Below are 144179 nucleotides of genomic sequence, written 5' to 3' on the forward strand. Positions count from 1 at the left end.
ATGCAATCCTCAAGTGCTAATCTTTCAAACAGTTATTCCCTCTTGGGGTTCTCTTTAGATTATGTGTCCTGCAATCTATGTTTGTCGGCATGGGGTACCTGACGAATCAGTGATTCGGTCCCTTTCCTGACGGTATGATTTGTTGCTCAGAATATCAGTCACTGGGCCGATTGTTCGCAGATCATCACCATCTTGCAAGACATTGTTCCTTGTGGCGTTAATACATAGCAACAGGTCCTGTTTCATAATGATATTAGGTGCAATTGGCAACGGCACGATATATTACCTACACAAATGAATAGTGAGTGAGTGAGTTATTATTTAAATTCACATCGGCAGTATTTCAGCCATGTCGTTACTAATATCGTGTTAATTAAAACGAACGTAGACGATATATGTATCAACAAAAGGTCAGTAAATGTGGGGAACCGCAGTTCCTGGGTTCGAATCTCAGATTCGTCGCGAATCTCTGGCTTTCTGTACAATATCCCAGCATGTGTGTTTCACCAAAGTGGTCATCAATCTGAGGCTTCCCCTCCACATTACACGCTAGTCGAACAGCGTCAAACTGGACCCCTCAGTCATTCAACCAAAACAGTTTAACAGTAACACCATTTGATGTCTGCAGACTCATACTAATGTACTCATTGTTCACAGAATTCGAGCGATTCTCTGAGGACATCGAGATGATGCTAGGGATGAAGCCAAACCTGTACTGGAAGATCTGCTGGAAGTTTGTCTCTCCGATTGTGATCGGTGCCACCATCATCTTCAACATGGCGCTGTACACGAGCCCCAGCTATGAGACCTCCTCGTACCCCGCGGCCATGTTGTCAGTCGGCTGGCTGATCGTGATGTTCCCCATCCTCGTCGTTCCCCTCTACTTCATGTACAAGTACTGCGCTGAGGGAGGCTTCTCGGTGAGTTCTTTCTCTTTCTCTGGCTTGTCTCTGTCCACGAGGGCCTTGACCAGCAGCTGACCTGGTTGTTTTACTTCACAACTCAGTTCCAAGTGTTAACAAGCAAATCCGAACATCATTTCCTGTGAATTTACTGGTATTTTGGAGGCAGTTGAACATCCTATGTATATAGGAAGAATATGTATAGTGTGAAAATGATGTTAACCTCTTGGGGTGAGTGAGAGACAATTCCAGAATTTCTGTTTGTCTGTGGACAGGTGTACTCATGGCCTATAACATGATGAGAAGCACATGTACTGATTATATGTGTAGAAATAGAAACCAGAAATGTCATGAAATTGAAATATGGAATTAGTGAAAGCATAGTTCCTTTGTGACCTTCCACCTTCGTTTTGTTACCTTGCGCCTCTTTTTCCAGCTGCTGGTCTACAACATGGCGCCTCTTCCCCAGTGGGGCCCCTGCAAGCTGGAGGACCGTCAGAAACACAGCCGGTACGCCCCGTCAGAGGTCAAGGTTGACGATATCCAAAAAGCACGCCCCACCTTCCTTTTCGGTAGCAACGCCTCCACTATGACGGCCGACACAAGACTCTCTCCGGCGTCTTCCGTCGTCAACAGCCGGGTGTCACTCAGTCCCAGCATAGCCAATGTTTGAGGATGGAACCGAAAAGAAGCAGACGACAATCAATGCAATGTCAGAAACGGCGGGAAGATTAAAAGGAGCTATACTGGAAGTGGAAAATAGCAGAATATGCCTGAAACTGTTCGCATGGCAACAGGGAAACGATGAATGAAGATAGCGGGATGCACGGTTTAAGCTGCGCAAATAGTGGTGCTAGGGGGTATCCTTGGATCGGCCTAGAAAGTTCCAGAGCATCCAGGTATATTAGATTCAGTCTTCAGACAGTCTGCGTTAGGTTCAGACTCCCGAAGACGTTCTGAGGTAGCCTCTGATCGTGACTGTGATAGATTCTCACGAGCTGTGATAGTATCGGACACACGTTGGACAGTATGTGATAGTATCAGATTTTACAATCTAGGCATTACACTGTCTTGTGACGTCACGCGCATAGACGGTACACCTAATGACATATCTTTGTGTTGTGTGTCACGTGCGACGAGGATATGACTTGTATATCCATGAAGAGACTCCCTATATTCCTGGACACCAACCGACACCATAGTAACCATAGAAACGTGGGCGATGTCAAGGAGGGATGACGAAGAGTACAAGAAGATAATCTCCACTGAACATGTTTTTGTTAGAATGATCTGTTATATTTTGATGAATTTATAGTGTGCCACATTATCCGGGCCAACTACGATCAATGAACGGGTATTAAAATACTTTTATGTACCACTGAGAACACATTTCCTTTGGATTGAAAATAATAGCATTCAAATTCAGCAAGAACATAATTTGGAAATGTCTTTTCACAACTGTACTACCTGAAACAAGATTCTCAAAAGGTTGTGTTTGCACAGATCGCGAGCTGCCCGGTGTACAGGTGTTTGTTTATGTGGCCTATTTAAGAACATACGTAAACATTCATTTAAATGACAAAAACCAGAAGCATTCCATAGCCAAGTGCTTTCGTACGCCGTACTGGTTGTGCCACGTGCAGAATGTACCCAAGCTATTATTTTTATAGTTATTATACGCCAGACTATTTATGATACACACATCTTTGTGTCTGGATCACGGGTATAAGATACGCATTTTGGAGTTAATGCATAATAGTATTATATTCCATAACAGAAGGGCATTCCACAACATGACCATTTTGCTGATTGCTCTATAGATCTGCTGACTCTGGGACTTGTGATAATAACGCTTCCTTCATGACCGTTCTCAAATTCTAAAATTGTTTACTTTCATTGTTTTGACTACGAAAATTCAGACAAACAGATTCATGACCAAAACTTGAGATCGGATATATCATTGTTTTAATCTGCCCCATATTTTTACATGCCGTTGTACTAAGCAGAACGATTAATAAGTGTCTTAAAAGATGTAAATATTTTATATGAAATCTAAGCCTGCAACGACAGAGAAATTGTGACGTCCTAATTTGTTTCTCAACAACGAGTACACTGGTATGGTTTTGTCTCTAATGTATTGATGTGATACCTTTACGCTGCTTTACGTGTGAAGCACTGCCAGATTTGCCAAGATAATATCAAAGTATATACGAAGGGTAGAGCTGTGAAATCTGTCGAAACTGGCTAATCTGAATTTCTGTCAGTAACGGACAATTGTGTTGATTTCCCATTTCTATATGTAATGCCAAATCCTCTTCAATCCGTATGCGCATTTCGGTCCGTAAGAAGCCCGTTTTGACAGATCACTCTCTAAGTTCTTCTATTTGGTTCCACCCTATCGGTTTTGGGCAGGGTGGCCATTATACCGCTATGTGTTCCAGTTGGCAAACTCTTTACTGCCAATATTTGGGGGTTTTTTGTATTGAGAAAACCCATTTTGTAATAAAATCAATACTTATATTTTGATTTTGATTATTCATTGTGCTATTTGTTATATATTTTATCAGTCTTAAGCGGTTCGTGTTATTTTCAATCACTGCCTTTCGAACTATTTATCCTATTTAGGGATTCTACCAAACACAGCTGAGTGAGCATTTACACCATAATTACACCAATGTAACTGAATGCTAAAACATAATATTGATATCTATGAAAGTCAACGTTTCATGTTTCCTCACACATGTTTTCAAAGTCCCGGAATCCCAGGCGAAAAACTCTTAATGTGTACCAATCGAAGAACTGATCATAAATGAAAGAATGAAAACGACTCAAAGAATTAACCACCAACATGTGATAACTACGAAAAACCGGAAGTCGTCATGCTCTGTTTGTGTTTTACAGAAACACAGACTTCAAAACCTGAACACGATTTAGGTATCATGATTGGTATTAATTTTGAGCTCCATTCTTGGTAAAAAATAATTTGTCAGAATTAAAATTCATAAAGTACTCAACATTTGAATTGAAGTGTTCTTTACTCAAGTTCTCTGTACCCATGTATCCAGTTGACATTCCTAATTAAGAGGTGTACAATGTATATCAATTTTTTTTAAGGGGGCGGGGTATTTACAGGTTAATTTAGGGGGGGCGGGGTATTTACAGGTTAATTTCTTGTTGACACAAGTGTTAACCAGCAGCATCAAACGATCTGGTCAAATATCTCAGTTAATTGGCACATATATCTGTGAAAAACAACACACCTGTTAAAATGTACCAGTTGTCAATACGTTTCTTCAGATTTAGTATATCAACCTTTCGAGCATGTGTATAAAACAGTCAGTTCTATTTCTGTAGAGTTTATTTACAGTATTTGTTTAATTTTGAATTCCTGTATCATTGTATAACAAAACCAGTGTCAGGTATATTGTGATACCGCCGGAATTGTACAGTGAATATAGCTTATGATTCAACAGAGAGTTTGTCACTGCTATTTCCAACGCTCACTGTTTACAGTGTAGGTGTGTATATATGTATATATTACTATGTGTACATTGTGTATATAGCTGCGTGTAGAGGCTTTTTTGCTATTGAACGTATGTACGTTTTACTGCTGGATATGTTCATGGAATAAACTGATGAAGAATATTTACCCTTGTGTTTCTATTGTTGACGTTGTGGGTTTGAAAAGGCCAAGGCTGTGTGCGGTCGTTCAACTGATATGGGAGTCTGCGAGGAGCCATCGAAATTTTCGTATCTCATCGTATGATGTAATAGATTGGGTGTACACCTGTCAATCAAGGGTAGCGAGGAACTACTAAACTGTGTTCCATTACATTGAACACTGCTTTCCATATGGAACACCGAGCGTCAGGATTGTGATTTTTTTGGTTAACGACGGCGGTCTGTAAAGAATCCGGGCCTGGACCAGACAAACCCGTGATTGATATTGTTAATAACGTTCCACACCATCGGGTTACGATGCCAGCATAGGCTGTAAGTCAGCATATAGGTTGTAGCTAGGGGATCGGAATCCCCACGAAGGGACCCTGTATTGTGACGATTGATGAATGCACGTAACTGTTGTATTGTGACGATTGATGAATGCACGTAACTGTTGTATTGTGACGATTGATGAATACACGTAGCTTTTATACTGTGACGATTGATGAATGCACGTAGCTTTTATACTGTGACGATTGATGAATGCACGTAGCTTTTATACTGTGACGATTGATGAATGCACGTAGCTTTTATACTGTGACGATTGGCGAATGCACGTAACTGTTGTACTGTGACGATTGATGAATGCACGTAGCTGTTGTACTGTGACGATTGATGAATGCACGTAGCTGTTGTACTGTGACGATTGATGAATGCACGTAGCTGTTATACTGTGACGATTGATGAATGTACGTAACTGTTTTACTGGGACGATTGATGAATGCACGTAGCTGTTGTACTGTGACGATTGATGAATGCACGTAGCTGTTATACTGTGACGATTGATGAATGTACGTAACTGTTTTACTGGGACGATTGATGAATGCACGTAGCTGTTATACTGTGACGATTGATGAATGCACGTAGCTGTTATACTGTGACGATTGATGAATGCTGGGACGTAGCTGTTGTACTGTGACGATTGATGAATGCACGTAGCTGTTATACTGGGACGATTGATGAATGTACGTAACTGTTTTACTGGGACGATTGATGAATGCACGTAGCTGTTATACTGTGACGATTGATGAATGTACGTAACTGTTGTACTGCGACGTTTGATGAATGCACGTAACTGTTGTACTGGGACGATTGATGAATGGATGTAACTGTTGTACTGGGACGTTTGATGAATGCACGTAGCTGTTGTACTGGGACGTTTGATGAATGTACGTAGCTGTTGTACTGTGACGATTGATGAATGCACGTAGATGTTGTACTGTGACGATTGATGAATGCACGTAACTGTTGTATTGTGACGTTTGATGAATGTACGTAACTGTTGTATTGTGACGAATGATGAATGTACGTAACTGTTGTATTGTGACGAATGATGACGATTGATGAATGTACGTAACTGTTGTATTGTGACGATTGATGAATGTACGTAACTGTTGTACTGTGACGATTGATGAATGTACGTTACTGTTGTATTGTGACGATTGATGAATGTACGTTACTGTTGTATTGTGACGAATGATGAATGTACGTAACTGTTGTATTGTGACGAATGATGAATGTACGTAACTGTTGTACTGTGACGATTGATGAATGTACGTAACTGTTGTACTGTGACGATTGATGAATGGATGTAACTGTTGTATTGGGACGACTGATGAATGCAAGTAACTGTTGTACTGTGACAATTGATGAATGTATGTAACTGTTTTACTGTGACAATTGATAAATGTACGTAACTGTTGTACTGTGACAATTGATGAATGTACGTAGCTGTTGTACTGTGACAATTGATGAATGTGTGCAACTGTTGTACTGTGACGACTGATGAATGCAAGTAACTGTTGTACTGTGACGATTGATGAATGCACGTAGCTGTTGTATTCAAGTAACAAGAAAACCAAATAGGCATTCTGTATTCAAGTAACAAGAAAAACAAATATGTATTGTGTATTCAAGTAACCACAAAAACAAAAAGGCATTTTGTATTCAAGTGGCGAGAAAAACTAATAGTTATTTTAGATTTAAGTAACAAGTACTCAATAAACAACAAAAAACAAAAACGCATTTAGTATTCAAGTGATGAGAAAAAAAGGCATTGTGTATTCAAGGAATAATAAATACAAAATGGGATTGTGTATTCAAGTAACGCAAAAAACAAATAGGCATTCTGTATTCAAGTTACAAGAAAAACAAATATGCATTGTGTATTCAAGTAACAAGAAAACCAAATAGGCATTCTGTATTCAAGTAACAAGAAAAACAAATATGTATTGTGTATTCAAGTAACAACAAAAACAAAAAGGCATTTTGTATTCAAGTGACGAGAAAAACTAATAGTTATTTTGGATTTAAGTAACAAGTACTCAATAAACAACAAAAAACAAAAACGCATTTAGTATTCAAGTGATGAGAAAAAAGGGCATTGTGTATTCAAGGAATAATAAATACAAAATGGGATTGTGTATTCAAGTAACGCGAAAAACAAATAGGCATTCTGTATTCAAGTTACAAGAAAAACAAATATGCTTTGTGTATTCAAGTAACAAGAAAACCAAATAGGCATTCTGTATTCAAGTAACAAGAAAAACAAAAGTAACAAAACAAAGGCATTGTATTGTGTATAGTCAATTTTAGATTTAACAAACAAAAACAAAAAGGCATTTTATTGTATGATGAAAAAGTATTCAAGGAATAAAACTAATGGTTATTATTCAGAGTTTAAGTAACAAGAGAAAACAACTCACAAGTAACAACAAAACAAATAGGCATTCATTTAGTATTCAAAAGTGATGACAAAAAATAGGCATTGTGTATTCAAGTAAATACAGTAAAACACAAAATGGGATTGTGTATTCAAGTAACAACGAAAACAAAAGGCATTTTGTATTCAAGTGACAACAAAACCAAAAGGCATTGTGTATTCAAGTATTAAGTAAAAACAAAAGGCATTGTGTATTCAAGTAACAACAAAAAACAAAAAATAGGCATTGTGTATTCAAGTAACAACAAAAACAAAAAAGGCATTGTGTATTCAAGTGACAACAAAACCAAATAGGCATTGTATTGTGTATTCAAGTAACAACAAAAACAAAAGGCTTTGTTTTTGTATTCAAGTAACAAGTAAAAACCAAATAGGCATTGTGTATTCAAGTAACAACAAAAGAAACAAAGGCATTTTGTATTCAAGGTGACAACAAAACCAAATAGGCATTGTGTATTCAAGTAACAACAAAACCAAAATTCAAGTAACAACAAAAACAAATAGGCATTGTGTATTCAAGTAACAACAAAACAAATAGGCATTGTGTATTCAAGTAACAACAAAACCAAATAGGCGTTTTGTATTTAAGTGACATCAAAACCAAATAGGCATTTTGTATTCAAGTAACAACAAAACCAAATAGGCATTTTGTATTCAAGTAACAACAAAACCAAATAGGCATTTTGTATTCAAGTAACAACAAAACCAAATAGGCATTTTGTATTCAAGTAACAACAAAACCAAATAGGCATTGTGTATTCAAGTAACAACAAAACCAAAAAGGCATTTTGTATTCAAGTGACAACAAAACCAAATAGGCATTGTGTATTCAAGTAACAACAAAAGCAAAAAGGCATTTTGTATTCAAGTAACAACAAAACCAAATAGGCATTGTGTATTCAAGTAACAACAAAACCAAATAGGCATTGTGTATTCAAGTAACAACAAAACCAAATAGGCATTTTGTATTCAAGTAACAACAAAAACAAATAGGCGTTTTGTATTTAAGTGACATCAAAACCAAATAGGCATTTTGTATTTAAGTGACATCAAAACCAAATAGGCATTTTGTATTTAAGTAACAACAGAACCAAATACACATTGTGTATTCAAATAACAACAAAACCGAATAGGCATTTTGTATTTAAATGACAACAAAACCAAATTGGCATTTTGTATTTAAGTAACAACAAAACCAAATACGCATTGTGTATTCAAGTAACAACAAAACCAAATAGGCATTTTGTATTCAAGTAACAACAAAACCAAATAGGCATTGTGTATTCAAGTAACAACAAAAACAAAAAGGCATTTTGTATTCAAGTGACAACAAAACCAAATAGGCATTTTGTATTCAAGTGACAACAAAATCAAATAGGCATTTTGTTTTCAAGTAACAACAAAACCAAATATGTATTGTGTATTCAAGTAACAATAAAAACAAAAAGGCATTTTGTATTCAAGTGACAACAAAATCAAATACGCATTTTGTATTCAAGTAACAACAAAAACAAAAAGGCATTGTGTATTCAAGTAACAACAAAAACAAAAAGACATTTTGTATTTAAGTAACACGAAAAACAAATAGGCATTGTGTATTCAAGGAATAATAAATACAAAATGGGATTGTTGATTCAAGTAACACGAAAAGCAAATAGGCATTCTTTATTCAAGTTACAAGAAAAACATATGCATTATGTATTCAAGTAACACGAAAACCAAATAGGCATTCTGTATTCAGGTGACGAGAAAAACAAATAGGCATTGTGTATTCTAGTAAGAACAAAAACAAATAGGCATTGTGTTTTCAACTAACAAGAATAAAACATAAAGGCATTTTGTATTTAAGAAACAGGAAAAACAAATAGGCATTGTGTATTCAAGTAACAACAAAACCAAAAAGGCATTTTGTATTGAAGTAACAAGAAAAACAAATGGGCATTTTGTATTGAAGTAACAACAAAGACAAATAGGCATTGTGTATTTAAGTAACAATAAAAATGAATAGGGATTGCGTATTCAACTAACAAGAGAAACAAGAAGGCATTGTGCATTCAAGTAGTGAAAAATTCAAAAAGGCAGTGTGTATTCAAATGATAAAATATACAACAGGACAAAGCTAATAAGATCAACTAATGTTTCGAGATGATATATTGGGGGTATTTTTTAATCAATTATTGTTGGCAGATGGGATGAGGTGTCCCCGATCTCTGGTGATTCAGTGCTTAGGTGGGCGGATTGGAACAGACCTTCTGCCAGTCATTTGGTGATGTCCTGGAGGTCTTTTGATGTGGTCCAAGATGGCTGATTTCCGGTCTCATATGGTGGTAGATGGTACGTGTTCTTTCATTCTAAAGTTTCGGGAAGGTTCACCTACATAGGCCAGTGACCTGTAGACAAACATTTATTGTTTTTTGTAAATAGTCCTCCTACCATTGGGTAACCATAGAGTTTTAAGACTGACTGACTGAGTTTGGTTTTACGCCGCTTTTAGCAATATTCCAGCAACATCACGGCGGGGGACACCAGAAATTGAGTTTTAAGAAGTGTAGAGCTGCTGAAATGGGTTTCAATGCCGACTTGTTCTTCCAGGAGACGGCCAATGTAGTCGGAGATCTTTCTTAGATGGGCCCCCTCCAGTGTTCATCTTCACATCAGCCAGGTTTAATGTTCACATCCACGCCAGCACCTTCTCCTGAAGCTCTGCCCACCAGTCGTCATCACTGTCTGTGTCCAGTTCCATGGCGGTGCCCTGGTCAAGAAGCTGATCCAACACCGGCGGCAGGGAAGTCCCCTTGTCCAATACGTCCTGGGTGTACAGAAGAAGGACTCGTTTCGGCATCAGCGTTGTGGTGGAGTAAAGGGCAGACGACAGAGTAAAGAAACACCATTCATCTTCAAGGAACTTTTCAGTGACAAATATCACTGTTTTCCAACTGTTGTTGATGCCTGTAACAATCTCATCTGCCGTCGACACACCAACATCAAAATTTCGATCAGGGATGCACATGCGTAGACTTCGCATGTCCTCCATTTCCTGTCTGAAAGTGGTGAATATCCATGACAGTAGGTCTTGATCCTCTGTCGAGGCGTAGTATAGGAATATATCAAACTGGAAATGCGTCCTGTCAGGCTTATCAAACGGCAGACCAAACATCCTCAGGACGAAGAGCTTCCATACCATACCATAGCTGTTCGCAAGCATTGCGATCAGGATAACAATCCACAGGGCTAGGAATGCAGAAACAACAGTCGGGAGCCATATTCTGCTGTAACACTCACGCCAGAGGGTGTTGTAAGTGAGTCCAGTCCAGCATCAATGGGCCCAGTGTGCCCGCTTCATCTATACATCTATACATCTGCACGTCATCGAACACAACGTCCGTCATCATCAACCATTCAATGAAGGCAACACTATTGCAACCACAGGCTAAGGTATTTCCTCGCAAAGACACACGTAAACGGGGAGATAACTGCTGTATGTCGTCTAAACTCTGTCGCGTGCTGGGTTGAAATTGACTGATCAAGTTGTCTGATAGGTCAAGATGTTGTAGACGTGTTAAACATTTGACAGAAGACGGGATATCAGTTAGTCCGTTGTTGGAGAGTCTCAGATGTGTTACACTGCTCAGATTAGTGAAAATATTTTCATTAATATAAGGTTTCATATTTCCGGATAAATCCAAATATGTCAGCTGTGTCAAAGGTTCGAAAAGGGTTTGATAGTCTGATCTGGTCAGATCCAACTTGGTGTCTTTTAATTTTAGGACTTCGAGATTCAGCAGACTGTGAAACATGTCAGAGGGGATGTACCGTAGGTCGGCACCAGAGAGATCCAGAGACTTTAGCGTGGCTGCTCCGTAGAGGCGAATTCCTTCCAAGATGTCTGAATCTTCAGCCACTAGTTCAGTAAAGTTTGGGTTGTGAGATATAATGTGCATTGAACTGAAATGTGCGCTCAGACGACCGTATAGGTACGTACCAGATACATTTAGAGAACGGATTGAAGGAGGCAGAAGGATCATCAGTGAAGGTTTGGCCTTGAGGTCAGTGGGTGCATGGGCATGTGCTGACAGTAGTTTTCTTCTTTGGGCCCCGTGGTACGAAACTGCCGGATATGATACATCCATGACTTCTAATTCTCCAAAGAAAAGTAATTTTCCAGCCACAGATAGCTCGCCTACGATCATGTTTCCAGAGGCATCTAAGTATTTTAAACATTTTTTTAATGAACATGTATCACAGAGATCTAAAGCATCCGCCTCCACCATGACGATTCTATTTTGACTTAGGTCTATCTTTTCTACACATATTTGGTTTAGATATGTCATCATACCTTTCGTGAGGACAAGTGTTTCGTTGTTTTTCAACTTAGACATACTATTCTCACCCATCCCTAGCCCAACCGCAGAGAAGGTGATAAGCGACATTGTCTTCCCAACAAGGCCATAGAGTGATCTTAAGGCTGGCTTTAGGCCAATAGACCTCGCCTTCTTTATGTATAAAACTCTGAGGTGCGGAAGGTTCTCAAAGGTACCAGCTTCGAGGGTTGTAAGAAGACAACCAGTGATGTATAGCTTCCTCAAAGGCGTATCCTTGAAGGACTGAAATGTGCCATTCCTGAGGGTTGTAAGTTGACACGCTCTTGTGTTGAAGTAAAGACATTCAAGATGTCTGAGTTTAGCGAATCCTGGCCCGAAGACAGGTTCAGGCGGAGAGGCTAGCCACAATTCTTTTAAATTTACCAAGTCTGCAAGTGCTTTATCTGGAAATGAGATGACCTCCGTTGTTCTGAGGTCATCCTGCAACTTCAGCCTGGTGAGTTTGAGAAGACGCCTGAAGACTCCAATAGGGTAGGCTGATGGTGGTAGATTGTTGTAACTGAGAGACAACTCCATCAATGAAGACAGACCTTTGAAGCTGTTGACTTCTAAGACACGAATCCCGCTAGATTCAAGCAGTAATTTTTCAACATTTGCTAAACCATTGAAAGAATAATTGTTCAAGGTTGTAATATTATTAAAGCTGAGGTCGAGATATGAAGTGTTCCCAGGAAGATTATTTGGAACTCTGGTCAAACTTCGGTTTCTACAGTCCACGTGCGCACCGTCTTTGTGGTAGGAGACGTGACAAGGGATGGAGGTTAGAGCTTCCCTGATGACCAACACCAGTAGCATGACGGTCAGCAGACCCTTCATCATTAGTCCAGAAGTAAATCCAGTCCTGTTACTATGGTACTGTCAGCATGGCTGCATCTGTGGACATGGAATATAAGAACTGTTATAATAGCAGTATCAATGTGGCAACATTTGTGGACGTGGAATATAGGCACTGTAATAATAGCAGTATCAATTTGGCAACATCTGTGGACGTGGAATAAATAAACTGTTATAATAGCAGTATCAATGTGGCAACATTTGTGGACGTGGAAGATATGCACCGTTATAATTGCAGTATCAAAGTGGCAATATTTGTGGACGTGGAATATAGGCACCGTTATAATCGCAGTATCAATGTTATAACAGGCAATGTGGCATTTCGTGGACCTGGAAGATATTTGTGGCACTGTTATAATAGCAGTATCAATGTGGCAACATTTGTGGACTGATGGAAGATAGGCACTGTTATAATCGCAGTATCAATGTGGCAATATTTGTGGACGTGGAAGATAGGCACTGTTATAACAGCAGTATCAATGTGGCAACATTTCGTGGACGTGGAATATAGGCACCGTTATAATCGCAGTATCGTTATGTGGCATCAATTTGTGTGGACCTGGAAGATACGCACCGTTATAATCGCAGTATCAATGTGGCAATATTCGTGGACCTGGAAGATACGCACCGTTATAATCGCAGTATCAATGTGGCAATATTCGTGGACATGGAAGATATGCACCGTAATAATCGCAGTATTACAGTAGCAAAGTTCGTGGACCTGGAATATGTGCACTGTTATAATAGCAGTATCAATGTGGCAACATTTGCAGACATAGAATACAGGCACTGTTGTCGAGATATAACAGCTGAACATTCTATTCCAGGTTGCCCCACGATCATCTTCATCAGCGTGTGGCTCTCATACAATCAGCTGGAAGTATATTACCAAGATGTACGAAAAAAGATCCTCTACGTATATTCTCACGATCAACATTGTTATGTTATCCTGGCCATGCCAGCCTCTGCAGGTTGTGTCTACTATTGAGAAACTAGTGACAAAAGACGTAATACACTACAAGTTCAACCCTGCACACACATGTCTCAGCCCTGGATCACGTGGAGGCGTGAAGGCCTTTATGCTAGTGTTGATACAGACTCGAAAACTCGGCTACATGCACTGAAACCAGAAGTGCCCCTACCTTGGAAAAACACCCGCCAGGGACCAGCTAAAGTACTTCAATAACAGTTACGAGGAAAAAGCAGCCGTCTGTAAATAGATGCACACTTTCCTCCTCAGCTTCCTTCAAAATGTGACCGCCTCCGTGGTGTAGTGGTTAGAGCGTCCGCCCGGAGAGCGGAAGGTCGCGGGTTCGATCCCCGGCCGCGTCATACCAAATGACGTTAAAATATGGTACTTGTTGGTCTCTGCCTGGCGCTCGGCATTAATGGGTACAACAAGGACTGGTCGGCTCGGAGTCAGTATAATGTGTCTGAGTGGGGTATTCATGCTTCACTGCGGCATGGTATCTCAGTGGGCTAGCACTATAAAACCAGCTTAAGTCTGGGCTAGTACAAGCAGCCGCACATACACATACACACATGCACGTCGTCATATGAGCGAAACATTCTCAAGCCCGACGTTAAACCCAATTTCACCTCACCTCACCTCCTTCAAAATGTCCATCAGCAACAAGAAGGTAGTGAACTATATATTTATGTTCACTGTATAAAGTTATAGGCCTACTGAATACAAAGCATCTTTTGAGGTCGATCAATCTTACATGAGAGAACTGATACTCCAGTGACCATATAATAGCATTATAATTACATGGACTCTGGATACACTAAATGTTCATATATCATCAGGGGCGGTGGGGTAGCCCAGTGGTTAAAGCGTTCGCTCGTCACGACAAAGGCCCGGGTTCGATTCCCCACATGGGTACAACTTGTGAAGCCCATTTATGGTGTCCCCCGCCGTGATATTGCTGGAATATTGCTAAAAACGGCGTAAAACCATACTCAGTCAGCCAGTCACATATCGTCGAGCAAGATCACTCAGATGTGGCAATAGTCAGCTCCTGTTTGTGTCCCAAAATAGAACACTGGGTGTCTGATGCTTTCTAAAATCCATTACCAACGATTTGGTATAACATTCTTGTCATGCTAAATATATCAACGAATTCAAGTGTCATGCTAACCAGCGCACACGCACACACGTACACACACACAAGTTGATATTTTAACTGTAACTTACGTAGGTGAACAGTCATTGTAAGATACGACTGTGTGTATTAAAAAGACTGTCTGTATATATCCGTGTGCACTAAACTTGCGTAACTCCATCCGTCAAAGCTGACTGCACCTTTTATGCTCAAATGTCTCGAGAGAAGAGAAAGGCATTTGAACACAAGTACATAGAGAATAGTACATACTGTCGTTGGTTGATATTTTACCCTTATATATCCGGTAAATAGTGATTCATACTCTATATAAACGCCTGTTGGACACATATTGCACTTGGCAACTAGATGAACCTTAAGATGGAAACAGAAAGTGACTAAGACAAATCATGATGTGCTGATCCTACCTGAACGCCTAGCCACGAGCAAGGTTACGGGTACATATATCCCAGACTGATAATGTACATAAATTGGTAATATAGATTCCTTTCACATGTTTTCATGTTTTACTTCTGTGAAATACCAGCAAAATTAACGTTTCCTGGGGTAAACATCACAAGTTTACCGGCAAGAGTCAGCTTTTTTGTGTTAACACACTTCCGTCTTACATCATGAGGATATAGGCGGTGATTGGTTTCATTCACTTGAAATGTGTTAAAGGACGGTCATTCAATGAATTCCTTGATGCTGTACAGAGTGTGCAGTGTATTTAAATACTGTATTCACTGAAATATTTAATTGCATGACCTACATTTATAGACTGTCACTGTCACTGAAAAATACCTTCTTTCAAGACGGAAGTGATAAGAATTTGTTAATCTACGAGTTAACACTTACCCTAACTTCACTTATAATTAAAGCCTTGAGTATCCTTATAATTAAAGCCTTGAGTATCCAGTGCCTCCCTTCTGCTGCGCGGGCGATAGGGGTGGTTCAAACGTTCGCTCGTCACGCCGAAGATTTCCCACATGGGTAAAATGCGTTAAGTCCAATGTAACTAATAGTATCGTGACGTGGAAGTTCTTGGCGTCACGTAACATAGCGTATCGTGACGGGGTAGTTCTTGGTGTCATCTGACGTAACAATGCGTGGTTGGTCTTCTCATCACCTTGTGTAGCGTGGCGTGCAAAACTTGAACTTGCATGCAATACATGTCAGTAAGCATCATTACGTTTCTCAGCAGGAGGCTGGGTGAGTGAGTGTGCTTTTAGGCAATATCACCAGATAATTCCAGCAATATCACGACAGGGGACCCCATAAACGGTGTATTTAAAGGGTGTGCGGGACTGTAAGACCCTTGTAAATTCCGTACACCCTTTAAAAACACCGTGTGTCGAATTTATTACCTTTAAGATATTTTTATTTAGCTTATCTTTAAACAACAACATTCAATCATCGGTAGATTGAGACGCAAATTATTTCGCCATGATTTTTCCTAAATGGCCATAAAGGGAGATAACTAGGGATGGCTTAGTTTATGATAAAAAATATCGATTTTGATGTTTTGTTAAACGACAAGTGAAATACAGAAACATTGTAATATTTTGGATATATTTATTGACACAAATAAGAAATTATGGCAACCGTTTTAAGACTCTGTTTATACTCATTTTTTTATACGCCAACTCTAAAATTTCGAAGCGATCAGCCGTTTGGCGGCCACATTCCATCTAAGGTCAAGGTCATTCGTACAACCAGTGTAGTGTGTCACATGACAGATTTGAGGGGGTGTACAGTTCGTACACCCTGGCAAATCCACCTACATGGTTTGGTATGCTTTGGCTATCGACCAATCAGAATTCGACAAATTTATCTGAAGGGTAATAAGCTATGTTACATGACGCCTAAGAACTCAGACGTCACGATGTGCTATATTACGTGAAGCCGAAAACTTCCACATCACGATGTGCTATGTTACGTGACGCCAAAAACTACCACATCACAATGTGCTATGTTACGTGACGCCAAGAACTATCCCGTCACGATGTGCTACATTACATGATGCCAAGAACTACCTTATCATGATATGCTATGCTACTTGACGCCAAGAACTAAGACGTCACGATGTGCTATGTTCACGTGACGCCAAGAACAACCAAAATATTGCCATATTTGAACAGTAATGCGCATATCCATAGAACATGTTTGGGACATATAGGTCGCAGAATACGCCACAGAAATCTCCAGTACAACATTTTGATGTATTGGAACAAACACCCATCAAGAATAGATGTTGGGGATGTTATTGCAGTTAAACCAAATATTGACAATGTGCTCAGCTATTGGTACTTGTATGCCAGAATTCTTTCTTTTTTTAAAGTTTTTTTTGTGCTGCAATAACTGTGTTTACATGAGGAACACTGATACCCCCATATTTAGGTGGTAATTGCATAATATTTCTTTGGATTTTATCACTTTTACCCTTCCAAATGAATTGATAACACTTCTTTTAAAGATCTTCCACTGTTTTTTTTCAGAGGGTCTAGGGATACTACTAAACAAATGGTTAAGTTTTGGAAGGAGTAGTGACTTCAACACAACATTTCTACCCAAGGGTGTTAGGGTTCTTTTCGTCCACACTGCCATTTCTTTTTCAATTTTCTCAAACTTTTTGTTGTAATTCAATTATGTTATATTATCTAAATCAACAGCAAATTTTATACCAAGTAGTTTAAACTGAGTCTGTGACCAGTCCATTTTCCACTCCTTACAGTGCTTATACCTTGTTCTCTTTTTTGACCCAATCCAAATCAGTTGGGTTTTTTTCAGCATTTTTCAGCATCTCTGCACACAGTATAAATATATGTGGTGATATTGGATCACCCTGGCGACAACCTCTTGAAACTTTGAAAAAGGAACTTGCATATCCATTCACTAAAACACATGATTCAAGATCTTCAAAAAGTATCTTTACCCAGTTTTTAAAATCAGGTCCAAAGCCGATAAAATCTAGGACATTATGCATGAATTTTCTTTCTATAGAGTCTAAGGCTTTCTCAAAATCAGTGAGTAATAACAGACCTGGTTTTTGGTAAGTTTCTGTATAATCCATTACATCATAGCCCCCATTCTGATTACTTCCACAATATAGCTACCAGTAGACGTCATAGACCCCCATTCTGATTACTTCCACAATATAGCTACCAGTAGACGTCATAGACCCCCATTCTGATTACTTCCACAATATAGCTACCAGTAGACATCATAGACCCCCATTCTGATTACTTCCACAATATAGCTACCAGTAGACATCATAGCCCCCATTCTGATTACTTCCACAATATAGCTACCAGTAGACATCATAGCCCCCATTCTGATTACTTCCACAATATAGCTACCAGTAGACATCATAGCCCCCATTCTGATTACTTCCACAATATAGCTACCAGTAGACATCATAGCCCCCATTCTGATTACTTCCACAATATAGCTACCAGTAGACATCATAGACCCCCATTCTGATTACTTCCACAATATAGATACCAGTAGACATCATAGACCCCCATTCTGATTACTTCCACAATATAGCTACCAGTAGACATCATAGCCCCCATTCTGATTACTTCCACAATATAGCTACCAGTAGACGTCATAGACCCCCATTCTGATTACTTCCACAATATAGCTACCAGTAGACATCATAGCCCCCATTCTGATTACTTCCACAATATAGCTACCAGTAGACATCATAGCCCCCATTCTGATTACTTCCACAATATAGCTACCAGTAGACATCATAGCCCCCCATTCTGATTACTTCCACAATATAGCTACCAGTAGACATCATAGCCCCCATTCTGATTACTTCCACAATATAGCTACCAGTAGACTTACAACGTGTCTCTGAAAGGAACATATTTTACAGAAAAAAACGCTCAAAGAGAAAAAAATAAAATATAATGAAAAGGAGCCCTGAGACTTTCTTCATTTTCAGAAGCTGTGGAAATCTAGACTTGCCACATTTTCTAGACGTGCGTGGGCTTTCTTGGATATATTTACTTCAGGGTCTGTATGACACACTAAGCTACCAGCTACAAAACCCCTTTGGTCCTCATGTATTATTAAAGGTAGTATATGCTTTATTCTATTTGCTATTGTTGCAGATCTATGCTAATTTGTATGAAGCATTAATGCCAGAATTCTTGATACTGAGAGCACTTGTTGACGTCATACGACCATAGTTATCAGCACTACAAAATGAGACAATCTTTTGCCATGTTTTCTTCACTGCATAACCTACAGTTCAATCTATCCAGATAATAAGTTAAATGGAGATTAAATAGTTCCTTTTATGTTGTAAATGGTAACATATTGATAATTTCCATGTGTAGATTTCTCTCACAACAGTCTGTACATTTTTCTTTCGTTCCCCTTACACATACACTGTCTCACACTTGTCAGGCAACCCCACACATAAAGTGTCTTAACACGAGTTCATACATAAAAGGGCTATTCGGTGTTGTTTTGGAGGAGGCTCGTTGCGGGACAATAAGCAAGAGTGTAAATAATATTCGCACGAGAAAATGGCTGTTGTGGTAAATAATTGTTCCTAAGGTTGTCATATTTAGGTCAAATAAACAAAATGTGAAATTCACCTTTTATAACGTAATGATAAAGCCTAATGGTTAAAGCGTGGAGTATTGTTAGAAGCGGCGTAAAACCATACTCACCCACTCATAAATAGGGGAATGCCAGCCCTGGTTAAACATAAAAAACATTCTTACGGCACACATACCAAACTGTGTGATAAGAATGTTTGCGATAACCAAATATAGCCAGTGCCATATCTACACAGCACTGTGCGGATATATAATACCCAAATGTTCTTGCCAAGATTATCAAGATGTACAGGGATGTTGAAGGCAATTTTAGGCAAGCGACAGTGACGGATCCGGGGGGAATGTGTGTGTGTGTGTGTGTGTGTGTGTGTGTGTGTGTGTGTGTGTGTGTGTGTGTGTGTGTGTGTGTGTGTGTGTGTGTGTGTGTGTGTGTGTGTGTGTGTGTGTGTGTGTGTGTGTGTGTGTGTGTGTGTGTGACACCCCCACCCCCCCCCCCCCCTCTTGAAAATTAAGACCACATTGAAAAAATTGCGTTGGCACAGCCAAGGGGGTCAGGGTTTTAACCCCCTGGGAACATCCTCCCCTCCCCTTTTCAAAATTCCTTGATCCGCCCGTGAGCGATATTCAGACATATTAATACACCAGTATTTCAAATAACGAGAGTAAGATACAACGAACGGTGGGAATATCCCGCATTCACCATAAATCATCGCTCTTTATGTTGACATACTAACTGTAATTAATACTCATTTTGCAGGAACACAAATTAACTATTTTTCCATTGTATAATCCAATATATTCACCGCGATAACGCCGAACCTGAGAGAGTTCCTGGACTTGGACCTGGCTAGTCTACAAGATATGCTCAGTTTTAGTTTACTAATTCAAGATTAAAGGCTGAAGGCCAAGGTTCGACTGCCCATGTGGATATGATGGGTGAGCCTCTGTCTGGTCTCCCCACCACCGACGTCGACGTCAAACCAGGGTAGGAACCAATTGAACCAAAGAGAAATGCCATGGAAACACCATTTGGACACACAGTTATTTCGTGCGAGCATCTGCCATTCTTATTATACCAATTGTACACGCGGCATAAGGTCATGCAGTCTAATTAACGAAATTGTTCGCGAAATAATTTGCGTTGGGGGCATGTTAGTTTTGTACAAAACATTCTAGATAATGACTTTGTGTAAAGCTTCAATACGATTATTTGTTTATATTTGTCCGATACATAAACACTTAGTATGGTTCAAAGGCAGGTTATGTACCCGCAACCTACATCCTTGTTGTCTCTGCTTCGCTTAAATCATGTTATGCTTACAAAATACATTGAGGCAATTTATGAGGATTTATATACGATATTGTTTAAAATATTGCACCTTTAGTGCAGCTAACCGCGCACAGCTTCCGCCCGTCTCGCTCTTAACGACCTTCATTGTTCCTAGTCCTTACGTCTACCTTAACCCCGTGTTACAAGTTTATCGTTTCACCCTTTAACCTGTCTCATATCAGATGCTTGTGTAATTATCCATGTTAACCTGTGGAATGTCTGACGAAATTGAGGTAAAACCATGATAATAACAGACAAGTTTGGTTGGCTGTATGTTAACAACGTTAGAAAAAATATTTGTGAAAAAGTGAAATGTATTGGATAACGAAAAATTCCATAGGCCGTCAGTTATGAATGTTTGTCATGCTCCTGTGAAGCGATTAACGCGTTGCGTGAACTCTACCGACAGACAAATTGACCTGTAACCCGGAAGTATTATCATAACGTGCAGATACACTTGCGCGTTGTACACTTCCGCTGTTTTCTGATGGTGGGTCGAAAACCTTGTGATGTGGAGGGTCCCAGCTGACACAGAAAAGAAAGAAAACATTCTTGAAACAAATATCAGTTAGCTTCTGACTGCCGTCGTTTATAGTACATCTGTACTTCCCAATCGACATCATGATGGAGGTTTTAACATCTGCACAGCTGAAGCGACTGTCAGAACACAAGTACAGTTCCGAAGGGACATCCATTTTGGAACCACCTATGCAAGTGTTTTGGAGGTGGCTTATTGAACAAATACCCACCACCTGGGCCCCAAACACATTGACGATCGTGGGTTTGCTTGTCAATATCCTGTCTACTCTCGTCCTCGTTTACTACAGTCCCGATGCTCAACAGGACGTAAGTAGAAAGTCGAACGTGTATGTTAACTAAACCCAGTATGGGACACTCTGTAACGCCTTCTATATATCACACAGTTCACTTAAACATATTGGACATAATAATGTCTTTTCCTGGAATAGCCAAAAATAGTTCTGACGTAACTTTCTATTTGGGATGATGTAACTTCGATTTGTATAGGTAAATATGAGCCTCAGCATGAGTCATCTGCTTTACATGTCAGTGTGGGTCTCCTCAATTGTCAAAATAGCTGCTCTTACAGTTGAAACAGTTATCAAATGACTATCAGACACATTCATATCACTATCTAGCCAATACCTCAAAGGAAATATTCAGAATAACAAATACATGTGTCAGTTGTTTACAAGGAGGTTTCTGATGGGTCATGTGAATACAAGCCAGGGTACAACTTCATTTTTTTACTAGCTACACTAGGTGCAATGAAGTGAATTGATCAAAATATTGGCTAAACCCTGCCGTCAACTCTCTTTGACAGCAGACCATTGCTTATCAGCTGACTGAGATGTATTCATAGGGAACTTCACAATCTCCAGAACTACCCACAAACTGCATGCACGAAGATTTATCACTGATATTTGCTCGTTAGCTGATATTTTCATTCATTAAATCAATTTTATTTCCATGTTGTCTGCAAAATCATATTGTCTACTATTCCTCCTATTATTGCACAGTGACTTCTGGCCTTCCGTGAAATGTTTCCAAATGGTGAATTTATGAATGAGCATGAATGCAGACTTGTTTACATTTTTTACCTGATACATACCACAGGAAAAGACATTGTTGATATGAGCAATTCATACCAGTAAAACTGCTGCCATGTACTGATGGTAAAAAAAGTTACCTACACTCCGTGCAAACTGACAATACAAGGTTATCTGCATTGGCTATATTTTACCTGCATTTGTGCAGTGTATATAAAACAAAATCAATCGCTGCAAGCATATGGTCATGATGATGATGAAATAATGTTTTTTGTAAATGATACAAAATACAAAATGACAAAGATCAAGCTGTTTGCAGACCTGTTCTTTATCTCGCCAGTCATTATGCTATGACTTGTTCTGGGTGACTTTCAGGCTGGGCTCAAGGCCATTCATATTTGATACACAGAACAAAACTTAAAGCTTACAAACAAACATGTGTTCAACCTTTTACAGACTGTGTACAATTCCAGAATGTGTTTGTTCCAATGTATGCAAGTAATGCTATTACCGTGATTACTTGCTAATGACTCAGGGCAATGGTAATCGTCTGTTTATGTGGTATACTAAGCATGCCGAGACGGACTGATGACAGCAGACTCCAAACCAGCATGCACTGGCCAAGAAGTAATCACCATAGAAAAAACATATATATATATTTAGATTAGTGACAGATGATTTGATGAAATGGAAAAATTCAATTAGATTACCTTGAGGGCATCAATTTTTTCTTTTGTGTATCACGTAGCCACCAAATTCTGAACATGGGTCAGTTGGTCGGGAAAATAAACCTGAAAAAAACAAAACTTAATAAAGACAAAATTATCTAAATAATGTTCTTGATGTTCTCACGTTCTTTGGACTTGTGGCAGCGACTGATTAAAACATTTTAGATAGATAATCATTCGGCAATAAAATTAGAAGGGGCGGTCAGGCGATGAGAAACACAAAAAATAAAATTGCTGCCCTGATCTGTTGAATCTCAAAGGATGCAAGCTGGTAATTTCAAATAAAATAATTTCTTCACATCACCTCACAATAAATTAGATTTGTTTCATAGCTCCTTATTATTGAGTAAACAGCTGAAAACTGCCTAAATGCAGGGATTAAGAACATATAGGTCATACCATGATGACTCGGCATAATGAATTTCTTTATGTTTTGAGTATTACTTATCACATCATCAGAGAAGAGCATAATATACTTAGTTCCAAAAGAAACGCGACATTCATGTTTGTTTTTGAAATTTCCAAAATTGTCTTATCTACTTTACAATCATAACGAATGTGCATGTTAAATGTTCTTTGAAACCAATTTTCGAAATTAAACTTCTGAAACAAAACCTTTAACATCAGATTAGCCGTAACAATTGAATCTAATTATTGAACATTTTTATGGGGAAAAACAACAGAAACGCATCACATAAACGCATGCCCTGACGCGTTGTGCACGTGAATTTAATGCTACGACACTTTCTTCAAGAAAAACGAGAGAAAGAACCCTTTAAAAGATGCGACGACACTTTCTGTTGTGTTCTTTTACTGAAGGGTGGTGGGGTAGCCTAGTGGTTAACGCGTTGGCTCGTCACGCCGAAGACCCGGGCTCGAATCCCCACATGGGCACAATGTGTGAAGCCCATTTCTGGTGTCCCCTGCCGTGATGTTGCTGGAATATTGCTAAAAGCGGCGTAAAACCAAACTCAGTCAGTCAGTCTTTTACTGAATGGTTCAGAAAACAATATGCCACGTTTGAGCAATGAAGCACGTCTACGTCCTCTTGGGATAATTGATGCTGGTTCCAGTGTTGTCAACGATGTACAACATATGGGAGTACATTGGACGACAATTTACCGACTGATTGAACGCCAAAATCAAACGAATTCGGTGAGAGATCGACCTAGAGATGGCAGGCAACGAGTGACGCCACACAGGCAAGACCGTTACATCGTAACGTCACATCTTCGTAACCGTTTTCTTCCAGCTACTGTTACAGCCCATCAGACAACTGGGATTCACAACAGACCAATTTCAGGAAACACTGTCCGTCAATGTTTGAGAGCACACCGGCTACACTGTAGGAGACCCTATGTTGGACCTATTTTGACGCCATGGCAGCGCCGTCTGCGCTTAGCATGGGTTCGCCAACATCAGCATTGGAGATATGCACAGTGGCGGAAAGTTGTTTTCTCAGACGAGTGTCGTTTTTGTGTCCACAAAAACTTGCAGATGGGAGAGTGAGAGTATGGCATCGACGAAATGAACGTTTCAGAGACCCATGTGTTCTGGAAAGTGACTGCTGAGGTGGGCCATCCCTTATGATGTGGGATGGAATAAGCTGGGGAAGGCATGTACCACCTGTAATCTTCCGAAACAACGGTCAAGGTCGTGGAAGGGGTGTAACTGCACGACGCTACATTTGACGAAGTCTGTTGTCATCCCGTTCTTTAGACCCAGACCACAGTTGCAGTTCCAACACGATAATGCCCAGGCCCACACCACCATTATCACAGGACAATTACTGACCTATCACCACATCCTGACAATGGTTTGGCCACCTCTTAGTCCTGATTTGAATCCAGTGGAACATCTCTGGGACGAGTTGGACCGACGCCTTCGTCAAAGACCAGTTCCTCCACAAAATTGGCGGCAGTTGGAGAATGCAGTGTTGAATGAGTACAATAACATTCCCCGTACTTCCATTCGAAGTTTGTTCATGTCCACGGGAAGACAGTGTACTCATGTGATAAACAATAATGGTGGTCATACCAGGTACTGATAACATCGAATATCAGCTTAAGCTTCTAAACGTGTCTAATGCAGACTCTTCAGGTTGGGCACAATACAAATTTCATCAGATCTTAAATCCACTGTCGTTGCTGTTTTTTTTATGTCTTTCTGTGGTGCGTTCTGTGTAAAGCATATAGTGGCTGGAAGCACGTATGTGGGATAACAGTTCTCATTTCAAATGGACATGTCGCGTTTCTTTTTTAACTAAGTATATGTTCATTGTACAAAAATCCCCTTCTATTTCATTTTACATCTTGTAAACTACTATTGTCTTTATAATCATGTACTTTATCATTTGTGTTCACAATGAACCAGGGGCAGTAGGTGGCTTAGTTAGGGCTGGGACGATTCATCGATGCATCGTGATACATTTCAGTTTGATACAACTATTGTATTGTCGACTGGTGTATCGATACAAAACGATACACAACTTTTTTTCAAAACAGTATTATCTTAAACATGTTACAGTACTTATTTAGAGAACAATAGGCAAGTATGATGGAGTTACTTGTTTGTTTATAACAATAGTGTTATTGTTAAACACAAATACCTTGAAATAATCATTTTAAATCTTGATACTGTGTCATTCTTTCAACTTCAAGGTGTATGTATCGTGATACGTATCGTATCGCAGGTAAAATATCGCGACATGTATTGTATCGTGACATAAGTTGTATGCTTCTCCCTCGAGTAATATGGTCTGATGTACGCCTCTTTGTAGCAGTGTCACCTGAGCCGGTAGGCGAGGGATGACAATGCTACAAAGAGGCGTACATCAGACCGTATTACCCGAGGGAGAAGCATACAACGTATTTATCTTACCGCCATGTTAAATTACAAAATATCATTGTATTTTATGTAAAAGATCACTACCGACTATATGACATGCAAACAAAATGGCGTCTGCCTCTCGACTGGATTGTTAACATCAGTGAAACATATTCTGGCAAGCATAAAACTGCTATAAATATTGTTAATTATGTTTAAGCTGAGTGTGCAACCACTCAATGTATAAAATAGCTTAAATAAAGCAGTGAAAGTCGGTAAAATAAATCTGTACAAAGTGAACACAAAAACAGCTGATCGAATGGTTTTCGATCTCCGGGCACGGCATGCGTCATATTATGACGTAATACGATTGTTAGCGCTTCAGCTTCTCGACGGAGAGCTTGGCAGTTACCGTGGCAGTGGGTAATATTTTTTCCAGTTGTCACCATCCTGGGAGGGTGACACGGAAACTTGTCAAACCGTCATTGACCAAATTGAAATTGAAATTGAAATTGAAGTATTTTACATTTCTAATGTCCTCTGTCATGATGTTGCTGGAATATTGCCTGTCAGTGTAAATCCATTCTATTTCACTCATGGTATATTCATTGCCGCCTTAGTATGTGCAATAAGCACACTCAGTAGATCTATATCAGTATAGATAGACATATTGCCATTATGTGTACGTATGCATGGTTTAGAATACCCGGTAGTGTGGATATTGCAGTATTGGATACTCGGAATGGGAATGTGTGTTCACCACTCAGATTGGCAGTTGTAATATACTGGTATGGTAATCAGCCTTTTTGTCATGTTTATCAATTAGCTGCCAAATGGCCTTTTACCAGTCACAAACAATAGTCTTCCAAAACATTTAGGAAGGCACAGGTGCCCTACCTATTTCTGGCAGCATAGTTCACTCAGGGGTTGAAATAACCATACCACGAATTTGCTTGCCCGACTAAAAAAATTCACTGAAGTGGGACATCGGGCAAGCAAATTTGTATATCACTCTGTACCGGTGTCCAGTTGACTTTCCAATGTTAATTTTGTTGTCTATTTAAAAAATGAACAAGAAAAACAGCTGGTATAGTGGAACAAGTATCGGGGCAAGTGATTTTACATGTTCCACTGTACCGGAGGACACTAGCAATTTTAAAGTTATTTCCACCCCTGTCACTGTGCAGAGTACTGTCCCTTTGACAGGCCTGGAACCTCTGGTCGTGGATTTACACCCTGGTTTCTCCTGGTCATGTTTCTCTGTTTGTCAGGGGTGGTGAGGGAGCCTAGTGGTTAAAGCGTTGGCTCGTCACACCGAAGACCCGAGTTCGAATCCCAACATGGGAACAATGTGTGAAGCCCATTTCTGGTGTCCCTCGCCATGATGTTGCTGGAATATTGCTAAAAGCGTCTTAAAACCAAACTCAGTCAGTCAGTCTATGTTTGTCAGCGCCACCCCTGTGTAGTGTATTCTAGTATTTTTACCAATACGGTAAATGTCTAAGAACTGTATTCCATCTGGTCTTCCGCCATCAAGCTGACTAGGCTACAGTTCAAAGCTGCATTAAACCTACTGAAATTAAGGTTATCCTGTGGTCGTTGAGGCCTTTTCAAAGGTTGAATCTAGTGAGCCCCTTAATCTGTAAGTTTTAACGTAAGGACCCCTTGAGTTGCATGCTTAACTTCAATCACCATGTAAACAGTACTAAAGGCTTTTCAAGCTCTGTTAGAAAACATGATCATCATTGTTAATGATGAACCAATTGCAGTGACAATATAAATGTCGAGTATGATTTGTTTGTGCTACCAGGTGTTACCTAGCGTACATTCATTTCAGTCAATAACAACAGCTGCCAGCTGGTGCACTAGCTATGTTACAGTGTTAGGCTGCTCATTGAAGCTGGTTGTACACTTCACCAAGATGTAATATGTATTTTCACAAAATTAATTTATGACTAGAAATTGATAATATACATTGCAGATGTAGTAAATGGTTCTGATCATATTAGACAGCTGAGACATGTTTATGTGTGTGATCAGTGTCCTACTTTCCTACAACTTGTTTTGCTTACTGTATATGCTGCTAGCAAGCAAACTAGCTAAGGATGTGATATGTGTAATATTAGTAGCTGGAGATATGGACATATGTTTCATCCATAAGCTCATCCAGTCCCATATTTGTCCCAAGGAAACTGGTACAGGGACACATCCCAGAATGGTGTGAGATTAACGGTTGAATATTTTCACATATTTGTAAGTTGGTAATCCTTTCATCTGAGGATGAGAATCACTAAAAACAGTGGATTTTTTATATATATTTTTAATTACAGCATGTAATAGTCAAGTGATAGTTGAGTGACTTGTACCATGTATTGTTAACACGTTGACTGCCACCATATACTCGTAGTATCAATGTCTGGCCCAGTTTACCACTATGAGTTGTCTCATAGCTATATCGGTGGTATTTTAAAACAAGTTTCACATGTTGGCAAAAGAGCACAAGAAGCAATCGTCTCCTGGTGGTACCAGAGAACGCCAGGAGACGTTTGTTTTTTGTGCCTATTTTACCAACATGTGAAACTTGTTTTAAAATACCACTGATATAGCTATGAGATAACTCGTAGTGGCAAATTCGGCCAGAATTGATACTACGAGTATACTCGTGATAGGCAGTCAACGTGTTAAGATCAACTTGCAACCAGCATGTGCACTCATGGATCTTGATCATAGAGACATTTCTCGTGCAGCACAGATAGGGTGACTTACACAGTAGAAACACAGACTACTAGTTCTAAGACTTCAGGGTTCCGATCCACCAAACATTTGTAGCCCTACTACATTCATAAGCCTATGATAGACTGTAGACTTGCGGCAGGTAGTAGTGTTATGAAAGCTCTGTGGATCGGGACTAGTGTTGGGAATTGGTTGAAATCTCACAATTGATGATTGCTTCTTTACCAACTAACGATCATCGACAAAAATTGGTTAGCATCATTTTCAGATTTTCGTATCCAGGTTGTTATTGCAGATATGTATAACATGATGCAACTTGCTACTTTAAAGTGATGACTAATATATCATGAACATAAACTTCCCGGAGTCTTCAAGAAATATTCAGTCATGGTTTTTCAGTTAGTGAAGTGAGTTTTCTAAGAATTAAACACGTTTTCAGGCCCTGACAACTTCAACGATATGTTCCATTGTCAAGTATTTCAAAGACTAAAACAGTAGCTCCAAAATCGTTTATGTTCGATTATGAGAAAATGTGATCGATTGCTTGGTCGTTTGGTCACTGCGACCAATCTTCGATTATTTAAATTAATCGGAACACCACTAATCGGGACCCAGGTTTATTTATCCGATACTCTCCACAAAGTGGTTATTAAAACCTGGAAATAGTTGAAGTCAGAAAACCCATGTACTGTTGTTCATAAATCTACAGACTTGAAAGTTTTACATACACTACTATTAAGCTTTGGTAAGTTAATTTGAAATATATGTATTTTATTGACCACAAAACATACCAAAAGCATCCCTAAATTACTTGTTTGTTGTTTAATTATGCATTCAGCAATATTTAAGCTTTATGAGACTGACCTATAAATATTTAAATCTGGACCAGACAATCCAGTGATTGGCATCAGCATCATTCATCCATGGAATATTGGAATACTATGTATGACAAGCAATCCACCAAGTCAGCAAGCCTGGGCTTCCTGCAGCCCATACGGTCGGCTGTTGTGAGCTTGGCAAATACTGAGTTACCAAGGAATTGATTGATATTTCTTGTATTGTAAAACACTTGCTGTCAACCACTCTTGATTTGTGTAAACATGGTAGTCGTGTCATTAGTGATTAATTTCAACCATATTTTTGTAACTAATTACTTTGGGTGGGCCAGAATATCATTTTGTTATCTGACTGAATAAAACATTAAATATGTTAAATCTATGTTATGGTGGATTTAAAACATGTTGTGGTTATAATGAGGAAGATATGAATATTACGTTATTTCATTCCCTGCGAAAAAATGTTATGTTTACATTATGTGCCTCAACACATCTTTGTCTTTCAAGATTTGGCAAACATCTTTGCATTTTTTAATCAATATAAGTTGACTTCATGATGAGGAAATCCCATATTGTGCTTCATTGTATGTAAACACTTTGTCAAAAGGACATGTCGCAATACTTGTTAAAGGGATTTAACTGTCTATGATATTCCCGGAAATGTCACTTCAGTGTAAATGTCCAATGTGTCAAGTGTATGTAGTGACCTTTGGTAACTATTCTCATAGAGTGTGTTATACATGTTATATCCCGGTCAGAGATAGGAGCTAATCATTCAGCCATTATATAACTAGAGATATTCATCACGGTGACCATGGTCATGATCAACTTTGTCATGGGTCTTGTCACAGGGTCACATTTCCAAGTGTGCAGTTAATTTATCAGGCTTTTGGTATACATGGTATAGATCTGTACACTTATGAATTTCAGGGACCAATGGTAATATTACATTCGGGGTCAAAGTATTGAACATTTAGGGTATGAGGTATTTTGGGTAATGATAAAGTGGGGTTCCAGGTATCAAAATGGAAATAAGAATCATTAAAATAGGGGTGTCCCTACCTCCATTACTTGTGTCATTAAACATGTCGTTACTTGTGTTATTATTGTAAGAGGCTACTAACGGGATTAGGTGGTCAGGGTTGCTGACTTGGTTGACACATGTCATTGTATCCCAATTGCGTAGATCGATGCTCATGCTGTTGACCACTGGATTGTCTGGTCCAGACTCAGTTATTAACTTAACCTCCGCCATATAGCTGGAATATTGCTGAGTGTGGCGTAAAACTAAACTCACTCACTCACTCACTCGTGTTATTCACTCACTCACTCATAGTATTCACTCACTCACTCACTTACTCACTCACTCACTCGAGTTATTACTTGTCTTTACTTGTGTGTCTACTTGCATGACCTGAATCCCTCCTTGAGTCGTACCTTGAAAGTTGAATGACCTGAATCCCTCCTTAGGTCGTTACTTGAAAGTTGAAGGAGCTGAAGTTGGGAAGCATTTGAGCTGAATGACCCCTCCTCCTTGGGTCGTTACTTGAAAGTTGAATGACCTGAATCCCTCCTTGGGTCATTACTTGAAAGTTGAATGACCTGAATCCCTCCTTGGGTCATTACTTGAAAGTTGAATGACCTGAATCCCTCCTTGGGTCGTTACTTGAAAGTTGAATGAGCTGAATCCCTCCTTGGGTCGTTACTTGAAAGTTGAATGACCTGAATCCCTCCTTGGGTCGTTACTTGAAAGTTGAATGACCTGAATCCCTCCTTGGGTCATTACTTGAAAGTTGAATGACCTGAATCCCTCCTTGGGTCGTTGAAACTTGAAAGTTGAATGACCTGAATCCCTCCTTGGGTCGTTACTTGACTTGAGTGTGAATGACCTGAATCCCTCTTTGGGTCGTTACTTGAAAGTTGAATGACCTGAATCCCTCCTTGGGTCGTTACTTGAAAGTTGAATGACCTTACTTGAAAGTTGAATCCCTCCTTGGGTCGTTACTTGAAAGTTGAATGACCTGAATCCCTCCTTGGGTCGTTACTTGAAAGTTGAATGACCTGAATCCCTCCTTGGGTCATTACTTGAAAGTTGAATGACCTGAATCCCTCCTTGGGTCATTACTTGAAAGTTGAATGACCTGAATCCCTCCTTTGGGTCGTTACTTGAAAGTTGAATGACCTGAATCCCTCCTTGGGTCATTACTTGAAAGTTGAATGACCTGAATCCCTCCTTTGAAAGGAATTGTTACTTGAAAGTTGAATGACCTGAATCCCTCCTTGGGTCGTTACTTGAAAGTTGAAGGAGCTGAATCCCTCCTTGGGTCGTTACTTGAATGAGTGTGAATGACCTGAATCCCTCCTTGGACTTGAAAGTTGAATTACTTGAAAGTTGAATGACCTGAATCCCTCCTTGGAATGACCTGTCCGTTACATTTGAAAGTTGAATGACCTGAATCCCTCCTTGGGTTGTTACTTGAAAGTTGAATGACCTGAATCCCTCCTTGGGTTGTTACTTGAAAGTTGAATGACCTGAATCCCACCTTGGGTTGTTACTTGAAAGTTGAATGACCTGAATCCCTCCTTGGGTTGTTACTTGAAAGTTGAATGACCTGAATCCCTCCTTGGGTTGTTACTTGAAAGTTGAATGACCTGAATCCCTCCTTGAATGACCTGAATCCCTCCTTGGGTTACTTGAAAGTTGAATGACCTGAATCCTTTGTTGGGTTGCATTACTTGAAAGTTGAATGACCTGAATCCCTCCTTGGGTTGTTACTTGAAAGTTGAAGGAGCTGAATCCCTCCTTGGGTCGTTACTTGAAAGTTGAATGACCTGAATCCCTCCTTGGGTTGTTACTTGAAAGTTGAAGGAGCTGAATCCCTCCTTGGGTCGTTACTTGAAAGTTGAATGACCTGAATCCCTCCTTGGGTCGTTACTTGAAAGTTGAAGGAGCTGAATCCCTCCTTGGGTCGTTACTTGAAAGTTGAATGACCTGAATCCTCCTTGGGACCTGGAGTTGAATGACCTGAATCCTCCTTGGTCGTTACTTGAAAGTTGAATGACCTGAATCCCCCTCGTTACTTGAAAGTTGAATGACCTGAATCCCTCCTTGGTCATTACTTGAAAGTTGAATGAGCTGAATCCCTCCTTGGGTCATTACTTGAAAGTTGAATGACCTGAATCCCTCCTTGGGTCATTACTTGAAAGTTGAATGACCTGAATCCCTCCTCCTTGAAAGTTGAAGGAGAGAATCCCTCCTTGGGTCATTACTTGAAAGTTGAATGACCTGAATCCTCCCCTCCTGACCTGGGTCGTTACTTGAAAGTTGAAGGAGCTGAATCCCTCCTTGGGTTGTTACTTGAAAGTTGAATGACCTGAATCCCTCCTTGGGTCGTTACTTGAAAGTTGAATGACCTGAATCCCTCCTTGGGTCATTACTTGAAAGTTGAAGGAGCTGAATCCCACCTTGGGTCGTTACTTGAAAGTTGAATGACCTGAATCCTTCCTTGGGTCGTTACTTGAAAGTTGAATGACCTGAATCCTTCTTTGGGTCGTTACTTTGTTACTATGTCCCATATTTATTACCTATGTCCATATTTTTGCACTTGCAGGGTATGAAACTCCCAAAAATTTCAGCTGAATCACAGGGCTGGTTAGATGTAAAACTTGCTAGCCTTGACCAAAACTTACCTGCCCACAAAATATCTTACATGTTTAAATTTTAACCTGGCCATCGGGCAGGTGAATTTGAGAATCTGGCGTCTTGTCTAACCCTCTTTGACCCCATTTTCTGGACCTGCATGCTTATTTATTTCCCTACCTGAGTAAAGTCCTTACTTGTGACACTTCTTGCTTCCTTACCTATGTCCTGATTAGCGTTCTGCTTGTGTTCCAACTTGCATGACCTTTATACCTCCTCACAATACTTGTATCTGATTTTTGTCCTCTCTACAGGTGCCATCTTGGGCGTACTTTCTGTGTGGTTTTGGACTGTTCGTCTACCAGTCCCTGGACGCCATCGATGGCAAGCAGGCACGGCGTACGAAGTCCAACACACCCCTCGGAGAGCTGTTTGACCATGGGTGTGACTCCGTGTCAACAGGTAAGTCTCAGAATACAATCCACAAATCCAGGTGTTTATCTTTATGCATATTCAGTGTGTATTTATGATATTCTTCAAGTTTCACGCAAGTGATGTGTAGTAATAACTTTACTTATTATTATATTAAAGTTCACATGCAACGTAAAACACAACTTTGCAGATTCTGATACCTTTCAGTATGGACTTACAGATACCAATCATCAAAAATGCAAATTCAACTTATAAAGTTGAAAAAATAATGCAATGAAAAAAACCCAGCGAAATCGGAGTTCAAACGATTCACTAAATTCACCCCAGCGCTTGGGGTGAAAAGTGGTTTCAACAGCTGGGCTGGGCTGCGCTCATAGCACATGCACAGTGAAATAGGTTCGAGCAGCTTGGAAGCGGGATGTCTGGATTATAAGGTCGTGAGCAGGAGTAGTCTAACCAAAACAAATAGTTTTTTAATCTACTCATTACATAAAAGAACCTTGTTAGGATCTAGATCTACTCAGCTATGTGTCAATCAGTGAGGCGTTCGACATTTCAAAACGGAAAACCTTCACTGGTGGTGAATACTCGGTGAAGGCTTTCATGTGAGCTATTTTTCTAATGTTTTGTTGATATTTCACAGGCGCGAGCTTTTTATATGTTATGACAGTAGATTACCGATTTAACTGTTTATATAATTTCATTTGTCTATTTCACCACACGTTCTTCTTACTGAGTCACTTTCTCAGTTCGATACTTAAAAGCAATGTCATTATTTAGCGTTGACAGAATTTCTAACTGTGATATAGATATGTCGTTGTCACAGACAAAACTCAATGTCTGTTTTATTGACACCTATGTGTTTGCTTGCCTGTCTGCTAATGACAATATTCAATACACAACTTCGATCACTGACCACATGCAATTTGAACTTATCAATCTGAACCTATCAGGCTATACACCATACACAAAAGGCATTTATGGCCCGAGTTCTGTCTCTGTCACATTATGTAATTACACAGACAGACAGGTGTGATACTTGTACACATGACGTGTTATGATGTCTGTTGATTGCAAAATGTTATACACAAAAAAATGAGCATGTATTTACAAAACCCAACATCTCTGTATACACACACACAATGAGCCGTGAGGGCATCGGTGGGCGAGCTGGCTAAGGCGCCAGGCTACTGATGCAGCGAGGTTGAGGTGCCGGGATTGAGCCCACCTGTGACCGGGTGTAAAAAACCTTGGAGTCAACTTTGTGTGCAGACTCTTTCAGTGTTGTCACAACCCCTAGTGTACAGTACACAACCCTATGCACTAAAAAGAACCCACGAATCCGTTGGTATATGACCAGATGGTGGCCACATGAATACATGCAAACACCTACATGTAGTTGCGGATACAGCAACATGCATTAAAGTTGGACAAAGTACTGTGACTATGTGTCCCAGTCCATCCAGCTGTGAATGGGTACCTGGTTAGGATGAGAGAGCCACAGTAACTCAGTGTGCCTTGTGGCAGCAAGAGTTGTATACTCCCCAGGGAGTTGAATGAGATTGATGTTACGATGTTCCATTGAGATTGACATTCAATGACATCCAGTGATCGAGGGACAATATACCAGCGCCTTGAACATGGACTAGCTGCGTGGATATGTGCGCTATAGAAATATCCTATAATAATAATTGGCAAATGAACTAGCCGTTACACTTGAGTGCACACCCACCCGCTCTGACTGGTTTCGGTATCCCGGCTGCTTCGTTTCTTGGGAAGTAAACCCAAGTACAAAACTTGGCACTTTTGATTTGCGATTGTACGCTTATAATTTTGTTTATATGTTTTTTCATAATCAGCAATGTATATTATATGTCATGAATAAGTGATAATTGTGTTTTAATTATGTTTGATTTTTTGGTTGCATGTGACCTTTAACTTACAGTACCTGTATATACAATATCGACATTTGGACTATACTCAGGTATTTCTCGACCTGTGGAGAGGCTGACATTTGACCCCATATCGGAAAGACATGTCAGTACAAATTCCTGAATCAAGGAAATATTTCCCACCATATTGAAATCAGTTAGAGCTGATGTTTTTTCGAGTTTACTTGTGTACTTCACTGACAGCAGGGTATGTAAAGTAAAAGAGCCAGTGTTGCTTAAGTTTCATTGTCACACTAAAAGAAATGTTGAATTTGCAAAAATACAATCTTAATAAAAAACTACCAATTTTGAACAAAATAATTCTAAGTTTGACTGCCCTTGGCAGACAGTACAGAATCAAGATAAATCATTGTACTATGGAAGTGACATCATATCATGACCTTCTGTGTGATATACATGAACATCTGTATTTTCATTAGTCACATGACCTTCTTTAAGACACGGTATTGGTCCATTGAACATGATATTGCCTTCTTGAACAGCCAATAATTATAAATATATTAGGATGGTTCTGTATTATATGAAACTTAAGTTCTGTAATGATATGTAATGACTTAGTGATATCATAAAAAGTGTGACTGTGGTGATATCATACAAAGTGAGACTTTGTAACTGTGATGATATAATAATTAAGACTTTATGACTGTGTTGATGTTGTGTTAAACAGTTGTGTGTCAGTTGTGTATTCATGTATCTGTTCTCAATGTGCTGCTATGGTCACAGATACAGCAATATGCAGTGTGTTGCAGCACATGTGCTCAATGCCATTTTACATGTGTATTCATCAAACTGGAGGCTGAACCAGAGGAATAAACTCTGTAAATTGAGGCGATCTGTGGCTCAGTATCGTGTTCCATAAATCAATACTACATTACATGATAAACCATATCAAGAAGGAACTCATACAATGTGTTTCAGCTGTTACTGGAACATAATGGCAACTGCTGCTGCTCTCTCTCTTAATCTCTCTGTCTCTCTCTGTCTCTCTCTCTCTCTTTCTCTCTGTCTCTCTCTGTCTCTCTCTCTCTCTCTCTGTCTCTCTCTCTCTCTCTCTCTCTCTCTCTCTCTCTCTCTCTCTCTCTCTCTCTCTCTCTCTCTCTCTCTCTGTCTCTCTCTCTCTCTCTCTCTCTCTCTCTCTCTCTCTCTCTCTCTGTCTCTCTCTCTCTCTCTCTCTCTCTCTCTCTCTCTCTCTCTGTCTCTCTCTGTCTCTCTCTCTCTGTCTCTCTCTCTCTTTCTCTCTCTCTCTCTGTCTCTCTCTCTGTCTTTCTCTCTCTCTCTCTCTCTCTCTCTCTCTCTTTCTCTCTGTCTCTCTCTGTCTCTTTTCTCTCTCTTTCTCTCTGTCTCTCTCTGTCTCTCTCTCTGTCTTTCTCTCTCTCTCTCTCTCTCTGTCTCTCTCTCTCTCTCTCTCTCTCTCTGTCTTTCTCTCTGTCTTTCTCTCTCTTTCTCTCTCTCTCTCTGTCTCTCTCTGTCTCTCTCTCTCTCTCTCTCTCTCTCTCTCTCTCTCTCCTCTCTCTCTTTCTCTCTCTCTCTCTCTCTCTCTGTCTCTCTCTCTCTCTCTCTCTCTCTCTCTCTCTCTCTCTCTCTGTCTCTCTCTGTCTTTCTCTCTGTCTTTCTCTCTCTCTCTCTCTCTCTCTCTCTCTCTCTCTCTCTCTCTCTCTCTCTCTCTCTCTCTCTCTCTCTCTCTCTCTCTCTCTCTCTCTCTCTCTCTCTCTCTCTCTCTCTCTCACACACACACACTCAGCCTCCATGGTGTAGTGGTTTAGAGCCCCTCGAGAGCTCAAGGTTGTGGGTTCGATCCCGACTGCGTCATACCTAAAGACATTAAAATATGGTACTTGTTGGTCCCTGCCTGGTGCTCGGCATTAATGGAGTACAACAAGGACTGGTCGGATCGAGTCAGTATAATGTGTCTGAGTGGGGTATTCATGCTTCACTGCGGCGTGGTATCTAAGTGGGCTAGAGCTATAAAACCCGCTTCAGTCTGGACTAGTACAAGCAGCCACACATACACATACACACGCATGCACGTCGTCATATGAGAGAAATATTCTCAAGCACTACGTTAAACCCAATTTCACCTCATTTCCCTCGCCTCATCTCACCTCACACACTCTCATTCATTCATTCATTCACTCACTCACTCACTCACTCACTCACTCACTCACTCACTCACTCACTCACTCACTCAAAGACTGTCTTGTGTAAATGAGGCATAATAGCTGGGTGTTTGTTACTGTCGACATTCCTTTTGTTAATAACATAATTGCCATACTTTGACATGTAAAGAGCCATATTTCTTGTAGTCCGCTATATGCCAACATGCCAACGGAATTGAAACAAGAACATAGGAGAAAATCTCAACGGTGACTGATCAAATTGTTCCTTGCATAAAAACTATCCGGCAATAGCAGTCATTTGCTCCCAAGTGCTTTACTTATTGTCATTATTATCTGAAATATATGTAATAACTGCTGCAATAAACGTACCATGGTATTCTATATATTGTTTCTGACATACTATTGGTTTCAGGTTTCAGATTCCATTTATTCCGAACACTGCATGAAATTTCCATGAAATCATATTGATGTATACTTTCTGCTTGAATCGGGGCGGTGGGGTAGCCTAGTGGTTAAAGCGTTGACTCGTCACGCCGAAGACCCGGGTTCGAATCCCCACATGGGCACAATGTGTGAAGCCCATTTCTAGTGTCCCCTGCCGTGATGTTGCTGGAATATTGCTAAAAGCGGCGTAAAAACCAAACTCAGTCAGTCAGTCTGCTTGAATCACCTGTAGATGGGAAGGAAACATGTGCACAGCTGATTGTTATTTCTGGCTTAGTTATGAGAAAATACACACAGTAATCTTAACCTCTGCAGAAAACACAATTTAAATGGTGAATAATTATGTCCAGCAAAATTTATCTTTCCTGCTTCCATGGAAACGATTCGGACTTAGTCCCAAAAGTGAGGGTGGGTTTCGTTTCGAGCATAACTCAAGAACCGTTCCATATTTTTCAGCAAAACTTGGTAGATATATCAAACAGAACCTTAAATGGTGCCTTTTGCTATTTGCAGATTTTTGGCATTTTTATTTTTCCCGGTTTCCATGGAAACAAATCGAACTTAGTCCCAAAGGGAAGGGGTGGGCTTCGTTTCCGGAGCACAACTCGAAAACTTCTTAATATCTTTCAGCAAAACTTGGCAGATATGTGAGGCAGATCCCAAAGTGGTGCCTTTTGCTATTTACAGATTTTTGTCTTTTTTATTTTTCTAGGTTTCCATGGAAACGATTTAGACTTAGTCTCAAAAGGGAGGGGTTGGTTTCGTTTCAAAAACTTCTTAATATCTTTCAGTAAAACTTGGCAGCTATGTGAGGCTGATCTTGAATTGGTGCCTTGTGCTATTTGCAGATTTTTGTCATTTATGTTTTTCATCATTTCCATGGAAAACGATTTGCACTTAGTGTAAAATCAAGCTGGACTTTAAGTAACTGTCAGATGATTTGTTCTTTCAAAGATGTGGGGGCTGGGGGGATATGTCATCTTCTGATGACTCTTGTTTAAATAGCCATGTTTCTTATCGCCTGTTTCTCCACTTGTGTCCACTGAAGGGATACAATGTAGATTTTGACTCAGCAAAATACTTGCATAACCATAAGCATTATATTAAAGAGTTTTTTTGCAAAGAATTTGGGCAAAGGGGGTAAATGTTGAGATTCAGATATCCGGAAATCTTTTAATCTGAACAAAGCATTAGAAAGGGACATTCGAGTGTATTTATGCCAACATACTCCCAGTGCATGTTAATATTTTGTTGTTCAAAGAACACAGACCAGCTGGAAAACAGAATGATGAGGAACTGTCTTGTAGCAGTGACTCTGATGACTAGGTGGCCTGTGGTTCTGAAAAACAGAATGATGAGGAACTGTCTTGTAGCAGTGACTCTGATGACTAGGTGGCCCGTGGTTCTGGAAAACAGAATGATGAGGAACTGTCTTGTAGCAGTGACTCTGATGACTAGGTGGCCCGTGGTTCTGGAAAACAGAATGATGAGGAACTGCCTTGTAGCAGTGACTCTGATGACTAGGTGGACCGTGGTTCTGGAAAACAGAATGATGAGGAACTGCCTTGTAGCAGTGACTCTGATGACTAGGTGGACCGTGGTTCTGGAAAACAGAATGATGAGGAACTGCCTTGTAGCAGTGACTCTGATGACTAGGTGGACCATGGTTCTGGAAAACAGAATGATGAGGAACTGCCTTGTAGCAGTGACTCTGATGACTAGGTGGACCGTGGTTCTGGAAAACAGAATGATGAGGAACTGCCTTGTAGCAGTGACTCTGATGACTAGGTGGACCGTGGTTCTGGAAAACAGAATGATGAGGAACTGTCTTGTAGCAGTGACTCTGATGACTAGGTGGACCTTGGTTCTGGAAAACAGAATGATGAGGAACTGCCTTGTAGCAGTGACTCTGATGACTAGGTGGACCGTGGTTCTGGAAAACAGAATGATGAGGAACTGCCTTGTAGCAGTGACTCTGATGACTAGGTGGACCATGGTTCTGGAAAACAGAATGATGAGGAACTGCCTTGTAGCAGTGACTCTGATGACTAGGTGGACCGTGGTTCTGGAAAACAGAATGATGAGGAACTGCCTTGTAGCAGTGACTCTGATGACTAGGTGGACCATGGTTCTGGAAAACAGAATGATGAGGAACTGCCTTGTAGCAGTGACTCTGATGACTAGGTGGACCGTGGTTCTGGAAAACAGAATGATGAGGAACTGCCTTGTAGCAGTGACTCTGATGACTAGGTGGACCGTGGTTCTTGTAGCAGTGACCCTGATGACTAGGTGGACCGTGGTTCTTGTAGCAGTGACTCTGATGACTAGGTGGGTTGTGGTTGACCGTGGTTGAATGACTGTTACTGTTTATGTTAATGTGAAAACAGAATGATGAGGAACTGTCTTGTAGCAGTGACTCTGATGACTAGGTGGACCGTGGTTCTTGTAGCAGTGACTCTGATGACTAGGTGGACCGTGGTTCTTGTAGCAGTGACTCTGATGACTAGGTGGGTTGTGGTTGACCGTGGTTGAATGACTCTTACTGTTAATGTTAATGTGAAACTTTATGACGGAAGACATAATGATCCGATCAGACCCAGGATAATTTTGATGTTCTAAATCATCAGTACCAAAACTCAAGCACTAAAAAAATATCATGCAACTGGTGCAACCTGTTTTTGTCTAGTGCAACAAATTTAATACCTAAGGCTGCACTGAAGAAGGTTTCATTCGATTCCTGATACATGCATGTGTTTCTGTCCAACTACATGTGACTGCTTATGTTCCAGTGAATATTTGGAAATCCTGACATTATATATTAACAGACTTTGACTGGTGTCCCGAACACAAATTGTCTCTCCATTCCATTCCACTCACCAATATTTTGTTATTTCAGTGTTCGTCATGCTGGGTGTGAGCATCGCAATGAAGCTGGGGAAGAACCCAGGATGGATGCTGTTCGAGAACTTAATGGCTGTGTTTTTATTTTACTGTGCACATTGGCAGGCTTACGTCTGCGGTAAACTCAGGTTTGGCCCGTGAGTATTGAATTCGTCTAGATATAACAGTGCACCTCATTAAGTGGAAGTTCTTGCATAATGAAAGATTTTATTTGATAATTTGTTGTACAGTGTGTGGATGTTACAGTTCATATCAAACTGTTGTAGAGGATTATGGTGTTCCTTGACGTCATATAGTGAAATGGACTTGAGTTTTAAGGTTTCTGCTGGTTAATTTAACTCAAATAACATATGGTATACAGTAAAGATAAGAGAGCTGTAAGAACAATCATCTTGGTAATTGGTTAAGACCACTTATGTGCTTCTTTGCTCTAAACTTGCCCAGTAGACAGAAACAAACCATTAAACAAATCAAAATGCAGCCTTTCCCCTGTAGCGGAAAACGGCCTTGCAGTTGCTAGCTGACATACTCCCTTGACTTTTACTAGACCTTAAGAAACATTTACAATTAGACAAACTGACTCAAAATCAAGATAGTTTATTGTACATAAGTCTTCCGTCCCATATGCATGGTATTGTAATGACACGAAAAGTATGGACAGTGCAAATTGTCACAACATTGTGAAATTAGTTGCCAGAAGAAATAAGACTCTTCCTTAATGTCAACTCCGGGTGGCCTACCAGTACTATGTTGTCAGTATTGCAGGTGATCCTGTGTAAGATCCTATTAACCCCTGTAACCATGGTGACCACAATGTGTTTCATTTCAGCCTGGATGCCACGGAGGGCCAGTTTACAGTTATGTTTGTGCACCTAGTATCTACAATAATGGGGGATTCATTCTGGGATATACAGGTAGGTGCAGCATCAGTGTCCCTTGGGAAGTTTGGCTAGATACTTGTGTTGGTTGAAAGAAATGACTTAAACAATCACATACTCAGGTTGGTTCTTTGCAGGTCTTCATTCCTATTGCATCATTGGACCCGTGAAGATCCGGGTCAGAATTGGTCCTCAGTAACCTATGCTTGTCGTAAGTTGCGACTAACGGGATCGGGTGGTCAGACTCGCTGACTTGGTTGACATGTGTCATCGGTTCCCAATTGCATAGATCAATGTTCATGCTGCTGATCACTGGTTTGTCCTGTCCAGACGATTATTTACTGACCGCCGCCGCCATATAGCTGGAATATTGCTGAGTTCAGTGTTTGTTGCTCATCCATCGGCATGGGTTATTGTTGCTTCAGTAACAAATATGTTGCTGACTAGATCAGTAATTTATATATCAGGATAGGTGACCCTGAAACATTGCTCTGAAACATTGAGGAATGACTGCTGTTTCATCCTTCCCAACATCTGATGTTCCTTGCAGATCCCCATCTTAGGGATGGAGATGAAGATTCTAGTGATACTATTCAGCCTGTTTGGAGCAGCCGTGGCGATGTACCGCACTTACTTGTGTGTCATGAAGGGTGGCGTGGGCAAGAACGGATCCACTGTTGCGGTAAGCATTTCTCAACTTGTCTCCTGCCATCCACTGTATCTTGTCTTGTTTGATAAATGTCTCTGACCCATCAGCCACTAGTGGTAGTCCGATTAATTGAAATAATCGAAGATTGGTCGCAGTGCCTAAACGACCAAGCAATCGATTGTGCTTTCTCATAATCGAACACAACCAATTTTGGAACACTTGTTTGCATCAACAATAATTTACACAAGGTTGGTTTTGTCTGTGCCATTAAATTTATATTTCATAAGCACTACAAGCTCGTTCCAAGTCATGATTGAATTTATTTTTAAGAATCCAGGAAATCTGTGTTCCTAACATACTAATCTTCCTTTGAATATGCGAAATTTGCCAATGGATTTTGTGCAATTTGCAAAAAACAAAATTGCAACATGTTTTTTCTTTATTTTGTGTGTGTGCATTAACAAAGATAACAGAAACTTTGATAAATGATGCTAACCAATTATTTTTGATGATTGATCGGTTGTAATGAACCAATCATCAATTATGAGATTTTGACCAATTCCCAACACTAACACCCAAACAAAATACCTGTTTCGAAGAATACTTTGTATATCTAATTCAAGAACGTCTGTCTATTCCGTAGAAATCGAAAGAGACGATGGTCACGACTGATGTTTATGGTGGAAAATGCTTGTTCCTGTGTATTAGTTTAAGGGGGAAAAGTCCTTAGGCAGTAAGACATTCACAGTTGTATTTGAAATATCTTTTTAAAAAGCGAGTCAAGTACTGGTGTAACTGCACATTTTTGCAGTTATTTTAATACAGGATTATTCCAGCTTCATCATTAGAACCTGATTCAAACAAGCTATGGCGGTCAAGGAATCCTTATCCAGGATCTAATGCCAAGAGTTAAACATTTAAGGGGTGTCAAGCAAATCCTATAGAAATTATTATCACAGTCTCATTCAAGCGATCAGAAAAGGAATATGTAGACTGGAGATCAAAACATTTAGGCCACACACACTAGTGGTCTACTGTTTTCTGATTGGCTGATAAAAGGATGGAATGGACTTGAGTTACTTGCCCCTGATGTTGACCTTCTGTCTACAGATATTTGTGTAAATAAACAATCTGTGAACTGTTTATGATCAGTGGAGACATAATGTTGACGATATACAGCACTACACATCAGACTAGTCCTATGATGATATTGTGTATATTTCCAGGGTAATGTTGATGATATATAGCACTACACATCAGACTAGTCCTATGATGATATTGTGTATATTTCCAGGGTAATGTTGATGATATACAGCACTACACATCAGACTAGTCCTATGATGATATTGTGTATATTTCCAGGGTAATGTTGATGATATACAGCATTACACATCAGACTAGTCCTATGATGATATTGTGTATATTTCCAGGGTAATGTTGATGATATACAGCACTACACATCAGACTAGTCCTATGATGATATTGTGTATATTTCCAGGGTAATGTTGATGATATACAGCACTACACATCAGACTAGTCCTATGATGATATTGTGTATATTTCCAGGGTAATGTTGATGATATACAGCACTACACATCAGACTAGTCCTATGATGATATTGTGTATATTTCCAGGGTAATGTTGATGATATACAGCACTACACATCAGACTAGTCCTATGATGATATTGTGTATATTTCCAGGGTAATGTTGATGATATACAGCATTACACATCAGACTAGTCCTATGATGATATTGTGTATATTTCCAGTGTAATGTTGATGATATACAGCATTACACATCAGACTAGTCCTATGATGATATTGTGTATATTTCCAGGGTAATGTTGATGATATATAGCACTACACATCAGACTAGTCCTATGATGATATTGTGTATATTTCCAGGGTAATGTTGATGATATACAGCACTACACATCAGACTAGTCCTATGATGATATTGTGTATTTTTCCAGGGTAATGTTGATGATATACAGCATTACACATCAGACTAGTCCTATGATGATATTGTGTATATTTCCAGTGTAATGTTGATGATATACAGCACTACACATCAGACTAGTCCTATGATGATATTGTGTATATTTCCAGGGTAATGTTGATGATATACAGCACTACACATCAGACTGGTCCTATGATGATATTGTGTATATTTCCAGGGTAATGTTGATGATATACAGCACTACACATTAGACTAGTCCTATGATGATATTGTGTATATTTCCAGGGTAACGTTGATGATATACAGCACTACACATCAGACTAGTCCTATGATGATATTGTGTATATTTCCAGGGTAATGTTGATGATATACAGCATTACACATCAGACTAGTCCTATGATGATATTGTGTATATTTCCAGGGTAATGTTGATGATATACAGCATTACACATCAGACTAGTCCTATGATGATATTGTGTATATTTCCAGGGTAATGTTGATGATATACAGCATTACACATCAGACTAGTCCTATGATGATATTGTGTATATTTCCAGTGTAATGTTGATGATATACAGCATTACACATCAGACTAGTCCTATGATGATATTGTGTATATTTCCAGGGCACCAGTACAATATTCCCAGTGTTCCCCATCATCCTGGCGCTCGTCCTGGGCACCCTCATCCAGGCGAAGTCACCCACTCACGTGTTCGAGCGTCATCCATGTCTTTATATACTTAGTTTTGGGCTGCTGGCAGCAAAAGTCACCAACAGATTGGTGGTGAGTTGAATGTGTTCACATCATTTACCCTCCCATGTAGGATAGCCCTTGACAAAACTTTGCAGTATGTTTTACAGAGTTATGGCCCTTAGCAGTGTCATGAACTGTTAAACATGACTAACAATTGCTGGATTTGCTTGTGTAACGAGTTTGGTTTTATGTAATGGTAATGGAATGAATACATGACACGTTTTATGGATAACAACTTGTTTTTATTCTTTACACGACGTTTCAGATCTAATTCTTGCTCCTTCATCAGGTGAATGCTACGTCAGTACAAAGGGTGAATACAGCGTGTCATGTATTCATGTTCGTCCAACTTCTAAATGCCTTTTAATAACTCTGTAATGGGATGACTGACTGACTGACTGAGTTTGGTTTTACGCCGCTTGTAGCAATAATCCAGCAATATCACGGCGGGGGACACCAGAAATGGGCTTCACACATTGTACCCATGTGCGGATTCAAACCCGGGTCTTCGGCGTGACGAGCCAACGCTTTAACCACTAGGCTACCCCACCGCCCGTAATGGGATGAGATGACTGACTCATCAAAGTGGTGGTAAACTCAACAGTATTTCAGTTTTAATGGCATGATGACATTGGCTACCATGACTAATTTCTTAGGTTTTCTGTGAAGCTCATAGGGCTGGCTATCTATATAGATGATAGAGATGATAATCCTTAGCTGAATATCAATATATTCATAAACATTGTACTGTAACTTTGACCAAAAAGGGAAAAAAGAGAAATCAACATGCTTCACATTACTGGTGAGGTGCCATATCTATGCTTGGATGGCTAAAACCATAGTCTGAAACATGATGTAGAAGCAGTCCATGGATACAGACCTAACTATGTGCGTTGTCCAAGTTAATTGATTTCATCATAACAGTTTATGTATGATATCATCAATAATTATTTGTAATCTTCCTCATCGACAGTCTTTCCAATTATTGTTCTTTATAGCCAGTCTTACAAATTACGGTTACCACCAGGTGCCAAAATGTTTTACTTTCAGTTCCTAGAATTTTTGAAATACATCCGATAAGTCAGTGATTGTACTTGTAACTATTTGGTAGAGTACTGCCATTCTAGACATGGTATCCATGGTAATGGACTTGTGTATATTTCAGGTGGCGAATATGACAAAGAGCGAGATGAACTTGCTGGACTCAGGGTTGGTGGGACCTGGACTGATGTTCTTAAACCAGTACTTCAATAACTTCTTCAATGAATACTTCCTGTTGTGGATATGCTCTGTAAGTATGCGTGACATAACTTGAGACTAAAATGCCAAATCCACAAGACTTCTGGTTTGCATAAACCTTAATAAGCTTGAATAAGCTTTGATAATCCTTAACAATCCCGAATAAGCCAGTTTATCTCTTCTCCATTCTGCTATCAAAGGTATCTGGATCAATCTGCGAGGCATCTTTACTGTAACTTTGTTTGGGAAGTGATGTAATCCTCACTCTTATCATTGAGGATGAAACAGTACTCCAGAATGTGCATCTGATGGTGACCAATGTATGAGATATGTGTTTCATGGCCTTCAGTATTATGGCAGTCTTGCTTATCTGTAGAAGGTTGCCCCTGAGGTTGAAACCAACAACATTGCTATTCTCAATACAAGTTGCACAAAGATAACGTTCAAATTCTTCAGGTTATACGAGTGAGTCCTCTTGATATGTTTAGTTTAATCCAGTCACAAAACTTGCTTAACTGTAAAAGTGACATTCACTGAATTAAGATCCAATTTTCATTTGGCTGCCATTTCAGCCATCTTGAATTTGTATTTCTTTCCTAGTGACTTTGGCAATTTTCAGCTCGATAATAGCTACACTTGAATGTAACAATGTATACATGTCAACTGCCTGTACAATTAAAATATTTTCTCCCTTTTTTTCCCAGCTCTATGTGACAGTAGACATTGTGAAATATTCTTACATCGTTTGTCAAGAAATCTGCGACTACCTGGGCATATACTGTTTCACAATCACCTCGAAACCCCCACCAAAATCTACTACCAACGGCAAAGAGAAGAAAAGCTGAGACATTGACTGACTGGAATTACCTCCCTTGTTATTTTCATATATTTATTGAATTGTAGAGCAGACCTGATGTTGTCAGTAGTTGTTGATTTTAATCCCAACTGATCAAACGTGCACCTTTCGTATGTGTCGTTATGTTGCTCATCATCAGTGTCTCTGTAGGTTGAGAAGCGTGTCATGTGTTTTGTTTCATACGTTTTTAGTCCTTAATTCATTGTTAAATAAAGATATAAAATGCCGCAATTATCATAGGAATGACGTGAAGCTGGAAAATCAGCACAAAAGAAAACTTCAAATGTGAAAATTGAAAACAAAATTATTGTAGGTTTTTAATATTTTTTAATCTAATTCTTATGGGATATTTACAACATGTATTACCCTTTATTGAGTAAGGAAGTAACTCAGTAAGCAAGAAGGCACTCCCAACATGGGTGCTTGCTAAAAATAGATTCATTTCAAATGTTGCCTATTTAGGAAAGCGCTATAGAAAGAGCATCCTCTCAGGCTTGCTTAGGTATGTTTGAAGGAGATTGCTGTGGTTTCCTTAGCTGTTGTACATAGCAATGTGACATGTGATTTTGTTGAACGTAAGCGGTTCAGTTGAGCATACCTTTTTGTGCTAAAATATGCCAAATTGTTTTATTTTCAAAATGTTTCCGTAACATGTTTAACAAATTATGAAAAACTGATGCAGTAGTACCATTATTCTCAAAACAAATCTTGTTTATCACCTGACTCCAGTCTAACATCTAGAGATTCAGGAGTGGATTAAACAGTAAATTGTTAAAAGCCACAAATTTAGAAATACATGATTCTTATCCATCTCTTAGGCTGTCAGTCACAATAACATAACTCTCGTTGAACAGCTGATGAGTTGAGGGCCTTATCATGTTGGAAGCTTAATGGAGCCTTCTCTCAGAAGCTTGTGAAAATGTTTAACATGACCTTGAACTTAATAGAATAACATCCAGCACTTACTGATTTCTATTCTGCTATTCACACAAAGCCAGGAAACAAACAACATGTCTGTGTGTCATAACTGCATGAACAAAACATGAATGTTGATCATGTGACCACTTCATTCCTCCAACATGGTGTACAGTCATGCTGGGAGTACATTGACAATCAAACTGTGAGAGTTGCTGAAAGTTGTTTTCATGTCATCTACAGTATTTCACAAATGGTCTGATATCATCAAGCAATATATTTATCATGTTGATTCTAGAAACAACCTTTGGGGACAGTGTAGTCAAATACTCACACATACTTGACTTGGGCCTCCTTTCACAGAGCACTAAGGTGATTGTAAGACACTAAGGTAACCTTAGTGCAGTGTTAAAGAATGGGAGTTAAGGGTAACCTTAGTAAAGGTTGCTTCGTGAAAGGAGCCCCAGTTTTGGTTAGTTTATGAAGTCAGCTGAAGGAAAGCCAAGCTTAACAGTGATTGTCTCCAGATCCTGTTAATAGATAACAGACTATAATTTCTGCTAATGGAGTAGTTGATAGCACACATTTGACAGAATTTCACCACAGGGACATATTGTTTTCTTGGTAAACACTGCCATGTGCAATTATACTTATTGAGTTTAGACAACATGTCGACAAGCAGCAGTTAACTGGTTGAGACTGGATGATATGACATGTGGAACATATTATACCTCAAGGTAAGCAGATAAGGGGCAGCAATCAGGCCAGATAAGTGGGTTACTGTTAACGGAAATCTGCCAGTACTTGCCATTATGGTTCTATGTGGAATTATGGTAAATATGACCATTCCTGTATCCATGACTGATTACTTATTTATTAATGAGTTTGTATGATGGAGGTAAATTTTGAAAACGTTTGTAAGTTAAAAATCTCATGTAAGGTTTCCATACAATATATTGTATCTATTTTGAGCCATTTCTCTCATATTTGTATACTAATCGCACTTAAATCTCATGATAATCTCTCCAATACGATACCTGTCTGCAAGATTTGAGGACAAACTTTGATCACCCAATCAAAATTAATGGTTTTGAGCTAACAAGATGCCAGCTCTCTGTCATGATTTGGTCATTCACTGTAATTAAGACATTTATGAATTTTGTAAAAGAAACTTGTCTCAGAAGAAAACATAGCCTCAATAGCGCACCATTTTGGGTATAGATATCATGGCGGTTATTAACAGCTCAATACATGTATGTGATGGGTAAAATGATAACAAAAATGTATTAATGCAGCTTTTTACCCACAAGTACAAATTGTATTGAGAAAAACATGTATGAATGGACGTACTAAGGATGTAGAAGGCCCGGGGCTGAATGGGTGGTCACTGCTTGCATCTGAAGTGACCTCCTATGGAGCTGGCATCCAATCTTCTTGCAGACGTATCATGTCAAACAAGGTCATACTCTTATGCTCACGTTTTGTTATTTCTATTGTCAGTGAGAAGTTTGTCCTGATAAAATTGTAAGAATTATTCAGAAACTGATAGTGAAGTCAAGCTGATTGCCTCATATGGAATATTGACGGGCGTGGCATTAAACAACAAACCATTGTGTGTTACCATGATAACAGCGATCTCTCACATAGCATAATATCTCATTTCAACATAATAAACACATCTGATGATTGGGAAACTGAATAATGTCTGCATTGTAGTCCTAGTTACCCATTCATATAATTACTTAGGGGGCTTTGTATGGGATACAAATGCATTTTTTTCATATTGCATTTCAGCCTGTGCTGGCCAAGTTCAGGGTTTTTATGTCATTGTTTAAATTTGTATGATATTTCAGACGTATTTGTTAATTTTATGTTGTACATGTATCAAGCTGTTTTATCAGTAACATAATCTGTTACATCTTGTGTTGCCATGGTTACTAATGTGGGAGGACTGTAACAGGACATGGACAGAATCCCTGTTATGAAAGGCATCAGAGTCTAGAGTTGTCCCTTTATAGAGTTATGTCCCTTTGGTGTGGCAGGAATCTATGATCATGCAAGATTAAGATCAGATTTTGGGTAACAGTCAGGGTTTCATCAGGTTAGAGTTCGGGTTCCCGTTGAAGTCTGGGTTATGGCTGATGTCAGTTTGACATTGAATTTGTTAACAGGTTAGAAGCAGTTAGACATGTGGTTGTGTCATCTCCTGCCTTGTTACAGTCCTCCCTTGTAGTGTCGGCTTCTTAATGGCAGACACGTTTGATTGCTGGTTGCCACTTTTCAGGGATGGAGCACTGCTATCATAATTATGTTCATAATTTTGTAAAAATATTTTTGTATTGAAATGAATCATTGATCACATAGTTTCCAATAATTAGTTATGTTGTTTGATGTGAATACTAACAGGTATGTATAGCACTCTTTATGCAAGTTCCCCTGGAATCAGATTTTCCAAAGATGAGAAAATAACTGACTTCTATACGTCTTTCCAGTTTTTAATCCCAGTGAAGGTAGAATACTCACAGATAATTGTTTTATGGAAGTATATTGTTGTTTTAGTGTGTGTTTGAAGTGAATTATACGATTATAGGATAAAGATATAATTATGTGGAGGTTTGCATGCTGCAATAGCTTTATGTGCTGATGTTAATTTGATGTTAGATGTAATATATATATATGCCCAGAAATAAGTTAAACACCACAACGTCTGTATTTGTGAATGTCAAAAACTTCAGTGCTTGTACTGTTTGAGAGGCCTTCTAGAAATTGTAAGCAATAGGAATGACAAGTCTGTATGGATGATCAACTGCTGTATTGTCCAATAGCAATGTTTCGGTATAGATACTTATATCTTCTTGAAAATGGTATAAGTGTCTATACCAAAACGTCGCTATTGTACAGTAAAGAAGTTGATCATCCATAAAGACTTGCCATTCTTTCAAAGTTTGTTTTGAAAATATCTGCATTACATTGACATTCTTTTGATTAATATTGAAGATACCACTGATAGCTCTTGGGCAGTTGGGAAACCAGCACCAGTTGGGCAGACGTCATGTTGTATAGAGAAGTAGAGGAGGCAGTTGAAGGAGAAGACGAAGCTTGAGAGGGAACAGTTACAAAACATGTTGGCAGACAGTCAGATTTGGTTTCTGTATTGTAAAAACAAAAATATTTCTTTGATTTAAAAAATATTCAATTTCTTTAATTACTATTTGACAGTAAAAGGTCAGTGAACTTATGTTACAACTAATTTCAAGTGCGTACATGTATTTCTAACGTAATTGTTCTTACATGTGTGGTGCTCTGTTCGGGTTGTGCTGGCATGGACATAGGTCAGTGGTTGTTTAGTGGGAAAATAATGTGTGAGTGAAGGAAATATCACTGAATTTATATTTTGCTAGGGGTTGTATAACTGATTGTGTCAGTCTGTGTACAATTAGTTGTTGTCTCTTTGGAAACATTATTTCATGAAACATCAACATTTATCAAAATACATGTATATAATCTTATATATGTAGAGTTTCAGGAAGAACACTGACATTTTACCTCTGAAGTATGTCAAAACAATTCCTTGGCCAGTTGATAGTTCCCTGATCCTGTGAATTCTACCACTGAAAACTAGGTAGTTCAAGAAAGATATGGCAGTAAGACGTAGGTGATGCATGATGCATTGTATCGGATGTTGTATCATATGATACAGATATGACAAGCTAGATTCCTTTCTTTCAATCATTCACTCTGCAGATAATCTGTTCCATTTCAGATAGTCAGCCATGTGCTAGCTGCAGGTCTAGCAATGTAGTTACGAGCCTACTGATGCTTTATCACTATCTGTAGATTATCATTAAACTTACGTAGGGTGAGTCGTGTAACTGTAGGTTGTAACAATTAGAACAGGTGCTTCTCGGGGAGTTCCTTTTTACATATAGGGAGCATGGTGAGGGTTCTATGATATATTTTATTTCATTTTATTTATTAATTTATTTATTTTGGGGTTGGGACGGGATGTTGTCTTATTCTGTGGTTTTACTACATAAGTTTATACCAGGGTTCTGTTCAACCAAACAGTTCTAGCACTATGTCCATTGTAAGATTGTTAGCACTACACCCATTGTGACACTGTTGACACTACACCCATTGTGACACTGTTGACACTACACCCATTGTGACATCGTCAGGCCATTGCAAGTCAAGCTCAATTGTGATGTCAGAGTAGGTGTTAGCTCAAAGAATAATGGAATTCACTCTCAGAGCAATGACAGTTACAAAATGTCTGTTCCAACTGGCACATCTATGACCATTTTAGCCCCGAGACAATTGTAAGTGTACATTACGACAATGGCCAATGTACGTCTGTCTGCACAGTGACAGTATATAATTACCATGGAGACCAATGTGAGTCTGTTAGAGATAGGTTGCTTCAGGGTTGTTGTCTCACTAGGTTGGTGTCTGTCATAGATCCCAATTTAGAATAGTCTGTGATGCTAATGTGATATGCATATTGCCATGTCGATCATGGGAAATTGCTGTCATGGCAGTCTGTAGGTAATCTTCAGTTGAATCTAGTAATAATACTTTGAATTTATAACAGAGAAACTATTTGTCTTGTGTTACATGTGTAGACATAGTTATTTATTAAAGTGGGTAAACATCCAGTAGTCAAGTAGAGAAGATGAATGGGAAAAGTTATTAAATATTAAATCTAATATTCAAAATGTTAGATTCATTTCAGAAACAGTCCCTGGCAAGGAAACTTGGTTTTATTAATACTATCATATGCTACACATCATGCCAAACAGATATTGCATGTTTTACATAACATATTAATAAATGTTCTGTTTGATGGAAGAGAGGTGGCCATCAGGTTCAAGTGTTAGCTCATCATGCAGACCCCCAAGGTTTTATTCTTTCCATGGTTAAGGTGTGTTAAGCCCATTGTAGTGTATCATAAATTGCTCATGGATTTCATAGAATATGGCTGGGTGTAGGGTACATTTTGAAAGCCATCAAAGTATGTTTACTGTAAGGTACAATTACTTTTATTGGTTTTTGACTGTTAAAATGTGGATTTTGTAAAGTAAGATTTTTATTTATTACAGCTTTTGTATTTAGTACTTTACAAAGTATTTATTACTTAACCTAATTAGTAGATTTTATCTATTTTCAAAAGGTCTTTTCAAATAATATTTCCTGTTTTTCTGGTGCTATCAGAAGTGTATGACTATTTGATAATAATTTGTTTGATATTTTGTACTATTTTTCAGAGGAAATAGGAAAATGATGTGAACAGTTAACAGAATTTGCTATTACTATTTGTGCCATGAATCTGTAGAATTCCATGATGTAGATGTGCGAGACCAGAGATGAGAATTGTAGGTTGTACAAACTGTCAGTTTGTGATTTTCATCCTGGATAGATCACCAGCCAACTGTTTACCTGTGCTCTGTCTATGGTGGATGTTGACAGGTAAATGTGGCTTGGACTGGTTATGGCTGGTAGAAATGGGGTATACAAAATGTATCTATATTGTTAGCATAGTGATCTCTGCTTCATACGACTTCAATAATCTGTAAAGTTGGAAATATATTCAGATTTATGTGAAATAAGATGCATTGCTTTCTGTTTCAAGAATAACCACTCTCTGATGGGTTTTTTCCTTTTTGATGTTTCATCACTTGATTTGCCTTTCAACCAATACAGAATATCAGATAAAATGTGCCGATTTTAAACCATGATGGAAAGTTTGGCACTGTTAATCTTGTCAAGCAGTAAATGTTTTTATTTATTTATTTTTCAAATATTGGGGTGCCATTCTTAATTTTATATTTCTTGCAAGCCTACAGGCAAGTACCAACTTACAGTGTTTGAAGCAGACTTCTGTACATGGTGACTTCAGTGAAGTACAATATTTGCCACAAGTGACCTTGGCACATAGAAAATTGATAGACGAAAATTAGAGAAAAATGATATAAAAGTTAAAACTGTTCTCAAAGAACACATTGTTTCCAATGTCCATGAAACTGCAGTGTATCTGATAATAATTATTAGATTGTCAGATAATTTTTAATATTCACAAGCAAATAAAGGTTATGTCAGTTTTACTGGCTTAGTACTGAGTGCACATAAAGACTACTTGCAGACTCATCTAGAAGTTGGGCATGGTGTGCCCTGGGGGCTTTCCATAGTGTTTCTCAATGAAATTGTTGCTATAATAATCCATGTGAGCCAATTGTTGTAATTTTCAAAAACAGTTCTTCAGACTTTGGGTCTGTCAGGTTCAAAAGCTTATAAGATGTCATTCGTTTTAGGCAGTAGTTTTGGTTCTGGTCCAGAAACACCCACTTGACTGATGTTGGTAGGTCTGTTAGAGAGAGTAGTCTGTTGATAACTTGCTAAAGGTAATTGCACGCTCAATGTGTCAGTCAAATTGTAGCAAGAAGTGCCAATAACTGTCTGAACTTTGATGGAATTGGAATTAGACAAGGTTTTTTAATGGGAAAAAAATAAGAGAATTAAACTCATTGAGAAAATTTGAGTATTTATTTAACCTATAATCTTATGATGTTTTATGCCCCGTATATGTGCTGTTTTATGTTGTGAGAACCAAGAGAGGTTCGTGTTTTACTGGTGGAGTGTGTCTGTCTGCTGCTTCGTGTCCTGTTGTAGCCAACAACGTTGCTATTGCTGCATGCACTAACTACTATTGTGAAAGTGTAGTCCTATTGTTTTCACAACATTGGGGTTTGTAAGACATCTTTCTAGATGATAGGTTGTCTATGTTGTACCTAGTATACTCTTCATTTTCTATATGGCACCGAAATTGAATCTATTTTAATAAAATACAATCAAATATTGATCCTAATGTTCTTACGTGTGGCACTCTCTTACAGTGCTGGCACTCTCTTATAGTGCTGGCAAGCAGTTGGTGTAGTCAGCATAGACACTCAGACTGAACAGTGTCTTGGGTAGCCAAGTAGTCTACTACAGTCGGTAATAATCCACCTGTCATGGGGGGGGGAGAGAAGAGAGAGAAAGACTTGGTTTCCGCCACCATTTGATGATCATGTGCTAAACAGACACAATTTCCTGCTGTCTGACTCATTGTGGCATTTGTATCAGCATACAAGTGAGTGAGTTTAGTTTTACACCGCACTCCACAATAGTCAAGCTACATGGCGGCGGTCTGTAAATAACCGAATCTGGACCAGACAATCCAGTGATCAACAGCATGAACATCGAACTACACAATTGGGATACGATGACATGTGTCCACCAAGTCAGCGAGCCTGACCACCCAATCTCGTCAGTTGCCTCTTACAAGCATGGGTTACTGGAGACCATTTCTAACCCGGATGTTTTGATTGGAAGTATAGATGACAACTGATTGAAGAGCAGGAAATCTCTCACTCCAGAGAACCCACGAATGGGAAGTGACAAACCAGTGGTAGATGAGCCTGTTGTGTTTTTGTATCATGTTAATTAACCTTAATAAATGTCTCACAGATATGGAACAGAATGCATAAAATTAGCAGGTATTTTAAGTAAAATACCTTGTCCCCAATCCCTTTCATACTTGTGAATAAAATATGTTTAAATCAACCAATCAAATCAACAGAATGCAAATTATTAAGATATCTTTAATTAATGAAAATAGAGTAAATGTATTCAAAAAATGGAATCAACATTTACAGATATTGAAGGAGCTATAGCAGCAGTGTCTGAACACTGATGTCATATTAATTCTTACACTGATTTTGACAATGCAAAATTCATACATCTCAAATATTTCAGTAACAAGTATTCATATGTATTCATTTCATACATATTCACAACATTTTGCTGGTTACAAAACACAAATGGAAATTAAAAGAAACACTTCTAGAAGAATAACCATCTAATGCTGTCGTAAAGTGACAACTTTCAATGCTTTTATTAATAGAATACTGAAAAAGCAAGAAATGTGAAAGGGAGACTCCACATGTGGTTATCTCCCCCTTATGACAATTCTTTGAGACAAGACAAGTGGCCTGTTGTTTTGTCAAATTTGACACAAAAGGTGCCACGATAAAAAGATGCACACCTTTCACAATTTAATTGTTAAAGAGTAAATGAAAATTAAATATTACATACACAACAGTAAAATTTGATCAGACTGGTTATGCCTATTATCATCTAGGTCTGTTTAAACATGACTATCTGAATAACTATATTGGTGAATCAAGACTTTTTATTTCCAATTTGTTACATAAATCAGATATATTCTAAAATTTTACACTATAGACTTCAGAGTTAAAAAAGGATTTGTAGTTTGTGTAAAAACGATATACAACTACTTAATGATACCAATGATAACTAGACTTTTTGACATTTCATAAAACTAAAAAAAATTTTTATCATGATTTAATCTTTCTCATAACAAACAGCTTCTTTGAAATAACATGACACAAAATATGATTGATTTCAGATATAAACATAACAAAATATTAATCACTTCATGAACTAAGTAGCAGGTGTCATCTGTCATATTGTTGCTGATTATCTAGTCATGACACAGCAGTTGATGATGGTGTCAGCGCTCAGATCAACCATGTCTACACGTCAGAACCAGTCCCCATACCACAATTGTAAAAAGTAAAGAACTGTTCTCAACAGACAGCTGCTCATTCTCAAATTGATAGCTTTGTCTTTTTGTGATTGAGAAGATCATTACCTGTAACGCTGACACAGGTAAGTAACTGCCACTTGCAAGGTAAAGCAAAGTTTAAACAATCAAATTAACAGGACTGCTGATGATCCCAAGCCTGAGCCTACCACCCGAACATCCCTCCTTCATGACTATCCCCTAGATATTGTACAGGTGTCTGAGCTGCATCACGCCAACTTGGAGACCTCATCCATATATGCTCCAAGAACCTTCACCTTTAAGAAAGAGAGAGAGTATGGTTTTAAGCCGCTTTTAGCAAAATTCCAGCAATATTGTCTGGGGGACAACAGAAATAGGCAACAGCTTCTTTCATATTTGTATAGTTAATCTGTCATGCTTGGTTTGGAGGCTCAGCTGTGGGGGGTAACTGGAGCTAAACACTTAATGCAGCAAATACTGTAATAAAGAAACTATTTTGCACAACTTTCACAATTTGGTTGTTCCAAAGACACAGTGCAAGGTTGTTTCAAGGATAAAGAGTGGTACTTGTCTGCTATATATATAGCATTTTGTCATCTAAAATAACAATAGTAAAGATTGCTCAAAACAAGGCAGAAGGGTTGCACGTCAAAGTAGTCCTCTGGTCGGACATCTACAATGTAGGGACATTAACCACTCACCCCGTTAATGTAGTTTTCTCTGTTGATCTTCTCGTTCTGGGAGTGAGCTCCGTCATCACATGCACCAATCGGCAACAACATCACATTTTTGCCTGTCGCCTCTTGGAAGGTCAAGGTCACAGGGATGCTTCCTCCTTCACGAGTCATGTCAGGTTCGACGCCAAACACTACAACATATTGAGCATGGATTACTCCATGGGAACACAGTAATCTTTATCGCTGTGGCCATTCAGCGTCTGGTCTGGAGCAGGCAAACCAGCATCAGAAAGTATGACCTGTGACTGTCACTATCACGGTCAGTCCCCAAACGTATCTACTCAATCGATTTTCGTCTACAAGTAAGAAGTATCTGGGTAATTGGTGAGCAGTGGGGTTCAACTAGTATATAGGTCTGTGGTAGGAAAATCCTGCATATGCTCACCTCAAGAAAATTCATTAGTCACTCGGAGTTACCTACCCTTTTTCATAGCCTGTCTGCCAGCCAAATAATGGGGATGGTTGAAGTCGCTGAGCCAGTACCGGCCACCATGGCCCATGGACACTCTGAATAAACAGTTGATAAACATATGTCACATACAGTACATTGTTTGCTTGCTGGTTGTTCAGAGCTGGTGAATATGACAACGGACCGTTTATAACTAAGTTTAAACACTCAGCCTGTGATCGATAAAAACAGCCACAATCCACACTGTCACCCCAGTCACCGAGCCTAACAACGTAATCTGTTATGGTATCTGTTAGCAATACTCAGGAGGCAACGTTGTACTGGGTGTATTTGTTCGAATATATTTTAAGAATATGAATGTACTACTCTTGACCCAATCACAATATACAGTTGCACCAATCATCTTCTACCTTATCATATTTGCATATTTATTTGTTGGATACATCTGCTATATATATTAGTAGTAAGTGTTAACACCAATTCATTCGCTGAAATTAACAACAAACTCTCCTGCGCCTTACTTCATCTTGTTGGGGCTGCCGCTCTCCTTGTGGGCCTTCTCCAGGTGAGCTACAACCAGTTTCTCAACTTGTGCTGGCTCCAGCTCGGGAACAATACGGATGGAGAACTTTCCGATGACCTTCTTTGGAATGACAGTCTTGGCTCCCGTGCCACTGAATGCTCCCTCCACACCTGTGCAGAAAGATTGACAGATAATGCATTGCCATGTACACACAATTATAGAGAGATAACATATTACCATATACAGAGAGATAACACAGCATATTACCATAGAGAGAGATAACATATTACCATATACAGAGATAACACAGCATATTACCATACAGAGAGAGATAACATATTACCATAGAGAGAGATAACAGCATATTACCATACAGAGAGATAACACAGCATATTACCATATACAAAGAGATAACACCACATCTTACCACATACAGGGAGAGATAACACAGCATATTACCATAGAGAGAGATAACAGCATATTACCATACAGAGAGATAACACAGCAAATTACCATACAGAGAGTGAGATGACACAGCATATTACCATATACAAAGAGATAACACCACATCTTACCACATACAGGGAGAGATAATACAGCATATTACCATAGAGAGAGATAACAGCATATTACCATATACAGAGAGATAACACCACATCTTACCACATATAGGGAGAGATAACACAGCATATTACCATAGAGATAACACAGCATATTACCATATAGAGAGATAACACAGCATATTACCATATAGAGAGAGATAACATATTACCATACAGAGAGATAACACAGCATATTACCATAGAGATAACACAGCATATTACCATATAGAGAGATAACACAGCATATTACCATAAAGAGAGAGATAATGGCCTTGATTGTTAGCGCTATGAGCATACCTAGTGTGGAGTTTGGCGTTATAACGTTATATAAATGGACACATTATTATTATTATTAGATAACATATTACCATACAGAGAGATAACACAGCATATTACCATATAGAGAGATAACACAGCATATTACCATAAAGAGAGAGATAACATATTACCATAGAGAGATAACACAGCATATTACCATATACAGGGAGAGACAACACAGCATATTACCATACGGAGATAGATAACATATTACCATATAGAGATATAACACAGCATATTACCATACAGAGAGAGAGATAACATATTACCATATAGAAAAATAACACTACCATACAGAGAGAGAGATAACACAGCATATTACCATGTACAGAGATAACACAACACATTACCATGTACAGAGAGATAACACAACATATTACCATATACAGAGCAATACAGCATATTACCATATACAGAGAGAGATAACATATTACCATAAAGCGAGAGAGATAACACAACATATTACCATAAAGCGAGAGAGATAACATATTACCATATAGAGAGATAACACAGCATATTACCATATACAGAGGGATAACACAGCATATTACCGTGTACAGAGAGAGAAGGGAAGCGCCATCTGGACATAAGGATTTGTTCCTTCTCAGCATGGATGAGCTTCTCCGCACCAAGGTCCTTTCTGTAGTCTTCCTGCAAGTATCAAGTGTACATCAGATTCAGTCTACACTTCTCCATTCCTAGTCACAGCCTACAACTCAACATATTTCATCCTATGGTGGATGTCTGTAAATAATCGAATCTTGACCACACAATCCAGTGATTAACATCATGAGCATTGATGGGATAAACCACATGCAGTTGGGATACGATGATATCACCCGATCCTGCTCTAACATGGATCTTCACTGGTCTCATGAGTGGGTAGTTATGACAGTCGTAAGTATGTAATGACGAAAAATGTATGTACCACGTCAAAATCAATCGGTTTATAGAGTTGCCTTTCTTCGTCTGTGACAGGGAGCACGCCCTCGTTGATGCCGGGGATGAGTATCTCCCCCTTGTTGTTGACCAGCGTCCCCAACAGGCCGACGAGGTCCACCATGGCCTCATGACTGCAGCCCAAGAACAATACAATAATGTGACAGTGCTGACGAGTGATCAACAACACCATACTATGATCATGGCCTGGCACAATGAATTACATCATCCTGGACCTCTGAGGCATCTGTGCCCTCTCTTAATGTTTCATTAACAAAGCATTGACGTGAAATTCGTGGTGACAAAATGTCACTTATTGTTTACATTAGAAGCAGCCAATCATAGAAAGGGAGAGAATTCCATTGTAACTCAGTCTAAGTGAACTTAAGCTCAGTATTATTCGTCACACTGTTATACTGAGTCTAACAAACCTTAGTAGAAGGTGGCGTCAGCTAACTTTTGAGCGACCAATGACCATCCAATCAAACGGCCGAAAGGATTTAACCAATCAGACAATGCCTACTATCTAGGGTTCGGCGGGACTTACAAAATGGATTTTCTTTTACACGGTTGCTGACACTGATCTCTCAACTAACGAAAATCTCACAAATCACAGATATTTGACCTGAAGTATATATACACTATGGGGTTTCTGCTGAAATGGTTAACATTGGCTAATATTTCCAAAGATGACATCCTGGAATATTGACAAAAATACATTATCACCTTCTGCCTGGCAAGTGAACAGATCAATACTTACACTGTTCCTCCAAAGACACCAGAATGGAGATCCTTTGATGCACACTCAACCTCCAGGAAAAAATAGCAGATGCCTCTGGGAACATTGAATTAGGAACATTCACATAAAAATAATAGAAATCTGCTGTTCACAATAACAATAACAATAACACCAAAAGTAACCATGAAAATAAAGAATCATACTGCTACTTTTCAAGGAGAAACCTTTTCAGCCAATACACTTATAGTTCTGTCGGCTTTGCAAGAATGGATTTTTAAGCTGTTGATTGGACGATTCAGTCAGATTCAGTCAGGAGTATACAGGTAAGATTTACAGTAACTTCGAATATGAATCATGATTGTCCTGTTTTCGATCATGGACGTGATCTGTCCTCCGAATTCGATAATCCGACAATTTGCTGTGCAATGGACGATGTCGGATTAACGCGACTTGACTACGCCTTTCAGTGGAAAAGTAATCCTCCTTCAATTAGATGATTACATATGACACTTATAACATCTAAAGGCAATATAATGTCTTGATGTAATATTTATAATATGAGGAACACCACATTTGGGTGTATATTGTTACTACTTCATGAGGTGAATGAAAACTAGGAAGCAGATAGCTGTTTAAGTACATGTGAAACCATCCTCGTAAGGATGGCAAAAGCGCAATAACTTGGTTATTGGCTGCAAGAGTTGTATGCTCCCCAGGGAGTTGAGATTGATAATACAATGTGCCATTCATATTGACATCAAGTGATCGAGGGAAAAAAACAGTACCTTGAGCATGTACTAGTTGCATGGATATGTGCGTTATATAAATATCCGATAATAATAACAATAAATAATAACAAGAAGACAAAGTCATCAATATCCCCCGCAATGGCAAAATACTCTTATGAATATGTCTACTAGCTATGATTATGTCAAATGTTTTGGTGTGTATATGGCAAAGTGGAAGGAGAGTATTGAAAGGTTTTAAAGTTCCGCTCCAGGAAGGAGCACTACCCCCAAATTCAGTCAAAACCAAACTTGTTGCCATGGAAACACAAAAAATATTGTAGTCAGAATTCCAAAACTACCAAAAGGCACCAGTAAATCACCATACCTATCTATGTGAAAAGTCTGGTGAAGAAATGGTGATCGGTTTTAAAGCTCTGCTCCGGAAAAGAGCACAACCACCAAATTCAGTCGAAGTCGAACTTGTTGCAACAGAAACACAACAATACAAAACTACCAAAAGGCACCAGTACACCACCAGACCAATCTATGTGCCAAGTTTGGTGAAGAAATATTGAATGGTTTTAAAGTTCTGCTCCGGAAAAGAATACTACCACCAATTTCAGTCAAAGCCAAAGGTGTTGCCATGGAAACACAAAAAATATCATGATCAGAAATCCAAAACTACCAAAAGGCACCAGTACACCACAAGACCTATCTATGTGCCAAGTTTGTTGAAGAAATATTGAACGGTTTAAAAGTTCTGCTCCAGAAAAGACAAATGTGCACGGACGCACGCACGCACACGCACACGCACACACACACGGACGGACGCACGGAATGCATTTTAATACCCCCGCAAAACGTGTTGTGGGGGATAATAACAGTGGTAAGATAATGATTGTGGACACATAACAAGGCAAGTAGGTAACTGGAGGTTATATGTAATGGCAATGGAGAAATAGAAGGCAGGCGGTAAATCCAGCTGCTGGCACCTCTGCCACTGATGTGCAGGAGGGTTTTAAAGTCGCATCCATAAATTGAAATTAAATACATACATTTTTACCTTTATATGTATCACTTCCAAATGTCATTCAAAGACAAATAACATCACCCTTTGAAACGCAAACAGTCTGGAATATTTTCCTCCACCCAGCCCATGTCACACCTGGGATTTACAACTACGGATTACTGAGCTGGCACTATATCGGGATGTTTTGACTCGGGTGACTGACCTGAGACCGTACGTGATGCACGGCTTCTTCTTCCCCAGCCAGTAGTTGTCTGAGATGCACACAAAGTCGGTGCCCTGTAAAACATGAATAAGAGAAAGAGATCTAATGCAGCTCTTACATGAAAACATGAAATTATCTTAGTGCTAAGAATATAAACCTATGTTAAAGTGTGGTAAGGGAGTCATGAACATCTTAGCGCTAAGTTCGCTTTGTGGAGCAGGGCCTTGGTTAACTAGGGCTGGACTGAGGACACAGAATGGTGACAGGTGAGACTCAAGATGAACAGTTTCTACATTATATTTTTAAAAGAAATTCCAATCGAATATGAGAATCACAATCATGACATTCAGAGATTCTAATGGATGCCATCTGCAACTGGGACACATGAAAACTGAAACATCATGAAGTAACAAAATAGTTTGATTTACAATACAACCAGAAATTATTGAGAAATTAAAGATTGTAATTTTTATAATTTTCTTCACTCATTACTCACATATTAAATGTGAATATTAGCAGAACATAACTCAAAATTCAAACACAGGTGAACAGTTAGTATTTTGTCAAGTCACCATGGGCAGCAATGCAGGCTTCAATGCGGCGGGGCATACTACTGATCAAAGAGGTTAGAAAGTCGTGGTCCATGCTGTCCCAATATCGGACCACCTCTTCTTTCATTTCAGCAATATTTTTGTCAGATTTGTCTTATTGACACTTTCCTTCATAAGTCCCCAAACAATTTCTATTGGATTTAGGTCAGGGCTATAGCTTGGCCAGTCTAATAATGTCATATTTTGGGTCCGAAACAAGGCCTGTGAATGCTTTGAACGATGTTTTGGGTCGTTGTCCTGCTGGAAAATCCAAAAATTTCCATAGAACACGTGAGCAGATGGAAGTAAATGTCCCTCGAGAATATCTGTGTACCGCTCACTGTTCATATTCCCTTTAAATACACAGAGGGGCGTTGCCCCTAACACAGATATGCCACCCCACACGTTAAATTTCGGACTGTACTTGGGGCGCTGATACAAAGGTTTTTCACTTTGTTTGGTCCCGAATTTCAGTGTATTAGGAAACAGCAACACAGAACTTTCATCTGACAAAATCACATTGTCCCAGTCAAAATTTCTATGCTGTAAGCACCAGTTCAACCTTCGCTCCTTTTGTTCAGGTTTCATGATCTGTGATGGAATTCCTCGACTTTTCTGCCAACCCATTGCATGCAGCTCAGTTCTAATTGTCTCCTTACAGACAGCCACAGTTCCTCTATCAATCATATCCAGCCTTAAGTTTTCTAAACTCCTTCGTTTGTTTTTAGAAACAAGAATACAAAGCCGCCTCCTGTCACCGACAGTCAATTTTCTGGGCCTACCTGTGCCTCCCTGGTGCTCAATGCCATATCCATTTGCAATATTTTTCAAAACACGATAAACAGTGGACAAAGGGATGCCTGTCCTACTTGAAATCCCTTTAGCTGATCTGATGTCCTTGTTATAATACTCTAAAATCAACTTCCTCTTCTCTAAATCATCCATACTGAGGATCACTGAAAATGTCGTCTGCTAGCAAGTAAACAAAGGAGGATAACTCTTCACAAACTAATGAAAAAAGGATTAACAGAGTTGTCTCTCTTGAATGAAACCAAACCCTTGATAGCTGGTCAAAGTTGTTTATACTAGAAATCCAATTAAACATATTCCTAAAATTCTCAATAATTTCTGGTCATACTATAGCTCTAAGCTTGTCCTACAGTTACACTCCTCAAGCACTTTCAAAACCATAACGCAAAACCAAACTGTCAGCTATTTTTGCCATTCTGTATGTCTATATGCTGATCCCACCTTGAGGAATGTGTCCTTCTTTGAAAACACAAGATCGTCCAAACCCTCTGAGCCAGACTCTTCCATCCCCTCAAAACAAAACTGTCAAGAGAAAAGATCAAACAATAATTAAATAATCGTATCAGTGAAGTTTTCCAATTCAAGTTTCAGCTTTACAAAGATGTATTCTAATTTACTGATAACATGAAGAAATCAATCTAATTTGGATCAAATGCCTAGGCTTTAATGCCTACAAGGAAAATACAGTTCACAAAATACATATTTTCAAATACCATAAATTTCGAGTTTATGTAGTTATATTGTGTCACGGGTTTGTAGAAATGACTTGTACTTCACTGATAACAGGCCCAATAAAGAGGAAAAAGGTTTTAATGCTTAGTTCCACATTACTGGATTACCTGCACTGTTAAAGGACACACAGGACTTAACACAATTACTTTAAAACATTCATTTTGAGCAGAATCATTTACTTTTCAAATCCCACTGTGTGTCACTGAGGATTCCTCAAGGATTACAAACTGTCATCCATATATAATTACAGTCTGCACGCACAGTCAGTCCATATCATTCAGACCGGCACCACCCTCACCTTCATGTTGACTGGGACGTCCATCTTGAGTTCTTGCATTGCCTCTATACAGTTGATCCAGTCCAGCACAGGGCCCTAGGGAGATATGATAAATATACACGAAAGCTACATCAGGGGGATGTGCTGATGGATTTTCCTGACTGATTATGGTCTTGCATTATGGGATGGTCTCAGCAATCATGGCGGGGGACACCAGGAATGACAATAACACACTGTATCTATGAAGGGAATAGAACACAGGCCCTCGGCCTTCTGCAGACCAACAACCCGTTTTATTCAAGGCTGTCGTAAGTCTATGTTACAGTATGGGAGGTACGACAGTCGTAGCACTATGATAGCTTTGTGAAACGGCGCCCATGTTTCATCATATCGATGATCATTTTCAGCCAATGACAGTCCTTACAGTGTGGTGTCATTCAATCAGTAACAAACGTGTAAACCTTCACCTTGTCATCTGTAGACTCCCCTCCTGTGTCACCTTTTCAACTGTAGATTCCCTCCCGCCTCACCTTGTCATCTGTAGATCCCCGCCCGTACAGCTTGCCATCCTTCTCAGTAAGGACAAATGGCTCAGTGTCCCAGCCATCTTCCTGTGTACATAGACTCGAATCATCAACACTGCATTCTGATTGGTCAAAACATCTTTAAAACGGAGGGGACATGATGTAGAATGTTGTATGGACTAAAGGGTAAACTGACCTTGGCATCAGATGTACAATGCATTTGAGTGCATCAAGGCGCTAAAAATTTAATAACGATGAGCACACATAGCTTACTTCTTCATAAACAGTTTAATTTTAGGGACCGTTCATAATTTATATCTAGGGGATGATGATGATTTTTATGGAGAAGCATTTACAATGTGACTGACCCCTCCCCTCCCCCCAAAAAATAAAAAAATTATGTACAAAGTAAGTGACCCCCCTGCATGTCATGTACAAAATCAATGACCCAACCTCCACCTTCCCATATTTTTTATGCATTTAAAAATATTCTTATGTACAAAATTGATGACCCCCACTAGTACATGTGTACAAAATTGATGACTGACTGACTGACTGACTGACTGAGTTTGGTTTTACGCTGCTTTTAGCAATATTCCAGCAACATCACAGCGGGGGACACCAGAAATGGGCTTCACACAATGTACCCATGTTGGGATTCGAACCTGGGTCTTCGGCGTGACGAGTCAACGCTTTAACCACTAGGCTACCCCACCGCCCCACAAAATTGATGACACCCCCCCTAATATCATCATCATCACCAACAAGTTTATGTGTCACCCCTCCCAATCGAGGGGTATTGCTAACAATCGTATGACATAATATGATGCAAGCAGTGCCCAGAGTTTTTTAGTTCACTGTGTACACATTCATTCTACCGATTTTCACAGCTTTATTTAAACTATTTTATACATTAAATCGTTTGAACACTCAACTTAAACACAATTAACCATTTTTATAGCAGTTTTAACCTTGTCAGAATATGTTTCACTGATTTTAAAATCCAACCGAGAGGCAGACGCCATTTTGTTTACATGACACATAGTGGGTAGCGGTCTTCAAAATAAAATAAAATGATATTTTGTACATTTAACATGGCAGTAAGATATATATGTTGTATGCATACAACTTCCAAGATAGCATGCGCACATTGGCCCAACTTTGGCAATGTTGGCAAAACCATTGCCAACTTTGGGCCAACGTCTGAATGCTATCTGGGTTATAGTGTCTGACAGTGTCTATCTGTGTGTGCAAGTGTGTCTGAGTAAGGTTTTTGCAGGTCAGCTCAAAGAAGAAAAAGTTTTGACAGTCGAGATGTGAATGGCAAGATAAAGCAAACCTTCTCTGCAGGTTGAACATCAAGATGGCCATACACCAGGATTGTTTTCTTGGCAGGATCTTCACCAAGTTGCCCAAGCAGGACTGGTGGGAGGGGGATCTTAGAACCATCTGGGAGGGTCTGGTCTCCAAGTTCCTCCAACCAACACTTGGCGCCAAGTTTCTCTAGCTCCTGTGGGAAGACATAATATTCGTAATATAGTATATACAAGCACAACACTCCATCTCCTCATGGTTTATTCTCACTGCAGCGCTTTATTCAAGAGACTAAAAAATAGTGTTGCAATAAGCCATCAGGGCACAATCACATGCATCAGCTGCAATAAGCCATCAGGGCACAATCACATGCATCAGCTGCAGTAAGCCATCAGGGCACAATCACATGCATCAGGTGCAATAAGCCATCAGGACACAATCACATGCATCAGCTGCAGTAAGCCATCAGGGCACAATCACGCATGCATCAATAACACATATCAGCTGCCAATCAGGGCACAATCACATGCATCAGCTGCAATAAGCCATCAGGGCACAATCACATGCATCAGCTGCAATAAGCCATCAGGGCACAATCACATGCATCAGCTGCAATAAGCCATCAGGGCACAATCACATGCATCAGCTGCAATAAGCCATCAGGGCACAATCAGATGTTGCCAGACTCATTTAAAGGAAACTTAAAACAGTGAATGTTTTAATTAGCAAACACAACTTATTGATACTGATATTGGTAAATATTTATGATTATTTGAGCATTTCATAAGTATCTCTAAGTGCACAGGAATCCTTCGAGAGATGCGCACATCACCAACATGTCACCAGCATGTCACCAGCTGGTGACCAATACAACTCCTGTCAACCTTTTCTTAAATAGACAAAGGAAATAATTTCTCAAAAGAAGAACCCTTGTTTAATCCATTCCACTATTAAAAAAAACAAATAAATGTAAATAGCATTAAAACAATGAGAACCATATTGTTTATTCCCGGTGTTTAAGATCAATATCAACTGACCAGAGAGTTTCTAAGCATGTAGATGAGCATAAGGATGGGATGTAGTTCAAACGGGATGTAGTTCTTATGGCAGTAAACCGTTCTGCCTACATGCACAAGGGATCATCTCAAAGCTATTTTATGCTTTTTCATTGGTGTTGAATATGTCTCATCTATTGATCATAAAGTATATGTTTAGATCAGTGTATGAAATAAGGCCCATCTGACCGCCCGAGACGGGCTAGATTTCTGTTGGACGGTCTAATTTTACAGCTAGCCATCCTGATGGACAGGTGCAAAAAAAATATTCAGATAACGTGTCCAATGGCACTGTCTATTTAGTATATAAGAAGGACTGGTTAAATCTCTTCTGGGCTGGTAAGTTTTTGAAGTTACCAGCCCAAATGTCTGTCTGGGTTTTTGGCTTATTTCATACACTGTTGAGATACGAAAAAGGGTATGATACCCATGGAAAAGCTTAAATCAGCCATCGTATTAAATGTCTCAAAATATATAGGTGGCATGACCACCCGAAGATCAACAGTACCGGATATTATTTGTAAATTGTTATGACATGCCGTTTGCTTCCCAGTTTAATTCCCCCAAAGGATTATCGTATATCAGCTTATATCTCTATCCCCCATCCCGACCCCAACCACCGACACCCAAAATGGATTTGCTTTTGAGACGACCCCTTCTACCTGTTTCTTTTTACAGTGATAGTGAGACTCCATGGCAGCTACATCCTTCATAGTTTCAGTATTAAAGTTATTATTTTTTACGTCAGCTATTGTTTATAATGAAGCTAAGTTTAATTTCAAAGTGGACATTTAAAATTGTCCTTTGTAATATAATATCATCTCACACTACTTTGCATAAAGCCATGGCCTGTTCCAAATAAGTCGCTTTGGACTTAGAAAAAGACCGCATTTCTCATTTCTGCACTAATCTCTCCTCAGTAAAGTCCTTTTTCTACGTTTCCTATCTCCCTACCACTGAGACTGTAGTTAGGCTGAACTTAGTTTAACAGATATTTCACACTTACACATATTAACTACATAAATTGTAGATATCAATGCGAAACAAGAAAAAATTGTGTCCAGGGACAAGGATGCCCCCGCTGACATTCATAAGACATATAAAGATCAACAATTGAACAAAATTCACGAACAAGTTCAATAAACATCTAAGCAACTATGACATGCACACCTTTCGAGTCTCAATGAAACATATATATAAGCTTAATCAATTCTGTTGAGCAGTTTTTGTGGAGAAGTGGATAGACTTAATCCCCTATTTCACTATCATCAAAGAGAAATTCAGGAAAATTTATCTAAGTTCAAAATTCTCTAAACATACAAAAAATTATAAAATACGAAAACAAAATATGAGATGGACACCTTTAGAGTCTCTATAAAAGACATATGTAAGCTAAATGAGTTTTGTGCAGTGGTTTTTGAGGAGAAGTGGATAAAGTACACCCCCTGTTGTATGGGACGAACTGGATGAATAGAGCCAATTCAAGTTCAAACATCTGTAGAAGTGACAAAATTAAGAAATTGGATGAACAAGGTATGAGACGCACACCTTTAGAGTCCCAATGAAACACACATAGAAGGCCAATTCTGTTGAGCAGCTTTTGTGGAGAAGTGGATAAAATTCATCCCCTATAACACTATATTCAGAGAGAAATTCAACAAAATTTATGCAAGTTTAAACGGCATTAAAATTGGAAAAATAAATAAAATACAAAATCAAAATATGAGATGCACACCTTTAGAGTCCCTTTAAAGCACATGTGTAATCTAAATGAATTCCATAAAGTAGTTTTTGAGGAGAAGTGGATAACGTACACCAGGTTGGATGGAACGAACAGACTGAATAGAACCAAATGCAACTAAGTTCCCTGTAAAAGTGACAAAATTAAGAAATTGGATGAACAAGGTATGAGATGCACTCCTTTAGAGTTCCAATTGAAGCTCAATCAATTCTGTTGAGCAGCTTTTGTGGAGAAGTGGATAGACTTCACCCCCTACAACAGTATATTCAGAGAGAAATTCAACAAAATTTATGTAAGTTCAAACGGCATTAAAATTGGAAAAATAAATAAAATGAAAAATCAAAATATGAGATGCACGCCTTTAGACTCCCTATAAAGCACTTGTGTAATCTAAATGAATTCCATAAAGTAGTTTTTGAGGAGAAGTGGATAATGTACAACCCCTGTTGGATGGAACGAACACTGGCTGAATAGAACGAGATTCAACTAAGTTCAAACATCTGTAAAAGTGACAAAATAAAGAAATTGCATAAAAAATTATGAAATGCACACCTTTAGAGTCCCTACAAAAGACATGTAGAAGTTCATTCAATTCTGTTGAGCAGTTTTTGTGGAGAAGTGGATAGACTTCATCCCCTATTACACTATCATCATAGAGAAATTCAGCAAAATGTACCTAAGTTCAAATGTCTCTAAACTTACCAAAAAAACAATAAAATAAAAAACAAAATATGAGATGCACACCATTAGAGTCCCAAGAAAGCCCATGTATAAGTTCATTGAATTCCACAGAGCGGTTATGGTGGAGAAATGGATAGAATACATTCCCTGTTTCGTACGGACGGACGGACGGACGCCGAGGGTAACCCTATATGCCCCTGTCATATATGGCGGGGGCATAAAAACAGTTTTTTTTCTATTTCTGACAGTACTTTAGTACACTTGTCCTACTGGCCTAACCATGCCAGCTTGTATGTGAGTGAGTGAGTGAGTGAGTGACTTTACGGCAAGATCACGGCGGTGGACACAAGACATGGGCTTCACACATTGTGCCCATGTGGGGAATCTAATCCGGGTGTTCGCCGTGACGAGCGACCACTTTAACCACTAGGCTCCCCCTCCGCCCAGCTGGTAAGTAAATAAGAGAATAAGAAGATAACAAACATGGATTTAACCATTAGCCATTATCAATTATGAATATTCAGAAACTATGTAATTTAACATGATTTCTACATAAAAAGATTTTGGCAACAACTCACAGCTTTTGTCCATTCCACCATTTTGCGGATCTCTCCTCGTTTTTCTGGCCATGCTGAAACACTCTGAATGGCAACCGTGTCCGCAAGTCTTTTAACATACTTTTCTTGGTTCTTGTCAATGTGTCTAGTAAAACGAAAACAAATGCATCTTACAAGAAAAGACACCTACAACTTATAAAGCCGTCATCTTTAAAGTATACAAACTAAACAAACAATTCATCATGTACCAGATACCTTCCACCATATTGGACATGAACGTATGCAAGTTCCTTCATTAGAAATTATGAGAAACTAGCTGCCTTGTTAAAGTAACAGGGTTTGGGGTGGGCAGTGAAAACAATCACCCCCATCCCCCAACAACCTGAAACAACTGCTATATGTAAATATACTTTTCAGCTTCCGAAGACACTAAAAATACCTATCAATATTCTGACCCACTGGATGCCACTGATGTCATTATGGAACATACTTTTTAGCTTCATTTCCATGTTAATGTCCAATGTTTTATGTTATAAGTTGTATTAATATTCAATTTGAGTTTTTAGGCTTGTATATATTTAATTCTGGAACAGATGAACCAGTGGTTGATATTATAGGCGATGTCACCTGTCATTGAGTCTGTGTTGCTGGGGACCTACTCTACCCAGAATCCCTAGAGGGCTCTCACCACAACTTTATGTCCAGGGTCCCGTTCCTCACGTGAGCGCTACAACAGTTGTAAGTCTATGTTAAAGTAGGATCATCTTAGCGCTATAAGTGTTTGGTGGAACAGGGCCCTGGTTCAGATGTTGTCACTACAGACACACAGATATAACAAGACCTACGCTGTGACACTTGTAAGTCTATGTTAAAGTATGATTATCTTAGCGCTATAATCGTTTGGTGGAACGGGGCCCTGGTTCAGATGTTGTCACTACAGACACACAGATATAACAAGACCTACGCTGTGACACTTGTAAGTCTATGTTAAAGTATGATTATCTTAGCGCTATAATCGTTTGGTGGAACGGGGCCCTGGTTCAGATGTTGTCACTACAGACACACAGATATAACAAGACCTACACTGTGACAGTTGTAAGTCTATGTTAAAGTATGATCATCTTAGCTTATAATCGTTTGGTGGAGCGGGGCCCTGGTTCAGATGTTGTCACTACAGACACACAGATATAACAAGACCTACACTGTGACAGTTGTAAGTCTATGTTAAAAGTATGATCATCTTAAGCTACAATTGTTTGGTGGAGCGGGGCCCTGGTTCAGATGTTGTCACTACAGACACACAGATATAACAAGACCTACACTGTGACAGTTGTAAGTCTATGTTAAAGTATGATCATCTTAGCTACAATTGTTTGGTGGAGCGGGCCCTGGTTCAGATGTTGTCACTACAGACACACAGATATAACAAGACCTACACTGTGACAGTTGTAAGTCTATGTTAAAAAGTATGATTATCTTAAGCTATAAGTGTTTGGTGGAGCGGGGCCCTGGTTCAGATGTTGTCACTACAGACACACAGATATAACAAGACCTACACTGTGACAGTTGTAAGTCTATGTTAAAGTATGATTATCTTAAGCTATAAGTGTTTGGTGGAGCGGGGCCCTGGGTCAGATGTTGTCACTACAGACACACAGATATAACAAGACCTACACTGTGACAGTTGTAAGTCTATGTAAAAGTATGATCATCTTAAGCTATAAGTGTTTGGTGGAGCGGGGCCCTGGTTCAGATGTTGTCACTACAGACACACAGATATAACAAGACCTACACTGTGACAGTTGTAAGTCTATGTTAAAGTATGATTATCTTAAGCTATAAGTGTTTGGTGGAACGGGCCCTGGTTCAGATGTTGTCACTACAGACACACAGATATAACAAGACCTACACTGTGACAGTTGTAAGTCTATGTTAAAGTATGATTATCTTAGCGCTATAAGTGTTTGGTGGAACGGGGCCCTGGTTCAGATGTTGTCACTACAGACACACAGATATAACAAGACCTACACTGTGACAGTTGTAAGTCTATGTTAAAGTATGATTATCTTAGCGCTATAAGTGTTTGGTGGAACGGGGCCCTGGTTCAGATGTTGTCACTACAGACACACAGATATAACAAGACCTACACTGTGACAGTTGTAAGTCTATGTTAAAGTATGATCATCTTAGCGCTACAATTGTTTGGTGGAACGGGGCCCTGGTTCAGATGTTGTCACTACAGACACACAGATATAACAAGACCTATGCTGTGACTCAACGAACATGAATGAACATCACGTTCCTGAAGTGCAGAGGTTATAAGTTCCTGTGCTTGTTCATACCTGCAAGATAACTTACTGAATCAACATAGTTGCCACAATCATGCATTTGAAATCTGCATTATCGCCCACTTGTCTGTGACTGATAACACATTTAACTACCAGCAGTGCATACTGAAAAATAACAGTACAACAACAGATAACAGCCCCACAATCTTGATTCAAGTCATTCAATAATCATTATTCCAGAGCTCAATTGAGCATATTAAAACTTCAATACAAAATCATATCATGGTTAAATGTTTCTAAGCAATATTGTATGTACATCACTATGAAAAATCTGAAATGACTCAGGCTATCCTCCTTCAACAAGGAACTGACAAGTCACTACTCCATTGCCTATAGCCTTGACCTTTGTTCAATAAAGTGTCATTAACAAAGAGCTGCATATGTTCATTCAAGATTTATTACTCATCCAGAATTATTTCCTGTCTGAATATTGACTTTAACCAAACATGCTCAAGAACTATATTTTGCTGCCCATGACTGACTGACTGACTGACTGAGTTTGGTTTTACGCCGCTTTTAGCAATATTCCAGCAATATCACGACGGGGGACACCAGAAATGGGCTTAACACATTGTGCCCATGTGGGGAATCGAACCCGGGTCTTCGGCGTGACGAGCCAACGCTTTAACCACTAGGCTACCCCACCGCCCCTGCTGCCCATGAAGAAACTGAGTAATAAACCAAGCATCATAGTTATATTTACAAAACGTGAATCTAAAAATCTCCTGCCATCTCATGAATCGTGGCAAACAGTTTCTAATTGTCCTGACTGACAATTTTGGCTAGTTCAGTCAAAACCCTGTAGGGTTTAGACAAATTGTTATGTTAAATCTAAACTTTGTACTTAACAGTTTTGGGATAATTTACATTAATCTTTTCTGATTAATCTTTTTCATTTGTCTTACAATAATCAGTATATCCAACCAGGATCCTCAAAATAATATAATATATTATCTGGACAATAATGAATTATCTGGTGACGTGTGTGTGGTGCACGTATGCTGGTGAGGTGTTTGTGGTACAGGTATGCTGGTGAGGAGTGTTTGATACAGGTATGCTGGTGAGGTATGCGTGGTGCAGGTATGCTAGTGAGGTGTGTGTGGTACAGGTATGCTGGTGAGGGGTATGTGTGGTGCAGGTATGCTAGTGAAGTGTGTGTGGTGCAGGTATGCTAGTGAGGTGTGTGTGGTACAGGTATGCTGGTGAAGTATGTGTGGTGCAGGTATGCTAGTAAGGTGTGTGTGGTACAGGTATGCTAGTGAGGTGTGTGTGGTACAGGTATGCTAGTGAGGTGTGTGTGGTACAGGTATGCTAGTGACGTGTGTGTGGTACAGGTATGTGTGGTGCAGGTAATTGCTAGTGAGGTGTTTGTGGTACAGGTATGCTGGTGAGGAGTGTTTGATACAGGTATGCTGGTGAGGTATGCGTGGTGCAGGTATGCTAGTGAGGTGTGTGTGGTACAGGTATGCTGGTGAGGTATGTGTGGTGCAGGTATGCTAGTGAGGTGTGTGTGGTGCAGGTATGCTAGTGAGGTGTGTGTGGTACAGGTATGCTGGTGAAGTATGTGTGGTGCAGGTATGCTAGTGAGGTGTGTGTGGTACAGGTATGCTGGTGAAGTATGTGTGGTGCAGGTATGCTAGTAAGGTGTGTGTGGTACAGGTATGCTAGTGAGGTGTGTGTGGTACAGGTATGCTGGTGAGGTGTGTGTGGTACAGGTATGCTAGTGAGGTGTGTGTGGTACAGGTATGCTAGTGGATATTATGTGTGTGGTACAGGTATGTGTGGTGCAGGTAATTGCTAGTGAGGTGTTTGTGGTACAGGTATGCTGGTGAGGAGTGTTTGATACAGGTATGCTGGTGAGGTATGCGTGGTGCAGGTATGCTAGTGAGGTGTGTGTGGTACAGGTATGCTGGTGAGGTATGTGTGGTGCAGGTATGCTAGTGAGGTGTGTGTGGTGCAGGTATGCTAGTGAGGTGTGTGTGGTACAGGTATGCTGGTGAAGTATGTGTGGTGCAGGTATGCTAGTAAGGTGTGTGTGGTACAGGTATGCTAGTGAGGTGTGTGTGGTACAGGTATGCTAGTGAGGTGAGTGGGGTACAGGTATGCTAGTGAGGTGTGTGTGGTACAGGTATGCTAGTGACGTGTGTGTGGTACAGGTATGTGTGGTGCAGGTAATTGCTAGTGAGGTGTGTGTGGTACAGGTATGTGTGATACAGGTATGCTAGTGAGGTGTGTGTGGTACAGATATGCTGGTGAGGTGTGTGTGATACAGGTATACTGGTGAGGTCAGTGTCTGATACAGGTATGCTAGTGAAGTGTGTGTGGTACAGGTATGCTGGTGAGGTGTGTCTGATACAGGTATACTGGTGAGGAGTGTTTGATACAGGTATGCTAGTGAGGTGTGTGTGGTACAGGTACTGTAAACGTACTTATTTTCGCGTGGTGCAATTTTCGTGGAATTGACAGTTTAGACTACATCGCACGGTCAATTATTCACGCAATCAGTAATTGCCGGAACTGCCAGCTGTCTCTTTGGCCGCCACTAATAGCAGTGAAAACAAACAGAGTGGCTTAACCTGTCAGGCGGCGTTTATTGCATACTCACAGGAAATCCATATCTGTGCGATATACTAGTACACAGTAATCCGTTTACTCACGGAAGAGATAAAAAACACATCAGTCTTATGTTCAGATTCTGACGATCTGACGAATTAACTTCTACTGTATATGAAGCTCTTTGTGATTTCAAACAAGCCGGGTTGTTGTGAATGAGATGATTGAGTGTTAAGTGACTATTCGCTTCATGATGTACTGGTAAATAAAATCTTAATGAATAAATAAAATACTGCTGTATTATTTCTTTCCGAGTCGTTTCATGGTAATCTGTTTTGTATCAAACCATCTGTCATGTGACCAATTTCCATGGCGGCCACAACACACATTGCTGTTTTCGCTAATTCAGCGATGGGATTTGGCTCATTATTTAATTATGTTTTGGGAAATACATTACAGCAACAGTTAAGTATGATTGTTTATGCTACTATCAGTCGTCATTTTAATATTCGCGGTGTATAAATTTTCGCGCTAAAATGTTTTGCGCGAAAAGCGCGAAAATAAAACCTCCGCGAAATATAATACGTTTACAGTATGCTGGTGAGGTGTGTCTGATACAGGTATACTGGTGAGGAGTGTGTGGTACAGATATGCTGGTGAGGTGTGTGTGGTACAGGTATGCTAGTGAGGTGTGTCTGATATAGGTATGCTAGTGAGGTGTGTGTGGTACAGGTATGCTAGTGAGGTGTGTGTGGTACAGGTATGTGTGGTCCAGGTATGCTAAGTGAGGTGTGTGTGGTACAGGTATGTGAGGTCCAGGTATGCTGGTGACGTATGTGTGGTGCAGGTATGTGTGGTACAGGTATGCTAGTGAGGTATGTGTGGTGCACGTATGTGTGGTACAGGTATGTGTGGTACAGGTATGCTAGTGAGGTGTGTCTGATACAGGTATGTGTGGTGCAGGTATGCTAGTGAGGTGTGTCTGATACAGGTATGTGTGGTGCAGGTATGCTGGTGAGGTGTGTGTGGTGCAGGTATGCTAGTGAGGTGTGTGTGCTGCAGGTATGCGGGTGAAGTGTGTGTGGTGCAGGTATGCTAGTGAGGTGTGTGTGGTGCAGGTATGCGGGTGAAGTGTATGTGGTGCAGGTATGCGGGTGAAGTGTGTGTGGTGCAGGTATGCTAGTAAGGTGTGTGTGGTGCAGGTATGCGGGTGAGGTGTGTGTGGTGCAGGTATGCTAGTGAGGTGTGTGTGGTGGGTGAAGTGTGTATGATACAGGTATGCTGGTGAGGAGTGTTTGATACAGGTATGTTGATGAGGTGTGTGTGGTACAGGTATGCTAGTGACGTGTGTGTGGTACAGGTATGCTGGTGAGGTATGTGTGGTGCAGGTATGCTGGTGAGGTGTGTGTGGTACATGTATGCTGGTGTGGGAGGTATGGTATGCTGGTGTGGTGCAGGTATGCTGGCGAGGTGTGTTTGATACAGGTATGCTGGTGAGGTGTGTGTGGTACATGTATGCTAGTGAAGTGTGTGTGGTACATGTATGCTGGTGGGGAGTGTGTGGTGCAGGTATGCTGGCGAGGTGTGTCTGATACAGGTATGCTGGTGAGGTGTGTTTGATACAGGTATGCTGGTGAGGTGTGTGTGGTACAGGTATGCTAGTGAAGTGTGTGTGGTACAGGTATGCTGGTGGGGAGTGTGTGGTGCAGGTATGCTGGCGAGATGTGTCTGATACAGGTATGCTGGCGAGGTGTGTCTGATACAGGTATGCTGGTGAGGTGTGTTTGATACAGGTATGCTGGTGAGGTGCGTGTGGTAAAGGTATGCTAGTGAGGTATGTGTGGTGCAGGTATGTTAGTGAGGTATGTGTGGTACAGGTATGCTGGTGAGGTATGTGTGGTGCAGGTATGCTGATGAGGTGTGTGTGGTACAGGTATGCTAGTGAGGTGTGTGTGGTACAGGTATGCTGGTGAGGAGTGTTTGATACAGGTATGCTGATGTGGTGTGTGTGGTGAAGGTATGGTAGTGAGGTGTGTGTGATGCAGGTATGCTGGTGAGGAGTGTTTGATACAGGTATGCTGGTGAAGTATGTGTGGTGCAGGTATGCTAGTGAAGTGTATGTGGTACAGGTATGCTGGTGAGGAGTGTTTGATACAGGTATGCTGGTGAGGTGTGTGTGGTACAGGTATGCTAGTGAAGTGTGTGTGGTACAGGTGTGCTGGTGAGGTGTGTCTGATACAGTGATGCTGGTGAAGTATGTGTGGTGCAGGTATGCTAGTGAAGTGTATGTGGTACAGGTATGCTGGTGAGGGAGTGTTTGATACAGGTATGCTGGTGAGGTGTGTGTGTGGTACAGGTATGCTGGTGAAGTGTGTGTGGTACAGGTATGCTAGTGAGGTGTGTGTGGTGAAGGTATGCTGGTGAGGTGTGTGTCTAGGGACCCCTAAATCTTTAACACTATAGGGGCCTCCTAAATCTACAACTTTCAACATTAGAGTCATTACAAGGACCCTTGACCCCCATGCTTGATTCAGAACAATGCATGTGTAAGTGATTTACATAGTGGACTTCCTCAATGTGTTCCGAATAAATTACACATGACTAAGCCATATGTTACAAAGGAACAGAATCTGCCATTTTGTCCGACAACCTCAAAATAAGTCATTTTTCAGGGAAATATTTCAATACGTGTATTTTCTGTATTGTGTAATTAGTCATCACACATACAGCATATAAATACACATTGCTCAATGAGAATACGTCAAACACTCACGTCATCACACATACAGCATATAAATACACATTGCTCAATGAGAATACGTCAAACACTCACGTCATCACACATACAGCATATAAATACACATTGCTCAATGAGAATACGTCAAACACTCACGCGTCATCACACATACAGCATATAAATACACATTGCTCAATGAGAATACGTCAAACACTCACGCCATCGCACATCACACATACAGCATATAAATACACATTGCTCAATGAGAATATGTCAAACACTCACGTCATCACACATACAGCATATAAATACACATTGCTCAATGAGAATACGTCAAACACTCACGTCATCACACATACAGCATATAAATACACATTGCTCAATGAGAATATGTCAAACACTCACGTCATCACACATACACCATATAAATACACATTGCTCAATGAGAATACGTCAAACACTCACGTCATCACGCATACAGCATATAAATACACATTGCTCAATGAGAATACGTCAAACACTCACGTCATCACTCATACAGCATATAAATACACATTGCTCAATGAGAATATCGTCAAACACTCCGTCATCACTCATACAGCATATAAATACACATTGCTCAATGAGAATATGTCAAACACTCACGTCATCACTCATACAGCATATAAATACACATTGCTCAATGAGAATACGTCAAACACTCACGTCATCACACATACAGCATATAAATACACATTGCTCAATGAGAATACGTCAAACACTCACGTCATCACACATACAGCATATAAATACACATTGCTCAATGAGAATACGTCAAACACTCACGTCATCACACATACAGCATATAAATACACATTGCTCAATGAGAATACGTCAAACACTCACGTCATCACATGAACAGGTGTAGTTATCATTGACATAACGTTCCTGGGCTTCTTCTTAAATTCCTGTTTTTCTTATATTTAAGAAATACAGTTCGCTCTACCGCCATGTATAGTGTAATAAAACACACTTTTGCCCTGAACTATTATGACGTTAAAGCACGAGGACGCTTGCGACCTAAATTAAGAATCCTCGCACAGGCCTAACTGGCGCGCTGTTCTATTGATGTGTCTGCCCCCCTACATTAAGACGAACGTTATCAGAAAAACAAATGATAAACAGTTTCATGACGGTTAACGTTCGGATTAAATATCTTCTCTAAAGTATTTTAATTACATTTGTGATTAACATAAACCATGCGAACGTCGCATTTTTACTACCAACGTATGTTTAGATCAGTACATTCTGACGAAGCTGAGTAGTCTAGCGACATTCCACGATTGCATTGTGGGAATGTAAACATTGCGAACGTTACCGTGTCGCTGAAAACTTGTGAGTCGAATTGAGACATTTAAAACGTCAGAAAACATAAACGTAATGTTTCCACCAGTGATGTTAGGTGAGTGAAGCAACTGCAAACCAAGAAAAGAGATGCATCGCAGTAGGTTACTGTAGGAGGCCGTACGAGGCGATGACAACTGACATGCATCGTGACGTCGCTTACATTGTGACGTAATGTAAAATGGTTCGATTACGAGGGGGCACACTAGAATGGCGCAGTGACGGGATAACGTCATTCAATTGTTACGTCATCAAAACTATACCTTTATTGTCTGATAATGTATTTTTTTTTCGATTGTTCTAACCGCTAGGCATCTTAGAATACTAATTAAATCTGACAAATAGTTTAACTATTAAAGCTTACTTTCTATAACAATATAACAAAGAGTTTCAAACTTTGCTACTTTTTCTATGTTCAACACCCAGCTGACTATATCAAAACTGATACCTGAAAGTCTAACGTGAGTGAGTGAGTTCAGTTTTACCCCGCTTTTAGCAATATTCCAGCAATATCACTGTGAACGGGGGACACCAGAAATGGGTTTCACACATTTTACCCATGTGGGGAATCGAACCCGATGCTGCTAACTAGTGCCTCGAGCTCAACCTACAACTAACAATGCTGCCTAACTAGAGCCTCAAGTTTAACCTACAACTAACAATGCTGCCTAACTAGAGCCTCAAGTTTAACCTACAACTAACAATGCTGCCTAACTAGTGCCTTGACCTTAACCTACAACTAACAATGCTGCCTAACTAGAGCCTCGAGCTTAGCCTACAACTAACAATGCTGCCTAACTAGAGCCTCCAAGTTTAACCGATGCTGCTAACTAGAGCCTCAAGTTTAACCTACAACTAACAATGCTGCCTAACTAGAGCTCAAGTTTAACTCACAATCCAACTGATGACAACTAGAGCCCTCAAGTTGTGCTACAACTAACGATGCTGCCCTAACTAGAGCCTCGAGCTTAAGCTACAACCAACGCTGCCACCTCATATCCAACTGATGACAATTGCTCAGTGTGCTCAACACGTGATGGATACAAGAACCTGTGTGGAAACATAAACCATCTGAAGTACAATAAATAAATATACACACAATACCTGTGTTGACAATCCTTCTGTTAAAGAGTACTGAATTTATTTACAGTCTGAACTAAAATGGCCAATTAAGGTTTCTGAGAAGTTACAGGTAGATGAATTTGAACCTTCATATTCAGATTCGCTGAAGGAGCTGACATATTAGGACAATTGTCATTACAAAGTCGTTTCAATTTAATTAAAAAGAATTGCGACTGTCATCTTCTGTAATGGTGTTAGTGCAGAAGCCAATTCTTATTCAGATTAACAGACATTGTCATTAGGGCTGCAACTATTCACAAAGACTTCAATTTGATTCAATTTTCGATATTGGACCCTCAATTTGATCATTTTTTATTCAATTCTTCAAACAAGTAAAAACATCAAATTTCATTTAACTCTCAGAGTCGGCTTTTTAGTGTGTAATCCCATGTCACATAGGCGATGTTTACTAACAACAATTCTCATTGGATAATTAGCCCGGCATCAACAAATCACATTTTGCCTTATTTCAGCGCCTGAAGCTCGAATTGAAGTCAACATTACGTTCTGGCTGTGTGGAAATAATTTAAATAGGTATTCAAATATCGAATTGAAAAAGTGATAATGGTTATCGATTATCGAAACTAAGGTGTCAGATTTGATTTTCGATGAATCGAACCGAATCTTTGCAGCCCTAATGCTGGCGCATGGATTAGCTTATGCTGTGCATATGTCAATCACATATTCAACAGCTGTACATGTACGTGGATTGCATTTACTCTTGTTATAATTCATCACGTGTTCCAAAGACACTTTGCATAATTTATTCATGATGTTTAGCAATATTTCCTTTCTGGTTTTACACATCATGACTAAATTGTGCAAAATGATTCACGAATATCTGTGGGTTTCATATTGTGAACAAGTTGAAATTATTATTTGTTGAAGACAGTAATGCTGCTCATCTGAATTACTCTGAAATATATCTTTACTTTTAAGATTAGCATTGAACTTTTAAATACATTACTTCAATATTTAAATACAGTTAAACATAATTTGTCTTCATAATGATGGTAAAGAGAAAACCATTTATTATTTCATATATGAACAAAACTTTCAGTAAGTGCATGATTTAAGGAAGTAACTGTTCAAAGAAATGGAATACAATATCTGTTCTTATGTAACAGGTAGAGCGGCTTGAACAGGAGTCTCAGACATCATCAGATGGCTATCCCTTCACAAGATACAACAGGTCCATACTGCCTTGAAGGAGTCTCACACATCATCAGATGGCTATCCCTTCACAAGATACAACAGGTCCATACTGCCTTGAAGTTGAAGGAGTCTCACACATCATCAGATGGCTATCCCTTCACAAGGTACAACAGGTCCATACTGCCTTGAAGTTGAAGGAGTCTCACACATCATCAGATGGCTATCCCTTCACAAGGTACAACAGGTCCATACTGCCTTGAAGTTGAAGGAGTCTCACACATCATCAGATGGCTATCCCTTCACAAGGTACAACAGGTCCATACTGCCTTGAAGGAGTCTCACACATCATCAGATGGCTATCCCTTCACAAGGTACAACAGGTCCATACTGCCTTGAAGGAGTCTCACACATCATCAGATGGCTATCCCATCACGAGGTACAACAGGTCCATACTGCCTTGAAGGAGTCTCACACATCATTAGGGCCCGGTTGTTGAAAACTCGGTTATCTTTTAACCAGCCATTAAGTACATTTAACCGCCTGTTAACTAATAACATCGGGTTATCTTGTTGTTCAAAACTCTGTTAAAGGTCACATGCAACCTAAAACACAACTTTGCAGATTCTGATACCTTTCGGTATGGACTTACTGAAACAAATCATCAAAAATGCAAATTCAACTTAAAAAGTTGAAAAATAATGCGATGAAAAAAACTGCGCGAGATCGGAATTCAAACGATTCACTAATTTTCCCTCAGCGCTTGGGGGAAAAATTGGTTTAAACAGCTGGGCTGTGCTGTGCTGAGCGGCACTCATAGCACACGCGCAGTGAAATAGGTTCGCGCAGCTTGGAAGCGGGTTGTCCGGTGAATATTCGGTGAAGGCTTTGGTGTGAGCTTTTTTTCTAATGTTTTGTTGATATTTCACAGGCGCGAGCTTTTTATATGTTATTACAGTAGATTACCGATTTAACTGTTTATATAATTTCATTTGTCTATTTCACCACACGTTCTTCTTACCGAGTCACTTTCTCAGTTCGATACTTAAAAGCAATGCCATTATTTAGCGTTGACAGAATTTCTAACTGGGATATAGATATGTTGTTTTTATTGACACCTATGTGTCTGCCTGCCCGTCTGCTAAGGGCAATATTCAATACACAACTTCGATCACTGACCACATGCAATTTGAACTTAACACCTATCAGGCTATACACCATAAACAAAACGCATTGATTTATGGCCCAAGTTCGGTCTCTGCCACATTATGTAATTACACAGACAGGCAGGTGTGATACTTGTACACATGACATGTTATAATGTCTGTTGATTGCAAAATGTTATACACAAAAAATGAGCATGTATTTACAAAACCCAACATCTCTATATATACACATACAATGAGCCGTGAGGACATATGCAAATGAACCAGACGTTACACTTGAGTGCACACCCACCCGCTCTGACTGGGTTCGGTATCCCGGCTGCTTCGTTTCTTGGGAAATATTTCACTTTTGATTTGCGACTGTATGCTTATAATTTTGTTTAAATGGGTTTTTTCATAATCAGCAATGTATATTATATGTCATGAATAAGTGATAATTGTGTTTTAATTATCTTTGATTTTTTGGTTGCATGTGACTTTAACTTTTAAAAGGATGTTAACTTGACGTTAAGTTAACACACCTAAGGACCACCGCTAACTTTTTAACAGTGTGGTTAACTCGCAAAATGGTGCTCATGGCTACACTGCTTTCATGATGCTAGTTCAGCAAAGAAAGGATAGCATGTGTCGTGGACTGGACTTCAATAGTGGGAATTATTCGAAGAATTGGACAAACAGTTACATATGAAACTAATATTGGTCCCAATATTGAATATTGCATATCATAGGAACTAAAATACACGCTGTACATGTACACGATGCCTACGTTTCATCTTTTATCACTTGTGTATAGGTTTAAGATATAGTTTACTACACTAAAATGTCATATTACACGATAATATTTGGAATTTTTAACTTATGTTATAACAATATCTGAATGCTAATGTTATACACTGATAGGTTCATATAAGGAATACAATGGCACAATAGTATTTCTCTGCCGAATCATTGCAGCGTTCTATAATACACTTATGAAATATAATACATGTTTTCCATCCTTTCTATGCATTTTCGGTAGTCTCTTGTGAATTGAACTAAATGGAGGTTCATCTGATAATTGCGTATCGAGGAAATTCTGTTCATCTACTACAGCGTATAATACACTTATGAAATATAATACATGTTGTACGACCTTGAAGTCATTAAAAAGAACTTTATATGCATTTTCTGTAGTCACTTGTGAATTGAACTAAATGAAGGTTCATCTGATTAATGAGTATCGAGGAAATTATTTTCCTCTATAATTTAGACACAGTTTCATGTTTTTCAAGACATCTTTCCGGAATATGGCGTCTGTGAAGGCGTTCAGATAATGACGATATTGCACAGTATTGTTCATGAGATTCCTGTCAACAGTAAGGTCGGATAACAGATTGATTTTATTCAGCAGTGTTGGCCCTGATGCCTATAGTCCAATTACAGTTTGATCTACTTGCACGTAGTGCTAGTAACATATTCAGTTTCTATTGGCATTGAATGCATATTTCATATAAAAGCTAATGGTATTATTGTCACAACATCTATATTGTTTGATGCTAAAGGATTTGGCAATGTGTGTTCATACATTACAATGTTTGACAGAATTGGCAAATAATTAATAAATGATATTGATAGCATCTTCACGACTTGGCCATACAGTCATGACAATTTAAGGAGTGAAAAGTGAGCGATAGGTCTTGTGGGAATTCAAAGATTGATTAAGACTGTAGCCGTCTAAGCGTAACTCCTGTGTGTAATATTTATACATCTTCTATCCACAGACAACATACTTCTACTATCAATATTATTTTCATGGATTCATGATATTTTATCTATACCTGTGCTATAGTTTTTAAGTAAACACACTCAGAGCTGGGATCATATGTATATATAGTATGACCAGAAATTATTGAGAATTTTAGGAATATGTTCAATTGGATTTCTAGTATAAACAACCTTGACCAGCTATCAAGTGCTTGGTTTCATTCAAGAGAGACAACTCCGTTAATCCTGTTTCACTAGTTTGTGAAGAGTTATCCCCCTTTGTTTACTTGCTAGCAGACGACATTTTCAGTGATCCTCAGTATGGATGATTTAGAGAAGAGGAAGTTGATTTTAGAGTATTATAATAAGGACATCAGATCAGCTAAAGTGATTTCAAGTAGAACAGGCATCCCTTTGTCCACTGTTTATCGTGTTTTGAAAAATATTGCAAATGGATATGGCAAAGAGCACCAGGGAGGCGCAGGTAGGCCCAGAAAATTGACTGTCGGTGACAGGAGGCGGCTTGGTATTCTTGTTTCGAAAAACAAACGAAGGAGTTTAGAAAACTTAAGGCTGGATATGATTGATAGAGGAACTGTGGCTGTCTGTAAGGAGACAATTAGAACTGAGCTGTATGCAATGGGTTGGCAGAAAAGTCGAGTGAACAGTGAACGGTACACAGATATTCTCGAGGGACATTTACTTCCATCTGCTCACATGTTCTATGGAAATTTTGGATTTTCCAGCAGGACAAGGACCCAAAACATCGTTCAAGCATTCACAGGCCTGGTTTCGGACCCAAAATATGACATTATTAGATTGGCCAAGCTACAGCCCTGACCTAAATCCAATAGAAAATGTTTGGGGACTTATGAAGGAAAGTGTCAATAAGACAAATCTGACAAAAATATTGCTGAAATGAAAGAAGAGGTGGTCCGATATTGGGACAGCATGGACCACGACTTTCTAACTTCTTTGATCAGTAGTATGCCCCGCCGCATTGAAGCCTGCATTGCTGCCCATGGTGACTTGACAAAATACTAACTGTTCACCTGTCTTTGAATCTGGAGTTATGTTCTGCTAATATTCACATTTAATACATGAGTAATGAGTGTAAACAATATAAAACATTACAATCTTAAATTCTCAATAATTTCTGGTTGTATTGTATATGCAAACGGCTGGAACCTTGTGTTCCAATACAAAACGTTTGTAGCGCTACGACATTCGCATGCCTATGATAAACTATAGAGTTGGCCTCAACCATTGACTGGATTACATTCTCTTCGTCAGCAGAGAAATTTCGACTTCTCTTTTTCCTTGGGGTGCAGGCGACATTTTGCGTTTCCATTTTTGGTAAACCGGAAGTAAACAGAAAACGGAATTATGGGATAGATGGAAGCTAACCAGTGACGTTAACCACACTGTTAAACTTTGACGGTGACGTTAGCTAACGGCATGACTAACCGTGTTTTGAACAACGCGTATTTAACGTTCGGTTAGCTAACGGCCGGTTATGGATTTTAGCGGGTATAGTTAGGTTAGGAGTTAACCAGCGGGTAAGATAACCGAGTTTTGAACAACCGCGCCCAGATCCTTATCCAGAAACGAGCTGAGAATTCCTGTATTTGGATTTAGTTTTTATTAAAGGGAGAAGATGACATATGGACAAAACATACGACCGGAATGACTGAATTCATCTTACAATATACAATATAAAAAGTTGTGATCAACATGTTAATGTGTTTTACTGCACGTACCAGTACTTGTGTGTATTCAACCATGTACACAACAGCCAGCAGTGGCACAGTGCCAGTTTAATATTTACGTATATCCACATTGGCAGATATGTTGGCGTCATTCTCTTTGTTCATTGTGAATTGAAACCTGCTATGGCAAGTTGGTTGTCAATTTTACGATCAGTACAAAGCTTAAAAAACAGGCATACAAAGAAATGGATCCCATGACATGAATACACCATTGTGTTAATTCTGATTTATGTGTGTTACGGCTGGGTATACTCTCTAAATAGCAAATAACATTGGTAGGATTACAGTTTAGGTTTTGCATATTCTGTATTCACTGGAAGTCATTGTAGAAAAGATTTGTTTTGGCATGGGTAGCTCACTCCAAAAGCCACACACATCAACTTCTGAACAACAATAGCATAGGAAAAATAGTGACCACTTCAATTATGGAAATATATTTTAAAGGTTACAACAGAAAATATAATCTGTTCTCATTTCAAACACATATACTGGATAAAGGTGGTGTAACAAAGATAAATCTTTGAATGCGCTTTTCAATTTCCTATTATTTGCATTTCAAAGAGAGATAAAAAATTCCAAAGGGTGAAAACACGCAGTGTGCTCTGAAGGGACAGTAAGTGTGTTTTCAAATCATGCTTGAAATAATTTCCAATGTAAGCAATGCCTGGTTCCGTTCTCAAATAAAAACAACAAAATTGTGCAGTGGACTCTGGCTTCTGCCATGTTATATATACTGAACAACATTAGAAACGCACCACCCATATAATACGAAATATCCCCCCGTCAGACTGAAATGTACCCATGATATCTGAACATCGTCGGTGCATTTTAGTGTGGTGCATTTCTAATATTGTTCAGTATATTATAGGCAAACTGGAAAGAACATTGTGTGCTTTTCTTATGAACTAGTTACAAAATACTAAATGCCCAACTGATTAGATTTGAAGCTATTTATCAAAGCCTCAAATATAAATGCCCAGGCCATATGAGGCCAATCCCTCTGCTAACAGTGCTCAGGAAAACCTCATATCTCTGCCACTTTACCACATCATGTATTTTTCATCTGTTTCACTCAACAAATCAAAATAAGCAGATGACATGAAGTGTTTAAATTTCATTAAGAAACTGTCCTAGAATGTTAAAACTATTTCCATATTCATATGCCACATGCTGTCCAAAGAGTAAATTTAAGCTTTCATTGTTCTCTGTTTGTTTAGGCTGAAGGTTCTAATTAACAAGCACTTTTAACCAGTGTTCACAAATGTGTAAAGACATCACCTTTTTTTCCACAGTCCTTACAGGCAGTAGCCCAGTTTCTTGCATTAGCCTGCTAATCAACTCACAGCAGCAGCTAATGATTTCCAGTAGGCAGTGCTAGACAACAGGGCATAAACTAGAGTCCAATGCCCTTAAAATCACCCTTAACCTACAAAACCATTGTTAAACATTGTACTGTAACGCAATCTTTCATTCGTTTTGACCACTTCATATATTTCCCTGACCAAAACCATCTTTAACAAACTTTTTCTTTATCAATTTTGTGATAAATCACTAGGATTGGTTGCTTAATGTAACTTGTCATGAAAATATATCTCATAAATACATACTAAAAATTGCTGTAGAGTTTTGTATACAAAAAATAATTTAGGAACAAATTTATAACACTGCATAAAAACTATTATACATAATTGTCATAACAATAATGTAAAGTCCATTCATTGTAAATAGATATGTGTGGGTTTAGTTGTACATACTATGAAGCCAGGAAGAGTAACTGACTCCATCTGAAATATGTATTATAATATGGCCAACTATTCTGTCACAATCATCAATATTGAAAATCATCTTTCGTTTTCACCCAATGACACGTTATGAATATACCATTTTCTGTGATATCAGTGAAGAAATACTCGAATGACCGATGTCACGTACTGACATCACGTAAGGTGATAAATGCCGATAAATGCATTATCAACAAATTATTTTATATGCAACCTTACTATTTGACACGTAAGTTGTCCACTGATGAAAATTATATGGCTTACATACTTACTCAAACAACTTATCCATGTCCATTTTCGCCAAACCTTGTTCACTTCCCCACACTGTTGTGTTAGTAGCACTAAAGAGCACGCGACGCTTTCCCCGCCCCTTTCGAGACGTGTGCAAATGAAACTTTACACAGGAGCACATTTCTTTTAACGAAAACGCTGTTGTTAAAATTCATTAAGACCATACATGTTTGTTATAATTTTGGTTAATTTTAATGTAATCAAATTGCGTTTCAAGCAACATATTAATTCGAAACTTATTTCAATTGGATTGCTTCATCCGGGCACCTGCACTAAGATGGCGGATTCTGCAACATGGCAAAACTTGCCAAGAATGTGCCAAGCTTTTGGATAAAAGTAGCGGATATTTTACTTATATCTTGAATACGGACATATTACGGGTAATCGCTGATGTTTCCTTGTGTCTGTGCAACCAAATGCAGTATTGTTTGACGAGTTAATTGGCCCAAATTTGTAATTAAGATCAAAGGGAAGGGGTGTGGAGATCAGATATTTGTTCAGTCGGTGATTACTCTGTTCAGTTATTGGCGTTTAAAGTGTCGAAAATGAATGTGCGATATAAACCAAATCAAGTGAGAGCATTTTTGTTAAAACATGTTTAGAATAACGTGAGGATTTTTACGATCCTTTGGTTGTCTCAGTGGAGTAAGATGGCGGAGGCTGTCTTTATTCAGTTACCTACTGTCAAACTGCAATCACGGTTCGCTTTCTGTTTCTTATATTTTGGCAAAACCGAAACGACCTTATCGTGAATCGAAGAAGAAGGCGTTGGTGGAGAAATGATTTGTGTTTGGTATGATTTTCAGTTTAGGAATATATGTAACCGTGAAGACAAGGATGAGGTTTGCATCTGCCAGGTCTTTGTTACAAGTTCAAACCTCACATTGCCTCTAATAGCCAAGCTAATGGTATATCAAGGTATTTGCATTGGGTTAGACAATGAGTTCAACACCCAAATTCTTTCTTAGTATGTGTAGATATTTTGCTGATGTGATTCTCAGCAGACAGGAATCACAAGTGTAAACTAATGTCAAAATTTTAGAGCCAAAAGTATCAGTGCTCTGCACAGATATGTTTGTTTTTTTGAGCGAATAGAACATTTTATTTATAAAACAACAGAGCATTGTTTGGAAGAGGACATCTTGGTTAATCATAATAGTAAATATAACCTGAATTTGGCATCTATTTGCGATATGGGAGGTAACTCTTACTTTAGTTTTCCCATATCCATCCCATGCAAAAGAATGATCTAAATAGTCATGCTTTGTATTCCATGGAATCAAAGCTGTCTTTTAACCCAAAGGGAAAATAATCATTTCACTAGAATGCTTGGTAATGTAAGCTGTGATTAATTTATTGTGATATTCCTGGTGATTGTAGGGTAAAATAATAATTGCAAATTTAATATGACATTAATCTTATTGTATTGTTGTTGTTTTTCTTTGAATGCTAAGCAGTCGTTTCTAGCTTAAGTTAATAGAAACATTGTAACTTTGTACAACACATTTGGTAAGAGTTCCTTACGTACCCCCCACATAATTTTTTCAAACAATACAAAGATACACAAGTAACGAAAAGTTCTATATAAAATAGGCGGGGGTACGTAAGGAACTCTTTCCATATATTTTTAACTTGCATGCCTGAAAGTCTGATGAACTTATGTCTTGGCCTGTTTGTCCATCTAACGATTCAAAGGCATCTTCTTAGAAACCACTGTCTTAGAAACTACTTCAGTAATGAGGCTGAAGCTCAACATGCTCAATCCAAAAAGCATAAAAAAGTATCGAATTTGATTTGTAAAATGGTTACTATGGCAGCTGTGTGGAAGAACCGTGGAGCTACAGAAACATAAGAAGACCCCACACATGATGTTCTTTTGGATGTTAAATCATGTTTTGTGGACATGATATCATTTGTGAATGTCATCCAGTAGACTTAATGTAAACATGTTACAACACAAATATTATCATTAGGTGATTATTTTTCAACAAGGTCACAGTAGTGAGTTAAGTGTTACGCAACTTTTAGCAATATTGCAGCAATATCACAACAGGGGACACCAGAAATGGGCTCCATACATTGTATCTATGTGGACATTTAACCCGGGTGTTAGTGTGATGAGCAAATACTTTAACCACTAGGGTACCCCTCCTTTCCCTCGCTGCATAGTGTACATGGTGTATGTTAACTTGCAAATCTACAGTGCACCTCTCTTAATGCTGAGGGCGGTGGGGTAGTCTAGTGGTTAAAGCGTTGACGTTCAATTCCCCACATGGGTACAATGTGTGAAGCCCATTTCTGGTGTCCCCAGCCATGATATTGCTGGAATATTGCCAAAAGAGGTGTAAAACGATACTCACTCACTCATTCCTAATGCTAAATTTGATTTGTTTATGAAATAGCAGTTTTGTACATAATACATTTTTACTGTATGTAGAACTTAAAAAAGGGCAATGTAAATATTCTCTTCGGGATGTTTACAAATGTCCGTTTTTGTATGACTTGCACAATTTGACATTGTTTAAAGTCTAATTTAGTAATTAGCATGTTTGCAAAATAAGTTTCAAATGAAGTAATTAATATTATAGATTTCTTTATTCATTTAGTTATTGAGTTATCAACTAGTCATTCCAGCATTAATCAAAATAGAAATTCTAACAAACATTACCTAAAGCTCAAAATCTAATGATATAAGATTTTTCTATAGCATTATCACCCGTGAAGATCCGGGTTAGAATCTTCAGCAACCCATGTTTGTCGTAATAGCGACTAACGGGATCAAGTTGTTAGGTTCTCTGACTTGGTTGACACATGTCATCGTATCCCAATTGTGTAGAATGATGCTCATGATGTTGATCACTGGACTGTCTGGTCCAGACTCAATTATTTAAAGACCACTGTCATATACTGGGAATCTTTTTTAGTGTGACGTTAAAAAACAACCTACTATGGCATAATCACATTTTTCTACCATGTTGTGTGAAATTCAGTACTTATTCCCCACATGGGCACATTGTGTGAAGCCCATTTCTGGTGTCCCTGCCGTGATATTGCTGGAATATTGCTAAAAGCAGCGTAAAACCCAACTCACTCACTCACTCAGTACTTATTCATATTTGGTGGGGGCATAATTCACTTACTTAGCACAGCAAATTATTGTAATTGTTCTATTTTCTTCAGGTCCATATCAACATTTACGGATACATTTTACAGGAATACATTGAACTTTTAACAAGCAGAATGTAAATTTGACAACATTGATGTGAAAGAGATTAAGTCATACACAACCATGAGTAAGGTTAACTTTGAGATGGAAGGGATGATGAGTGGCGATTCTGACTCGTCGGATGAAGGCAGAATGCAAATAGACGAATCAGCAACAGCATCATCAGGGGGCCCACAGACAGCAGAGGATACAAAATTAGAAGAGGAAGAGGAGGAGGAAGGCAGTGATGATGAGGAAGATGATGATGAAGATGAGGAGGAGGGTGATGAGGAAGAGGGCGAGGACGATGAAGACAGTGGTGGGGAAGTCGATGAGGTTGAAGGGGAGGATGATTCTGATGAAGGTTAATTTCTTTCTGAGTTAAACATGTATAAGAAATTCATGTGTATGATACCTGAAATACCTTCATGTTATTAACTTAATTAAGAATCAAAACCATCATCTAATCTCCCTCAATATGAATGAAACGTTTTTAGAAGTTTTTTTGTCTGACATCCATATGTTTCATTGGATATGTTTGGAGTTAAATTTTATCCTACCTTCTTTTTCCCATCTGACCCAACCGCCTCCGTGGTGTAGTGGTTAGAGCGTGCGCCCGGAGAGCGGAAGGTCGATCCCCGACCGCATCATATCAAAAGATGTTAAAATATGGTACTTGTTGGTCCCTGCCTGGCGTCCGGCCTTAATGGGTACAACAAGGACTGGTCGGCTCGGAGTCAGTATAATGTGTCTGAGTGGGGTATTCATGCTTTACTGCGGCATGGTATTTCAGTGGGCTAGCACTATAAAACCAGCTTAAGTCTGGGCTAGTACAAGCAGCCTGACCTTCACACACACACACATGCACGTCATATGAGCGAAATGTTCTAAAGCACAACGTTAAACCCAATTTCACCTCACCCACGTGACACTTAGAAATTGGCCATGAATGTCTTTATAACCCTTGTGTTAAAATAGTAACAGATGTAATAATGTAGTGCCAATTATCGAATCCCCTCCAATTTGAACTATGTGTTACTGGATATAATTCGTTAAGAGGTAATTAACATGAGTAAGTGCAGGTTTTAATTAGTCTTCACTATTTTAGAGTGGGAGTCGGAGGAGGAGGAGGAGGAAGAAGCACAAGCTGCTGGCCTAGTGGTTGAGAGCGACTCTGATGATGAGAATGCTGACAATTGCCCAATCTGTCTCAATCGCTTCAAAGATCAAGATGTTGGCACTCCTGAAGCTTGTGACCACAACTTCTGTCTTGAGTGTATTCAAGTGTGGGCAAATGTACGGAATTTCTCAAAATGTTTCTTTCCATGTATTCTTTAAGGTCATTACCAAAGCTGATTTTAACAGAGTACCTTAGTGTAAAATTTCATTTTATGTATTTAAACATTATTGAATACAGTTATATGTTTCTTGACAGAATGTGAACACCTGCCCCGTTGACAGACAGGTGTTCCGCCTGATTCTTGCCAGACATCCCAGCGAGGACAAGGTTTACAAGAAGGTGGGTATATTCATCGAAACAAAACTATTTCTTCAGCCGGACAGTGATGAAGATAGATCTTTAAATGCTACTAACTGCAGAGTGGCTAATATAAGCTGCAGCAGCTTGCTGATCAATGGGTGTTAGCTCTGATATATTGTATGTATTTTCCAGTAGCTTGTCACTGTTCATTCTAGTTGGGCTGATAAACTAAGAATATTTAGATGTTGTCATTAGTTACACAAGTTTTTATCCATGGTGTTCTTGTTTGTAGATCCCTGTAGAAGATAAAAATGCTCAGGAGGAAGAGGTTGAGGAAGAGCCGACATACTGTGAGGTGTGCGGCCGATGCGACCGAGAGGACAGACTTCTGCTGTGCGATGGCTGTGACCTAGGGTGGGTGCTGGCTCACAACCTGTAGTGGCGCGGGGTTGACTGTGACCTAGGGTGGGTGCTGGCTCACAACCTGTAGTGGGGTGACGGGTGGGGTTGACTGTGATCTGGGGTGGCTCAGAACCAATAGGGTGGGTACTAGTGGGGTGGATGCTGGCTCACAAGCTGAAGGAGGGTTGTTGGTGGGGTGTACTAATCTGGGCTAGGTGCTGGCTCAGAACCTGTAGGGTGGGTCACTAGTGGGGTGGATGCTGGCTGACAACCTGTATTTGGGTGACATGTTGGGTGGACTGTGATCTGGGGTGGCTCAGAACCTGTAGGGTGGGTCACTAATGGGGTGGATGCTGGCTCACAACCTGTAGTTGGGTGACATGTTGGGTGGACTGTGATCTGGGGTGGCTCAGAACCTGTAGAGTGGGTAACTAATGGGGTGGATACTGGCTGACAACCTGTAGTAGGGTGACAGGTGGGGATGACTGTGATCTGGGGTGGGTACTAGTGGGGTGGATGCTGGCTGACAACCTGTAGTAGGGTGACAGGTGGGGATGACTGTGATCTGGGGTGGGTACTAGTGGGGTGAATGCTGGACATAAGCTAAAGGAGGGTTGTTGGTGGGGTGGACTGTAATCTGGGCTAGGTGCTGGCTCAGAACCTGTAAGGTGGTTGCTAGGTGGATGGTGGCTCACAACCTCAAGGGTGGTCATTGTTGGGGTGGACTAGTGGTGGTCCACAAGAAAATATAGCATGTCCTGGAGTTTTACCTGGACAAGCAGACTTGTGTTAAAAGTCTGTACGTGGTTATTGTGTTGCAGGTATCACTGTGAGTGTCTGTCACCACCTCTGGCCGACATCCCTGTAGAGGAGTGGTTCTGTTCAGACTGTGCCGCAGCCAACAGGGAAGGTAAAGCTCATCAAACTGTTTCTGATTGGTCGTTTTAATTATTCAGGAAGACAAAAGTTAATTTAAAAGAAAATTTGTTTTTGTCCGTCCTCTTACCATTTGTGTTAATCCAGATAGGCAGCTATGAACTATGGTTTGAAGATATGAATATGTGCGATAACAGGGACTCCTGTTTACCGTAATGGTCAGCTAATGTGTAGTCAGGAAGTATGTGTGTTCTTGCTATCAACAATGGGTTGTCTTTTCCTGAATTGATTAACTTTCATGATGTTTTGTTGTAGCGTTCTATAGGTATACTGTTCACAGTTTGTTGTGAGTCCAGGGCTAAAAAATATACACTCGTCTGCTCATATGGATGTGGGGCAATATTTGCAGGTTCTGAGAAAGAAGTGAAAAAACACTTGTGCAACTGGGCAAGTCATATTTCATTCGTATGAATTCATTACTAATCATATTCAAGTTAATATCCAGAGTAAAAAACAAACAAAACAGTATGAGATGCAAGCTGGCATGAATCGGCGGAGATGATATTGCACTGTCCAAAATATCGTCCGGAGTTGATTATAGAAAATGGTAATAAACTCCAAAAGCATAAATATTTATTGAATTTAAGAGGGCAAGTGAAAATATTGCAGGACGAGTACACAATAATATATTCCCGTACTGTGAAACAAGTTGGTTTTAAACAAATACAATTAAGACCTGATAAGGCCACAAAATGGATGAGAATGTCGGTTGCATAAGTCAGTGCACATGACGTCAATCACGTGATTGTCTCGTACAGACCTTGTTATTGATTGTTGCCGCATAGCTACAATATTGATGAGACATGTTACTGCAAACGCACAGAGGCCCAGATAAGCTGCCTATCCCGGGTAAAATACGCATAGAAAATTTCCAATTACGCACTGAAAAATAATTGTTGCGTACCAATTTCGCATTTAAAATGTTAGATACGCAAAAAGTTTAAAACAAATGCGTACGGAATATATTTATAAAAATCGCTTGCGTAATGAAAAAGACATCGATTACTATCAAGTGGTACTGTTAGTATAGGAGTAGTGTTGTACTGTCAGTAAAGGAGGAGTGATTTTTTATGAAATCATTTCCATTAGATTTAAGTTGGTTTTGATTAGTTATGACATAACTCAGAACATACCTGCTTAGTAAACTTACTCAATGACATAATACTTAGGTGAGTAAAATTACTGAAATACGCACATATTTGAAAGCAGTGGGTAACGGAAAATGAAATACCCACTCAACATTCATAATACCCACTCCCAAAAAATACAGTGGGTACAGTACCCACATGAGCTAAATCTTATCTTGAGCTCTGAACGCATACACTGTTTTGTTGTTGCTGTAGGTGCTGTTGAAGAAAGTGAAGAGGAAGATGTAGACATTCGTCCCCGACGCCGTCTCATAGCTCGTACTCTAGTCAGTGAAAGAGTGAGGACACGGATCAGACAGACCCGTGTTGAGAGGGCTTTACGGATACCACCAGAACTCATCTCATCTGATGTAAGAACGAGATGTTTTCACTTATTTCCACACTCTCAATATCTTGAATATGAAAGAAATACAGCTGTAAACCTTCGAGATTTGGTGTAACACTGTTACCATCCTTACTTACAAGTTGGTTTGATCAATAAGCAATATTCATGATTCAGTTTCAATGTTGTCTATTTTGGGACAACCACTGATATCCAAATTTGGCATTGGATCTGCTTCAATGGAAGATATCAGTTTACAGAAATCTGCGAAAGCTTAGAAATGAGGTCATTACCTGTATACTGTTAACAGTTAATGTCACCACACTTAATGTTCTCAAATACAGGAAGAAGGTGTGTCCGCTGCTTCATCAAGTCAACCCTCGGCATCTCCTGCGAAGAAGAAATCTCCTGTCAAACGACGAAAAAAGACCACTAGGCGGAAAACCCGTAAACGTAAGAGTCCGAAGAAGCGGAAAACTAAATCTACAAGCACTAAAACTAATAAGAAAACTGTCGGCAAGCGGAGGAAGAGGAAGAGAAAGGGTGTAAAGAAGCGAAAGGTGAGACGATCATGTCTTTTGTTTGTTCCTGTGATCAATAGTTGCTTGAACAGGCATTGAATACTTGATTAATTGTCATAAGAAAATGGGACATTTAGTTGAATGAATAGATCCCACTAAAGCATCCAATTAGAAGTCATAAAATGTGAAGTTGATGGTCAAAGCATACTATTGCTGAATGTAAGAGGCAACTTATATGAAATGTAGTCTGAAATTGTGATTTGGCTGATTGTATGTCATGATCAATGTTTCACTTGTCCCAACTTGATTATTGACAGACTGCCATGATACAGTTTGAATATGTCTTACCGTGTAGATAACAAACACTCACTCTCACTCTCTCTTACAGAAGCTTCTTCAACCTACTTAAAACAATAAGCATGTCACATTTACACTCGTACTGATTAATATCCTTAGAAATTTAGATTTTTTTTGTTGGGTCTTGAGGAAGCATACTTGACTAGTCCTCAGAGTTTAAAACTAGTCCTGTTTGAACAAAACAAAACTATTTACCATGTTTACATTTTCTGTCAGCTCTATTCAGTTCTAGTATCAACAGGTAGCAAAACTAAAGCAGAGAACGTAACTGTAGGTTTCAAAAGGTAAAAATCTGTGAGGTCTACCATCTGTGGATTTTCGCTTTTCCTCAGCACAAATTAATTAGAATTGTCAGTCTAGCAACTACTGTTTCAGCTGAAGAGAGGCAGCCCACTTACAGCAGCCCCTGCCTCCACCACGGTTAAGTCTCGGATCGCGGGCCGTCTTGGTCTGTCCAAGCCCCCATCGGGACTCTCTATACCTATGCAGAAGCTGCCCTTGGAGAAGACTCTGGCACAACACCAAGCCGAGGATGGTGGCTTCTCCATTCTTGGCCATAAGGATGATCTAGATCATTTCCAAGAGTAAGTTGTTTGACATTTCACCTTCAAGACAATTCCTTTCTGGATCACCTTATGCAACAACACTGCTCTGTAATGACGTTTTGTTTGTTAAATCCGATGATGTAACGTGTAACAGGTATAACTGTGTCGATCACTAATGTGGTGTTGTTACGCAATAATCCACCCATCTCACTGAGAATAGTGCCATCTAATAATGAAATATAGATGGGTAGTCATCTAGTTTTGAAAGACAGGAATTTTTAACTTACCTTACCATAGGTCTTATGCATATTACCTTAAGCTCCGCTAGAAGAGATCAGACAGTCGTTGATTCATCATTCTCTAGAATTGCTGCCTCAGGTATCTACGAGTGTATAGGCACGGAAGTGACGTGATCTCCCCTCTCGCGCCAGCGCGGTCTATCCAAAAATCACTTTTATTTTAAGGGTGCTGTATGTCAGACGTTTGTTTTTTAGCTCGTTACGTTTTTTCTCTTTCAGATTTAAGTTATTGATTGCATTTTGGTAGGTATGTTTTTCATTCCTTATTATTCTTCTCTGTGAGGGTGAAGAATATAATAAAAGTAAACTTCACCTACCTTGCTACCTCGTGTTTTTCACTTTGGTGTGGGGTGTGTTCCCGCGACTGTGAGTGTCTCTCCACTGGCATGTTTGATGTATTGCATACTCCTATGTCTCTTTCATCATAATGTTCATGCTTGGTGTTGTATTCCTTCATATTTTTGCCTAATTTTGTGTTTTTATCACACGCTTCTCTGCTCAGTGGGGGCAGCCATCTTGGTTGTTTCTCTACTGTCTCGCCTGCTTGGGCGTGCCCATTCTTGCTGTAAGGGGTGCTTCCATTACACCTGCAGGTTTTTTTTTGTTGTGTGTTTACGTTTTGAGGAAGATGTCAGCTCCTGGTTCTTCAGTGGGATCCCGATCCCCTCTTCCTTGGACGCCGGATGGACGTTCCTCTCCTGCTACAGTACAGACGCCTACCCCTGCGCCACGTCTGTTAACGCCTCAAGCCCAACAACCGTCCGACGCTTTTGTTGATTTGTCTCGGCCAGATGCTCTATCACATCCTGAGGTTCAGAAGCTATTGAGGACGCTCCTCTTGCCGGCTGCAGTGGAAGCCCAAGTCAGCACCGTGCCAGCGCCTAGAGCTGCCCCTACGCCTAGCGCACTCCCGGCGCCAACGACTTCAGCACTTAGCTCGGATGCGGCTGGGTTGTTTTCTCAACCAGCATTTTTTCCAGGGCGGACGCCAACGTCAACGCCGACCACAGTGCCAACGCAGACGCCGCTGGCAGGCTACCATATCCCTAAGAAGACACCTGTCTTTAGGTTGTGTAGAGAGGAAGACTTGCAGCGACAATTAGTGGAAAAGAGGGCCCGACGCCAGGAGGCTGAGCGTTCCCAGCGTTCTAGGCATTCTTGCTCTAGGTCTCCTTGTCACCGCCGTTGATCCAGGAGCCCTCGTCTTAGCTCTGATTCTTGCCATCGCCGGCATCGTTCCGATTCCAGGTCTCACTCACCTAGACGTTCCAACGATAAGAAGCGTTCTAGGTGGCCAACTCGTGGGAGGCGTTATCATCAGTCCCGTTCTAGGTCTCCTGTGCGCCGCTCGCCGCGACGACCACGTTCTCCAACAGTTACTTTTAGCACTGTTTCTAAGGTGTCATCAGAGTGCCCGACGCCTGCTGTCTTTAGCCAATGATTTAATGCTCCGGCCGTGTCTTGGGACGACAATGATCAGCATTATTTCTCTCCCGACTACAATGAGGAGACATTACCAGAGGAAGAAGATGGGGGTACCTACCTCCCCCTATCCTCCGTGTTTGACTGGATTGCTGATAGACTGCAGGACTGCCCTTCTCCCTCTTCAGGTGACAACTCGAGAGCTATTAGGACTTCTCCTGAATTACTCCTCCCGCCTCTCCCGATGGTAGCCGATGCTGTGGCTTCTTTAGATGCGGATTTTGCGAAGCTTTCTTTCAATACGACTTTTAAGGCTCCTAAGTCACGGAAAGGAGACTATAAGATACATAGTCTGGACTTTGCCGATGGAGGTACGGCTCACGATGAATCTATCTCTGACTACAGCTGTTAGGCGTACAGGGACAGGTTTCCTCGAGCCTTGTGCCTGGCAGGAAGAGTTTAAAAGGAAACTCCTGAGAGCCCCCTATTAGATGATAGGATTCCCGAAGAACACGCAGAGCTTAAGATTACGGAGGTGTCCTTATCTACATTTGAAGCGTTGAGTTCGGCCTTTTGTGGCAGGTTGGCTACGAGGGGTAGGGGAAAGCGCCGATACGTCCCCAGAAGAGATTCGGTCCGTAGCGGCTTTAGCAGAGGATGTGGCCATGGCCGTGGCAAGTCCGACCAGGAATTTCAGCGCCGACAACAAGATTGTCCACGGGAGCTCCCTTCGACGCCCGTCAGGGGTATGGGGAGGTGCCCCTACTCAGGCCGATGAAGATGGGAACCAACACGACTGGGACCTCCCGCGCCCCCAGCCGTGCCAGTTCGGTCTACACCAGTAGGCGGGCGACTAGGGATCTTTTGGACAATCCTGGAAGATCCGTTTGTGATCAACATTCTCAAGACCGGCTACAAGCTGCCAATCGCCGTGTCGCCGCCTCTGACTACAACGCCCCAGTCACGTGTGTATGCTCCAGACCAACAGCTACTGCTTGCAGACAACATCCAGACTTTGCTAGACAAGCAAGCTATAGAGACAGTGCTACACCCCCAACGGTCACCGGGGTTCTACTCACCCATCTTTCTGGTTCCCAAGAAAGACTCAGGCAAAATGCGCATGATTTACAACATGGCAATTTTCAACCACCTTTACCTGTCGGAGCCGCCTCATTTCTGGATGATATCCCTGGAACAGTTTCATGTCAAGCTTGCGCCCGGGATGCGTACTTACATGTGCCCATTTGCCATCGTCACAGGAAGTACCTGAGGTTCTTTTTCAACGGTTCCCATTACCAGTGGAAAGTGCTTCCGTTTGGAATTTCAACGGCCCCGTGGCTTTTTACTCGGATTACCTCGCCGATCACCCAGTTTCTCCATCTCAGGGGCATCGATTTTGACCTTTATATAGACGACTGCCTCATGAACCACCACGTTCCTCAGCTGCTTCGCAGACAGATGACTTTCACCATGCATCTTCTGGAGCAACTGGGGTGGATTATCAACACGGACAAGTCGCACCTGGAGCCGTCCCAGGAACTGACGTTCATAGGAGGGTTATTCCTGACTCGCTGCAACCTAGTCCGGGTTCCGCAGGATCGCTGGAGGAAGATAGTCAATTTCGCCAGCCGGGGTCTGTCCCAGCCACTCGCGCTCAGGGAGTGGCAGTCCCTCTTAGGCCTCCTCACCTCAGCCCAGAACTTGACGCTCAGAGGTCGTCTGATGCTCCGGCCGTTACAGCGCTTCCTCTTGCCTTACATCTAGGCAGACGATCTTCAGTCGAGATTCCTCCTGCCTCTACATCTCCATGCTTACCTCCGCTGGTGGACTGTAGAGTCGAACGTCTGCATAGGCGTCTCCTTGACAGAACTTGCTCACGACCACGAACTTTTCGTAGACGCGTCTCTTCAGGGTTGGGGTGCACACCTCAGCGACCAGACCACCTCGGGGCTGTGGTCCGCCGACGAACTAGGCTGGCATATCAACAACTTGGAGTTCCAAGCAGTCATTCTAGCGGTTCGACATTGGATTCCTCTGCTGCAGAACACTAGGCTCCTGATAGTGTCGCACAATTCTACGGTGGTGTGGTTGATTCGCAACCAGGCAACAACCAGGTCCAAACATTTTTTTTGTTGGAGCAGACCTTCCTGTTGGCCGATCTCCTGGACAACAATGGCATCAGAGCTTGAGCCCGGCACATCCCAGGTTGCAAGAACGTTCTAGCAGATGCTCTCTCAAGGCCAGGCAAGCCATCGCCAACAGAGTGGATGCTACATCCAGAAGCGTTCAACCTTCTATGCCACAGTCACGGTCGCCCTCTGATCGACCTGTTTGCGACCAAGTTCAACAAACAGCTGCCTTTGTACGTGTCTCCAATTCCAGATCCGGCGGCATTGGCAGTCGATGCCATGTCCTTGTTGTGGGAGGGTCTGGACGCATACGCCTTTCCACCACCAGTTCTGCTGCAAGCAGTGTTAGCAAAGGTCAAGCAGACAGTGGCGATTCGTCTGCTTTTGGTCGCGCCTTGGTGGCCAACCAGAAATTGGTTTCCGGATCTGCGCCGTCTCGCCGGCAGAAATCCGCTTCAGTTGCCAGAGTTGCCTCATCTGCTCAGACATCCGCACAGTCGACAGCTGCATCCCGATCCGACTCGATTTCATCTGTTCGGTTGGATCATCTGCAAAGGGCGCTAAAAGTTAAGGGCTTCTACACAGGCGTTGCTAAGGTTATTGCTCGTGCTCATCGAGTGTCCACTAGATCACTCTATGATGATAAGTGGATTTCTTTGAGAAGTTTTGTGCACAGAAATCCAAGGACTTGTTAAAAGCCTCTCCTCAGTTTATAGCAGAGTTCCTTGTTTTCCTTCGGAAGTCCCGGCAGCTCAAGGGTAACACTATAGGAACGTATTTGTAGGCTCTTAACTCTGTGTTGGCAGTCAAGTGTGACAAGAAGATTTCCAAGGTGCTGGAACTCATCGCTTTATTTAAAGCGTTTAAGCTGGAGGACCAGAAGGCAAAGTTTTGTCCTCCTGCTTGGGACCTTAACATTGTTCTTCGGCATCTGAGAGGTCCGCCTTACGAGCCCCTGGACTCTGCGTCTTTTAAGAATCTCTCCAGGAAAACAGCTTTTCTCTTGGCCCTGGCCATGGCAGCTAGGGTCAGTGAGATCCACGCTTTGGATGTCACCAGGGTGCGTTTTGAGCAGTCGCGACATGGTCCTTTTTATCTGGGACTGCTTTGGGATTTTGTGGCTAAGATTCAGCTACCAGGACAGCCGGACAGAATGTTTTCCATTCCTCCTTTGTCCATAGGAATACGACCGCCTCCGTGGTGTAGTGGTTAGAGCGTCCGCCCGGAGAGCGGAAGGTCGCGGGTTCGATCCCCGACCGCGTCATACCTAAAGACGTTAAAAGGCCTGGTCGGCTCGGAGTCAGTATACTGTGTCTAAATGGGGTATTCATGCTTCACTGCGGCATGGTATCTCAGTGAGCTAGCACTATAAAACCAGCTTCAGTCTGGGCTAGTACAAGCAGCCGCACATACACATACACACGCATGCACGTCGTCATATGAGCGAAATATTCTCAAGCACGACGTTAAACCCAATTTCACCTCACCTCCATAGGAATACTATTGCCCTCTGGTTACATACGACCATCCTGGCCGCCTACGATGCCCAGGGTCTACCTCATCCTACAGCTAATAACCCGCATGAGATTAGAGCCCTGGCGTCCACTATGGCTCTCCATAGGAACTGCACCGTTCCAGCCATCATGGAGGGATGCTTCTGGAAATCCTCTACTGTCTTCGCTAGCCACTACCTCCGGGATTTGGCCGTCGAGGATGTGGAAGGGCTGCAATCCTTTGGTCCTCTGGTGGTTGCCCAGCAACTCACCCGACCTACCGCCCATTAGGTAACTTCTTCTTCTTACCTTTTTGTCTTAAGGTTAACTTACGCCCTGGGTGTGTTTGTTTTCCTTAGGGTTTCCTTGGATTACTATCTGGTTGTTGTTACAGGCGCCTCCTGATTCAGCCTGTCGACTCAGATAGTTCTCTTTGGTTGCTCTTGGCATGTGGTGTTAGGATGGTCCTCAGGAGCCCGACACCACCGTCCTACTGTCGAATCCATATGCATAAGACCTATGGTAAGGTAAGTTAAAAATTTATTAAAATCTAAATATTTTAGATATTTAAATACTTACCTTACCATAGGTCTAATGCATATTACCTTAAGCTCCGCTAGAAGAGATCAGACAGTCGTTGATTTGCCATTCTCTAGAATGGCTGCCTCAGGTATCTATGAGTGTATAGGCACGGAAGTGACGTGATCTCCCCTCTCGGGCAAGTGCGGTCTATCCAAAAATCACTTTTACTGACCAGGTCCGAAGAGCCCAGAGAGGGGAGGAGCATCCAGCGTTGGGAGGGAGTTACCGCCCTATGGTAAGGTAAGTATTTAAATATCTAAAATATTTAGATTTTAATAAGTTTTAAACCCCTGTGGTGTCAGTTATGTACACATACTACTTTACTACACTTTACTAAACTTGTAGGTTAGTAAACCTTTAAAAATATAGTCTCAGGCCCGTTTTCTGATAACAGTGTGAAGCCCATTTCTGGTGTCTCCTGCCATGATATTGCTGGATAAGTGATAAGTGGCGTAAAACTAAACTCACTCACACTTCTGGTAACAGCAATCATTCATCCAGTCCTTCCTTGCAGCGATGATATATCAACTGAAGTTCAGCCAAGTGGAAGTGGCAAGGCTGGCCGTCTCACCAAGTATTCTGTATTGTCATTGAAGTCCCATCGCCCTGTTGGCAGAGTGAGAATTCCCAAGTAAGTTCAGATGACTTCTACAGTTAAAACTTACCTCCAGGATAAGGGAAGTGGAGTATCTTGCTGGTTAAAGTGTCCTCTCATCACAGCAGAGACATCAACATGGAGCCAATTTCGAGAAGCCGTGAAACCCAACTCACTCATTCACTCACTACCTTTGGGATAAACCTGTGTGTACCTTGGGTTTAATTGGTCCACAACCCTCTGTGGCTTGTCTTAGTAAGTGACTAGCTTGAGTACGGTGGCCAGGTGTTGTGACTTATTTGATTACATGTTATCGTATTCCATCTGAGTCCAATCCAGTTATCAATCGCTGGTTTGTCTGTGCCCATGAATTTTTCACAAGCAAGAAATAAGATCTTCCTTAAAATTCCTTTAGAGTTATCCCTCCTTGGCAAGTGTTAATGGTTGGACTACTGTGCATTTAAGGCTTTGTCTGCAAAATTATTTTGCCAATATTTTGATATATTTTACTTCAATAAGGGTTGTCATGAAAAATGCCACCATAGATCTATATAATTCTTCAACTGATGTTGTTAATGTCTTTGCCAGAGCGTCAACTCCGTCCACCCTTGTGGTCGAGCCAGCAGCAGCAAGCAGCTCCACCTTCGACATCCTGGGCTGCATCATGCAAAGTCAGAGCATGCTCAGCATGAAGAGTGGGGATGTCACAATCAAGAGAGATGGTGGGTCCTGTCTTTGAATTTCCCGCTAGTCTTCAACTAAAGCCTCATAAAACCATACTCCATTACTCAAAATCATATCAAACTATCATATCAATAGTTGACTTTAATTTAGGAGTCGATAACCCGAACATTCTTTAATTGGCAAAGCCACTAATAAGTACATCATGTAGATGATTTGATCCCATTTTCATTGTATCTTATATGTATTCCAAGTCACATGTGATTTGCCATGATGAAATCTTCTATTATTCGTTTCTTTCAGGTTCTCTCGTCGCTAACAAACCAGTCCCAAAGGCAGAAGTTCATCTAAAAGACGGCCACACTTTTGAGTTAAACACATCTACAAAGAAGGATGTTGATGAGTATGATCCGTGTCACCCAACAGATGAAGCCCAGGAGGAAGCTCCAGCTGAAACACAGTCCTCTAAGTCTGGCCACCTCGTTCCAGCAGCCTCCATTGGCTTTGAGTATGATCCTTTCGACCCCACAGATGACTCGCCAGCCCCAACAGGCAAACCCGAGTATGATCCTTCCTCTCCAACAGAAGAGGAAGCCGAAATGGGAGAAGATGTTGCCAAAGACAGTGAAGATGAGACAGGTACTGCTATGGAGGATGTTGACAAGGAAGATGCTGAGGATAAGACTGAGCAAGATGATGATTGTTCTAATCTTGATGGGGAGGAGGTAAAAGAGTCGGAAAAAACAGACGAGGATTGTGTGAAAGAGGATGAGTCAGAGGGTGATTCCATTCCAGGTATCAAGAGCCAAAGTGATATTTTTGAAGCCAGTAGTGAGATTACATCTGAAGATTCTAAGGTGAATCCTGAAGCAAAGTTGGGTGAATGTGATGCTGGGTCCCAGAGTGAAGTGATGGAGTACGCCCTGGATGACACTTCCATTGACTCAGAAAAACCTCTGCAGATTGATGAAGGTGGAGAAGATGAAGACAGTCAGAAGGAAGAGGACGACACTGATGAGACTGTTGCTGTGGAGGAAGTAGAGGAAACTGAAACAAATTCGCAAGATGCCAAAGAGGGTCAGGAGGAAGAGGAGGAGGTAGAAGAAGAAGTCGAGGAGGAAGAGGTTGCTGAAAATGAGGAAGGAGAAGAGGTGGAGGATGGTGATGGTGAAGAAGAAGAAGAAGAAGTTGAGGAAGAGGAGGTTGAAGAGGAGGAAGAGCAAGAAGAACAGGAGGCAGGAGGTGATGAAGAGGGTGAAATTGAGGAAGAGATTCAAGCTCGGACAATGGGGTCAAATCTAGGAGGATGGGACACAGATGAATCTGACTATGAAATTACCAGGGAACAGGAAAACAAAGTGCCCATTTCTGAATTCCCACGTATTCCTAAGAAGAGGAGTTACAGAAATAAAGATGCTGATGATGATTTAAGGACAGTGTTGTCACGTTTAGATGAAAAGGGCCATGGTCACCGGGCATTTGAAAAGAAGGAATCTGTTCATAAGAGTAAAGAGTCCAAAGATAGGACTTCTAAGTATGATAAGAGAGAAAGAGACTATGAAAGAAGGGATAAAGATAGACGTGATGATCGAGAAGAACGATCACGTGATAAGCATAGCAGAAAAGAACTCTCACGAGGTGAATATGAAAGTTCATCTCGGCATAAACGAAGGAAAGAGACTAGATCTAGAAGTAAGTCCCGAGATAGAAAGGATAGGTCTGGGTCACATGACCGTAGAAGGTCAAGATCACGTGAAAGATCATCTCGCAAAAAGCGTAGAGAACGTTCGTATTCTCGTGAAAGATCATATGAAAGAGAAAAGTCTCACAAGAAAAAGAGACGTGATCGTGATCGTAGTCGAGATCGTAGTAGTGAACGTAGTAGTGAACGTAGAGGTCGTAGAAGTCGTTCTCGATCTCACAGTCCTAGAAAATATTCTGAAAGAGACAGTTTTTCTAAGCAAAATCGTGATAGTGAAAGATCTTTTAAAAGGAAGAGTGAAAGGGAAGATTCTAGGAGTGAGTACAAGAAGATTCGATCTGGAGATGAAACGGAAAGGGAAAATACCAAGTATTCCTCAGTGAAAGTTAATCACAGTGCACCCAAGTTAGTGCCTGTATCTTTCACAGATGACCCAATTGTTCTTAGTGATGATGAAGATGAGGAGCAGGACCATGAAAATATACCTCTGCCATCCTTCGGGCCAAGTGGAAGTGCAAAGCCTGATTTGGCAAAGAAAAATGAAAATCTGGACATCAAAGGTGATAAGCCTGATGCTAAAAGTGATAAATCAGAAAGCAAAAGTGAAAAGTCAAAGAGTGATAAATCGGCAAGTAAGAGTGAAAAGTCTGAATCGAAAAATGAAAAACCTGTCCGTCTTCAGTTGAAGTCGGTTACCGGTAGTAAGTTGTCTGAGCAGTTGATAAAGCGAGGTGGTATTTTCGGCAAGGAGCCATCTGTGTACGACCCTGCTCACCCTACAGATGAGGAGCAGGAGGTAGAGAAGGGAATCTCTGTGGACTTTCAAGGTGTTGTGCCCAACAGTACGTCACCTGACCTTCCGCCACAGCTCATGCAAAATGCTCACGGACAGGGGCCTTTCATAAGTGAGAATGCATATATTTTGACAAGTGAGCCAGGGGTTATGCAGCCACAAAATATTCCTCTGCCTGCTGTGACATTCGGGATGCTTCATCCCAGACTTCAACCAGGTTTGCCCCAGAGACAGATTCTCATGAACCCTGTTATGTTAAATCAGCCACCCCCTTTCACACAACCCCAACCAGGTAGATTCCCACGTCTCCCGACCGGGACCATGCCTCGGTTTGGCTGGCAAGTCAACCCCCCTGGGGGCATGATGCAGCTACAACAGAACAGATTCGGTGCTCGTATGCCCCCTGGCCCTGGGGGAATGCCCACGGGGGCAAACGTGATGAACGGTGGCTTCGACCCCATGGGTCCAGAGCATTCACGTCCTCCCTTCCCACCTAACATGCACCTTCCGCCAGATCCCAACCACCCACCTCCAGTACAGATGAAGATGAACCCGATTCGTCCTCTGCTGCCAAACCCACTAAGACCACCTCCTGGACCACAGGCTCCCAAATCTCAGCTGGAACAGTTAGAAGAGATCTCAAAGTTATTAAGTGCTCAAGCCCAGCTTGCTGCTCTTGAAAAAGACAAATCCTCATTTAATTCCCCCAGTGGGAAGGGGAATGGCATCTTTAAGGTGCCCCTTCCTCCACAGTTGTTTGGTAAAGGGGCTTTACTGAAAGCGCAGGAGTCTGTGGAGACAACTGAGGTTGTGGACATGGACATGTCTCCGTTAGATGATGATTGTGAACTGGAGCTGCCCACCCCACCTGACTGCATGAACACTGACCCTGATGAAAAACCCAAGAAGAGGACAGTTGACTTGAAAACTTTTAAGAAAACCGTCCAGGAGCTGTCCTCAACTCAGGATGATCTGCCATCATCAGCTGCAGACCTCACAAACAAGGACAAGGTATGGCCGACTGGGTACAGCAGTATAAAGCACACAATGATATACCTTACCAATACAGTTTCATGTTTAGTCTTGTTTTAAAAGTGATCCATGATCTAATGAACAGGATTTTATTTATCATGAATTCAGGATATTCTTCTGTATAAGATTCTCAGTAATAAATGAAATGATAGCTTCTTAGACAGTTTGGGCAACATGAATGAGTAAGCATTATAGTATTAGCATGATCAGAAATATATGCTTAAAGCATTTCCTGTTATCAGATATTTTGATTGTTATGCTCAATTTTACTGAAATTAAGTCGAAGTTGTATAAAGTGGGAAGACCATGGTTTTTATGATCAGTCACCTCCTGGGAAAGGGAAACCAGGCAATCATTGTCAAAGTAATTAAAACAAGTTTCAGGTAACGTACTCATCAAGTTATTAAGGTGGCAATACGTATGTTAAATTTCAGTAATTAACATATTTCCTATCCAAATTTCCTGTACAGTAAAATCAAGTTCTATGGATAATCAACTTCTTTATTGCGACGTTTCAGTGTAGGTACTAACACTGTTATCAAGCAAGTGATGGTATTAGTACGTACACCGAAATGTCACACTCATTGCAATAAAGAAGTTGACTATCCATAGAACTTTGTTTTCCTTCATCTTTACAACTTCTAAAATGCCTCTGAAAGAAGACAAATGTCCTGTTTTTACACATGTGCTTTTGTTAAGAACTTACGGGATTCCTTCTGTTATGTATGTAAATCCTTATTTGTATCTAACTGTTCATTTACATGGTGGTGTATATACATCAGCCTTGACTTACTCATTTGTAAATTTTGAATTTGTATCCAAAAGAAGTAAATAAAACCAAAAATAACATAAAAAACAACACATTCTAGATTAAAAAAGGAAGCATAAATGATTAGGTTGGCAGGTTCGGTGACAAGGTTGATGGATGTTATTGTATCCCTGTTGCATTGATCGATGCTCATGGTGTCTATCACGTGATTGTCTGATCCGGACTTGATTATTAACTGACCACTGATGCAGCATGAATTTTTCTGTGTACAGCATGAACCAACAATCAAACACAATAATGTGTACACTCAGAAAAAATCCCATACCCTACTGCACAGACATGCTGATTTCTGGTACATGTACTTATAGTGTTTCCAATTGTTTAGTATTTGAAGAAGCTGCATCTCCAGGAACGGGTTGTTGATGAAGTGAAGCTGGCCATCAAACCCTTCTACAGCAGCAAGAAGATCAATAAAGATGAATATAAGGAGATTCTCAGGAAGGCTGTGCCAAAGGTAACCAGTGATTCTGTAGCTTCCCTCTTACAGGTAGAGACACAGGGAGCCTCCCTATTACAGGTGGGGATATTAGTAGACTCTCTTACAGTTGGGGGCGTAGATTGATGCTCATGCTGTTGATCACTGGATTGTCTGAGTTGATTATTAACAGACTGCCAGCATATAGCTCAAATATTGCTGTGTGCAGCATAAAACTAAACTCACTCTTACAGTTGAGAACATAAGTAGCCTCTTTTTCACAGGTGAGAACATACTCAGTTATCCTCCTTACATGTAGCCTCCCTATTACAGGTAGGACCAAATTTAGCCTCCCTATTACAGGTGGGACCAAATTTAGCCTCCCTATTACAGGTGGACCACATGCAGCCTCCTTCATTCACTATATTCTAGAGTTATTCTGGTACCATTGAGACACCCTGTTTACAAACTGTCAGTGTTGCTTCTGTCATATGTTGTATACGGCATTATATCCTTTATTTTGTCTTATCCTGACTCATGATCTTTTGCTTATCTCCCTTTCCTTTTCGAATGGTAGTGGAACACTTGAATCCCTTGAAGTTCCTGAAGCGGATGTAAAAAATACACTCACCCACGAGATACCTCCCTTTTGCCCTTTTCCCGAGCAAACAGTCATGTGACCAGCCTTACTTGTCACTCTCTCCCTTTTCGCTCAAGTGGATGGTTGGGCGAGCACTGGAGTCCCTTCTACGGCTTTATATCATGCTTGAAAGCTGATTGGTCCACGTCAGACAACGCCTCCCACTGACAGAGCAGGTTCCAGCATGTTTTCTGTTTTGTAAACAAACCCGTGGTACGGGGGAGTACTTCATCGGCAGCCTTGGAAACAGTATTCAACTATGGCCTGTTATCATCATGGGAATCTAATAGATGTCTAGCCTTGACAGCAGGATAAACAATGTTTATTTTGGAAGTTGTCGCTGATAAAAGTCGGTATGAGTACCTGTCCCCTTGCGATGCTACACTGGAGCCAGCCTTGTTTTATAAATAGACAACGCTTCGATGTCAACACAGATCGCCTGCGTATATAAGGGGAAGAATGATGCATCATCACTGCAATCAGAGGTTAGCACTTCCAATGGAACGTCCTACCGTTTGGAATATCGTCGGCTCTATGATTATTCATACGAATAACCAAGCCTATCGTCACCTATCTGCAGCATCAAGGTCTACGCAGTGCCGGTTATCTGGACGACGGCATACAGGTTCTTCAAAGTGCCAATCAACTCAGACAGCAGCTGAACTTCACAATTAAGTTGCTCACGCAACTAGGATGGCTAGTGAACCTGATGAAGTTGGAGTTAGAATCAAACAAGATCTTCAATTGCTGGGAATAAGAATTATCACAACACAGAATCGAATTGTGGTCCCAGAAGATCATGGGGTCAAGATACAAGCCATGATTCCACGAACAGTCATCTCTCCGTTACCACTACGAACATGGCAATGTCTACTCGGTCTACTAACCTCGACGCAGGACTTGACACAGGAAGATTACAACTAAGGCTGCTGCAATTGTTCCTGACAAAACATCTGGACAGCGTCGACCCTATCTTGCTGCCAGACAATCTTAAGAGGTACATACTTTGGTGGACCCACAGATTGAACATCTGCGGAGGGACCTATTTACAAGAGCCGGTCTTCGACACACATCTCTACGTAGACGCATCGATACAAGGTTGGGGTGCACATCTCAACAATCAAGTTGCATCAAGGAAGTGGTCCAAACAGAGCAGCATTTTCACATCAATCTGCTGGAGATGAAATCGGTGATCAGCGCCTTACAACTATAGTCGAGCTCTCTGATCAACAGAATGCTGATGGTCCACACGGACAACTCTACAGTGGCATTCCCCATAAATCGGCAAGGATCTACAAGATCACCAAGCCTACTACAACTCACATTCCAGTTGTTTGACATCATGGAGGAGGCAAACATCTGGATAAAGGCGTGTCACTTATCCGGAGCCAAGAATGTGCTTGCAGACGCTCTCTCCCGACCACTGCACCCATCACCTACAGAATGGATATTCCATCCAAAAGCATTTTGGCTCATCATAAGGGAAATAGGATCCCCATGCATAGACCTGTTTGCCACGAGGTTCAACAAGCAACTACAGACATTTGTCTCACCAGTTTCAGATCCTCAAGCCTTGGCAATAGATGCACTGAACATATCATGGGAAGGACTAAACGCTTATGCGTTTCCACCACTGATATTACTACCGAAAGTACTGTTGAAGATCAAACAGACACAGGCGCTACAACTGACCTTGGTTGCGCCATACTGGCCAGCGAGAGTATTGTTCCTAGACCTAATAGAAGATCTCGGAAGTCCAATTATCAAGTTACCAGATTGGCCGAACCTACTCATATATCCGCACACCAAGCAAGTCCACAGGAACCCAACACTGTGGACTGTATCAAAACATGTTTGAAGAAAAGAGGATACTCCGCCAGGGCAGCCAAGGCAGTAACGCTAGCGTTACGCAGATCTACTCGTAACATGTATGATGACAAGTGGCTGAAGTTTGAGACTTATGCAAGGCGGAAAGGCTTCATTGCGATGAAAGTTACTCATCCTCAAGTGGCGGAATACCTGTGTCATCTTCAGACCAGACATCTGAAGGGTTCGACATTATCTACATACCTCGCCGCCATCAGTACAGTGATTACCATGAAAATAGGCATCAAGTTGATGAGAGCACCAGAATTACTTGCTCTGCTGAGATCTTTTAAACTGGAGGACCAGCAAAAGAAGTTCAGAGCTCCGGCCTGGGATCTGAATGTAATTCTACGTCATCTTAAGAGTGATGCCTGCGAACCTCTAGACCAGACTACACTCGAGCTGCTGACACAGAAGACTCTGTTCCTGCTTGTGCTAGCCACGGCAGCTCGAGTATCAGAGATACATGCACTGGACTTTGGTCGAACCAGATTCGACAAGGGGCAACATGCTGCATTTCATCTAGGACTTAGATGGGGCTTCATTGCCAAGAACCAACTACCTGGTCAGCCAGATAGACAGTTCTACGTACCAGCGCTATCTACAATCCTCGGACCAGAGGATATAGATGACCTATCCTTGTGTCCGGTCAGAGCCCTGAAGATATATCAAAAGACTAAGACAAGGAGACGAAAATTCAAGCGCCTATTCATCCCATTATCCACAGAGACATCAGCAGAAGTCTCAAGAACGACGATATTGTTCTGGATGAGAGCCGTCATATTGAGAGCCTACAAAGCAGCAGGACTAGAACCTCCAAGAGCTCCAATCCACACAAGGGGCGGTGGGGTAGCCTAATGGTTAAAGCGTTGGCTCGTTACGCCAAAGACCCGGGTTCAAATCCCCACATGGGCACAATGTGTGAAGCCCATTTCTGGTGTCCCCACGCCGGGATGTTGCTGGAATATTGCTAAAAGCGGCGTAAAACCAAACTCAGTCAGTCAGTCAGTCCAACCCACACGAAGTCAGAGCATTGGCGTCAACACTAGCTCTGCATGGAAATTGCTCTATATCAGCAATTATGGAGGGTTGCTTTTGGAAGTCGGACACGGTGTTTGCCAACCACTACCTCCGAGACATAGCCACTGAAGACGTCTCAGGCATTCACCAATTTGGGCCTCTCGTTGTAGCACAGCTACTAACGGCTCCACAAAGGCGCTGAGTTGGAAAATCTCACCCTTTATCACGTTGACTTGTTGATAACTTTTACTAAGGAAAAGTGTTATTTTGAAAGTCCGTGCACAGTCTAGGACAGGCTAGCATGAGTGATTAAGGATCCTGTACGGGTAAAGATCTTACCTGTATGTGAAGGGGTCGCAACTCATTTATGATAAAGATCTTATCATAATCTAAGGGTTGTTATAAGATATCTAGTAATAAGAAGATACTAGTTTATCTGAAGCCACATGAAACAAGATGATTCAACTCGTCTGATAGGGAAGTAAGACAAGAAGTGGCCTTTCCTCTTCCTCTTTCTCCTCCCCCTCCCCGTTATAACAGAAGTTGGAAGAATAGGATCTCGGAAATGCCGCTACGCAGTTCCCATGGGGGGGGGGGGGATACAGGACGTATCTAAGGACAGCTGATGAATCCAGAACGTGACCTGACCCACCACCAATCCGTCGGATTCTATAAGCCAAAGATCATGAGTCAGGATAAGTAAAAATATGTAATTTTTCAAGTAAAATTGATATTTTTATACTTATCCTGACTCATGAGGTCAAGCCCTCCCGACCTCCCCGCTGGAAACACTTTGGATTGCACAGCAGATCCAAGTGCTTGGGCAGAAAGATCAGGAGAGAGTGACAAGTAAGGCTGGTCACATGACTGTTCACGCGGGAAAAGGGAGGTAACCCGTGGGTGAGTGTATTTTTACGTCCGCTTCGGGAACTTCAAGTGTTCCACTACCATTCGCAAGGAAAAGGGAGATAAGCAAAAGATCATGAGTCAGGATAAGTATAAAAATATCAATTTTACTTGAAAACTTACATTTTTCAATCTATCTGTTCCAGGTGTGCCATAGCAAGAGTGGAGATGTTAACCCTGTAAAGATTAGGGCTCTTGTGGATGCATATGTTAGCAAAGTGCGCAAAGGTCGGAAACCACACAAGGAAGTTAAGAAGAAATCCAAAGACGATTCAAAAGCAAATGGTGAAAGACTAAAGGGGAAACCATCTCGATAGCATTAACTTATTGTATCATATATTGATGTAGCAAATAAACGTGTGAGTGCTCGGTGACATATGATATGACTGCCTCTCACCTATGTGACATTTTGGACTCGTCCATTGCTGTGATGTGATCAGTCGACATGGTATTTGAGGGGGTGACAAGCAACTGTTGGGCAGTCACTGTGGAACCTGCCAATATCATAAACTGTTACTGCCTGTTTGGTCACATCTTATACCATGGTGAAACTGTGTGTGTGTAAATATATATATATATATCAATGTTGATGCCATTCATCCAGGAAGATATTGTACAGCACAACTGCGGTGTAAATTCATCAATTCCTTTAACCATGGTAACGGATTGGTTTAAGACTTTATCCAGTGTGGAACTAGACCAACTGAAAACTGTGGAGTGAAAGTATGTTAGTTTTGTGCAAAAACATTCTTGCAATTTCATTTAGATAATCAATCATTGTTAATATTATTACTTGGAGTTGTTTTCTAGGAAGCCTGTTGTCAGACATGTGAGATAAATAGATTTATCACCTATCATTGTTACCTGCAGGGTCACATGACCTCCATTTCCAGGGCATGAAAGCATGGCTACATATCAGTTTGTTGGTGAAGTTTGACTGTTCTCCTGGGTGCAACAAATTTATTCTTGTTCAAGACACTGCGATCCTAACTCTAGCCGCAGGTCTGGAGAAAACGTACCAGGCCCTCATTCCACAAAGTGATCTTAGGTTTCAGGTGGTTGTCAATCGCATACTTTAAACATAGGCTTATGATCATCATGTTTTTTGTGGAACAGGGCCCAGGCAGTTAGTGATGAATTATTAAAGGGGCCTGGATTTTCATTTGGAACCATATTTCAGTCACATTTCAAGCTTTATGAAACTATATTCCATACTATAGAAAAAATATTTTTGTCCCCATCAAATTTTGTTAATCTATGCTTCACTCAAGCAGTTTATCCTAGATAAAATATTGAAGTATTTTCCTTTTGTGGATATAATTCCTTTAAAAATTTCCAGGCCACTTTTGATGAATGGGAATTTTGAAGGCAATCACAACTCATGTATGAATGGATTCTACTTAAATGTTAGTTTTTACAAAAGTTTTCAGTCATGACTATCTGATTTTTGTTCAAAGCTTTTTAAATCATGCAAGCTGATAAAATAAAGTGAAATAGGGATGTGTAACTTCAATCTTTATCATCTCCATTAAACCTGTCATGCTGTTCATGAAACCGACAGATTTGTATCCTTTGCTGTGTTGTGAAAATGGCAGCTCATGGCTATAAACGTAGTCAGCAAGTTTATCCAACTTGATCATGGTCAAAGGGAATTGAGGACTGGAAAGGACCTGGCGTATGCTGGCAACTTGTAGCTGAAATGTTCCTGTATTGTCATTAGAATAAAGAGTTTCTGGAGGAAGATAGTCTGGAAGATAGTCAGGTATCTTGAAAGATCACCAACAGGGAGGTGATACTGGACTTGTGTCTTTCTCAAAGTGAACACATCATTTCATTATCATTTCTTGAAAACTACTTTATTATCTGGAATTAAGTTCAGGTGAATATTAATTGAGAGATGTAAAATCTGCAATCATATGAGCACTCAGATAGGGCATTTTTTAAATAGTGTAGGAGGAGGTTATTGCTGTAGAAAATATATTAATTTGGCTGCAACTGCAGCCATAGAAGCCAGTCATTTGGACATTTGTCTCATGTATTGGGATTCCTCATCAGTTGTTTGTTTTGTTTATAAATTCAAACCTTTTGTCGCCTGGACAAATAATATTTGTCTAAATATACCATTTATTTGAGGTCACCTGGACCCATATTTCCTGTTCTTTTATAGAGCCCACATAGCAGAAATGTTGTTCAGTACAAAAGAACTGAAACACTGTCAGAGAGAGACAAGGATATGTATATATCAGTTGATCTTTGGGTCCTACATAAGAAGAGGAATCTTGTCATCCATACTGTATCTGAAATCTCACAGCTCAGGAAACACTCACTCTACTGACAGCAAATCTCTGCATGATTTCAAGATGCTTCCTACTCACGGTGATGAAACAAGGCTTCCATAGGCTGATAACAGTTCTGCATGTCAGATTCTATGATCATTCCAGTTTTATTTATACAGAGGCCTTTGTCCACCATCGTTGAACATGTAGACATAAGCACTTAAGCTTGTCAGTATGGTTGAGAGTCATGGTTAGAGTATTGGACTATACAGCAGTACGGTGAAAGACCTACTTTAAGTTGGGACAGATTTTAACTCTCTCTTTTTTTAGCCAATTGCTATAAAGTTTTGCACCCATCTCTTATTTGCTTGTTTAATTATCTGTTAATTATCAGAGACAGTTGCATTTTTAAGCTATATTCATAATAATGCAAAACATAAAGACAGACATGCCAGTATATTGTCATGGTCCTGTAAAGTTCTTCATCCTTCCAAAGCCTTCCATTCCTGACATTTTATTCTTCCAAGACTTTAATTCCCAGGCTTTTGTGTGTGATTGCTTCTAGTGACAAGCCCTCAGTTTGTGTTGACTGTAGTTGTAGAGGAAGTGTTCTGTACAAATATTGCATTCTTTTCTTAGTAAAGTGTTGTGTTCAAACAAACTGCAGCCTGTTTGTTCTGAAAAAGGTTCAAGTCAGGGGATGAATTACTATGATGATATACAATGAAACATTGATATTAGTCACCTTTATTGTATTCCAACAAGTCACTAGTCTTTTAACACAATATCCAAAATGTTCCAGACAACTTTGCACCATGTTCAGCTTGTGCTGTTTTCAAAACAGGATTTTGAGCTCAGAAGCAGACTAGGCAGCTCACATTACTGCAAACCTGTTAAAACTTGGTTTGTGCTATGTGTAACTTATTGTACATTATTGGGTATTAGCCAAAATCCCAGAACCTTTTTTTCAGCCTGCCCTTGAAGTAATTTCAAAATCTGTATTTGGCGAAAGAAATTGTGTATAATTTGAGAAAGTGTCAAATGTTAACATAATCAATTATGGTTCTTGTGGAACAGTGATTATTTATCCCTCTGTATGGAGATTAAGATGTTTGAAAGTAGGATGATTAATAATTTCATTGTGATATGTGATTTCAAGGGCCAGGTTGGGATAGGGTCTGGTGGTTTAATGTACTGATTGGCTAATACTAGATAATGTGAGGTAGGAGAAGTTTGTGGTCTATGTTCTTATATCATTTTTTCACCCACCCATGATGTAAACAAACCAAAATGCTGAAACACAGTTAGAAATAGCTGGTCTATTACCAACTGTCAGTTTGACTGACAGTGAAATGAACTTGTAAGAACCTGTATTGTCTTTGTCATGGTGAGTAATTGAAAATCACAATCATGACTTTAATTGGAGACAGTGCAAATATTTTTTAATGCATTTATACCTGTCTTTAAGGTTGCTGACAAGTTTGTGAAGAATGACATTCAGAAATATTTATTTCAAAGAAGTCTTCTGTAAACACTTTGTTCAGATTCGTGTAATTCACAGACATATTTCTAGGATTTTTTTAAAAGGTTTTGTCCACATTTTGTGGTCTTTCTTTGTTCATACATCAAATATCGTAAAAGTGTTATGTGAAGTCAGTCTCGGTTACAAATATTTTGGAAGATCACATAACAGGGATAATTATGGTCTGTTGTCAATTTTTAATCATGAAATATAGGGTATAAAATGTTCTCCAAGGTTGGCCAGATTGAGTACAGAATTAATTTCTTCATTAGGAAAAGAGATTGTTGCTCCACCTGTTTGTGTAAGAGAACCTGTCAGTTTAACATTTTATGAATGTGAAGGTCTAGAATTATGCCAGAACTGAAGGACAGGAAATCTTTAGTTCATTGAGAAGTGTTTGTGGTTGAAGGTTTGCTTGCAGTGGAAATGGAACATATTCCGACATTGTTATCGGACTTGTTACCTCTAAGGTCAGACAGTATTTATTGGTGAGATTCAACTGTTTCTGTGGTGAGACCAAGCCACCTGTTCTGTGCTTTATGAACCACAACCAGGGATACAAACTAATCTCGGCATAAAAACCAAAGTGATATCCTGGGTGAAGAGAAAAACGCAGAGGTTTCTACCCCCATTGGATAAATTATCTGGTTCTCTGAGACGAACTCTGGACATGTTGAAGTTTGAAAGTACCACTTTTGAGAGGATGGAGGAATGAAATTCTTCACAAATATCAAGCAAATGTTAGGTTTAGTTTATTGTGTGGCCCCTCACTATAATGCATACAATGGGTGACGTGTAAGATTTGTTCATAATGAACATGTATGAATCGTAAATAAATGTAAGGAAATATGAAGTGTCAGTTCACCCATGCACATTGCCAAAACAGAGCATCCGATGGCGACAGTTATCTTCAACAGCCTGCCTCTTAACTGTTAAGGGCAGAAGTTCATATGCTCTGTCCACTTTCTTCACTGAAGATGAATGAGAATGTTTTTATACTGTTTTTAGCAATATTTCAGCAATGTCACAGCGAGGGACACCAGAAAAGGGCTTCACACAATGAACCCATGTGGGGAATCGAACCCGGGTCTTTGGTGGATGAGGAAACACTTTAACCCCAAGGCTACCCCACTGCCCCTTCACTGAAGGTATACACTGTGTGCTCTTCAGTTCAGCATCCTATCACTATGGTGAAACCATTGGCTGCAGTTGTTCTGAACCATGTTTTCCTTCTGTTTTTTTTTAATTTTACCAATTGATACTGACATGCTCTTATGGAGAAATTGGTACATGTTTGACTGCCAATTGAGAGCTATGCTCTTGACAGTGGTCACTTTTAGCAATATTCAAGTAATTGCATAGCAGGTATCAAAAACGAGACATCCATGCCGGGAATCGAAACTGAACCTGCCTGGCAGAGATTAACCCCTTAACCTCTAGGCTATCTTACCACCATATTCATGGGTGGAACTTGTGATGGATATATCAGTCATATCTTCCTTGCCTAAAAACTTTTACCTGTGTTGTCAGAAGGCTGTGGAGTTTTTAATGGTAATTTTGTGATAATGTTTTGTAATTTGACTCCGAGGCTGAGGTAGTCTGGTGCGTTGTATTGGCAGTGTAATGTTGTGTTATAGTGAGGGACTTTTGTATATGGATTGTGCTATAGTACATGTTCTTCTCTCATGTCTACATGCAATAAACATGATCAACCCATATGCCTTGTGTCATCTATGTTGTCTTGGATGAGAAGAACGTCTTTTGGATATCCTGCTGTGGTATACACCAAGGAAAATGTTATGGATGTGACCATTTAAGGGAATATTTTGAAGAAATTGTGCACTGGCTTTTAACTAGAATACAATATCCCAATATTCTGTATGAAGTGAGTGAGTTGGGTTTTATTCTGCTTTTAGCAATATTCCAGCAAAATCATGATGGGGACACCAGAAATGTCTTTTATAAAGGGTGAGTTCCAGTAGCTGGTATTTTTTTTCCAGTCTGAAATCTGGCAGTTAAGACTTATGAAAACAAAGTATACTAGCCACATAAAGAAACTGTGCTTGTCAAAATGTTATCCCAGTTGATAAGTACGATAACAATGTCAAAGGTACATATAAACTTTAATGGAGGGATCATGAGACCATAACAAGTCGGGAGAATTTCAATTGAAAAATCAATCACAATGACGTCACGAGTCCACAAGCGGGAAGGGTCAAACGACCATGTCACAAGCTCAATAACGGGTATGTCCACCATCGGCATTGAGAACAGCAGTGCATCGACGACGCATAAAGCCTATCAAACGTGCAAAGAAGGCTTGTGGGATGTCACGCCAGATTCTCTCAAGTTCTGTTGCAAGGTCAAGGACGTTATCTGGCGGATGAGGAAGACGGCGTAGATGTCGATCCATCTCGTCCCAAACATGCTCTATTGGGGAGAGATCCGGTGAATTTGCAGGCCAAGGCAGTAAGTCAACGTTGTGGTGTTGCAAGAAATCCATAGCAACCCTTGACGTATGAGGGCGGGCATTGTCCTGTTGGAATGTTAACCCAGGGCCATGACGTTGCAGAAAAGGAATTGCCACAGGTCCAAGAATCTGATCCCTGTAGCCCACACCAGTTAAGTTGCCCTGAACAATCACCAAAGGAGTTCTTTGGCGTGCTGTTATTCCACCCCAAATCTTCACGGAACCACCACCAAAGCGATTCCTCTCCAAGACACAGGCCTGTGCATAACGTTCTCCTACGCGTCTATAGGCACGTTGACGTCCATCACTATGGGAAATGTAAACCTGGACTCATCTGTAAAAACAACATTTCTCCACCAAAACAAGGGTCTGCGGACAAGATTTCGGCACCACATTCGGCGAGCTTGTCGATGACGTTGTGTCAGGATAGGCCGTATGGCGGGACGTCATGGTCTGATCCCGTGATGACGTAAACGTTGTCGAACTGTGTTGGGGTGGATACGGCGAAGTCCTGGGATGGTTCGGGCAGTCATCACTGCCGTCTGAAACCTGTGGCGAAGATGGGTCACCCTTATCCATATGTCCTGTCTTGGCGTTGTTACACGTGGACGTCCAGAACGTGGCCGATCGATGACGTCATTTGTGTTCTGGCAGCGTCTCACCAGTGCAGAAATGGTGTTCCGGTGGCAGTGGAAATGTGCAGCCACTTGTCGTTGAGACATTCCCCCACGGACCATCCCAATGGCCTCATGACGTTGTGCAGACGTGAGCCTTGGCATGCTATGCGTTTCAATAGCCGTTTAATGTTTTTAACGATCGCAAGGGCAGGGGTTGAGCTTTCCAAAGTGACAGTATTGTGTGGCATTCATTTGCTCTGTTTCTCTTTCCCGGAATGCACGTGCAACAACGTATTGCACGTCTCAAGGACGAACCCACTGACGTCACGGAACGTGGCACGTGTAGGCATGTTGGATACATGTCACTAATCTCTGAGTTTAAATCCTTATGTGTCTACACAGGTTTGATAAATTTAGATTTTAAAGTTTTGTATGCACAGTTTCGTTATGTGCCTAGTATAGTTACCAAACCCCCAATTGGAATCGGGGTATTGTGCAAGAAGGGTGTCTACCATGTTACCGGTGTCTCACTGTATCAACATGTGATTGTATCCTTACAACTTCCTGGCAACTGGTCAAGCCGATATATAGACGCTTCATTTTGACTTCAACAATTAATGAAAACTACAAGCAGTACAAATATGTTTGTTTTTTATAGATATCCAGGAAGGGACACATGTCTCAGTTACTAAAATAGGTGTCTGAAACGTTTCTGAAACCATACACATTCACGTGAATAAATCGTTTTAAAAACCATTTCTTGGACATTTTGGGGAGGTTTGTATTACATTTTCGTGTTCGCTGGGGATTTATCTCACTCCATCGACTTTAAGAACTCTCCAGGATTCAAGACTTTAAACTTTTACCTATTGCTCCCTTGCGATGAAAATAAATCAAATCATGCCGCACGTGCTTGACTCAATGGATATACAAAACGGAGGATCCTCATCTTTCAATAAATATTCATGAGTTTCCCGAGAATGGACTGCGGCTTGATCTTAATATGATCACTTTATATCTGGACTGGCAACTCTTCGAGATGTATCCGATAGTTGACTTTATTCTATCAAAGTACCCCAGTTCCTTTTGAATTAGGTCTCTGGAATAATGTTCAACGTATACTAGTATTGTTACCATACTGGACCAGTGCTAATAGTGATGTCACAGATTTGCGGTTTGCTGCTTCAATGGTCGCGGAAACATCAATATTGTGTTGCCAACTCTACTGTATATATACTGACATGACTTTGTACCCAGCAAAGGACGATGTGGGCAAGTTTTAAAACTAAAATAGCTACGATTTTTAAACTCAAAACTCGCAATAACGACTTAATTCTTGTAAACGTCTTTCAAGTTACTCATACATTACATCATACTACATTTCCCTTCTTGTAATAAAGTATTTGAAAAAACTTTTCAGGCGCGTAGCAAGCCAATTTTTCGTGTAAGCCCGATAGGTTGCAAAGCTTTATATTTAGATAGTATTGAGGGCTTGTCCAACCTTTTTAGCAAAAAGCCATGTGTAAGTCCGGACTTTTTCTTATAATGGTAGCTACGCCCCTGCTTTTGGCATTTTGCACAAGTAGGCTTTCGTTAGCAAAATTTGAAGTACAACAAAATGTGCCAATCATACTGTTGACTCCGCCTGTCTCCTGTGTGTGCAGCCAGTATATACACAGTTACTGTTACACAAGTTCAAATGACGCCACGCTACTCTGCAACATTGTGGATCCTATGTACACAATCGTCTAAAGTAGTCCCAAACTACGCATGACATATTTACGTAGTTTCAGTCATTTCACGTCTACATTTTCTATATTAGCATTAGCGATGAATATCAATATCAATCGAGTATTAAAATGAAGATGTAGCCAGTATATACACAGTTACTATTACACAAGTACGCTACTCTGCAACATTGTGGATCCTATATACAATTTCATGAATTTACGAAAGACTCTATAACTTTTCTTCAACCGGTGTATTTTAATATCGAATCGAAAGTCTTTTCTTAACCTTTTAGGTGCTCAGATAATTATATATATATTTATTATAAGTGCATATGGAAATCAATCTGTATATGATGTTAAAATACATTTATACGGCAGTAGACATGCACTACTATGTAGCGTACTTCAATAGTCTATGAAAAGTCAGTTTTGTTTTGGGATTTACTTATGATAGATGGCTTGTCACCAGGATCGCATATTTAACAAGAAATATTAAAATTATGAAAATATGATATTATTGTAAAAGATAAATGGCCGATATCTTATTGACGTTCCTAATACATGTTTTGATACTGTTATTCTCATCTGCCGATTTCTCCTTGACATAGATTGCATGTGGATTGAATAAATGGATTCTGCCATATATATTTTGAGTAGATCTACTATCGATCAAAATCGTCAAACGCTCTGTTGAAAATCTACCTCTTTCAGAATTTATAGCAGTGAATAAATTATTTGTACGGAACACTCTTTTTGATGAAATAGCCACTGAAAATATCTACTGGCTCTCACATATTCAAGTCTCCCGCGAAACAATGTTTGTAATCGCAGAAGATCGTCTGCGACCGAAGCACATCACGTGGGAGGCACATTGAACCAATCAAATTCAAATACATTACGTCACACGGTCACATGATGCAACTGTCACAATCCGTCGAACGAAGTCGTGTCAGGTCATCGATCGTTGTTGGTAAGAAATTAGGAATACTATTTTTTTCAGTTTTGATGGTTAATAATTATTTTGGGGACGTAAATATATGCCTTTAATGTTTAAATATATGTTATTATTATTCTTTTCTTCATCATATATTAAGACAAAACCTCGATAGTATTATGTTTTGAGCAGCGTATTTTAACACCGTGGGAACTTGTGGCACGTGACAAGTAGTCAATGCTCCCTGTTTGTAAACACAAACTGATTTTTGTGAAATGTTTGCAAATAAGCTGTGACAGCGCCTAATTGTTTACCAGTAGTGTAAATAGACACTTTTGAAGAAATGTGACTTGTTGGACGAACAAAATTTATTGTCCTTTAGAATCTTTCGTGCAAACCTTTTGCAACAGACGACCAAATTTGAATTTGCCGCGAAAGTGAACATGCCAAATTTGGGCAAGTCACACGTCGACTTTTCATATATTGTTACGCTGGGAAAGGTTTACACGACGCAATTCTTTCATAGTTTTTAATTAAAACGACAGTATCGGAATAATGAAACGGAACTGTCTGCATTTTCTTAAGACTTTCGAACATTTTCAGTCGTGTAAAATAAGTTTGGTTTGAACAATTAATGATAAATTTAAACTTCCCACTCCTCGAGCCCTTGTCATTAGAAGATAAAATTAGGGTGGGACAATTCATATTCTGAACCATAAACATGCTGCTATGTTCGTACAAAGGTTGTTTCATATTTAGTCTAAGAAGGTTCCCAAATCTTGTGATTAGATCTCATAGCAAAATGTCTTGTTTATATTAGCCTAAATTCTAGATGAGAATCCGAGGCAAAACATTTCGAAAGCCATGTCATACGTAAGACGAATGTTGTGTAGTCTAAGAAGTTATATCCCAAGATCCAGTTTGACATGATAAAATCAGTTTACCAATTCACCACCAAAATATCACATAATAAATGGTATTTTTGATAAATATTGTATCATTTCTTATTGTCTTAAAATAGAATGTGCATCACACTGTTGTTAGATCAGAAATAAACTGATTTGTTAGTTTTTAAAAGTGTATTTACTATTTAGTAATATTTAGCAGACTGAGGGAATTCAATATTATGTCTCCCAAAAGGTAGTTCCACCATGATGTTTTTTGTTTCTACAAGGTATGACAATTCTAATGACTGAGGTATGAGAAGACACATGTCATGCATGAACCTTAATTATCAACTGAAAGGTAGTAAATAGCCATGGACATCACCTGCTGATTACCTCAATGGAAAAGGTACAGATGTCAATCTATCACTAATACAGTTAGAAGTATTTATATAAAATATAAGTGAATCCATGAGTTTTTCTGCTGTTTTTCGTAATATATTGTAAAAAGTTTCCTTATGGTAGGGATCCTTTGAGTTTCATCCTTAACTTGGAAACAACACAAACACTGAAATGGTTTTCTAATTTCAGGTGTAGGGCAAACTGATTAGTACAACATGAGAATGAAAAGAGGTGCAAATTCTATGCGAGTCAGACGTCGCCAAAGTGATGCCAAATGGAGAGCTAGTGTTTCAAGTTGCTATGACACACTGAAGTTTGTCATCCCAGACAGTTGTAACCTACCAAGGAGAAAATTTTCAAAGGTAACTTGGAGAAATAATAGCTGTTTCAACAGCAGAAATTCTGGATGTTAATTAATATAATATGTTTCACTTATGACCACTCACCACCACATACTTGATTCAGCTTAAATAGATAACAGAGAAATCAGGAATTTCAAATAGCCAATTTTACAGAAAATATTCAGTCTAGATTAGACAAAACTATGCTCAAATCTGAGTTTATGCACTGGCGCTTTTTTCTCTTCTTTTCAGGCTCTAATTCTGCAAGAAACAGCAAAGCACATTAAGACACTGGAAGAAGCAGTGTCAACTCTCCTCACACAAGAAGGTATTTTTTACTAGAAATTACAAATTATTGGTACATCTCCTGTTTTGGAAATGTACAAGTACTAGTCAGAGCAGTGAACTGAATAGTTTTATAACTGGCACCAAAAATATTATATATATCTCAGTGGTCATAATTTTGACAAGATCTTGAGGCTTTCAAGTACCTTGCAAAAATAGATGTCCTCTGAGCAAGAGTATTTCTGCAGGTAATGGATCATTCCCAACTTTATTACCTGAACTATTTTAAAAACACTTTATGGTAATAAGTAAATAATAAGGTGGTACATATTGAAGACAAGATGATTTGGGTTGTTTTCAGCAAAGTTACTCAACAAGAGTGTACTTTGGAAGACTGGCAAGCAGTGGACTCCTGCAACCTTGGCACACATCAGAAAGGAGTTTGAGGAACAGCAGGGTCAACTATTTGAGCAGTAAGGCACCTGTAGGGGGAAGGCAACTTTATATGCAACCACTTTAAAGCCAAAGTGTCCTGATATAGATGTTAAGAAATAACTATATAGAGGTTTCTGGATTAACATACTTCCATTTTTGTCCTCACACTTTTCTCACCCCATGAAAGTCAGCCTGGGAATTTGACTGTTTGTCCGAAGTTAGAATCTAGAAAGAAATATGTTTTGGTTCAATTAATGTGGGTCATGAAAGCCTACACGGTAAAGAGTTTATTCTACTAATAAGAGAAGGTAGGACACAAATGTTTTGACAGAAAAAATTATAAATTAGGCCACTTGGCCTCAGTTATAATTGGGATTACACTTCCTCAGTAAATTACAGATTCTAGTACTTTTGTTGGGTTGGTAATTAGGTGCCTGACTCAAAAGGTGTGGTTTCGAATCCCAGATGGGACTCAACCCAACAAAAGTTCTAGATTCTGTACTTTACTGAGAAAGTGTAATCCCAATTATAACGTGTTACATTTGACCACTTTCTAAATGGCTTTGTGTATTCATGAACTTCAGTGTACAATGTTTTTCAAAATGCTGCATGCATGATAGCAGTGCATGTGGCTATTTATGTGTACAATTGGCATATATTAAGTCAAAACAATGTTTAATAGGTACAGGGAAGTATTTGTTTAGCTAGAGGACTGATAGCTTTGTTTTTGTAGAGAACAAGGTTTACTTAACTTTTTAAACACAGATTGGTTCTAGAGTAGGGAATGTTAACAAGTTTGTGTTAACAATAAAGTATCATGACAACAGTTTTTTTTCTAGATTCACTAAAGTAATCACAACACAAAAGTACATGGTATTTAACACCAACAAAGTTACTCTGGTATAGATTCCAAGTTCTTTTGATTAGAGGTATATTATTTCAGTTACCTATTTCAACTGGCAATCTGACATGATGTCTGAAACTGAATAAGTGGATACCACTGGCTTTCACAAAGCTTACTACAATACAGTTCTAACAACTATTTCTGTATGTATTAGCTTTGCTAGAGTTATAAACATCAGAAACTTAGGTTTGGACAGAGTGATCTTTAAGTATTCCCATCACCATTTTCCACAAAGTATTAAACTAAAGTATAATTTTGATATTCCAAATGTACATTAGACTATGTTCTTTGTAAAGATAGATTCTATATAGAAATTTACTCATTTAATTTTATTGACAAATAATGATCTTAAAAAAGCAATATATACAACAAGTATGAAAATTTTAGATATGTTTCCTAATAAAATTCCAGCTCAGTATGTTACTATATGAGTGCACACTTGTATATAGAGAGGTGTTCTTCAAAGCTCCCCTTGTATCGTAGACAGACTACTTGTTTTAATAAAAGAGGTTTACACTAAATCTAAATGTGCCTTCACAATACTACTTAAGTCCTCAAAACCCCATATCCCACAACCATATAATATAAGTGGAATAGCCATTGCATCCAAAAGCATTGCCCAAACTATTTTAACGGAGGGTTTATCAGTCTTTCTGGGAGTCCAAAATCTTCAAACTGAAACTTTTGCATATTGAACAAATATCGAGACTTTTGCTATTACATGTACTTGAATATCAACATTTAGCCTAATCCAAATTGCTGCAGATCAACACAAGGTCGTCGACGTTACAGTATGCTAGCAGACATAGAGGAACAAATTCTCCACATGTCCGTTGATCCAAGCAATGTTACTGTTATCTCCCTTGGTGGTGGAGTTCAAGACAAGGCCAGCAAGACAGGAAACAGCAAGGACAAGGGGAAAGAGGTGAATGTCCTTGTCTATAACAAAATGGAAATTTGGAAACAGAGTTTTCAGTCTTGTCAATGTAACTGAAATTTAATCATTCTGGTATCCGAATATAGAATCTCTCCTTCTTGTATTTCCTGCCTTCCTGCTTTTTGGATAAAGTTTGATATTTTAACAAGTTTCACCTATTACTTCCAAGTTAAAGTGTAAGCTTATGTTCCATAACTCATCACATGAGACTTTTAGTTGTGACTTGTTGGTTGAATATTTATGGGGACGTTTTTTATGTATAGGCTTGTGTCAGGAGAAAAGCTAAAATTTTGACAAAGGAATCAACCAAGGTGTACGAGGAGCCCCAGGCACATTCCACCCCCTGTCCAAAGAAGCAGAGGAAACATTCTCACTCTGTCAACATTCATGACTTCGAGACCCATGAAAATATCCCCGTCATTTGTGAAAGAGTCCCTAATGCAGACCTGCTTCCATCTATAGCTCTTCGTCCTGACTACAAGTATGACATGTCACACGATGTCCCTCTCAGTACTCCGAGTAAGCTGTGTTACCATGGGAATGAGGAGCTGTTTAGTCCTGTGGTTGAGTGTGGTTTCAACACTCCTGTCTACATGAACCCCAACCCCCACAGGGTAGACACCAAACCACAGATCACTTCACCTCGCTTCAGCAAGGTTACCAAACAGGTACGGATTATACATTTATAGATTCAAATGTGAGAATATGACACGGCATAAGAGGGAGGGATGGGTGGAGGTGTCACCAGCAAACTTATCACACCTACTAAATGTATGCTGGGTTGGCATGGACAAAGAATGACACACTTCTATTTTTACAAAATATAACAATTACAAAATATATTATTATTTAGGGACTGAACATTTATTTTAGGGAGGTGAGCAAAATATGAGGGTCACAAGACTGCAAATCTGTCTTATAATATATGAACTGTCCCTGATTGTATCAGAAAATACAAAGGCATCAATCACCGCTACATTTGTGTTAATATTCCCCAAAGCTGAACCTTCACAACTAGCCTGGGCCCGGTTCACAAAGCTCTCGTAGGGCTACGACTATTGTAAGCCAATGTTACAGTATAGGAGGTACGATAACTACGAGAATAGTTACGAGATCTTAGGCTTACAAGAGCTTTGTGAAACTGGGCCCAGAAGATGTCTTCCAAATTAAGTAATTATCCTAAGTTTTACAAAAGTCTTGGGAAAATGGCAAAGATTTTTGTCTCAGTTATCCATAAGCTTACTTTCATCTATAAATGTGGTTTCTATTTTCCAGCTTGAGTTCACCAGTGAGGATGATCCGACCCTGAGACCATCCTGTCACCACGACAAGATGAGTGAGATGACAAGTGTGTTTGGTTTCACGCCCATCAAGCTCCTGCCAGAGCCTGGCACCATGCCCTTCCGTCTCCCCCATGATCAAGTGACACAGGCAACACCCACCATTCAGGCAGCACAAGGCCTCACTCCAGCATTCCAGAGGAATTCATACCCACCTCAGGTATGGATGGATCTATACATTTTCAACCACCACTGTCTTACTTTAAACAGACTAACACCCACTTCAAGTCATGGGACAGAGTATCATTGCTTGGCATAAGTGGGGATATTTTGTGGTTTGTTGTTGTATGATAATTGGAGTTTGCAAGTGGCTTTTTATGCAAGCTTATTTTTTTTTGTGTGTTTTTATAATATGGTTTACAGTAACTTTGCAAATCAATCTTAGGAATGTTAATGGTCAACTAAAAGTTTGTAGCTCAATATTACATTATATAGTTGTTTTGCTCTAATAGATTTTGAAAATTAGCTGGAAGTGTTTATTTGTCTGACGTGGTATTGTGTTTGCAGTTGTCAGACTTGTTACAAGACATGTTCATTTTTATATAGAATTTATACAAAAATGTTTGTATTGATAATGTTCTAATCCTTCAAGGAGTACAACCAGTTTGACTAAAAACAACTTCATTTTACATATCAAATACCCAAAAAGGGGGAATGAATAGTAATAATTAGAAACATTCTGATTGTGTCTGTCAAGTCTGAAGTCTGATCTGAAAATTTAAAGAAAAAATACCTTATAGTCTTTTCTTGGATAGAATTCTTTCAGAACCTTGGTTTTGGGATGGCAAACAAGATGACCACCGATGTAATTAATTCATTTGTCTATCTTCGCCAGACTCCAAAGAGTGATGGTGACTGTCTGGAATCTGGAGATGAGGAAACCAAGAGCCTTCTGTGTTTCGAGACTTTTGAAATGGTTTCTGATGATGATGCTGGTGTGCCAGACTGGGAGAGGTATGTTGTACAATCTGCTCAGTCATCTAGCAGTGCTTAACTGCCTACCCATATCTCATGGGAACTGAACCCATTCCACAGTACGATAGGTTCAAGACCAACCACTGCAGGTCATAAGAGGCAATACAAATAAATGGGTGGTCAGATTAAGTGTCACGTCTGTTTTATCATTATTTTTGATAGGTGTCACTCTTAAAACAGGAACACATGAAATATTGCTGAATGAGGTGTTTATAACAAATGAACAAAGCATACCAGCAACCAAAATCAAAATGCCAATCAAATATCTTCTGTGTGTGTATATTTGCCCTTTATTTTTGACAAATTTATTGCATATGTGTAAGATATCATATCCGTAGAGTGACTAACATTTCAGATTATGTTTTTTATCTTATGAAAGAACAAGTATGACAAGTCTAATATTTAAGCATGAATTTGTGTAAATACTACAGTCCTAAATTAGTAACATTATTTAATGACTGTAGATCATGTTCATTTATTCCACAGAGTATAACATTTAAAAAAAAATTAGTGACATGAGTTCCCAGGTGTAAACTGTAAACAGGTAAATTCTAGGGCTGGGACAATTCACCAATGCATCGTGATACATTTAAGTTTGATACAGCTATCGTATCGTGGACTGGTGTATCGATACACAACTTTTTTTTCAAAACAGTATTATCTTAAACATGTTACAGTACTTATTTAAAGAAAAATATGCAAGTATGATGGAGTTACTTGTTTGTTTATTACAATAGTGTTATTGTTAAACACAAATACCTTGAAATAAATCATTTTGAATCTTGATACCGTGTCATTCTTTCAAGGTGTATGTATCGTGATATGTATCGCATCGCAGGTAAAATATCGGGATATGTAACTTATCGTTACATAGTGTATCGTCCCAGCCTTAGTAAATTCCTAATTTTTCCTTATCCTGACTCATGCTTAATTGCTTGTCTCTTACTTCTTGCGAATGATAGTGGAACACTTGAATCCCCTTTTGAAGCTCCTTTATAAAAAGCGGACGTAAAATCACTCACCCAGTGTTATCTCCCTTGTGACTCTTTTAGGCAGGAAACCATGTCACGTGTTTGGACATGCCCCTCACTCTCTCCTTCTTCGCCCTTGAGGACGGTTGTGAGAGTGCCTGGGCCCCCTATACGGCGTTATATCCTTTAAACCTTCAGGCCTTGCTACTAAATTAGCTGTTTAAGGTTTTAGGATTGATATACCAACAATATGGTTTGAAATTTGATCAAAATTATCTGTATTAGTTAACGTTGTTGACATGTGTTTTCATCATGGTGATTTTTTATGAAATCTTGCAGTCGTTGTAGACTCCGATTGTCATTTGCTGATCCACATTTAATATGTCCTAATTGTATTTCTCCATGTTCTTCCAGCTTTCGCTGTCAGTTTTGTCAGCATTTAATTGAAGTTCAATTTAATAATTATTTATATTCCATTTTTAGGCGTGCCAAGGACAGGAGTAGACGACTTTCTCAAGTCATGTCTAAACCAAATGATTGCGTTAATAACCGTTTGTTGTTGCCTACTGACATTCACCATTCTAGTAGTTTACCGGCTGCGTCTACGGAGCAGGTCGCTGTGTCTGATGGCAGCTCCGGCTCTAAGAAGAGGTCATCTACTTCAACGATAGCATCATCGCAGTCGAAGAAGACGAGGGCATCGTCTTCCCAGAAGAAGTCGTCTACTAAGACTCCAGCGAAGTCTTCTCATGGGGCAGCACTTCAGACGAGGTCGTTTGCTACTGAGATCATCCCAGCAGATGAAGTAGACGTCTATGATGAGCCTCCCATCCTCATCCCTGAAGTGCCAGTGAGGAAGAAGACGAGGTCTTCATCTACGGCAACAGCAGCAGTCTTCACAACGCAGACATCAGATAGAGATGGCAGTTCGTCACAAGTACCGCAGTCCGGGGGAGAAGCCTCGACACTCGACACAGTGCGTCACAGTGCAGCTACAGCAGCAGCAGCATTGTTGCAGAATTTCAACCCTGGGGTCTTCATGTAGCAGTTTACGCAGCAGATGATGGACCTGATGGAGCAAAGATTCGCACAAGAGAAAGCAGCGACAGAGGCCCCGTCTACATCGAAAGCAGTCAGCAGATCACAGCCCACTGATGACAGCAGTCTGCACAAGAGCACTCACAGGCATGCTCGAGTGCACTCACGGAAGCATGTGTGAAGACACTCACAAAGGAGGAAGCATCCGCAAACTCTAAAGAGGATAATGAAGCGTTTACATACAAGATGTACAACGACAACTTTGACACACTTACTCTTCCACCCATCGATCCGGTCGCAGATGTACCAGGGAATCTCAGCACAGCTTTCAAGAAGGCAACGAAATTCCAGAGTCAGAGCGTCCCACCATTCAACGCTAAGAAGTTCTCTCTTCACCATATGGAACCCTTTATGAAGGCCCCAGAAATAGACGAGAATTACAAGATCATCAACGACTCCTGAGCCAGGACTTACAAAGTTGAAGACAAGAAGTTGGCACAACTAGACACAACTACCAGACGTACCTTCTTTGGACTAGCCAGGTCAAGAGCTATCAATGAAACTCTCATCGCCAAGTTTAGAAACTCGACCTTGGAAGAAGATAGAATGATCTACTCAGCATTACTAACACAGAAGAAAGATCATCAGTTCATGTCTGAACATCTGGCCTCTACATCAGCAGGATTGACACTATTAAGAAGACATGGACTACTGTCTTCTTGTAGGTGGAGTGAACGCTTCACCAAGTCACTATACAGAGCTCCGTGGTCAGCATCATCTATCTTCGCAGGGGAAATTGAGGACGTGGCCAAGGAAGTAACCAAAGAATCAAGGGAGGTAATGATGATCAAGTCCATCGACACACTAGCTAGTGTTATCCGTCAGACCTCACAACGCTATTCCGGAAAGTCGAAGTTCACAGGAATACAAATAGCCAAAGAAAAGAAATACGGCAACACCAGAGGAGGCAAGGATTCTTTTCGTCGCCCAACTGGAGCATCCAGAGGTAACCCCAGAAGAGGCAGGGCATCCAGAGGTACCAGAAACTTTAGACGCTGAAGGACGGGTTCGGAACGACTGGAGTCTTCCATCCTCAGCCGTTCCCATACAACCTTCAACAGTTGGTGGACGTCTACAACGCTACTGGAAGAATTGGGGAATTCTTCAGGACGACTACGTATCCCAGATCCTACGCAGAGGATACAAGATACAACTAAAAGCAGTACCACCATTGACAAGCAACTCTCTGGGCCACAACTATGCCGCCGACCAGAGGGAGAACTTACTCGACGCCATCACAACTCTACTCGAGAAGGAGGCGATCGAAGAAATAAAACAGGAATTCATCACACCCGGGTTTTACTCTCCAATCTTCTTAGTACCAAAGGAAAATTCCAAGGAAAAGTTCCGACTTATATACAACGTGAGGATATTCAACCAAGATTATCTATGCAGCCCCGCAAAGTTCAGAATGATACATTTGCCTCAACTGCGACAACTCATATGTCCATTAGACTACCTCGCAAGCATAGATCTACAGGATGCGTATCTTCACATCCCGATACATCTGGACTCGAGGAAATATCTACGATTCTTTTTCAACGGACGTCACTTCCAATGGAAGGTGCTACCATTTGGAATATCGTCGGCCCCCTGGTTGTTTACTCGAGTGACAAAGCCAATCATCGCCTATCTACATCATCGAGGTCTACGCAGTGCGTTTTCCCTGGACGACGGGATTCAAGCACATCAAGATCCCAGTCAACTCAGACTGCAATTAGACTTCACGATCAGGCTACATACACAACTAGGATGGCTAGTAAATCTCCTCAAATCGGAACTACAACCCACACAGGATCTGCAATTCCTAGGAATACGATTCATCACATCGCAGTATCGCATAGTCATCCCAGAGGAGCGTTGGGTCAAGTTACAACAGATGATATCTCAAGCACTACTCTCTCCGTTACCACTACGAAATAGGCAGAGCCTACTCGGTCTCCTCACGTCAGCACAAGACATGACACGCAGAGGAAGACTACAACTGCGCCCACTACAAGTGTTTGTGAACGCTCATCTAGACAGTTCGGACTACCGGATGGATTGAAACCATATCTCCTATGGTGGACACGAAGGTCGAATGTTTGCGGAGGAACCTACTTATCAGAGCCGGAGTACAACACTCATCTCTATGTAGATGCATCACTCCAAGGATGGGGAGCCCACCTCGACAACAAAGTGGCAGCAGGAAAATGGTCAAGCCAGGAGCAAAGTCTACACATCAACATGCTCGAGATGAAAGCAGTCATAAAAGCCTTACTACACTGGTCCAGCATACTAAGGACCGCACAACTGATGATCCACACAGACAACTCCACAGTGGCGTTCTACATCAACAAACAAGGATCAACAAGATCAAGGAATCTACTAGATCTCAGCTTTCATCTGTTCAGCATAACAGACAACTTGAACATCGACGGGAAAGCATGTCACATTCCCGCAGCCAAGAATGTGATAGCAGACGCCCTATCTCGGCAAACACAACCATCCCAGACGGAATGGATGTTACACCCAGAAGCATTCAGATGCATCATACAAAAGATAGGATCTCCACTAATAGACATGTTTGCTACAAGGTTCAACAAACAAATACCAACATTCGTCTCTCCGATTCCGGATCCACAAGCATGGGCAACAGATGCTCTAAGCATCCCATGGGAAGGAATAAACGCATATGCGTTTCCACCTCCAACTCTAATACCGCAGGTATTGCAGAAAATCAAGCAGACAAAGAACCTGCAACTGATTTTGGTCGAGCCCTACAGGCCAGCGAGGGTATGGTTTCCCATCCACATTCAAGAACTCGAATCCAACTCTACAACTTCCACAGTGGCGAACCTACTAATTCATCCAAGACACCAAGCAAGCACACACGGCAACCCAACAGTATTCCAGCTACACGCATGGAACGTATTAAAACTTGCTTGAAGAAAAGAGGATACTCCGCCAGAGCAGCGAACGCAGTGACACTAGCTCTACGTAGATCAACTCGCAGCTTGTACGACGACAAGTGGCAGAGTTTTGAGAAATACGCCTTAAAGAAGGGTTTCACGGCAATGGAAGCTACACATCCACAAGTGGGGGAATATCTTTGTCATCTAAGACAAACAAGACAGTTAAAAGGTTCAACACTATCTACATACCTAGCGGCCCTCAGTACAGTTATCACTACTACGCTCCTTTAAGTTGGAAGACCAACAAAAGAAATTCAAAGCACCTGCTTGGGATCTCAACGTAGTTTTACAGCATCTCACCAGTGATGCTTATGAACCACTAGGAAGGACATCCTATGAGTTTTTAACACATGAAACTCTGTTCCTGGTCGCCTTGGCAACAGTTGCTCGGATGTCAGAAATACATGCTCTAGACTTTGAACGAATACGATTTGATGCACATCACAACATCATACATCTGGGATTGAGATGGGACTTCATAGCAAAGAACCAATTGCCCGGTCAACCAGACAGGCAATTCCACATCCCAGCACTTTCGTCAGTCCTTGGACCACAGGATACTCAGGATCTATCCTTATGTCCAGTCAGAGCATTACAAATCTACCTACAAAGGTATAAGATAAGGAGACGAAAATTCAAGCGCCTTTTCACCCCTTTATCTACGGAGACACCTACAGAAGTCTCACGTACAACAATATCAATATGGATGAGAGCCGTCATATTAAAAGCCTATAAAGCAGCAGGACTTGAGCCACCATGAGCCTCTAATCCTCATGAAGTAAGAGCACTGGTGTCGACTCTTGCTCTACATGGAAATTACTCAATCTCAACAATAATGGAAGGCTGCTATTGGAAGTCGGAGACGGTGTTTGCCAACCACTACCTCAGAGACATTGCTACCGAGGATGTCCCTGGTATCCACCAGTTTGGGCCTCTTGTTGTAGCACAACAATTGACGGTTCCTCAAAGACGCTGAGATGAATCTCACCCTTTATCACATGACTTGTAAAAAGCTGACACTCAGAGAGTTGAAGCTTAGAGTCCGTGCGCACGTCTAAAGATAGGCTAGCATGAGTGACAGACCCTATACTTGTAAGAACTTACTCGTATATGAAGAAGGGTCACTTCTCCATTGATGCGGAAATCAATCATGGAGTCGTATAAATCCACTTTTACTGTCAGGAGAAGCGGTTCCAGAAAATCTGACATATTGTGGTCCCCCCAAACTCATCAGAGGAAGCTGGAAGGAAGGATCAGTATATACTTTAAGAAGTTCCCTAGGGGGTTATACAGGACGTAAATCAGCATAGAATCCAGAGTGGCTTGACCCACCACCGATTCCGTTTGATTCTACAAGCAATTAAGCATGAGTCAGGATAGGGAAAATATGTAATTTTTAGATTAAAATTGATATTTTATACTTATCCTGACTCATGCTTAATTGCTTGTCTCTTTCTTCTTGCGAATGATAGTGGAACACTTGAATCCCCTTTTGAAGCTCCCTTAAAAAAGCGGACGTAAAATCACTCACCCAGTGTTATCTCCCTTGTGACTCTTTTAGGCGGGAAACCGTGTTTGGACATGCCCCTCACTCTCTCCTGATTATGCGCTCGACACCTGGATTACAGGGAATCCAGAGTGCCATGAGGGGAGGTTGGGAGGGCTTACCTCATGAGTCAGGATAAGTATAAAATATCAATTTTAATCTAAAAATTACATTTTAATTTTACAATACATTCCCTTTCTTAGATTGTTAATGTATGATTAATGTCACTGATCAGAGTACCCTAAACTATGAATTTTCTTTGTCTGCTTGCTGTAATTTGGCGGGAGGGAATTCTATAATTTCATCAGCTTTTGATAAAACATTCTTTTATATCTTTTCCCCCCAAAACATTAGAATCTTCAGGACATTTTGGATGACAGTCTGTATTCTAGAAAACAAACTGATATAATGTCATCCCTTACCTTTATGAATGGGAGTGAATTATATAACAACACTATGGGAACTTCATAACATTGATGATATTTTTTGTTTGCTTTAGGACACCTGATAAGATCAAACATTGTGAACAAACATCTCCTGTGGAAGAAGGGGGTAAAAAGGACCAGTGCAAGAGAAAGATGTGAGTTCCTGTATACTGTTCTGTAGAAAGATCCATGTCATCACACACATAACTTCCATGAAGGAATACCATATTTCTTTTGGGGAGAAATGATTCAGATTTTCAGACTCTGATAAAGGTGCAAAATTTAAATAACATGGTGTGATCTTATCTGGAAAAGTATTATTGAAAGTTTTATTTTAGTGTATTTTAAGAAAATATTGATTTGATTGGGTTTTTCTATATTTCAAGTTCAAAATATTTCTGTGTTTTGCACAGTTTAGTAAATGAATGAGTGAGTTGCTTGTTACAAGAAGAGTTTATTCTCTGGGCGAGACCATTGAATACTGGTATTGTGCTGACAAAGCTAGAAACATAGTCGAGATGTTAAAAAATAATCAAGGTGAACAAGTGTTCAAATTTAATACTTCAGGCATGCCTTAGACAATGGGACCATCTGTGCTCTCTGTGTATGATAGTGACATTATACATTGATGATTATATTCTATATGTTGCAGTGCTTTTGGCAAAGGGACAAACAAGACGAGGAAATCCAGAGACAGGATTCCAAAGTGTAGGAAGAACCTAGAGAAGTAAGCATCTGGTGTCCCTTTGTGAATATAATTAGTTCTAGATGTAATGATGTGGGAATCAAGTCTGACTTTGATGAAGATGCATCAGTGTATCACTCAGACTTGCAGTACTGTTTGTCTGTTAGGAGGTGTCATGTCATGCATTTTTTTCTATATTACAACGACATCCTTCAGTTGATTTATCTACTTACTACATTTCTTGCATGGACAAGATTTTATGATTCTTCATGGTGGTTTAGTTAGGCAAATGTGCAGATCAAAAATGAATCATAATATGCTACTTAAAAAAACACATTCTTTAATGGGACTTCGCCTACTAGTCCTAAGTCAGAGTCAAGTAAAATACTGTTCATTTTATTAAGCTAAGATAATAATAGTTTTGTTGAAAGAATAACACAAACATTTACTGAAAATGACATATTGATAATTCTTCAGGCTTATAACTATAGAGTTTTGGGCATAGCTTGTATTTGTCAAACATATATAACAAGATCTGGCCCTGATAGTCAATGTAATCATATAACACTAAGATGTGCAGCAAGTTATTCTAATCCCTCTAAAACTACCAGATGATTCCAGTAATTCTGTCATGAAAATTTGTTAGTAAAGAGTATTTCAAATCATTTTATTTCAATTGGAAATATTGGTTTCCACTTTTAACAATTCCAGATGAGGTAGTGAGTCTGATTCTATTTTTCTAACTGACGAAGTATTTAGTTGACATTATGCGTACTTATAGTCTGTTTGCGGTGAAAATGTACCGATGAATTCTTTAAACAAAAAAGTAAATCAAATAACGTGAAATTAAGATTGCGAACCCCATGAGTTTACCTTGCCAATTACACATTTAAATCTGAGAATTTTATTCAAGGGCATAAGTGAAGCAGCTGGAACAGTGAAACAAATGCACATGCGGTATGTGATGAGCGTTAACTTAGACCAACCATACTTGTTCTCGGTGTTTCATTTAATGTGCATACCCCGCTGTAATACAAACCAATAATAGCTATGAACCTATGATCATTTGATCAACTTTTATCTTAAGTTGAATAAAATTCTGAGATGTAAATATTCAATTGGCAAGGTAAAATTATGAGAATTCACAATCTTAATTTCACTTTATTCAATTTACTTTTTTGTTTAAAGTGAAATTCATCGGTACGTTTTCACTGCAAACAGACTATATGAAACCTTTAATAAATTAATCCTAAACAACTAGACAATGCTAACATTAAAAAAAGAGGCAGCCAAGCATAACAGTGACAGTGCATTATTGAATCACTCCACTGCAGGTATTTCTTGTTCTATCGGCAAGTGGCCGAGATGCTGCAACAACACATGAGTCGGACTGAAATTGCCTCGCCATCAGTTGCTATCACAGTCTCCCAGATGTGGAACGATATGTCCAGTGATGACAAGGAAACCCTTGCTACCCTGGCTGCTTTGGAAGGGAGTCAGGATTCCAATTCCAGCTCAGGGCTTAGTGATGATTTACAAGAGCTTGATGTCAAACCACTAGACTCTTCACATTTCATTGATGGTACTATTCTCTTACACGCACATATGTACTACCTTTTGCCACACATGTAGCTGGAAAATGGCTGAGTGTGTCATTAAACAAGACACACACAAATGCTATCTTTAATTCTCACCTTGATTTCTGAAAATAAGTATTGCTTTCTTACCAAGTTTCTTTGACGAGGAAAAGGTTAACATTTGGACAACCAAAGACTGAGATTTAACTATTTCTGTCTTGGTCAAAGGAAGTTTCTATGTCTGGTGTGGGTGGCTTTGTGGTTGTTTCATTTTTCACCAAAACCAAAAACACAGTTAGCTAAGTACACTTCAAACTAGCTGTACTACTACATGCCTAACCCTATGATTAGTTTTATTACGAAAGAGTAATGAATGCATTTTGTGAACACCTTCAGATATGTTTACTATGAGGAGATAAATTCTGTAATTCTTAAATGGCTTGTATTCAAATCATTTACAAGTAAAATATTGTAAATCATGTTTCATAAAGATAGACAGGTTATTGGACATGCTGAATTTGACGTTGCAGCTTCAAAGATTGGGATTTTCAAGAGGAATCTCCAAGATGTGCCAAATGTCCAAATATACTAGGCACATAAAGAAACTGTGCATACAAAAATTTAAAATCTAAATTTATCAAACCTGTGTAGACACATAAGGATTTAAACTCAGAGATTAGTGACATGTATCCAACATGCATGCACGTGCCACGTTCCGTGACGTCAGTGGGTTCGTCCTTGAGACGTGCAATACGTTGTTGCACGTGCATTCCGGGAAAGAGAAACAGAGCAAATGAATGCCACACAATACTGTCACTTGGAAAGCTCAACCCCTGCCCTTGCGATCGTTCAAAAAAATTAAACGGCTATTGAAACGCATAGCATGCCAAGGCTCACGTCTGCACAACGTCATGAGGCCATTGGGATGGTCCGTGGGGGAATGTCTCAACGACAAGTGGCTGCACATTTCCACTGCCACCGAACACCATTTCTGCACTGGTGAGACGCTACCAGAACACAAATGACGTCATCGATCGGCCACGTTCTGGACGTCCACGTGTAACAACGCCAAGACAGGACATATGGATAAGGGTGACCCATCTTCGCCACAGGTTTCAGACTGCAGTGATGACTGCCTGAACCATCCCAGGACTTCGCCGTATCCACCCCAACACAGTTCGACAACGTGTACGTCATCACGGGATCAGACCACGACGTCCCGCCATACGGCCTATCCTGACACAACGTCATCGACAAGCTCGCCGAATGTGGTGCCGAAATCATGTCCGCAGACCCTTGTTTTGGTGGAGAAATGTTGTTTTTACAGATGAGTCCAGGTTTAACATTTCCCATAGTGATGGACGTCAACGTGCCTATAGACGCGTGGGAGAACGTTATGCACAGGCCTGTGTCTTGGAGAGGAATCGCTTTGGTGGTGGTTCCTTGATGATTTGGGGTGGAATAACAGCACGCCAAAGAACTCCTTTGGTGATTGTTCAGGGCAACTTAACTGGTGTGGGCTACAGGGATCAGATTCTTCGACCTGTGGCAATTCCTTTTTCTGCAACGTCATGGCCCTGGGTTAACATTCCAACAGGACAATGCCCGCCCTCATACGGCAAGGGTTGCTATGGATTTCTTGCAACACCACAACGTTGACTTACTGCCTTGGCCTGCAAATTCACCGGATCTCTCCCCGATAGAGCATGTTTGGGACGAGATGGATCGACATCTACGCCGTCTTCCTCATCCGCCAGATAACGTCCTTGACCTTGCAACAGAACTTGAGAGAATCTGGCGTGACATCCCACAAGCCTTCCTTGCACGTTTGATAGGCTCTATGCGTCGTCGATGCACTGCTGTTCTCAATGCCGATGGTGGACATACCTGTTATTGAGCTTGTGACATGGTCGTTTGACCCCTGTCCCGCTTGTGGACTCGTGACGTCATTGTGATTGACTTTTCAATTGAAATTCTCCCGACTTGTTATGGTCTCATGATCCCTCCATTAAAGTTTATATGTACCTTTGACATTGTTATCGTACTTATCAACTGGGATAATATTTTGACAATGCACAGTTTCTTTATGTGGCTAGTATACCACAAGCAACAACTATTCGGGCTCTGAGAGTTCACAGATAGTGCCGAACATCACCAACATCATCAAGAAGGACGTCCTCCTCAGCTCCAGTCAGTCACCCACAGCTGTAACAGCTTACACCCAGAGATGAAGCTTACTCACATAATGTTTTAGTTGTAATGTGAATCAGCTTTTATATAATGATGTTACAATCGTGTGAAGTAGATTGGTTTATAATCTGTTAACCTTTCTTTGTGAGGGAGTTTGGGTGCCAGAACAAGCCTCTGTGTTTATCAGTTTGCAGACAAGAAGGAAATGGCCATGGTATAGCGGTTATTGGAAGAAAATGTTTCAGAATGGAATACGATCATGGCAAATAGTGTAAAAGGTGCTGTACTGGTCTTAGAAAAGTAATGGCATTTTAATTTTAGTTGGCCTGAAATAGTAATAAAGACTATTTATAATGAGACTAAAGACTGGATAATAGTATTTTTATACCATCTATCACTGATGGGAAAATTAATTTAAAAAATCAGACTTTGTCCATTTTCTGTGTTGCAATTACAATTACAATAATATGTTATTTTGTTTTGATTTCGATGGGTATCATGTCATGGAATACTGGCATAATATGCTGGGTATTTTTCATGTTGATATTGCAGGAACTATAAAAAGGTATCAAACTTTCTAGTACTGTATCTAACAATATAAGATATATGAACAGAAATGTAGTGCTTGTAATCTGCAATAGACATTATGGTTTTCTTGAGTGATTGATCATTATTCATAAGAGGAGAAATAATCATGAATAATGGCATTTCACTTTGAGAAAATCTTGCCTGTGAACCTGTATGTATGGAGACTGAAATACAATGAACACTTTTCAGTGTTTTCATAAACAAATAGTGCTTTGGAGTAGATTATGCAAGTTTAAGTAATTTTAATTGTTCATATTGCCAATCTCCACTAAATACATATGATAACTGACACCATCTGTTTGTATATTCACTAGAATCAGCAGACATTTGACTAGACACCAACCCGGTACCCTGTTATCTTATTATTTTTGGGGGGTAATGGATGAGACATTGAGTTGTTAAGCTGACACTGGTGTCATACTGTTATTGTTGATGCTTGTTACCATAGTTACGATGCTGGGCCAAAGTATCCTCTGATAATTCCGAATAATGGTATATTGGCATGGTATAACCAAGTGTGAGATGGTGTTTTCGGATTATCTTGGATACATTTGGTCAGCATTATTGTTCCTATTTATTGACGTGAAGAAAGGGTACTCCGTTTCTGAATGTTTGTTGTCGCTCCTGAAGGGTGCTAGAGGACTACTGCACATGGCACCATGGAGAATATAACATTTAGAAGAAGATGAAAATGCTTTTGATGTTTGAAAGATCATCAGCAGGGACCTAAAACTAAGACATTAAAATCATTGTCTAAATAGCCTGCATGTACACAATGAAGGAGGACATTGGATATATAATTTGTCAGTAATCTGCACCAATGACTAAAGATGCTGAATAAATGAAACCGGTGTTAGTTTGGTGTGAGTGTCCTCCTTTGCGAGAATGAAGCAGGTTTTGTTTCAGTGCTAAGGTTGTCCTTGAGAACACGTAAGCAGTAATTGTTTCAGTGCTAGGGTCGTCCTTAGGGAGAATGAAGTGGATGTTGCTCAGGTGCTCAGATCCTCTTTATGGAGACTGAAGCAGGTGTTGTTACGTTCCAGTCCTCCATGGGGAGACCTGGAGCAGATGTTGTTGTTATGATCAGGTCCTCTAGATGGAGACTGATGTGAGTGTTGTTATGCTAAGATCTTCCTCAGGGACTGGAGCGAATGTTGTTATGCTAAGGTCCTCTAGACGGAGACCGAGGCAGGTATTGTTGTGAGTGCCCTCCTTAGGAGGATTTGAAATGGGTGTTATGCTAGCTTGTTGGATTATCTCATTAAAAAGTTAACATTTACCTTTCTCTCATAATTTTTGCAAATGCATATGACTTTCTTTTCTCTGTATCAGCAATAGAATTAAATTACTCAAAGACAGGGATGAGAATTTTCCGCAGATCTATGGATTTGCTCACTGGGGTGATTCTTGTGAATCGTCTGAGGAGAAACACCCCCGGGTCATTTTCCTCTGTTTCACTCATACCCATTCTCATCCCTGAAAGAAAGAAAAGTGAAAAGATTTGACCATTCATTACTTTACTGGTTGTTTCTGTTTCACAGTAAACTAGATTAATATTTGAATCTGGGGATCGCTAAATATTCTTCTTACTTTAGT

The 144179-nt window shown here is 40.1% G+C and overlaps 7 protein-coding genes and 1 long non-coding RNA gene across 8 annotated transcripts in view; 5 read left to right on the forward strand and 3 right to left on the reverse strand.

Moving 5' to 3' along the window:
- The window catches only part of LOC124288323 (sodium- and chloride-dependent glycine transporter 1-like), a 14580-nt gene extending 10035 nt beyond the window's left edge, over positions 1-4545 (forward strand). The window contains exons 12-14 of the mRNA XM_046724831.1: positions 658-920; positions 1339-4034; positions 4065-4545. Coding sequence (XP_046580787.1) covers positions 658-920; positions 1339-1575 — 500 coding nt within the window. The 3' untranslated portion in view covers positions 1576-4034; positions 4065-4545. The remainder of the gene's footprint in view (positions 1-657; positions 921-1338; positions 4035-4064) is intronic.
- Positions 4546-8417: 3872 nt separating this feature from the next.
- LOC124288328 (toll-like receptor 4) lies at positions 8418-10641 on the reverse strand. The gene has a single exon (XM_046724837.1). The coding sequence runs from the start codon at positions 10547-10549 to the stop codon at positions 10016-10018; it is 534 nt and encodes a 177-aa protein (XP_046580793.1). The 5' UTR covers positions 10550-10641; the 3' UTR covers positions 8418-10015.
- On the reverse strand, positions 10623-12691 carry LOC124288327 (leucine-rich repeat-containing G-protein coupled receptor 5-like). The gene has a single exon (XM_046724836.1). It carries the CDS (start codon positions 12543-12545, stop codon positions 10623-10625), a length of 1923 nt encoding a protein of 640 aa, XP_046580792.1. The 5' UTR covers positions 12546-12691.
- An 8357-nt stretch (positions 12692-21048) lies between these two features.
- LOC124288320 (choline/ethanolaminephosphotransferase 1-like) lies at positions 21049-52686 on the forward strand. Its single transcript, XM_046724828.1, has 8 exons — positions 21049-21418; positions 33218-33365; positions 40745-40886; positions 41579-41663; positions 42178-42309; positions 44863-45021; positions 46157-46282; positions 46935-52686. The coding sequence occupies exons 1-8, from the start codon at positions 21194-21196 to the stop codon at positions 47073-47075; spliced, it is 1158 nt and encodes a 385-aa protein (XP_046580784.1). The 5' UTR covers positions 21049-21193; the 3' UTR covers positions 47076-52686.
- A 26-nt stretch (positions 52687-52712) lies between these two features.
- LOC124288321 lies at positions 52713-72271 on the forward strand. Its single transcript, XR_006901424.1, has 3 exons — positions 52713-54267; positions 64592-64594; positions 72259-72271. It is a non-coding gene; the product is annotated as an uncharacterized LOC124288321 (long non-coding RNA).
- LOC124288318 (cytosolic non-specific dipeptidase-like) lies at positions 56102-89288 on the reverse strand. The gene is made up of 14 exons (XM_046724827.1): positions 89159-89288; positions 71154-71277; positions 67124-67294; positions 65791-65871; positions 65282-65356; positions 64693-64773; positions 62852-62925; positions 60913-60987; positions 60142-60286; positions 59765-59864; positions 58292-58463; positions 57783-57868; positions 57326-57492; positions 56102-56920 (listed from the first exon to the last, which is right to left on the reverse strand). The coding sequence occupies exons 1-14, from the start codon at positions 89179-89181 to the stop codon at positions 56873-56875; spliced, it is 1422 nt and encodes a 473-aa protein (XP_046580783.1). The 5' UTR covers positions 89182-89288; the 3' UTR covers positions 56102-56872.
- A 106-nt stretch (positions 89289-89394) lies between these two features.
- On the forward strand, positions 89395-120013 carry LOC124288317 (PHD and RING finger domain-containing protein 1-like). Its single transcript, XM_046724826.1, has 14 exons — positions 89395-89557; positions 92358-92746; positions 93491-93678; positions 93818-93901; positions 94155-94276; positions 95086-95174; positions 96544-96698; positions 97015-97230; positions 97924-98132; positions 104533-104649; positions 105202-105335; positions 105598-108800; positions 109976-110104; positions 114644-120013. Exons 2-14 carry the CDS (start codon positions 92467-92469, stop codon positions 114812-114814), a joined length of 5097 nt encoding a protein of 1698 aa, XP_046580782.1. The 5' UTR covers positions 89395-89557; positions 92358-92466; the 3' UTR covers positions 114815-120013.
- Positions 120014-124027: 4014 nt separating this feature from the next.
- Positions 124028-139489, forward strand: LOC124288308. Its single transcript, XM_046724819.1, has 11 exons — positions 124028-124082; positions 125522-125694; positions 125926-126001; positions 126320-126431; positions 128063-128222; positions 128498-128902; positions 129510-129734; positions 130410-130528; positions 137618-137698; positions 138196-138270; positions 139450-139489. The coding sequence occupies exons 2-11, from the start codon at positions 125548-125550 to the stop codon at positions 139487-139489; spliced, it is 1440 nt and encodes a 479-aa protein (XP_046580775.1). The 5' UTR covers positions 124028-124082; positions 125522-125547.
- The last annotated feature ends 4690 nt before the right edge of the window (positions 139490-144179 follow it).

Source organism: Haliotis rubra, unplaced genomic scaffold (assembly GCF_003918875.1).
Source record: "Haliotis rubra isolate DU_JTF1 unplaced genomic scaffold, ASM391887v1 Scf415, whole genome shotgun sequence".
Lineage (NCBI taxonomy): Eukaryota > Metazoa > Mollusca > Gastropoda > Lepetellida > Haliotidae > Haliotis > Haliotis rubra.

Excerpts from the sequence above, each read along its gene's own strand:
- LOC124288328 (XM_046724837.1), bottom strand. The coding sequence starts at position 10,549 with ATGCTTGCGAACAGCTATGGTATGGTATGGAAGCTCTTCGTCCTGAGG.
- LOC124288327 (XM_046724836.1), bottom strand. The coding sequence starts at position 12,545 with ATGATGAAGGGTCTGCTGACCGTCATGCTACTGGTGTTGGTCATCAGG.
- LOC124288320 (XM_046724828.1), top strand. The coding sequence starts at position 21,194 with ATGATGGAGGTTTTAACATCTGCACAGCTGAAGCGACTGTCAGAACAC. Across the intron at positions 41,664-42,177 it reads ATTCATTCTGGGATATACAG|ATCCCCATCTTAGGGATGGA; the intron begins GTAGGTGCAGCA and ends TGTTCCTTGCAG. Across the intron at positions 46,283-46,934 it reads TCCTGTTGTGGATATGCTCT|CTCTATGTGACAGTAGACAT; the intron begins GTAAGTATGCGT and ends TTTTTTTCCCAG.
- LOC124288318 (XM_046724827.1), bottom strand. The coding sequence starts at position 89,181 with ATGGACATGGATAAGTTGTTTGA. Across the intron at positions 71,278-89,158 it reads GACATGGATAAGTTGTTTGA|ACACATTGACAAGAACCAAG; the intron begins GTAAGTATGTAA and ends TCGTTTTACTAG. Across the intron at positions 57,869-58,291 it reads GGCAGCCCCAACAAGATGAA|AGTGTCCATGGGCCATGGTG; the intron begins GTAAGGCGCAGG and ends CTGTTTATTCAG.
- LOC124288317 (XM_046724826.1), top strand. The coding sequence starts at position 92,467 with ATGAGTAAGGTTAACTTTGAGATGGAAGGGATGATGAGTGGCGATTCT. Across the intron at positions 94,277-95,085 it reads TGCGATGGCTGTGACCTAGG|GTATCACTGTGAGTGTCTGT; the intron begins GTGGGTGCTGGC and ends ATTGTGTTGCAG. Across the intron at positions 104,650-105,201 it reads GGCAGAGTGAGAATTCCCAA|AGCGTCAACTCCGTCCACCC; the intron begins GTAAGTTCAGAT and ends TGTCTTTGCCAG.
- LOC124288308 (XM_046724819.1), top strand. The coding sequence starts at position 125,548 with ATGAGAATGAAAAGAGGTGCAAATTCTATGCGAGTCAGACGTCGCCAA. Across the intron at positions 125,695-125,925 it reads CAAGGAGAAAATTTTCAAAG|GCTCTAATTCTGCAAGAAAC; the intron begins GTAACTTGGAGA and ends TCTTCTTTTCAG. Across the intron at positions 138,271-139,449 it reads TGTAGGAAGAACCTAGAGAA|ACTATATGAAACCTTTAATA; the intron begins GTAAGCATCTGG and ends CACTGCAAACAG.